Source organism: Hemiscyllium ocellatum, chromosome 45, assembly GCF_020745735.1.
Source record: "Hemiscyllium ocellatum isolate sHemOce1 chromosome 45, sHemOce1.pat.X.cur, whole genome shotgun sequence".
NCBI classification, from domain to species: domain Eukaryota; kingdom Metazoa; phylum Chordata; class Chondrichthyes; order Orectolobiformes; family Hemiscylliidae; genus Hemiscyllium; species Hemiscyllium ocellatum.
Window position 1 is genome coordinate 32298633 of NC_083445.1, and position 144179 is coordinate 32442811.

Consider the following 144179-nt stretch of genomic DNA (forward strand, 5'->3'; position numbering starts at 1 on the left):
ATAGAACATAGAAGGATACAGCGCAGTACAGGCCCTTCGGCCCTCGATGTTGCGCCGACCGAATCCTACCTAGCCTATACTAGCCCAATAACTTCCAAATGCCTATCCAATGCCCGCTTAAATGACCATAAAGAAGGAGAGTTCACCACTGATACAGGCAGGGCATTCCATGAACTCACAACCCGCTGTGTGAAGAATCTACCCCTAACATCTGTCCTATACCTACCACCCCTTAATTTAAAGCTATGTCCCCTAGTAACACCTGACTCCATTAGCGGTAAAAGGTTCTTAGTATCTACCCTATCTAAACCCCTAATCATCTTATACACTTCTATCAGATCTCCCCTAAACCTTCTCTTCTCCAATGAGAACAGCCCCAAGTGCCTCAGCCTTTCCTCATAAGATTTTCCTACCATTCCAGGCAACATCCTGGTAAACCTCCTCTGCACTCGTTCTAAAGCTTCCACATCCTTCCTATAGTATGGTGACCAAAACTGCACACAATACTCCAGATGAGGCCGCACCAGAGTCCTATACAACTGCAACATGACCCCAGGACTCCGGAACTCAATTCCTCTGCCAATAAAGCCCAGTACACCATATGCCTTCCTCACAGCACTATTTACCTGGGTGGCAACTTTCAGAGATCTGTGTACATGGACACCAAGATCCCTCTGCTCATCCACACTACCAAGTAGCCTACCATTAGCCCAGTAATCCATCATCTTGTTATTCCTACCAAAGTGAACGACTTCGCACTTAGCTACATTGAATTCCATTTGCCACATTTCCGCCCAGCTCTGCAACTTATCTATATCCCGCTGTAACTTACCACTTCCTTCCTCACTATCCACAACTCCACCGACTTTTGTGTCATCCGCAAACTTGCTTACCCAGCTTTCAAGTCCTTCCTCTAGATCATTTATAAAGATAACAAAAAGCAATGGTCCCAAAACAGATCCTTGTGGTACACCGCTAGTAACTGCGCTCCAAGATGAACATAATCCATCAACTACTACCCTCTGTCTCCTTCCAGCCAGCCAATTCCTAATCCAAACCTCTAATGTATCCTCAATGCCATACCTCCGAAGTTTTAGCATTAGCCTACCATGGGGAACCTTATCGAACGCCTTACTAAAATCCATATACACAACATCTACTGCTTTACCCTCATCCACTTCCTTGGTCACCTTCTCAAAGAACTCAATAAGGTTTGTGAGGCACGACCTGCCCTTCACAAAACCATGCTGGCTATCCCTGATCACGTTATTCCTACCCAGATGTTCATAAATCTTATCCCTTACCATTCTCTCTAAGACTTTGCCTACCACTGAAGTCAGACTCACTGGCCTATAGTTGCTAGGGCTATCCCTACTCCCTTTCTTGAACAATGGGACCACATTCGCTATCCTCCAGTCCTCTGGTACTATTCCTGTTGACAACGACGACATAAAAATCCAGGCCAATGGCTCTGCTATCTCCTCCCTAGCTTCCCATAGGATCCTGGGGTAAATGCCATCAGGCCCAGGAGACTTATCTATATTCATCCTTTCCAATATTCCCAAAACCTCTTCCCTGCATATTTCCAGGGCATCCATTCTAATTATTTGTGATTCCATATTCACATCAGCAACAGTGTCCTGTTCCTGAGTGAATACTGATGAAAAGTACTGATTTAATGTCTCTCCAATCTCCTCCGCCTCCACACACAACTTCCCACTACTATCCTTGACTGGACCGATACCTACCCTAGTCATCCTTTTATTCTTGACATACCTATAGAAAGCCTTTGGGTTTTCCCTAATCCTACCAGCTAAAGACTTTTCATGTCCCCTTCTCGCTTCTCTTAGCTCCCTCTTTAGCTCCTTCCTGGCTACCTTATAACTCTCAATCGCCCCTACTGAACCTTCACGCCTCATCTTTACATATGCCGCCTTCTTCCCTTTCACAAGGGACTCCAATTCCTTACTAAACCACGGCTGCCTCACAAGGCCCTTTACACCATGCCTGACTGGTACATACCTATCGAGGACACGCAGTAGCTGCTCCTTGAACACTCCCCACATCTCATTAGTGTTCTTCTCTTGAAGCCTGTTTTTCCAATCCACACATCCTAAGTCATGCCTCACTGCATCATAATTTCCCTGCCCCCAGCTATAGCTCTTGCCCTGCGGCACACGATTATCCCTCTCCATCACTAAAGTAAAAGTCACCGAGTTGTGGTCACTGTCCCCGAAGTGCTCACCTACCTCCAAGTCTAACACCTGGCCTGGTTCATTACCTAGAACCAAATCCAATATAGCCTCCCCTCTTGTTGGCCTGTCGACATATTGTGTCAGGAAACCCTCCTGCACACATTGTACAAACACCGACCCATCTAATGAACTCGAGCTATAGCTCTCCCAGTCAATATCTGGGAAGTTAAAGTCCCCCATAACAACCACCCTGCTACCTTCACTCTTTTCCTGAATCACCCTCGCAATATTATCCTCTACTTCTCTAGGACTATTAGGAGGCCTGTAGAAAACACCTAACAGGGTGACCTCACCTTTCCTATTTCTAACCTCAGCCCAAACTACCTCAGATGGCAAGTCCTCTTCCATCGTCCATTCCACTGCTGTGATACTGTCTTTGACAAGTAATGCCACGCCTCCCCCTTTTTTACCCCCATGTCTGATCCTACTAAAACATTTGAACCCTGGAATGTGCAACAGCCATTCTTGTATGTGTCTATCAAATCCCCTCTTAGCCTTCTTCTTACCACTGAGAACAGACCCAAATCTCTCAGCCTTTCCTCATAAGACTTTCCCTCCAGACCAGGCAACATCCTGGTAAATCTCCTCTGTACCTTTCCCGATGCTTCCACATCCTTCCCGAAATATGGGGACCAGAACTGTACACAATATTCCAAGTGTGGTTGCATGAGTGTTTTGTATAGTTGCAGCATGGTATTGCGACTCCGGAGCTCAATCCCTCTACCAATGAAACCTAACACACCGAATGCCTCCTTAACAGCACTATCTGCCTGGGCGGCAACTTTCAGGGATCTATTCACATGGACTCCAAGATGCCTCTGCACATCCACACAACCGAGAATCTTTCCATTGACCCAGTACTCTGCCTTTCAGTTATTCTTCCCAAAGTGCATCACTTCACATTTAGTTGCATTGAACTCCATTTGCCACCTCTCAGCCCAATTCTGTAATTTATCCAAATCCCCCTGCAACCTGTAACATTCTTCCAAACTGTCCACTCCTCCACCAACTTTAGTGTCATCTGCCAATTTACTAATCCACCCACCTACACCTGCATCTAAGTCATTTATAAAAATGACAAACAGCCATGGTCCCAAAACTGATCCTTGTGGAACTCCACTAGTAACCGGACTCCAGGCTGAATATTTTCCATCAACCACCACTCGCTGCCTTCTTTTAGAAAGCCAGTTTCTAATCCAAACTGCTAAATCACCCTCAATTCCATGCCTCTGCATTTTCTCCAACAGCCTTCCATGTGGAATCTTATCAATGGCTTTACTGAAGTCCATGTATACCACGTCAACTGCCCTACCCTCATCTACATGCTTGGTCACCTTCTCAAAAAACTCAATGAGGTTTGTGAGACATGACCTGCCCTTGATGAAACCATGTTGACTGTCTGAAATCAAATTGTTGCTTCTAGATGATTATAAATATTATCTCTTATATTCGGGCATGAAGTGAGAGGTCCTTTGAAATTAATTAAAGAAAAATTGACAGGACCAAAGTCAGATATCTCACACTTAGAGTACATATCTGAGGTGAGGGAGAGACTAAATCGAGTAAGTGAGTTAGCTAAACAGCAGCAAAACAAGGCACAGTGTAGAATGAAGCAGGTGGCAGATGACTCGGACATTTTCCTGAGGGGATAATGTGTTAGTCCAGTTATCACTAAACCTTTAAAGCAAGGTTTAGTGGTCTCTATCAAATTGAGAAAATGTTGAGTCAGGTGACCTGTCTAGTAAAGATGCCTGATAGAAAGAAAAGTTTTGGGTATGTCATGTGAACATGGTGAAGCCGTATTATACTGGAGAGAAAGAACAGGAGAAACAGGTGTTAGCTACTTCCCCGCAGAGTGAGGAATCTAATCCCGATGATGTGGATTTTGATGTCCCTCAAAATAGATTAAAAAATGAAGAAGTCCTTGCCGAGTGGGATAGGTTAGTGAGCTATCTGTCTCAGGAGCATAGTTGTTACTGCAGTATGAGGACATATGTAAGAATCAGTTGGGGAGGACTAATGCTATTGTACATGAAGTAGACGTAGGGAATATTGCTCTGATAAAACAACATCCCTATTAGTTTAATCCTTTCAAAGCCAGACAGGTCCAGGTGGAGTGGAGGCAATGCTTGACAAGGACATCATCGAACCAGGCCAGAGCGAGTGGGGTTCGCTAATCGTTGTAGCTCCCTAACCGGACAGGACTCAATAACTCTGTTAGGGTGAAAGGAAAGGCTGGGAGATAAACGGAATGCTGGATGACTAAAGAAATTGAGGGTTTGGTTAAGAAAAAGAAGGAAGCACATGTCAGGTATAGATTGAGTGAATCCTTAGAAGAATATAAAGGCAGCAGGATTATACTGAAGAGGGAAATCAGGAGGGCAAAAATGGAACATGAGACAGTTTTGGCAAACAGAATTAAGGAGAATCCAAAGGGTTTTTACAAATATATAAGGACAAAATGGGTAACTAGGGAGAGAATAGGGCCCCTCAAAGATCAGCAAGGCAGCCTTTGTGTGGAGCCACAGAAAATGGGGAAGATACTAAACGAGTATTTTGCATCAGTATTTACTGTGGAAAAGGATATGTAAGATACAGATTGTAGGGAAATAGATGGTGACATCTTGCAAAATGTTCATATTACAGAGGAGGAAGTGCTGGATGTTTTGAAATGGTTCAAGGTGGATAAATCCCCAGGACCTGATTAGGTGTACCCGAGAACTCTGTGGGAAGCTAGAGAAGTGATTGCTGGGCCTCTTGCTGCGATATTTGTATTATCGATAGTCACAGGTGAGGTGCCGGAAGATTGGAAGATTTAAAAAGAAGATTCAGCAGCTGGCAGGTTTTGAGAACTTGAATTTTTGGATAATCTTTGTCAGGTGTTTATCGTCCAAGTATTATATAAGGGAGAATAAAAGATAGGTTAGAGGAAGGAGTTGTGAATAGTTGCTAGTTAATTATTCTCTGTTATACTTTAAGAAATAAAGTTGTTAATATATACTTTAAATAGTTCTTGTCCTCTCAAATTTTCACAGAATACTGCATGGGATAAAACATCTCTGTGCTGCTGGTTTAAACGAAGCAGGAGGGTTTACCCCGTGACGTAACAGGATGGTGAGTAACAGGCTTGGAGAGGCACTTTGAAGTTGTCGTGTTCCCAGGTTTCTGCTGCCCTTGCCCAGTTGGACACAATTTCATGAAAAGGTAGGTACAGGAAAATTAAGCTATAAAGAAAGTCCAATTACATTCTTAGCATCTGATTACAGAAGTGGTATTTTACTTTTAAGCACATTAAGCAAATTCAATTGCATCAGTGATGGTAGAGGAAACTGTTGCAAGTTAATCCAGACACAATCTATGAATGTGGTTTTCACGAAAAAAGTAGGAACTAAAACTGAGAAAAACGTTGTTTTTTTCTAGTTGTTGCTAAAGGCATGAAGATCCTCTGAGTGAGAACATGGAGCTAGACAACATTTACACCAACATGAATTATGATCATCTGAAACAAGACAGGAAACAGCAAAACCTAAAATCAGGTAAACATCCATAATCTAGTCATTATTGTACAGGTTACTCAATCTTTGTTAATTAACTGGAAGCAACTCACCTTCAGATCAATGAACAACAATGTAAATATTTCTCATTGTTTGAGACAAAGAGTTATCAGGAAATTCCACTTCTTCAGAATTAAGGGATTTTAGAGCTGATCAGTGAGATAACATAATATGGTCAGACACTCTTCCGTGACCATCCCTTTTAACTGTTTGTGTTGTGAACAAACAATGAAATAAATCAAATGGTCAGAAAAGCAGTGTGACCATCCCTTTCGGGCAGCACGGTGGCACAGTGGTTAGCACTGCTGCCTCACAGTGCCAGGGACCTGGGTTCAATTCCTGCCTCAGGTGACTGACTGTGTGGAGTTTGCACGTTCTCCCCGTGTCTGTGTGGGTTTCCTTCGGGAGCTCCAGTTTCCTCCCACAGTCCAAAGATGTGCGGGTCAGGTGAATTGGCCATGCTAAATTGCCCGTAGTGATAGGTAAGGGGTAAATGTAGGGGTAGGGATATGGGTGGGTTGCGCTTTGGCGGGTCAGTGTGGACTTGTTGGGCCGAAGGGCCTGTTTCCATACTGTAAGTAATCTAATCTAACTGATGGTTTTATTGACTCAGACTGAAATCCATGAGGAAGATTTTGAAGTAAAGATGTGGGGAGGGGATAGTGAACCATCGAAGAATTGACGAGGAGGGAGGTGTCTGATTGAGAAATGAGGTCTTTGTTTTAACAATGCAGATGACACAATAACTGATGATCTGTGTCTGTTTTGTATGACCCATACATTTTGTCATATTAATTCTTGTGCAGTTTTCGATCTTTAAGCTGATGTTAATGAATGTCTGTGACCTCAGCAAGTGCATGACCTTTAGGTCCAATGTTAAAACATTCCAGCATTGACAGTTTAATGTAAAGGGTGGGGGGGGAATGACACAAAGGGGTGTCTACGATGATGTGGAAAACAGGGTGGATGAACTGTCGGAATTGATTTTTTGGGGGGACAGATATCTCATGATCTCTGTGAAGGTTTCCCCAGTATGAGTTTGTTTCAGAGGGATCTCTGTTCCCCGAGTACTTCTTGGGAACACATCGTGAGAATAAAGAGCCAAATAGTTCAATCTCTTTTACTATAAAGTGTAACATCGACAGCACTTCAATATACTAACTGGTCACATTGTCAGTTCTGATTTCACATGGAGGCAGACAGCATGGAAACTGCAGACCCCTCAGTCCAAGCAGTCCATGTCAAACATAATCCCAAACTAAACTAGTCCCACTTGGCCGCTATTGGCCCATATCCCTCCAAACATTCCTTGTTCATGCACTTATCCAAATGTCTTTTAAACATTATAACTGTACCCATATCCATCACTTTCTCTGGAAGTTAATGTCATAAACAAACCACTCTCTGTGTGAGGAATTTGCCCCTTACGTTTTTTTAAAATCTTTTTCCTTGCATTTTAAAAAATAATCCCCTTTAATCTCAAAGTGCTATAACCTCAGGCCTTAGGAAAAGACACCTGCCATTCTATACTCATCATGATTTTATGAACTTCTATAAGGTCACCCCTTAACCTCCTCCGCTCCAGTGAAAATAGTTCCATCCTTTTGAATCTATTTTTATTTCTCAAACCATCCATCCCTGGTAACATCCTGGGAAATCTTTTCTGAATCCTCTCCAGTTTAAGAACAACTTTTCCATAACTGAGCAACCAGAAATGGACTCAGTGCTCCAGAGATGGCCTCACCAATGTTGTGAACAATGAAATAAACCAATTGGTCAGAAAAATAGTGTGACCATCTCTTTAACTGAGTTATTGACTCACTCAGAAATCCTTGAGGAAGATCTTGAAGTGAAGACGTTGAGGAGGAGATAGTAAAACATTGAAGAATTGACGAGGAGGGAAGTGTCTGATTGAGAAATGGTCTTTATTCCCTGTACATCTTAGATTAACCTGCACATGACCTCCCAACTCCTGTACTCAAAAGTCTAAGCAATGAGTGCGTGAGCTAAATGTGATGCAAACTTCAGATATCAGAATCACCGTAATCCAAGACCACCTGACGATATCTCCCTGATATCTTTGCCATGTCCCACATGAGAAACACACCCTTTCTTTGTTTCCATCTGGTAAACAAAAGGGTGCTGAGTGTCAGAGATGGTTACTGCAGAATGTGTTCCAGTATTTCACACTGAGACAGTATCGCACATCAGGTACAAACACCATCAGTGTTAACACACGCCCTGAACCGGACACAGTGTGGGTCAATCTTTCTTTAAATCACATGATGGTGCAGCCCACTGTCACATCAGCTGCACTCTCCTTTCCTCCAACTACACTGACCATTTGGATCAGCCAATAAGATGCAAGCAGAATGTGTTGTATATGGTCATTACACTTTGGTTTCTTGTCATACCAGAGCAGTTCCAGGATTTCTTTCTGATTGGATTGGCGGCAGTCAGGAGGCATTGTCTTTCTCTGGGAATAATTGCACCTTATTCCACAGTTCATCACCATTCTGATTGCGGTACAATAAGTCACACTGCAATTTTAATTTCTAAATATTTGCGATGCATAATCAACGCTGCAAATTATTTCCAGCCCCTGGGTTACTTTTAGAGTGTGGGACAGCCAAATGCAGGGAGATAAAACCCAGCAAGATCAGCTCAAGAAGCACCTCCATCAGCTCTAAGGACAATAAGGGATTCCAACACATTAAATCATATTGAAGGGAAAGAACTTCAGATCAATTACTCTCGACTTTCTGAGACACTCCCCGTGGTGCAGGAGGACCGTTCTGTTTGGAAATGAGGCTCTTACTGAGACCCACTCCTTCAATATTCACAAATATCCTGGGCACCTTCGAAATAATCAATGGTCATAAGGCTCAGAGTGTGAATGGATTGATGAATGAATGTGGTTTGGAAGATCTCCTGAATCTGCAATCCTCCATCACCCCAAGTGTTCAACAGCACAGCTAAAGTCAGTCTGTTTGTATTCTCTCTCTCAGGCCGCAGTATTTATCAGGAAAATAGAGAAGATGACCAGATTGTCTCAGTGAAAAGTTGAGCAGACCTGATGAGCCGAATGGCCTCTACCTGCTCCAATATCCTATGGTCTCACTGTAAAAATGAAATTAAAAATCCCACAACACCAGGTTAGAGTCCAACAGGTTTATTTGGAAGCACTAGCTTTCAGAGTGACGCTCCTTCATCAGGTAGTTGTGGAGGGGAAGATCATGCTCACAGAATTTACAGCCAAAGGAGTTCGGTGTCATGGAGATGTGATACTGTAAACAATCCCAGATTAAAACTCTCACCTTTTATCATGGGATATGCTGGTTTCTGTTCGAGATGTAAATCCCAGAACTTCCCCAAATTACATTCTCAAGTGCGCTGAGTTTTTCAACCAATAGGTGTAAAATCTGTCTGTGTCCCAATGCTTTGTCAGACTGACAAACCCTCCGTATAGTTTTACAGAGTTTTACATGGATTCATGCAGTTTTTGAGCAAAATAAAACGTAATTCTGAAAAAACAAATTCACCCCATAAACTGATATGTGTGCGCTTCACTCCTATTGTTTCAAACGTTGGGCTAACTTGAGAATGTAATTTGGGGGAAGTTCTGGGATTTACATATCCCATGAGAAAAGGTGAAAGTTCTCATTTGAGAATGCTCACTGTATCATATCTTCATGACACTTATAACTGTAAATTAACTATAAATTCTGAGAGCATGATCTTGACTGGACAGTTCAAGAATTCAACACGAGGGTCAATGGGAAAGGAAACCAAAGGAGCCAGGTGCTGGGAAACCAGATGAACACTGTCCCTGGAGCTGAGGAGAAAAACCCTGCATTTAACGGACATCCCCAGGGCACCCTGTGAATGATTTGCTGGGGTTGAAGTACCAACAGAAACTGACCAAGGACAGCAATGTTGTGAGCACTTCTGCATTTCTTGCTGTCCAGAGCCTTGTCTGACATTGATAGTCACAGACAGCATTGAAACGGTCACATGGGAAGGAAACTGGGAACTGATCACATCAATCCAAATTGACAATAGTCAGATATGAAAGGAACCTCCACACAGGAGACCGGGACAGGAAAGAAAATGGGACATGGGAACTGAAGGTGCAGTACCCCATTGCACTGATGACTAGAACCAGCAGATCTGCTGTTGCCATGGCTACCATGTGGACATACATACAGTCGGAAATACCACAGTGTCTTCCAGAGAGAATTCGAATTGTCACCACGTTGGCTGCAAGAATGAGAATGAGATAAACCACATTTTAGCAACAGATTGATGTCTATTTAAGGGCAGCTGTTAAGCAGTATTTCTCCAGTTACATGAGCAACTGCAACTGATATTGGGCTATCGCATGGAGAATGATCAATATAAGGTACCGTTCCTCTCAGTCTAATACAGGCACTCTCAGAGTGATCCAGAAATCCATGGAAACACTTGTGTACTCCCTTCAAAGGTTATTACAATAGCACATTGCTGTCTGATTGAAGGGAGTTGGGGAATTTATGAATATAAATGCCATGAGTTGATTCCATTGATGAGCAGCTTCATCATACTGATCCTGAGGACATTGTTATAACTGTCAGTTAGATGAGAGGAGGAAGGATATTGGGAACATGAATGACTAACAAACAGCTGACAGTGCCTCACTGGGGATACTGAGAGCTGTGAGAATCGGGGAGCAAGCAGTTTTCATTGTTAGGATTGCTAGCTGTCCCATTTTGGAGGAGAATTCTGTCGGAATTCCGTAGAATTCTGAAGGCACTAACTGGTGTATGTTGGAGCTATGGGAAGGGGACCTAATTTCTAATCCAAACAATCCTCCCAGGAATTAATTAGTTTAGTTCAAATTCCTGTTAGTTCTGCTCTTTTCGCAAATCTACTCCAGGTAGCTTCTGTGTTTTTTAAATGGTTTGTTTTCTGACTAAGAAGTCACTTTTCAAGAGAATTATAACTTTTTTAATGTCCTTTATAAATAAAGCATGTACAATCAGCAAGTTTTGTAGATTTTGAATCCAAACGACTGGATAAAGCAGACTTGTTTCTATGAATGTTCCTGCCTCTTGCCCTGACTGTGCGGAATAATCCAAATCCTGCAGATCATGTCCTGCCCACATGCGTCATCCAGATCTAGTGTCACCATTGCAGATACACAACCGAAGGGCAAAGCTCTCCTTACAGTTCCCGCTCCACATTCACAACAGAGATGGCCATCTTCTGTTGCACTTATTCCAACTTGTGCTTATGATTAAGGACAGTGGGGCTTTATCTTTTGGTAATGCTGCTACATGGTCCCCACTCTAGAGGAGACTGAATCCTGGGCAGTTCCAGTAGTCTCTATACTTGCACAGAGGTGTCTGTTGTAATTGACACTTACAGTTAACATAGAAATAACATTTCAGCCACAGTACTGACGGCTTTGCTACCTTCCCCCATCCTCCTCTCTGACCTATCACCTCCATCCCCACCCCCATTCACCTATTGTAGTCTATGCTATTTTCTCCCCACCCCATCCCCTCTCATTTATCTCTCCACCCTTAAGGCTTCCTGCCCCTATTCCTGATGAAGGGCCTTTGCCCAATTTTCCTGCTCCTCCGATGCTGCCTGACCTGCTGTGCTTTTCCAGTACCACTCTAATTTAGACTCTGGTTTCCAGCATCTGCAGTCCTTGTTTTTACCCAGTTTTGTGCATGATATTGGCGACAGCAATTTCCCATTGTTCTGGATGTAAGTTTGTTCGCTTTCAGACGTTTCCTCACCATACTCGATCACATCATCAGTGAGCCTCTGGTGAAGCACTGGTGTTATACCCCGCTTTCTCTTTATGTGTTTAGGTTTTCTTGGGTTGGTGATGCCTCTGTTTGAATACGCTGTAGAGGTGATTTTCCTTTGCTCTTCATAGTTCCCTGTCCTGCAGTGTGTGGTGGCTCATTGAAATAGTGTTCTAATGCAGCTTTGTTTGTGGGTGTTGGGATCATTGCTTCTGTAGTTCAGTAGTTGGTCTGTATAAGTTGTTAAAAGGAATGGGTGCCCAATGAACACAGTCTGTCGATTTCTCAGCAATAAACCCAAACAAGCAGACAAAGTGTACTCAGAAATCCTCGCCACTCTCCCCAAAATCAAAGACATCTCAGAAATGACTGCCAGACTACTCAGACCTTTTGGCATCATAGTGGCCCACAAACCCACCAACACACTAAAACAGCAACTCATGAACTTAAAAGACCCAACACAGGGTATTCACTGTATTAAAGTATTCACTCACAGGACATGGACTTGGCTGACCAGATCAGTATTAATTGGTCAGACCAATATTTATTGACCAGACCAGTATGTATTGGTCAGACCAGTATTTATTGCTCATCCCAGAGAGCAGTTGAGAGTCAACCACATCTAGAGTCACATACAGACGAGACCAGGGAAGGACAATGACATTAATTAACTAGATGGGTTTTTGTTTACTTGTTAACTGGCATTAGAATCTTAATCCCAGATTTTTATCATCTGCCAAGACTTGGATTTGAACATGGATCCCCTGAACATTACCCCGCTCCCTGGATTAATAATCCTGTGATAATAACCTAACAAGGCCATTGCCATCTGAGGTAATGGTGCTTCCCTGGAATTATTGCTTCTTCCTATTTCAACAAAACCTGAATGTGTTTCTCCATCACCAGTTGGCCTCCCACACTGTCGGTCCCTGTTCCTCCAACAATAATTGTACTTTGCATTTACATTGGATAAATCTGTCCTCAAATCTGAGTTGTACATCCACAAATGAACAATATGCATTGGTGCTACACCATCAGCGGTGTGTCACTTTACAGATAATAGTCTTGAGGTTTCTGCGCTGGCACGAGTCCTTCCTTCACAGTAGCCATTACCAGATGCAACAAGTAACCTCGAGGTAGGCTGGAAGTGAACCTATGGTAGCAGCGAAGATCAGCCCATCACCATCAGTGATCTTAATTATTTCATAGGAATAGCATCCTCCGCTTGCTCCACATGACTTCTTTTGATATCAGTTACATACCATACATTCGCCAATTGTAATCATTTTGCAAAGATACTCTTCCAACAGCACATTCACCATGTACCAACGGTACCTACTGGCATGGACAAGGATATTACTCAGGGCATTGGCACACGCACTATTTTTTTTTCACTGGTAGGTCTTGGGCATTGCCCCCTGATACCCATTGATTTTAGTTTTGCTAGGGCTCCTTGATGCCACACTTGGTTTAATTCAGACTTAATATCAAGGGCTGTCTCTCTCCCCACCCCTCCCCTCTGGAATTCAGCTCTCTTGTTCATTTTTGAACCCAAGCTATAATAGGGTCAGGAGCTGAGTGACTTTGGGAGAATCCAAACTGGGCATCACTGAGCAAGTTATTGCTGAGCAGATGCTGCTTGGGTAATTTTCTGCATTGTCGGGTAGATGCCAGTGTTGTAACTCTACTGGAACAGCTTGGCTAGGGGAGCGGCAAGTTCTGGAGCACAAGTCATCAGTACTATTGCCAGGATGTTATCAGGGACCCTTGCTGTTGCACTATCCACTGTCTCCAACTGTTTCTTGATATCACGTGGAGTGAATTGAATTGCCTGAAGCCTAGTATCTGTGATGTTAGAGACCATGGATCATCCACTCGCACTTCTGGCTGATGATTGCTATGAGAACTACAGCCTTATCTTTTACACTGATGTGCTGTACTCTTCTATCATTGAGGATGGGGATACATGTGGAGCCTCCTCCTCCATGAGTTATCTAAGCATCCACCACTATTCCTGACTGGATATAGCAGGACTGCAGAGCTTCAATCTGATCCGTTGGTCATAGGATCACATTGTTCTGTCTATCACTTGCTGTTTATGCTGTTGGTGTGCTAGTAATCCTGTTGGGTGGCTTCCCCTCATCTTCAGGTATACCTGGTGATACTCCTGGCATACCCTCCTGCACTCTCCATTGAACCCCTGACTTAGTGCAGGCCATGAGGTTACAGATTGTGCTGGAGTACAATTCTGTCAAATAGTGCACAGTCCTGCTGTTGAGCTTTGGTGGGTGGAGTGGCTGAAAGTTTGTGGATGTGGTGCCAATCCAGCAAGCTGTTTTGTCCTGGAGGGGGTCAAACTTCTTGAGTGTTGTTGGGACTGCACCCATTCAGGCAAGTGGGAGTGTTCCATCACACTGCTGCATTGTAGATGGTGGACAGGCTTTGGGGAGTCAGGAGGTAGATTACTCACCACAGTATTTCTGGCCCAGACCTGTTCTTGTAATCATTGCATTGATATGGTAAGTCCAGCTCAGTTTATGGTAAATGGTAAAATCCAGGATGCTGATCGAGGGGGATTCTTTGATGGGAGCATTATTGAGTGGCAGAGGATAATATGTAGGTTGATTTCTGCCTGGAGATGGTCATTGCCTGGTCTTTATGTGGGGTGAATATCACTTATCATTTGTCAGTCCAAGCCTAGATATTGTCCAGAACTTGTTGAATTTAAACAAGGACTGCTTCAATGTCTGGAATCATGAATGGTGCTAAACATTGTGCTATTATCAGTGAACATTCCCACTTCTGACCTCACTTGGGAGGTAGATTGTACATATTCACTACTTCTCTGGGATATTACCCTTCTCTTCATTAAACTGAATGCTGCTTTTTCCCTTCTGGCTGATTCGCTGTTCCCGTTATGTTTCTCTAATTCTGAACAAATGATCAGAATATGATAATGTTTGATTTTCGAGCTATGCTTCTGATCCCGTTTCTGGAACACAGTCGTGGCCAATTTAATTACTGTATATACACGTGTAAACGTTGATCTCATGTAAAAGAGTACCCCTTAGTTTTGGCCAAAAAATCTTGTAGTTTCCATATATCTTGTGTAAAAGTTGACCCCACTATATCACATCATAAACCTCTTACAAAGGAAACTGCATGTTCTAATTAATTCACTTAAAGGAAACAGCATTCATCCATTCATACCAGCAATTGCACTCATCACTCTTTGTTACTATATTATGTCTCTATTAATTAATTAATTTATTCATTCATTCATAACTCTCCTTTACGAGAGCACACTTTGATTCATTCATTCATTCAGACCGCACTGAGTCTGTCAGTACTTAACGCACTTTGTTCACTGTCCATCCAACAGTAATATTGTTAAAAAAATTCATCATTTTAATGGCGCAATTACATCTGAATAAAAGTGAGATATATTAGTTACATATATCTTAAAGTATTTGACAAGTTTATTAATGTTGCTGAGGTTCATAACATAGAGAGTAAATGAGAGAATTTGGCGGGAATTTATGCATCCAGAATTCAATAAAGATTTCACTTCAAGTGCGCCACTATACCAGACCATGACGTTGTTGAACAGGGGGATTTTGCAAGGTTTCACTGAATCTTTGACATGTTAAATTTTCATCCTGGAATGTACAAATAAACTATCCTCCTCGTAATTCATTCTTGGTTCTCTTGTTTTTACCCGGTAATTCCCTTTGCCATAATTCATTGTGTTTTTCTTCTTTATCTGGGATTAGTTGTGTGATCAAATCGACTTCTGCTAATAATACGGTATCTCGATCTGCAGCATGAATTTCAGCCCCTCAAAACTAGTACCGGGTATTAGTCAACCCCACAAATTAAAGATATATGTAGCTAATATATCACACTTTTATTCAGATATAATGGCACCGTTAAAATAATTAACATTTTAAAAATAGTCCAAAACGTTTGACTTTTACACGAGTATATACAGTACACTGTTGAAAAGCCTGTTTCTAGTGATTGAAATCTGATGCTGTAACATTCACACTCAATATGCTTGTTTACAATGAAATTTATACATCATTGCTGGGAAGCTCATACTGATACCAGTCTGACAATCTCTGTGTATTGGCCTGTCAGGCATTCTCATGATTTTTTTTAACCCATGACTGTAGGTGCCTGAATGAGACGCATTGTTTTGCAGCTGATTTCGACTGTAACACACATCATGAATGTCTGAATGATTAATCTCACTATTACAGTTTATGTTCACGCTCTGTATACTAGTTGAGAAATCTGATTAATGATTTCTTTCCAATACAAAGTGAGGTTTCACTCGGTGTTATACCAATGGCATCATTTCCATTGTTTGTTTCTGACTGATTTCACTGGATAGAAGGTTATCCCAGTGTTTCTCAAGCACAACATCCTTAAAATGGACAACACTTCTGTCATTGACTGTGTTATTCATTTTCTGTCTGTGATCATTGAAATGCTGACCACACTTGGGATGACACCAGAATCACGAAGGAACATATTCAGAGAATTGTAGAATCCCTACAGTGAGGAAACAGGCCCTTTGGCTCAACAAATCCACACCGACCCTCCGAAGTGTATCCCACTCAAACCTATTCCCCCACCCTATTATTTTATATTTGCTCCCAACTAATGCACCTAGCCTACATATCCCTGAACACGATGACAATTTAGCATGGCCAATTCATCTAACAAGTACATCTTTGGATTGTGGGAAGAAACCGGAGCACCCAGAGGAAACCCACACAGACATGGCAAAAATGTGCAAACTCCACACAGACAATCAGTTGAGGCTGGAATCGAACCCGGGTACCTGGCATTGTGAGGCAGCAATGCTAACCACTGTCAATTATGGTGCAGTTTATTAAACACACTCTGTGCAGGCGAAGGCAGTACCCAAACAAATGGAGTTTTGTTCTGCGACAGAGTAATTGATTACAAATTGACGCAATCTAACATCTTGAGCTATTGATGTTTAATATAATTTGTGTTGAAAAGAATTATGCTCTTTACCACTTCGGCATTATGACTCATCAGGGTAAAATATGTAGAGAGAGAGACGAATTTTGAAACAGGGAACAGAGCAGAGATTTTTTTTCTTGCCTTCATTAATGTAAGATAAATGTACTTAAATATGTTCTTGCCTTTTTAACATCATCTGACATTATGCTCAGGTAACTTATGTGATAAGTACAACTGCACAATTATTTCACATGCATTACAGGAACAAGAAAATAGACCATAAATTCACATGAAGATGTCAGAACATAATGTTCGACAGTTTTAGGACAGGACTCGACAGAAAGAAATGCAGACTTCATTCAAATTCTGTGTTAATAATTCATATCTTGGTCACATGGAAATCAGAAGTAGATTATAGATCATGGATTCATCACACATCCCTGAATAAGTCAGATGGTACTGGGTTTGCCGAATATCAGGCCATGGTAACAGTACAATACCAAACATATTGTGGTGAGTAGGCTACCACCAGGGCAGTAAAACCAGGATCAGCTTTCACTGCTCAGCACAAAAAAACATCCTTTTGTTTTTATGGGGAGGAGCGGAAAAATATAGATGCTGCAGAAATTCTGAGAGGTTTGTTAAGAAGTCAATGAGTTAACTCAGAAGGATATTAACCTGGTGCCCAGGTTCTGGAGCAGAAACGCTGTCATCATTAAGAAGATCTGTACAAATAATAATCAAGACGGTGGGCGGCACGGTGGCACAGTGGTTAGCACTGCTGTCTCACAGCGCCTGAGTCAATTCCCGCCTCAGGCGACTGACTGTGTGGAGTTTGCACGTTCTCCCCGTGTCTGCGTGGGTTTCCTCCGGGTGCTCCGGTTTCCTCCCACAGTCCAAAGATGTGCGGGTCAGGTGAATTGGCCATGCTAAATTGCCCGCAGTGTTAGGTAAGGGGTAAATGTAGGGGTATGGGTGGGTTGCGCTTCGGCGGGTCGGTGTGGACTTGTTGGGCCGAAGGGCCTGTTTCCATACAGCAGGAGCCAAGGTTAGAGGAGCAATTGTTTTGTTCGTGGAAGGCTGTGTGCACTGGGGACCCTTACAGGATAAACACTCCATCTCTTACTTTGACATCTCAACATATTGGGTTCGAATGTAATAGCACAATTAAGGGACTGGCAGACAACACAAAAATGGGGAGGAGGAATATGATATGCTGCAAGACCAATTAAAAAAACTGACTATTTCACAGAAAATGTTCAAGCGATGTTTAGTTGAAGTGTGGGAAACTGTATTTTTGAATGAAGAACTATTAAATCTAAATCTAAATCTTGAAAAGTGTCAGGATACTCTGTGCTCTTTAAGCTTACTTTCACAAATCGCTGATGGTATCATAACAAGTCAATGAGTTAACTCAGAAGGATATTAACCTGGTGCCCAGGTTCTGGAGCAGAAACGCCGTCATCATTAAGAAGATCTGTACAAATAATAATCAAGACGGTGGGCGGCACGGTGGCACAGTGGTTAGCACTGCTGCCTCACAGCGCCTGAGTCAATTCCCGACTCAGGCGGCTGACTGTGTGGAGTTTGCACGTTCTCCCGTGTCTGCGTGGGTTTCCTCCGGGTGCTCCGGTTTCCTCCCACAGTCCAAAGATGTGCGGGTCAGGTGAATTGGCCATGCTAAATTGCCCGTAGTGTTAGGTAAGGGGTAAATGTAGGGGTATGGGTGGGTTGCGCTTCGGCGGGTCGGTGTGGACTTGTTGGGCCGAAGGGCCTGTTTCCATACTGTAAGTAATCTAATCTAAAAAAAAGACAGAAAGTAAAGTTAAACGATCAGTTATGTTCAACGTATTAAAGGAAAGAATCCATCATGCTTGAGGAGTACAAAAGCCATGCTTTAGTGTTTTGTCTGGAATGGATAACTAACAATTGAGAACAAATATTCTGCATGTGCACACAGAAACCATTTGGCTAGCTGTCACTGAGATAATGATCATTGCCAAGATCGGAAGGTAATCCTGATGTTCCTGCTTAATTCAAATTCCTCACATTCTCTTTCACAACACATCACACAAACTTTACATGGTCAGCTTAAATTGCATTTTTCCAAATGCCCCTATTCCATTTCCCTGACTCCCTTGAGTATAGCATTTACACAAACATGATGGTTTACAGTTTTCAGATTCTGAAGAATTGTTGCATATTTGGGTACCGATGGGGAAACCCATTGGAAAATAAACCTGCTGATACACGAACAGGATCAAACAATGTGGCACTCATTGTTATGGACCCAGATACTGACATTGCCATCACCTCTGAGAGTATCAGAGAGGGAGGACTAGCACCTATTGATACCCAGGGCCCAAATGAGCTGAAAGCAAGGAAAGGGAGGGACATCGCACTAGCACTATCTTGGAGAAGTGCTGTCAAGAAATTCAGGGGAGACAAGCAAGAAGCTGGACGAAGACAGCAAACAGGGAAACACTTTAATGATGTTCTCCTGAGAAAAATGTAAGAAGTGTTTGCATGGAGAAAGGAATGGCACATTAATGAGCCATGTCTCCTCCGGTCTGCATGAGAATTCAAACTGGAACAATGTGACTGATCCTTACCTCTGAAAAGGCTCAGTAAGACATGAAGTTGCATGTAATTTATTACAGTAAGTACTTGGGAGAAATGTATGTTACTCCACAGGATCCCTGTTGGGATTGTGCACTTATCCCAAAGTGTGAATTTATCTGGCAGTTTAGTGAATTACAGTACATTCTCCATGAATCATTTTACGTTATTTCATCAGAGTGAGACAGTCGATCTAATATCTCTACTCCAGCATCAAACGAGAAAGGGTTTGCACTCATGTTCACAAAGTGGGCTCCTCTGATCCTTTCAATGATGACCTTCTCTTACACTTTATAGATCGTGGAGGTGTTCAATCAACAGAGTCTGTCCGAGGAAAATGGTCATCTCTCGTTATCTACATTCTCCTGGGTGTCTCCATCCTGCTATCCGTGGTGATGCTTATCACTGCAGTGATACTCTGTAAGTGTTATGATATTTTAAACTGTGTCATGGTAAGGTTAGGGTTAGTGCTGTATGAATAGAATACTCCAATGTCAATTGACAAATGTAATGTAGCAGTGAAATGAGCCTGGGTGATAATGGCGAAAGGAGACTTCGGATTTAGACTCCACTCAAAGCACTGCACCTCACCCATTGCCTCACCTCGGTCAGTAGCCCACTTGCTGCCTTGTCTCCTCATGGGTGAGTATATCCCCTGCAGGGAAAAACAGTCATTGACAAAGCCCTCACAGAATCCAAACCCAGAGCACATGATCTCAGAGGATCTCAACAATGGGAGCAGCTCAACTGTTCATTTTCTGAAGCAACATGGACTGTACCAATGATGTATCTTCGGTAAAGGAAGAGTAAGACTTTGTCATTCCACCAGGATGTACTCGGGTTTATGTGAAAATGTTGTGTCAAAAAGTTTCTGTTCTAATGTCAATCATATAAATATTATCCTGATAGATTTTGAATTTTGTCCATTCTGTCTGCTGAGGGAAAATGTCTGTTTCACCTGTTTGATGGTGAAAGGGATGACACAGTCGAATGGGGCCCAACAGGGCTGTGTAGCAGGGAGATGTTCAAGGGTATGATGAATTGTTGGCAGGGCATTTCAGGCCAGTGACATTGTTGGCTTTGAATTGTTGGACTGGGGTCAGTGGTGGGGTTGGATACCGTTACATTTGTAAGTGTTTGTGACCTGAGCTGACCAAGTGAATTTTATCTTAACAAGGACATCACTACCATCTGCCCAGTTACAGAATACTGAGTATTTATTGAGAGATCTCGGTGAGATGGACTGAGCCCCTCAATTGCTGCTTCCACTGCTCAGCATCATAAAGCCTTATGACCTGATCTCAAACTGTGAAGTCTTCCTTAACATTGCTTTAATAGCAGGAGATAGTAGTGCACCCACAGCCTAACATTCCCCATGGAAATTGTTGGTATGGCGTTGTCTTCCCAATTTCACCACCATTTCACACACCAAATCCTCTTGATGAAAAATCCTAGAGAACTCAACATTGTCAAGATCAGGACAGGACAGTTCTTAATTTAGGGTGTAGGTTTGCTCGCTGAGCTGTAGGTTTGATGTCCAGACGTTTTATTACCTGGCTAGGTAACATCATCAGTGGCGACCTCCAAGAGAAGCGAAGCTGTTGTCTCCTGCTTTCTATTTATATGTTTGTCCTGGATGGAGTTCCTGGGGTTTGTGGTGATGTCATTTCCGGTTTGTTTTCTGAGGGGTTGAGAGATGGCATCTAGATCTATGTGTTTGTTTATGGCATTGTGGTTGGAGTGCCAGGCCTCGAGGAATTCTCTGGCATGTCTTTGCTTAGCCTGTTGCAGGGTAGATGTGCTGTCCTAGTCGAAATGGTGTTTTTTTTCCTCCATGTGTAGGGCTACGAGGGAGAGATGGTTGTGTCTTTTTGTGCATAGCTGGTGTTCGTGTATCCTTTCTACATGTTTGTCCTACGTAGTGTTTGTGGCAGTCCTTGCATGGAATTTTGTAGACCATGTTGGTTTTGTCCATGGGTTGTACTGGGTCTTTTACATTTGTTAGTTTTTGTTTGAGAGTGTTGGTGGGTTTGTATGCTACTAGGATTCGGAGGGGTCGTAGTAGTCTGGCTGTCATTTCTGAAACTTCTTTGATGTATGGTAAGGTGGTTAAGGTTTCTGGTGTGTCTGGTCTGCTTGTCGTGGTTTGTTCTTGAGGAATCTGCAGACTGTATTTTTTGAGTATCCGTCCTTCTTGAATACATTATATAGGTAGTTCTCCTCTGTTTTCTGAAGTCCGTCTGTGCTGCAGTGTGAGGTGGCTCGTTGGAATAGTGTTCTGATACAGCTTCATTTGTGTGTGTTGGGATGGTTGCTGGTGTAGTTAAGTATTTGGTCAGTGTTTGTCGGTTTTCTGTATACGTAGGTTTGGAGTTCTCCGTTGCCCGTTCTTTCGACTGTGACATCCAGGAATGCGAGTTTGTTGTCGGTTTCTTCATCCTTGGTGAACTTTATGCCTGTGAAGGTGTTGTTGATGATGTTAAATGTCTTGTTTCATTTTGTGATGACAAAGGTGTCATCAACATAGCGGACCCAGATTTTTGGTTTGATGGTTGGTAGGGCTGTTTGTTCTAGTCTTTACATTACTGCTTCTGCTATGAATCTTAATGCCATGTCGTGAGGATCACTCACCAGGCAGAGAGGGAATTGGGCTGACATTTGGAGGAGGTGATGTCTGTATCAGTAATGGGAGCACCACAGTGACATGCTCATTCTATTGCAGTATTTCCTGATTCTGCAGCTTGTCCGACTGAACTCTAGTTGCTTTCACCTGATATTGAGAAGGTAGAAGGAATCACTGATAGCAGCATGTGCCCGTGTGGGGATTACTTTTTCTTCCTCATCAGGTCCTACTCCAGAGATGTTGTAGGACCACAAGATGGAGGAACAGAAGGAGATCATTCAGTTCACCGAGTCTGCTCTATCATTCAATCATCACGAATCTGATAACCCTCAACTCCACTTTCCTGCATTTCCCCCATAACTCTTGATTTCCCTGATTAAAAAGCTGCGTTTCTCAGCCTTGAATGTAGTTAACAACCCATCTTCAACAGCCGTCTGCGAGTCATAACCCTCCAGGAGAAAAATTACTCCCCACCTTGTTCCTAAATGGGTATTCCTTTATTCTAACATAATGTACCTCTGGTCCTAGATTCTGTCACAAGGGGAAATCACCAAACCCTTCCACAGCTATCCTGTCAAGTCCAAACCTACCAACTTAGCAAGCAAGTCAACATCCTCATATTACTGCTATCTTGTCATGTCATTTCGTACAGAGACAACGGCAGGGCATTTGTATTAATTGTCGACTGGCTTCAGTTATGAGAAGTCACTGGAATGCCATTCCAGAGGCTTGGATACACTCAGTCAGTCACTCAGGGTGGTTAGAGTCAGGGGGAGAAGACAAATCCTGGTCCTGAGTCTTTCTGCCCCGAGTGTGGGCTGGACCCCTCTTGGGATGAGAGGGGGGAGAGGGCATTAAGGAGGCTGAAAGTGGGTAGCACAGCTGCTGCTGTTGTAGGTGGGAGGTATATGGGCAGTCCGAAAGGCATGTAGTGTTAGTGGTGTCAGGGGTTGGGTTGGATAACAGCGAGTGAGGGAAGATGTTACAGGAAACAGTGAAAGTGGGAGAACATGAGCCCTGGTGGGAGGTGGGTGCAGCGGAAGGCATTGGAGGGAAGGTGTTGGCATTTATGGTGGCAGAATGGAAAAGGACTATAACCTTCCTCGTCTTGAACTGGATCTTTCTCACTATTTCTGCACTAAACCTGAATGATAGCCTCAGATCAGAATGGGATGTTCTGGGTTCATGGCCTCCATTGCAGATCCGAGGGGGTGGGGGGGGGGGGGGGAGGGAGTCCTCTGTTAGGACCTTCAGGTCCCTACCTACAAAGTGGGGCACCTATTTCCACCTGTCCACCATGGCCAGGGCAAATGCCAGATAATGTGCAGGGCAGTTCTAGACTGACACTACTTATCAAGGTACACAGAGAGTTTTTAACAATGGCCCAGGCCCAAAGGGGTGCTCATCTTCTGGGACATAGCTGCTGGGTGGCTGGGGTGGTGTGTGATAAGGTAACACTAGCATTGGATGTGAGGGACACTCCAAAATAAAAGGTCATTAGTTAATAAAGAACATTTGGGAAGATAGAAGGGAAATCTCAGTGGGCTCGCTGCAGTACACTCACCATAGCAAACAAAATGGAGGTTTCAGCCTATCTCTGATCTCCGAACACTTTAATGAAGTGAAACATTGAGTAGCAAATGTGATATACCATAAGGGGCAGTGAGTGACAGGCAATCATTGATTGCATTCAGGAGATGATCCTATAGCAGTGTGAATCCAACTTCCTGTGGGAGACAATTCCACAGGTTCACAACTCCCTGAGGGAAGAAATTCTTCATCATAGAATCATAGAGTAATACAGCTTAGAAACAGGCCTTTTGGCCCAAACTGGTCCATGCTGACCACTCAGCTAATTCCAGTTGTCTGCCTGGTGCTTGGTTTAGCATATCTCATCTGGGCTGCAGAGGAACTTGGAGTGGGAGGATAAACATCCATTGGTTGTGGTCCACTTTGAAGATTTACGAGGATATTGCTGTCGTGGAAATTAAATTGACTTGACTCAATTATTACAAGAGCAAAGAAAGGGTCTTTATTAAAAATCCTGCCGAATTTTGACTCATTACACTAAGTCAGATGCCTCAATGCAAAGAGTACCGAAACATTACACAGAAGCCTGCCTTATGGCGTTCCTTATCAAACTCTCAAGGGCAGAGACTAGGGAAACTCAAGTTGTTATCCCCTCATCCCCTGGTCCTAGACATAACAGTTATTCAGCTTTCACTGAGTTCGACTTGTCGAGTTGAATGCTTTCAGAATTCAAACAGAGATAAGCTAACTGCAGACTTTCATCAAAGCATCGTTTACAAAGATCAGTACAGCATTGATTTGAAGAAAAGCATTCTCTTGAAATTTCACAATAAATGGATAATTAATTTCACACTAAATGGATAATTTTCCATTACATTGCCTTCCTTTTTGTCATTTTATGGCAACAAGGACAACTACAGCAGCAACAACAAAGAAATACAGAGCCGGAATAGCTACACATCAGAAAATGTTTAGGAAACACCAGGCCTTTCCTTAGACACCCCCTGCCCAAAACACCTGCTCTGGTGTGCCCTGTACACATCCCATGTTCACACGTCACACTCGTCAAAGCCATGCTAGGGTGGGGTCCACGCAATGCACCTGCCCTTACGAATAGTCCTACCAGGGCGCTTGCTAAAGGTGTGAGTTGGGGCAGCCCCATATTCACATGAGGCTTTAATCACTACTTGCACTTAATTGGTTCCGGTGCCGTCCGATGTATCCTCAGGCCCAGCTAAACGCTTGCAATGGCTGACGTGGTTCTTTCTGCGATCTTAACTGCTGTCTGTGTTGTGAGGAGCACTTGAAATGGTCCCAGCCACCTCGTCACCTTCCAGTTTCTCCTCCTGAAGTTTTTCACCATTATCCAGTTTCCAGGGTCTAGATCATGTAGCTTCCCTCCTGCTGGTTGGGGTAGTGCTGCTTTCACTTGATTCTGGATTTCAGATAAAAGTGTAAGAATTTTATACAGTAACATAACATCCTGTCAATTTATTTTTTAAGGTACCATTTTCTCTTTCCATTACCCCACCGCTCACTGGGTTGTAGGCACAGTGTTGTCTCGTGTTTATTCCCAAATAATCACTGATCTGCTGTAGGGCATTATTGACAAATGGTGTTCCATTGTCACTACTGAGCCTTTTGGGGATGCCCCATCTCGGGATGAGTCCAGTTAGCAGAGCCTTGGCTACTGCACTGGCACCCTGTTTAGACGTGGGGAACGCTTCCATCCATTTGGAAAACATCAACTATTATCAGACAATACCTTTTCCTTTCGCTGGGCGTTAGTTCAATAAAATCCATCTGTAAATGTTCAAAAGAAGTTTGGGGTTGGGGGTGTGCTGCCTGACTCATCTGTATTCCCCTGCCCCACATTATTAGTGGCACAGATAACACATCATTCACAATACTTCTGGGAGTAATGAGTAAATCCGTGGGTGTACCAGTGTGCCGAAATACTGTGATACATTCCCCCCCCCACCCCTTTTTGACAAATGGTCCTTACCGTGTGTCAGTTTGGCATAAAATGGAAATAACGATCATGGTAGGGTTTACCATTGGGACCACACCATACTCCTTCCCTCACTCTGCATCCTGCTTTTGTCCACTCACACTTTTCTTCCGGTGTGGCCTGTGACTGTAACTCCCGTACGTCTGCTGCTGGGGTACAAATTTTTGTCATACACATGTCAATCTGCTCACTTGGCAGCTGCTGGGCTGCAGTGCTTGCTGGTGAGTCTGCACTTGCATTGCCTTGGAAAATAAAATCATTATTCTTTTGATGTGAGCTTCACATTTACACACAGCGATTGATTTAGGCAATAGGACCGCTTCCAGGAGGTCAGAAATCAGGCCACGGTGTGTGATGGCCTTTTCGGTGGAGGTCAAGATGCCCCTGTGTTTCCACAGGGTTCCAAAATCATGTACAACCCCAAATGTGTATCTGCTCTCGGTGTAAATATTCACTGTGTTTCCCAAGCCAATTTACAGGCCTCAATCAAGGCAATCAGCTCCGCTGCTTGTGATGACAGATGAGAAGGGAGTGGTCCCGCTTCGACTATCTCGTATGTAGTCACTACAGCATACCCAACACAATTCTGGTCCGTCCTTGCTCTTGAATGCTAACCCATCTACAAAAAACTCCGAATCCTGCAAATCTGGTCAAGGGCTGCAAATTTCATTAGTTATAGCAACACAATCATGTGGGTCTCCGTCTCCTTCTGTGGGGAGAAAGCTATCAGGGTTAAGGATGTTACATCACTTTATTGTAATGTTAGGCATCTCCAATAACACAGTATTATATCTGAGCCAACGTGCTGCTGATATGTGTGTGGCCCTTTGCTCGGAAAGCAGTAAGGATACTGCATGTGGGAGCAGAAGGGTTCATTCACCATAGCCGACTATATCCCTGGACTCTATAACAGCCTTTTCAGCTGCAGCCATGACTCGCAGGCATTTAGGCAATCCTGCCGCTACGGGGTCTAGTTTAGATGAAAAATATGCCACCGGCCTCAATCATCCCCCATGATCCTGCAACAGCACAGATGTCGTGCAGCCACGCTTCTCATCCACCGTTTGTACAAAAGGCTTGTTTGGATTCAGAATCCCCAGCGTAGGTGTAGTTTGGAGCGCCTTTTTTAATTCAACAAAGGCACTCTCAGCCCTGGGGTGCACTGCAACGGACTCTGGTTCTGCAAACCTTTGCCATGGGCTATGTCACTTGGGGGAGCCTCAAGGGTTGCAAAATGTGTGATAAATATTCTACAATAGGAGCACATGCCCAAAAAGGATAGTAATTGTTTCTTCAGGTGAGGCTTTGGAATTTGCTGGATTGCTTGAACTCTGTCTTGACCAATAGCCTTCCCTTGTTCAGATATTAAGTGACCTAAGAACTTCACCTGTTGTTGTACAAATTGTAGCTTTGTGAGACTGGCTTTGTGCCAGTCTCTTGCTAGATGGCAGAGCAACGCAAGGATATCCTTCTCACATTGTTCCTTTGTTGGTGCCGCTATCAAGCGATCATCTAGATACTGTAAAAGCGCTGACCCCGGGGTTAGAGCAAGAGTCTCCAGACTCCTGCGCAGAGCCCCATTATATGCGGTGGGGGACTCACAGTAACCTTGACAAAGCCGCGTGAAGGTATATGATTTTCATTTGAATGAAAAAGTGAACCAGAATTGACTATCTGGGTGTATTGGTACACTAAAGAAAGGATTTGCTAAATCTACATCAGAGAACCATTTGCTGTCCGGTGGAATTTGAGCTAATATAGTAGAGGTGTTGGGAACATTTGAGGCACATGGGGAAACGGCATTATTGATTGCCTGCAGGTCTTGAACAAACTTCCATTCCTCTGGTTCACTGGGAATGTTTGCCTTTTTGACCGGATAAATGGGGGTTCTCACCGGTGAGTTTTCACAGGGGATTTTCACTCCAGCCTTTAGGAGGGATCCAAAGACTGGAATAATTCCTTCTATAGCCTCGGGTTTTAACGGGGATTGTGCTCTGCAAGGATGATACTCAGACTTTGGGGTTAACCTTATGGGTTCACAGCCCCATATGAGCCCACATCATGTTTGCCTTTTGCCCACAACTCAGTAGGGACCGTTTTTAATCTTTGGTCTGAGACTTCTATCTTAGAGGAAATGCCAGGCAATCCCCCTAGCTTTTCAGGGCTAGCGGGGGTTACCTGGACTGTCCTATTTGCCTGTGTTAGCCAATTTAGTTTCTTCTTATATGTTCGTATATCTGCACTGAGCCAGATACTCACATTATCCCTAAGACTCAACCTTTCGTTCTTTGTGGCATTAGCACCCATGGTCCCAAATCCTGCCACCTGTCAACAGACGCCTTCGCCAGTGACGCGTGAGGAGCAGAGCCATCCACATCAAATAGATAGGATCTGCTTGCTGTTACAGATACCTTAGATATGTTCACACTGACTGCACATCTGTGATCTCTTCAAAAAATGTGCACAATAACAACTGACCTGGTTTAACCAGTCTCCTGAACCAATCCTTCACCTGGTTTGTCAGGACAGTCATGGTGTATGTGTGCTGTTCAGTGCAGCATATCTCCAGCAAGAAAATCGGTGTTAATAGGATTAACATGGTTGCTTGTTTCCAAGGTGAGTGAATCGCTCACTGAAATTATCGCTCTCTGGCTTAATCGCCACTCATAGACATACATCGGTGTTGTAGGTCATATTTTACAGCCTGCACTGGTAAATCTGCCCTTTGAATTACCTGCAAGCCAGTTGGAGTACTAAGCAAGTCCAACCCCAGTCTCCCTCTGAGATTCCGTCCCATCAGATTTAAAGGACAAAATTTCGATAACAAGGAGGAGAATTGGAATGTTTCCCCATTACTAGTTTCGCACAATAGGATGCGGAAAATCTCTCCCACACCATGACTCCTGATGCATCCACTGTGTTCAGGAACTTTTCACTCATCTTTATTTTCATTGATTGTCTAAACTGGCTTAATTTAAGGACTGAGTGTGTTGCCCCTGTATCTACCAAAAAGGTAACTGATGTACCTTCCACATATAACATAGAGGTAGGCATCAACTTCTATGCATCATTGTGATATTGGACATACTGTCGACACTTCACAATCTCAGCACTCAACATAGAGGTGTGACATGTCTCAGTGCCCATAAGGTTAGTAGAAGAGATTAGCATAAGCAAGCTTTCATTGTCAAGCATAAAGGAAAGAGGCTTACCTGTACCTTGTGGGCTGCCCACTTCCACCTCAGCCTTACCCTGTTAGTCACCCTGTCGCTCAGCCTCCAGGGCCGATTGGGGCTGTCTGTGTGGGCACTGTCTTGCCCAGTGGTCCATTCTCCACAAACAAAGCACCCACCAGATCTACCTCTGCCCGTGCCTCTTCCACGACCTCTTTTTCTGCAGCACCTTCCTCCAACGGCTGGGTGACCATCTTTTATGCTATTTCATTCTTCATTCCATTGATGAAGCTGTTCCTCAGGTGTGCCTCATACGGCGTGATTTCTGCTGCCATTATGTCTTCAGGTGGTCTCAGTCCACCATGGACATTATGGACTTCAGTGAGGTGTGTACGATACTGGGACACTGTCTCACCTTCCCGTTGTTTACATATTACTATTTTGGTCATGTCCATTCATACTGGGAATGCCTCCCTACAGGTGGTTGCCAGCGCTGCAACAAAAGCATTAAAGTCTCCGTTCTCTTCTGCTTGTGGGTTGACTACTCTGGCATGGACATTTACAGCTGGCCACTTATACTTCTCTTGGCCTTCTTGCTTCGATCTGTTGGGGGTACGAGATGCTACCGGTGATTCAGCAGACCCTGAGGCGGGGCCGCTGACTTGGAACCTTCACCAGGCGGATCTCGTAGGGGGGGGCTGCAGGTCTCGGAGGGCAGTCGTCAAGGTCAGGGTCTGAAACAGACTTAAGACACTGTACAGCTTCATTAGGTTATTTTCCCGCACGTGTCTGCATGTGCACTGGTGTATGTACGCGCATGTGATCTTTTACTTAAAATTTCCTTTCTCTGATATCAGCCTCAGCCTTGCACATATTATAAGCACTCCAATTCACCGATTCTATTCTTCTCTTCCTTTTCTCCTTTCTCTCTCTTCCTACCTCGACCTCAACATTTCCAGCTGTCTTTTACTCAAACTTTCTCCGTCCGGAAAACCACATTCCTTGATCCACAATTCTAACTGCTTTACAGACTCTGGGATTGTATTGTATTTTTGGTTGCCCATTCCAAGTCCTGTGTGTATTCTCCCTCTGTTTGCTCTTGCCAGAGTCCATATTTAGTGTAACTAGAAAAGTGTTCAGCTCTCTCTCTCTCTCACACTCTCATAGTACCATTATCTTTCTTCCTTTTGACATGCTTTTTACCTCCAGAGGTCCCCTCTTGCATTGGGCGCGTCCGCCTAATGCCTTGGTTTTCATAAACCAAGAAACCACATACCCGGTATGTCTTAGATGAATCCAACTCAGCCAGCGGTGGTTCTAAGTCTAAAACCATCCTCAACTTTGCTATCTCCTAAACACTCTTCCCTTGGGGTTTTACTCTAACACCATGCAAGAGTTTACTGAACCCTTTTCCTGTTGCATTTATTCTCTTAGAATGAGTCTCTATGTATGATTACTTAAGCCATGACTCCTACCCCGAGTCTATTCGATTTGAACCCCCGGTGCTGGGGCGATCCACAAATTCCCAGTCCTCTCATGCAAAGGGGCCAAATCAGCGCTTGAGATGAAGTGAACGACCTTCAAGGCACTGGCGCCTGCGCCTCCTGGGAATCTTCAGAATCTCACCCAGTATTGGGATCCCGGACAAGCCCCCAGGTTTGCTGTTGTGGAAATTAAATCGCCTTGACTCAATTATTACAAAATTGTTTATTAAAAATCCTGCTGGATTTTGACTCATTACACTAAGTCAGATGCCTCAATGCAAATAGGCATTACCGAAACATTACACAGAAGCCTGCCTTATAGCGTTCCTTATCACACTCTCAAGGGCAAACTCAAGTTGTTATCCTCTCATTCCCTGGTCCTAGACGTAACAGTTATTCAGCTTTCACTGAGTTCGACTATCGCAAGGTCAAGTTGAATGTTTACAGAATTCAAACAGAGATAAGCTAACTGCAGACTTTCATCAAAGCATCGTTTACAAAGATCAGTACAGCATTGATTTGAAGAAAAGCATTCTCTTGAAATTTCACAGTAAATGGATAATTTTCCATTACATTGCCTTCCTTTATATTACTGGCTAGTTTACCCTCAGAATAATTTTCCCTTTATATTACTGGCTAGCTTATCCTCAGATTTAATCTTCCTTCATATTACTGGCAACTTTACCCTCAGATTTAATCATCCTTTATATTACTGGCTAAGCTACTCTCAGATTTATTCTTCTCTCGCCTTATTTCCTTTTCTGTTGTCCTCTGTTGGTTTGTGTAAGCTTTCCAATCCTCTGGTTTCCAACTACCCTTTGTCACATTATTTGTTTTTCTTTTGCTTTTATGCTTTTCCTGACCTCCCTTGTCAGCCATGGTTGCCTCACCCTCCCTGCACTATGCTTTTTCTTCCCTGGGAATGAATCGCTGCTGTTTCTCCTGAATTGCTCCCAGAAACTCCTGCTATTGTTGTTCCACTGTCTTTCCTGCTAGGCCCTCTCCCCATCAATTTTACCCAGCTCCTCCCTCATGCCTCTGTAGTTGCCTTTATTCAGCTGTCCCTCTCAAACTGCAGAATAAATTCAATCATATTATGATCACTGCCTGCAAATGGGTCCTTCACCTTAAGCTCCCTTACTGAGTCTGCCTCGTTGCACAACACTAAATCCAGTATTGCCTGTTCCCTAGTGGGCTCCATCACAAGCTGTTCCAAAAAGCCATCTTACATTCATTCCACAAATCCATTTCCAAATTCACTACAACAATGATTTTCAAAGTCCACCTGCAAATTGAAATCCCCATGATCACTGTAACTTGGCCTTTCCTGCATATCTTTTTTATCTCCTGGTGTATCTTGTGCCCCCAATCTTGGAGGCCTGTACAGAATTCCAAATATATATTTTTTTTAACTTTGCTGTTCCTCAGCTCTACGCACACAGATTCAACACCATCTGTCCCTACTTTGTTTCATACTATTGATTTAATTTCATTTCTTACTAATAATGTAACCCTATCCCCTCTGCCCACCTGCCCATCTTTTCGATAGGATGGGTATACTTGAATATTCAGCTCCCAATCCTGATCCCTTGCAGCCATATCTCCGTGATGCCCACCACGTCATACCTGCCAATTTCGATTTGTGCCACAAGCTCATTGACCATGTTCCTTACACTGCATGCATTCAGATATAACACCTTCAGTCGTGGATTAACCATCCCTTTTCTCATCGTAATTCGTTTGTTCAGCGTGCTTGAAGTTTGACAGCTAACCCTTTCCAAACACTCAATGTGTGTCTGTGCTGGAGATTTTAATATCTTTTTCTGAGTTCTACACTCTTACCTCCTCCTTTAATTTGCGTTTTCTAATCTCCCCTATAACTGAACTCTCCCGCCGCCCCTATTCAGTTTAAAACCCGAGTTAAGTGATTAGCTGAAACTCTGGTCCCAGTACAGTTCTGATGAAGGCCATCCCCTCAGAGCAGGTCCCTTCTTCCCCAACATCCCATGAATTCAAATCCATTTCTCCAACGCCAATCTCTGAGCCTCACATATACTTACTTAGTCTTATTGACCCTGTGCCAACTAACTCGTGGCTCAGTTAGTCATCCAGAGATTATTACCTTTTGGTTCTGCTTTTTAATTTAGCTCCTCACTTTTCATACTCCCTAAGCAGAACCTCTGCCCTAGTTTTATCCATGTCACTGGTAACTGCGTGGACCAAGACCACTTGATCTTTCTCCTCCTACTCCTGTTCCTCTACAGCCCAGATGAGATATCCCAAACCCGAGTATCAGGCAGGCATGTGGAATTAGCTGAGTGGTCAGCATGGACCAGTTAGGGCCGAAGGACCTGTTTCTATGCTGTATTACTCTGTGACTCTATGAGGAAGAATTTCTTCCCTCAGGGAGTTGGACATGTCCCTTGAGGTGAAAGGGATCGTGGGTATGGAGAGAAGTGGGAATGGCATACTGAGACAATAGACAACAGGTGCAGGAGTAGGCCATTCTGCCCTTCGCACCTGCGCCACTATTCAATATGATCATGGATATGATCATGGCTGATCATCCTTAATCATTATCCTGTTCCTGCCTTAGCTCCATAACCCTTGATTCCACTGTCCTTGAGAGCTCTGTCCAAATCTTTTTTAAACAAATCCAGAGACTGAGCCTCCACTGCCCTCTGGGGCAGAGCATTCCACACAGCCACCACTGTCTGGGTGAAGAAGTTTCTCCTCATCTCTGTCTTAAATGGCCTACCCTTTATTTTTAAGCTGTGTCCTCTGATTCAGGACTCATGCATCAGTGGAAACATGTTTCCTGCCTCCAGAGTGTCCAATCCTTTAATAATCTTATACGTCTCAATCAGATCCCCTCTCAGCCTTCTAAACTCAAGAGTATACAAGCCCAGTCACTACAATCTTTCAACATAAGATAGTCCCGCCATTCCAGGAATTGACCTCGTGAACCTACGCTGCACTCCCTCAATAGCCAGAATGTCTTTCCTCAAATTTGGAGACCAGAACTGCACACAATATTCCAGTCTCACCAGGGCCCTGTACAGCTGCAGAAGAACCTTTTTGCTTCTATACTCAATCCCTCTTGTTATGAAGGCCAGCATGCTATTAGCTTTCTTCATGACCTGCTGTACCTGCATGCTTGCCTTCATTGACTGGTGTACAAGAACACCCAGATCTCTTTATACTGCCCCTTGACCCAACTTGACTTCATTTAGGTAGTAATCTGCCCTCCTGTTCTTGCCACCAAAGTGGATAACCATACATTTATCCATATTAAACTGCATCTGCCATGCATCTGTCCACTCACCTAACCTGTCCAGGTCACCCTGTAATCTCCTAACATCCTCCTCACATTTCACCCTGCCACCCAGCTTTGTATAATCAGCAAATCTGCTAATGTTACTATTAATATAATCTTCTATACAATTAATATATTTTGTAAAAAGCTGCGGTTCCAGCACTGATCTCTGCGGTACTCTACTGGTCACCGCCTGCCATTCCGAAAGGGAGCCGTTTATCACTATTCTTTGTTTCCTGTCAGCCAACCAATTGTCAATCCAAGTCAGTACTTTGCCCCCAATACCATGCGCCCTAATTTTGCTTACTAACCTCCTATTTGGGACTTTAACAAAGGCTTTCTGAAAGTCCAGGTACACTACATCCACTGGATCTCCCTTGTGCATCTTCAGAGTTACATCCTCAAAAAATTAAATATGATCAGCCATGATCATACTGAATGGTAAGGCAGGTGCAAAGGGCTGAATGTTACTTACTTTCTATGTTGCTCTGATTCTATTCCCAAGATCCAAGTATGGCAATGCCTCCTTCTACATTGTACTGGATACATATTGCTGTAGGATCATCTCCTGTCTCTCACTGCCCCTTACACTATTAGAATTCCTACAAGCATGATGTCCCTAAAACCATGTGCATTAATTTTACCCACTAGCCTCTTATGTGGGACATTATCAAAAGGGGGTGGCACGGTGGCTCAGTGGTTAGCACTGCTACCTCACAACGCCAGGGACACGGGTTCAATTCCAGACTCGGGCGACTGTGTGGAGTTTGTACATTCTTCCCATGTCTGTGTGTGTTCCCTCTGGGTGTTCCTGTTTCCTCCCACAATCCAAAGATGTGCAGGTTAGGTTAATTGGCCATGCTAAATTGACCATAGTTTTCAGGGATGTGTAGGTTAGGTGTATTAGTCAGGGGTAAATATAGAGTGAAAGGGTCTGGGTGGGTTACTTTCAGAGGGTGGACCTGTTGGGTTGAAGGTCCTGTTTCCACACTATAAGGAAAGCCTTCATGAAATCTCAAAAAACACGTCCATTAGCACACCCTTATCTATTGATTATATCCTCAAAAAAACTTCAGTAGATGCCTTAAACGTGACTTCTTTTTCATAAACCCATGCTGACTTTGTTTAATCCCATTAATGCTTTGCAATTGTTTTGCCATTATGACTTTTATATTAGACTCAAGCATTCTCCACACCATTGACGCTAATACTACCCCAACTTATTTTTCTATTATGGTTTAGTCACCTTTCCTGTTGTATTTTTGTGATAGAAATGAATAATTGTAATTTACATAAATATTTTAAAAAATATTAAGCTCTGCCGATCCACAGCAACCCTTTTAATAACACTTCACAATCCACTATGGCCAACTTGTGCCTGACACCCTCCTGGCTCCTTTGATTCAGATTCAGAACCTGAATTTGAGAATCAACTTCCTCACTCTCCCCCTTAAGGAACCATTTTATAATTTATTGATATTCTTCCCCAATACATCCAACTCAACAAAATTGTTATAAATCCTTTCTCATTGTACTCACATTGAACTCAGATTTCTCCAGTTTCCTCATTTCCCCTCCCCCCACCTTGTCTCAGTCAAATCCCTCGAACTCAGCACCGCCTTCCTAACCTGCAATCTTCTTCCTGACCTCTCCGCCCCCACCCCACTCTGGCCTATCACCCTCACCTTGACCTCCTTCCACCTATCGCATTTCCATCGTCCTTCCCCCAAGTCCCTCCTCCCTACCTTTTATCTTAGCCTGCTGGACACACTTTCCTCATTCCTGAAGAAGGGCTTATGCCCGAAACATCGAATCTCCTGCTCCTTGGATGCTGCCTGACCTGCTGCGCTTTTCCAGCAACACATTTTCAGCTCATTGCACTATACCCAGTCTACCATAACTTGCTGTTTAATCGGCTCCTTAAATGTACTGACATTTTAAAAAACATGCAAACATTCCAGAAAGTCCTCCTCTACAGTATTAACCTTCGGCTGCTACATTCCTGATGAAGGGCTTATGCCTGAAACATCGACACTCCTGCTCCTCGGATATTCCTGACCTTTCCCATGGGCAGACTTTTCAAATCTGACTCTCCAGCATCTGCAGTCCTCACTTGCCCCCTTGTCCAATTGAAATGTAAATTAAAGTCACATACCTGGTGCCCTTTTTGTATGTGTCTCTGATTTCCTGGTTATTGCCTTCCGTTTTATCTCTGCTATTGTTTGGTTGATTGGTTGGGGGTGGGGGGGGGTGGGGGGGGTGCTATAGAGAGCTCCTATTAACATTTCCTGCCCTCAGTGGTCCTGAGCTCCATCTATGAAATTCCACAACTTGATATTCTCAGCCAATATCCAAGGTCACTATTGCATTGATTTACTTTCTTACTGACAATGCCACCCCAACTCTTTTCTTACTTGTCTGTCATTGGTAAATATTAAATAACCATAGAGATTCAGTCACCGAACAGCCATGACCTTGTATTAACAACTACATTACAACTGCTGCGACACTGCTGCTCCTTTAATAAGGTGATGTTGTCCTTGGTCTTTTCTTCGGAGGAGTCAAAAAGGCAGAGGTTCCAATATGTCTGGAAATATCTACTTGAAAAAGTTTTAAAGTGTTTTTTAAACCATTTGTCCAATGAAAGGAGAGTGGCCAGTTCTCCCATTCAGGGTTTGGTTTGCACTTAGCAGTCTGGCTGCTTTTGTTTGCAGCAGCTGCTGGTCAGGTTTTAGCTGACAACCCTGAGAAGCTGCTGGGGACCCAAGGAAACAGCTCCATGCTAATCCTCTTCTCTCTCTCTGGAAGAACCTGGGTTTGATTTTCCCCATTTTTGCGAAAAGGCTGTTAATGGGGATGTTTCAGGAATTTGGAACAGTATCATTAAGTTGCAATGGAGTTGACTGGGTTTCCAAATAGGTTAAGTTGTTCTAAATTCTGTTCTCTTTTGTTTGTGTTTCACTCAGTAGTATGTGAAGGATTTCCGTTTTGTTTAAATTTGAGTGCTTGGGCCAGCTGGGCCCATTCTGGCATTTCTGCCACAAACCTGTTTAAAATAATTAAAAATGTTAGGGTATGGGTACCTTCTTGAAATGTTTGAAGGGGTACGGCCTGGTCCATTACACTGTGTACAGGTAGATCTATTTACACTATTAATGCATCCAGACTCTTGAGAATGCTTTTTGACTGAGACATAATGACATGAGGTTTGTCTTGTTAACCTTGTTAGTCAACTTGATTTTAGTATATACTATAGCTCCACTTCTGCTTCTTACTATCCTGCCTTTTGTTTATTTCCTCCATCCGATATCTGGTCGGCATGGATGGGTTGGATTGAAGGGTCTGTTTCCATGCTGTGCATCTCTATGACTCTGTCTCCCTGCTTGGCTTCCCATCCCTCTGCTACTCTTGCTTTAAATCGTCACGACAACATTATCAGACAGCACCCCACCCCCAATGCCCTGATATAACCGATCCTGCTTATTCCATCTTCTCCAGAAATGGTCCCAACATCCCAGAAATCTGAATCCCTCCAACCTACGCAACCTTTTCAGTCACATATATTCATCTGAGATATGCTTTCACATTTGCCACCATGGGGCATTATTATTGATCTTGAGTTTACTATCTTTGACATCCTAACTTTTAAATTTACATTGTAACTCCTTTAATCAGCTGGAAGGAATTCAAGACTTTTTGAGTTATGTTGCTGGTATATATGTCCCATAATCACTGGATTTTATATAGGTACAGCAGGAGGCCATTCAGCCCCTTGAGCTTACTCTACCATTCAATAAGATCATGGCTGATCTGTGGTCAAACTCCATTTACCTGCCTTGGGCTTGTATCCCATGATAGACAAAATGCGAACATTTTTATCACAAATTTAAATTGCATAATTTAATTAGTATTGGCCACCATTTGAGGAACAATGATTTAGATGCGAGCATAAGAGGTATAGTTAGTAAATTTGCAAATTGACACCAAAATTGGAGGTGTCGTGGACAGCAAAGAGAGATATCTCAGATTACCTCAGGATCTGGACCAGATGGGCCATTGGGCTGAGACGCGGCAGATGGAGTTTAATTCAGATAAATGCGAGGTGCTGCATTTTGGGAAAGCAAATCTTAGCAGGACTTATACACTTAATGGTAAGGTCCTAGGGACTGTTGCTGAACAAAGAGACGTTGGAGTGCAGGTTCATAGCTCCTTGAAAGTGGAGTCGCAGGTAGATAGGATAGTGAAGAAGGCATTTAGTATGCTTTCCTTTATTGGTCAGAGTATTAAGTACGGGAGTTGGGAGGTCATGTTGTGGCTGTACAGGACATTGGTTAGGTCACTGTTGGAATATTGCGTGCAATTCTGGTCTTCTTCTTATTGGAAAGATGTTGTGGAACTTGAAAGGGTTCAGAAACGATTTACAAGGATGTTGCCAGGGTTGTAGGATTTGAGCTACAGGGAGAGGCTGAACAGGCCAGGGCTGTTTTCCCTGGAGCGTTGGAGGCTGAGGGGTGACCTTATAGAGGTTTATAAAATCATGAGGGGCATGGATAGGATAAATAGACAAAGTCTTTTCCCCAGGTTGGGGGAGTCCAGAACTCAAGGGCATGGGTTTAGGGTGAGAAGGGAAAGATATAAAAGAGTCCTAAGGGGTAACCTTTTCACACAGAGGGTGGTCTTGGGCATCTGGATGGGTATATGAATAGGAAGGGCTTGGAGGGATATGGGCCGAGTGCTGGCAGCAGGGACTAGATTGGGTTAGCATATCTGGTCGGCATGGGCAAGTTGGATCAAAGAGTCTGTTTCCGTGCTGCACATCTCTCTGACTCTAAATGAGGGGGTTTTCTGCACATTCAGGTGGAATATCATTGTCCTTACTTTACTTGCCATCAATCTTTCACATACCTGATCACTTGTCTCTCTCAAGCAAATCTCTTGAAAGAAACTTTTCTGCTTGATAGCAAACTGTGATTTTGAAACTCTCCCACTGCATGGATTAACCAATTTTTGACTTTAAGGATAATAAGTCTCATCAGCAATTTGTTTACCACCACTTTTTACCATGTCACGTTCATGAGAATAGGCTAATAATCAATTAGATTAGATTAAATTACTTACAGTGTGGAAACAGACCCTTCGGCCCAACAAGTCCACACCGACCCACCGAAGCGCAACCCACCCATATCCCTACCCCTACATTTACCCCTTACCCAACACTACGGGCAATTTAGCATGGCCAATTCACCTGACCCGCACATCTTTGGACTGTGGGAGGAAACCGGAGCACCCGGAGGAAACCCACGCAGACACTGGGAGAACGTGCAAACTCCACACAGTCAGTCGCCTGAGTCGGGATTTGTTCCTTGTCAATTGATGAACTCTGTTGGTTATGTCACAAAGCTGTTATTTTTTTTAAGGATGCCCCCATGCCCATGGTTTTCTTCAGAGGGGCTGAAACTCACCTCCCGGCTCCGAGGTGGTTACTTTGGTACAGAGACGAAAAAGCATTTTCAGAGGCCTTTTCATTATATGTAAAAAGATGAGACTTAAGAGCAAAGTGGTCATGTTTTAGAAGAAACCTGCATAAGTCAAGCGGGTATGGCCAGCTCTCTAGGTGAATAGTTCAGTCCAGAACTAGGGGGAGTTCAGCTGTGCTCTATGGAGGAACAGACTGCTAGACTCTCTCTCCTTCTGCCCTTCTAACTTTGACCTGTCAGCTTTTGTTTCATTTTTTGGCTCTGTGTGGAAGTGGTTTGCTAATTGGAACTATTGTGTATATGCGGAACAGCATAATTAAGTCTAGTTTGGATACACTGACATCTGCAAGGGTTGTTTATTCTGTTCTTTGTGTTTCATTGTAATTTTGTTAATACATTTTTATCTGTTTTAAAACCTGGTAGTCAACCTAGTTAACTTACTCCGGGGAATTTTCATTTCATACTTAATGAAACAAGTTGTAAAGTTATGGGATGGGCTTCCTACTTTAGTTCTGAGTAGTCTGGCCTCGTCCTTAACAGTTAGTTGATTCAAAACTGTGAAGCAGGTTATAAGTTATAAAGCAGATATCACAACAGGGCAACTGTTGTGCATGTGTGTGTGTGCAGCTTGTAATCCTAGACCAGAATCATTAGCAGTAGACTCACAACATTGTGTACAGATGGGGTCCTTAAAGGCAAGATAAATTGACAAGTTTACCATGTAATTTTCTCCCTGTGGGATATGAGAGACATATTAAACTTTATACTGATGTGTGAATTATCATCTGTTTCCTTTTCAGTTACACAGCTGTTCACCATCATGAAAATGTTAGAAACTGACTTCAAGATGGGTCTAGCCCAATTGCAACACAACGGTGAGTGGGTGTGACTGATCGTCATGTCTCCACAATGTAGAGAGCCCAATTTGTCAGAGGATCCAGTCATTCTCTTGACACTCACTTTGAGACTGGGCTGAAATCCTTTCGATTCAGGAGGGTTGCAGTTCCATCTGTTGATAGTGTAAAGGAGGATGGTCCTGTTTGTGTGACAGTTACTGGAGTAAGCATTCAGTGTTATGACCAGGGTTTAGTTTGTGTCAGGAACGAAAGTCTAACAGTTAATCAGTACAGTTATAGTGCTATGTAATTAATCATTCCAGTCTGACTCTGGACAATAAAAATTTGTGACAAATGAAGCTGTTATATCCAAACCACACTGTCCTCTTGAAAAACAAAATCAAAACTTGATGGGAAAAATTAACACGTCTGGCAGCATGTGTGGACAGAAAGCAGGGTTAATATTTTCATTTAAAAAGTGAGGTCTGCAGATGCTGGAGATCAGAGCTGAAAATGTGTTGCTGGTTAAAGCGCAGCAGGTCAGGCAGCATCCAAGGAACAGGAAATTCGACGTTTTGAGCTAAAGCCCTTCATCAGGAATGAGGAAAGTGTGTCCAGCAGGCTAAGATAAAAGGTAGGGAGGAGGGACTTGGGGGAGGGGCGATGGAGATGTGATAGGTGGAAGGAGGTCAAGGTGAGGGTGATAGGCCGGAGTGGGGTGGGGCGGAGAGGTCAGGAAGAAAATTGCAGGTTAGGAGGGCGGTGCTGAGTTCGAGGGAATCGACTGAGACAAGGTGGGGGGAGGGGAAATGAGGAAACTGGAGAAATCTGAGTTCATCCCTTGTGGCTGGAGGGTTCCCAGGCAGAAGATGAGACGCCCTTCCTTCAACCGTCGTGTTGTTATGTTCTGACGATTGAGGAGTCCAAGGACCTGCATGTCCTTGGTGGAGTGGGAGGGAGAGTTAAAGTGTTGAGCCACGGGGTGGTTGGGTTGGTTGGTCCGGGCGTCCCACAGGTGTTCCCTGAAGCGTTCCGCAAGTAGGCAGCTCGTCTCCCCAAATATAGAGGAGGCCACATCGGTGCAGTGGATGCAACAGTTGATGTGTGTGGAGGTACAGGTGAATTTGTGGCAGATATGGAAGGATCCCTTGGGGCCTTGGAGAGAAGTAAGGGAGGAGGTGTAGGCGCAAGTTTTGCATTTCCTGCGGCTGCAGGGGAAGGTGCCGGGAGTGGAGGTTGTGTTGGTGGGGGGTGTGGACCTGACGAGGGAGTCACGAAGGGAGTGGTCTTTGCGGAATGCTGATAGGGGAGGGGAGGGAAATATATGCCTGGTGGTGGGGTCCGTTTGGAGGTGGCGGAAATGACGGCGGATGATATGCTGTATACGGAGGTTGGTGGGGTGGTAGGTGAGAACCAGTGGGGTTCGGTCCTGGTGGCGGTTGGAGGAGCGGGAAGTGGAGGAGATGCGGTGGAGGGCATCGTCGATCACGTCTGGGGGGAATCTGTGGTCCTTGAAGAAGGAGGCCATCTGGGCTGTACGGTATTGGAACTGGTCCTCCTGGGACCAGATGCTGCGGAGACAAAGGAATTGGGAATATGGGATGGCGTTTTTACAGGGGGCAGGGTGGGAGGAGGTGTAGTCCAGGTAGCTGTGGGAGTCAGTCGGTTTATAGTAGATGTCTGTGTTGATTTGGTCGCCCGAGATAGAAATGGAAAGGTCTAGGAAGGGGAGGGAGGAGTCTGAGACAGTCCAGGTGAATTTGAGGTCGGGATGGAAGGTGTTGGTAAAGTTGATGAACTGTTCAACCTCCTAGTGGGAGCACGAGGCAGCGCCGATATAGTCATCGATGTAGCGGAGGAAAAGGTGGAGGGTGGTGCCAGTGTAGTTGCAGAAGATGGACTGTTCCACATATCCTACAAAGAGACAGGCATAGCTGGGGCCCATGCGGGTGCCCATGGCAACTCCTTTAGTTTGGAGGAAGTGGGAGGATTGGAAAGAGAAGTTGTTCAGGGTGAGGACCAGTTCAGTCAGTCGAAGGAGGGTGTCAGTGGAAGGGTACTGGTTGGTGCGGCGGGAAAGGAAGAAGCGGAGGGCTTTGAGTCCTTCGTGGTGGGGGCTGGAGGTGTACAGGGACTGGATCTGAGACAGTCCAGGTGTCTCACTGGAATATTTTCATTCCAGTGACCCTTCTTCAGAACAGTGCTTCTGTGTTTTTAGGTCCTGGTTACAGTTTGTTGAGTTGCTTGGAGTGAATTAGAAACCTCCCGGACTCTGCCTCAGCTGGACAGGAGAGCAGGGCCTTTGAAATTTCCATGCTCTGTCTTGTGGTGTGATGTCAGTCCTTAATCCCTACACTGTAGACCCACCATGTCCCATCAGCTCACCTCTGTTCTGTCTCACTACTTCACTGTGTGACATTACTGCCTCTCTCCTGCACCCTCAGCGCTTATAGAATACTGGCAGAGGATCCTAATGTTGTAGCTTCCCTGGGACAGTGGGATTGAATAGAATAAAACAAATTGTACAGCACATGTTTTCAGTACTGCAGTTGTTATATTGTCAGTTCCTGCAGCCTTTGCTGCACTGAGTGCTCTCAGCTGTCTCTCAAAATCACATGGAGTGAATCGGATTAGGTGAAGATGGGCCTGTGTGAGGCTGGGCCTGTTGGGATGTCACCCATTCGGTTTATCAGGATGAAGATTGTTGTGAAATCCTCAGTCCTGCATTTTGAATTCACATTTTATGTATTTGGACTGCTCCAATATTTCAGATGGGCATGTTCATCAGAATGGGCTAATAATGAATTGTTACGTGTCAATTGATTAACTCTGTTGGTTAGTTTATTTAAAACAGTAAAGCAGGTTATAAGTTATAAAGCAGACATCACAACAGAGCAACTACAGTGTCTGTGTGTGTGTGTGTGTGTGTGTGTGTGTGTGTGTGCGCGCGCACAGCTTGGAAACCCAGAGCAGAATCACTAGCAGCAGATTAACAACATTGTGTACACATGGGGTCATAAACAGCAAGATACACAGGTAAGTTTACCATGTAATTTTCTCCCTGTGGGATTTGAGAAACATACACTATTAAACATTATGCTGATATGTGAATTATCATGTTTCCTTTTCAGTTACAGTGCTGTCCAGTGACATGAAAACATTAGAAACTGACTTCAAGATGGATCTAGCCCAAGTGCAAAATAACGGTGAGTGGTCTTGACTGATCACCCCATGTCTCCAATTCAAAGAGTTCACCAATTTCTCAGAGGGTCTGATCATTCTCTCCACACTCACTCTAAGGCTGGGCTGAATCATAGAGTCATAGAGATGTACAACATGGAAACAGACCCTTCGGTTCAACCCATCCATGCTGGCCAGATATTCCAACCCAATCTAGTCCCACCTGCCATCACCCGGGCCATATCCCTCCAAACCCTTCCTATTCATATATCCATCCAAATGCCTCTTAAATGTTGCAATTATCCCAGCCTCCACCACATCCTCGGCAGCTCATTCCATACATGTACCACTCTCTGTGTGAAAACGTTGCCCCTTAGGTCTCTTTTATATCTTTCCCCTCTCACCCTAAGCTTGTGCCCTCTATTTCTGGACTCCCCGACACCAGGGAAAATACATTGTTTATTTATCCTATCCATGCCCCTCATAATTTTGTACACCTCTATAAGGTCACCCCTCAGCCTTCAACGCTCCAGGGAAAACAGCCCCAGCTTGTTCAGCCTCTCCCTGTAGCTCAAATCCTCCAAAGTGGAGTTGCAGGTAGATAGGATAGTGAAGAAGGCGTTTGGTATGCTTTCCTTTATTGGTCAGAATATTGAGTACAGGAGTTGGGAGATCATGTTGCGGCTGCACAGGACATTGGTTAGGTCATTGTTGGAATATTGCATGCAATTCTGGTCTCCTTCCTATCGGAAAGATGTTGTGAAACCTGAAAGGGTTCAGAAAAGATTTACAAGGATGCTGCCAGGGTTAGAGTCATAGAGATGTACAGCATGGAGACAGACCCTTTGGTCCAACCCGTCCATGCCGACCAGATATCCCAACCCAATCTAGTCCCACCGGCCAGCGCCTGGCCCATATCCCTCCAAACCCTCCTTATGCCCTCTATTTCTGGACTCCCGACCCCAGGGAAAATATTTTGTTTATTTATCCTATCCATGCCCCGCATTTTGTAAACCTTTATAAGGTCACCCCTCAGCCTCCGGTACTCCAGAGAAAACAGCCCCAGCCAGTTCAGCCTCTCCCTGTTGCTCAAACCCTCCTACCCTGGCAGTATCCTTGTAAATCTTTTCTGAACCCTTTCAGGTTTCACAACATCTTTCCGATAGGAAGGAGACCAGAATTACATGTAATATTCCAACAGTGACCTAACCAATGTCCTGTACAGCCACAACATGACCTCCCAACTCCCGTACTTAATACTCTGACCAATAAAGGAAAGCATACCAAACGCCTTCTTCACTATCCTATCTACCTGCGACTCCACTTTCAAGGAGCTATGAACCTGCACTCCAACGTCTCTTTGTTCAGCAACAGTCCCTAGGACCTTACCATTAAGTGTATAAGTCCTGCTAAGATTTGCTTTCCCAAAATGCAGCACCTTGCATTTATCTGAATTAAACTCTATCTGCCACTTCTCAGCCCATTGGCCCATCTGGTCCAGATCCTGTTGTAATCTGAAGTAACCTTCTTCGCTGTCCACTACACCTCCAATTTTGGTGTCATCTGTAAACTTACTAACTGTACCTCTTATGCTTGCATCCAAATCATTTATATAAATGATGAAAAGTAGAGGACCCAGCACCGATCCTTGTGGCACTCCACTGGTCACAGGCCTCCAGTCTGAAAAACAACCATCCAGAACCACCCTCTGTCTTCTACCTTTGAGCCAGTTCTGTATCCAAATGGCTAGTTCTCCCTGTATTCCATGAGACCTAACCTTGCTAATCAGTCTCCCATGTGGAACCTTGTCAAACACCTTACTGAAGTCCATATAGGTCACATCTACTGCTCTGGCCTCATCAATCATCTTTGTTACTTCATCAAAAACTGAATCACGTTTGTGAGACATGATTTCCCATGCACAAAGCCATGTTGTCGATCCCGAATCAGTCCTTGCCTTTCCAAATACATGTACATCCTGTCCCTCAGGATTCCCTCCAACAACTTGCCCACCACCGAGGTCAGGCTCACCGGTCTATAGTTCCCTGGCTTGTCTTTACCGCCCTTCTTAAACAGTGGCACCACGTTTGCCAGTCTTCTGGCACCTCACCTGTGACTATCGATGATACAAATATCTCAGCAAGAGGCCCAGCAATCACTGCTCTAGCTTCCCACAGAGTTCTAGGGTACACCTGATCAGGTCCTGGGGATTTATCCACCTTTAACCATTTCAAGACATCCAGCACTTCCTCCTCTGTAATATGGACATTTTGCAAGATGTCACCATATATGTCCCTACAATCTGTATCTTCCATATCATTTTCCACAGTAAATACTGATGCAAAATATTCATTTAGTATCTCCCCCATTTTATGTGTCTCCAAACATAGGCTGCTTGCTGATCTTTGAGGGGGCCTATTCTCTCTCTAGTTACCCATTTTGTCCTTAATATATTTGTAAAAACCATTTAAATTCTCCTTAATCCTATTTGCCAAAGCTATCTCATTTCCCTGTTTTGCCCTTCTGATTTCCCTCTTAAGTATACTCTACTTTCTTTATACTCTTCTAAGGATTCACTCGATCTATCCTGTCTATACCTGACATATGCTTCCTTGTTTTTCTTAACCAAACGCTCAATTCCTTTTGATTCAGGTGTTCTTGTGTGGTTCCGTTGGGAATTCTCAGACATTGATCCCCAGATAAAAGAACAATGGATACATCTATGCCTGGCTAATTTAATGTGGGGATTGATGGCGAATGGAGTTTGGCTGCTCCCATGAGAAACTGCTGCAGCAATGTGCTGGGGTGGAGACATCATTAAACGTCAAAGTTAGTGAATGGAGGGAAAGCATTTGTGATTGACTGTTGGGAAATGTGAGCCAATCGAATGTTTGTGTTTGGAGGATAGTCAGTGTTCTGGTGGAACAGATAATTTATCCTGAATTGCCTTTCTGTAACATTGCTCATGGTAAATTAGATTAAAGCTACAGTGCTTTTACTGTCAACAGGAACATTCTGAGCTGCAGAAAGCAATCACACTGGTAAAGGATGCAGATAGGACAGGGATACTTATGATATGAGTCAGAAAAGAAAAATCTGCATAAAGCGACTGTCTTTCTCTCTGTTCCTATTCCGACTCCTTGTAGTGTGATGTACATGATCAGAACACAGACATATTTATATTTTTCTATTAAGATTTGTGAATGTTATCAGAATTACCATTCTGTTTTGAAAGTAAATCTGCAGGACGATGATGATGTCCTTTTGGAGAAAGATCATTGTGTGCTCTAAACTGTTGTTGTAGCTCTTTCAGTTACAGGATTGTCTGAGAAGAAAAACAGATCACTTGATAAACTCCGAGGTAATGTTTATCAACTGGAGAAATGTCTATTTAAAAGTCAAAACTATTGGGATGGTTGCCCAGGTGGATTGGTAATACTGTCCAGGTCCAGATTCCATCTCCTCCAGTTTTATATGCCTGATGAGGGGAACCATCTTCTGGGAGGCTAAGCTATCAAACCCGTGTATTATTATTTTCAGGATCTCTACAGGGCAACACCTCTCACCTTCTGTATCGTCCCCATGAATGTTTCACACATATTCTCCAGTGCCTCTGCATCGCTTATCTAAAATGGGGTCAGAGCTGTTCATCGATTTTGGACGGGAAACTGCCATGGAGAATTTAAATGAGGTGCTCTGGCCTCATTCTGAGCTTCCATTGGGAGATTTTCTCAGAACTTGTGCCCTGACAGACCCAAACACAGCTTCAGTTATTTATTTAAGGTCAGGTCTGACTAATTAGAGGGTTATCTATGTTTGAAGGATTAAATGATGAGGACAAGATGTTACCAGAGGAAACTAAACTTGGTTCATCAGTGTGCTGCTCAAGGCAGCAGGAACCTGCTAGCACCTCCCCAGGCTGGGTCACTCCCGCACACTGCATCAATGATCTCTGATGTAGATCATTGAGGTCTTCAATTATAAAACCAGGTGAAATGCTGCTTTAGACTTTAGTATCAGGATAAGATTTAGCTGAATGAAAGCTGCAGGATCCTATTCAGCTCTATATTACATTTAATTTCTGATCAACTGGATTTAAAGTGTTCACTCATCAACAGAACAGACCAACCAGACAGATAATTTGGGTCAATTAGTCATGTGAGAATTTCTACTGCAGTCCTCAACATTAACCTCGGTCTTCACAAAAGCTCATGGCCCCACTGGCCTAATGGATCAGGTACTGGTATTCTAAGCCAGGGATTGTGGGATCAGGTTTCATCTGGGGTGGTCTTAGCAATATGCTGAACCACTTGCAGATTTGGCTTATGTTAAGATGAGGCATGAAGGCTCAGCTAGGGTGCTTGACAGATAAAGGTTAGCCAGAAAGGACCTGAAGAGAGTGTTAAGAAGAGCCACGAAGGGACATGAGAAGCCTTTGGCAGGTAGGATCAAGGAAAAGCCTAAAGCTTTCTGTAGGTATGTCAGGATTAAAAGAATGACGAGTGTAAGATTAGGGTCAGTCAAGGACAGAAGTGGAGTCCGAAGAGAAAGGGGAAGCACGAAAAGAATGTTTTTCATCAGTATTCACTCAGGAAGAAGACAATGTTGTCACGTAGAAAACTGAGATTCACAGTTTCACAGATGAGACTCCTAGCCAAAGTGGTCATGTTTTAGAAGAAACCTGTATCAGTCAAGCGGGTATGGCCAGCTCTCTAGGTGAATAGTTCAGTCCAGAACTAGGGGGAGTTCAGCTGTGCTCTGTGTAGGAACATTCTATCTCTCCTTCTGCCCTTCTAACTTTGTCCTGTCAGCTTTTGTTTCATTTTTTTGCTCTGTGTGGAAGTGGTTTGCTAATTGGAACTATTGTGTATATGCGGAACAGCATAATTAAGTCTAGTTTGGATACACTGAGATCTGCAAGTGTTGTTTATTCTGTTCTTTGTGTTTCATTGTAATTTTGTTAATACATTTTTATCTGTTTTAAAACCTGGTAGTCAACCTAGTTAACTTACTCCGGGGAATTTTCATTTTATACTTAACGAAACAAGTTGTAAAGTTATGGGATGGGCTTCCTACTTTAGTTCTGAGTAGTCTGGCCTCGTCCTTAACAGTTAGTTGATTCAAAACTGTGAAGCAGGTTATAAGTTATAAAGCAGATATCACAACAGGGCAACTGTTGTGCATGTGTGTGTGTGCAGCTTGTAATCCTAGACCAGAATCATTAGCAGTAGACTCACAACATTGTGTACAGATGGGGTCCTTAAAGGCAAGATAAATTGACAAGTTTACCATGTAATTTTCTCCCTGTGGGATATGAGAGACATATTAAACTTTATACTGATGTGTGAATTATCATCTGTTTCCTTTTCAGTTACACAGCTGTTCACCATCATGAAAATGTTAGAAACTGACTTCAAGATGGGTCTAGCCCAATTGCAACACAACGGTGAGTGGGTGTGACTGATCGTCATGTCTCCACAATGTAGAGAGCCCAATTTGTCAGAGGATCCAGTCATTCTCTTGACACTCACTTTGAGACTGGGCTGAAATCCTTTCGATTCAGGAGGGTTGCAGTTCCATCTGTTGATAGTGTAAAGGAGGATGGTCCTGTTTGTGTGACAGTTACTGGAGTAAGCATTCAGTGTTATGACCAGGGTTTAGTTTGTGTCAGGAACGAAAGTCTAACAGTTAATCAGTACAGTTATAGTGCTATGTAATTAATCATTCCAGTCTGACTCTGGACAATAAAAATTTGTGACAAATGAAGCTGTTATATCCAAACCACACTGTCCTCTTGAAAAACAAAATCAAAACTTGATGGGAAAAATTAACACGTCTGGCAGCATGTGTGGACAGAAAGCAGGGTTAATATTTTCATTTAAAAAGTGAGGTCTGCAGATGCTGGAGATCAGAGCTGAAAATGTGTTGCTGGTTAAAGCGCAGCAGGTCAGGCAGCATCCAAGGAACAGGAAATTCGACGTTTTGAGCTAAAGCCCTTCATCAGGAATGAGGAAAGTGTGTCCAGCAGGCTAAGATAAAAGGTAGGGAGGAGGGACTTGGGGGAGGGGCGATGGAGATGTGATAGGTGGAAGGAGGTCAAGGTGAGGGTGATAGGCCGGAGTGGGGTGGGGCGGAGAGGTCAGGAAGAGGATTGCAGGTTAGGAGGGCGGTGCTGAGTTCGAGGGAATCGACTGAGACAAGGTGGGGGGAGGGGAAATGAGGAAACTGGAGAAATCTGAGTTCATCCCTTGTGGTTGGAGGGTTCCCAGGCAGAAGATGAGACGCCCTTCCTTCAACCGTCGTGTTGTTATGTTCTGACGATTGAGGAGTCCAAGGACCTGCATGTCCTTGGTGGAGTGGGAGGGAGAGTTAAAGTGTTGAGCCACGGGGTGGTTGGGTTGGTTGGTCCGGGCGTCCCACAGGTGTTCCCTGAAGCGTTCCGCAAGTAGGCAGCTCGTCTCCCCAAATATAGAGGAGGCCACATCGGTGCAGTGGATGCAACAGTTGATGTGTGTGGAGGTACAGGTGAATTTGTGGCAGATATGGAAGGATCCCTTGGGGCCTTGGAGAGAAGTAAGGGAGGAGGTGTAGGCGCAAGTTTTGCATTTCCTGCGGCTGCAGGGGAAGGTGCCGGGAGTGGAGGTTGTGTTGGTGGGGGGTGTGGACCTGACGAGGGAGTCACGAAGGGAGTGGTCTTTGCGGAATGCTGATAGGGGAGGGGAGGGAAATATATGCCTGGTGGTGGGGTCCGTTTGGAGGTGGCGGAAATGACGGCGGATGATATGCTGTATACGGTGGTTGGTGGGGTGGTAGGTGAGAACCAGTGGGGTTCGGTCCTGGTGGCGGTTGGAGGAGCGGGAAGTGGAGGAGATGCGGTGGAGGGCATCGTCGATCACGTCTGGGGGGAATCTGTGGTCCTTGAAGAAGGAGGCCATCTGGGCTGTACGGTATTGGAACTGGTCCTCCTGGGACCAGATGCTGCGGAGACAAAGGAATTGGGAATATGGGATGGCGTTTTTACAGGGGGCAGGGTGGGAGGAGGTGTAGTCCAGGTAGCTGTGGGAGTCAGTCGGTTTATAGTAGATGTCTGTGTTGATTTGGTCGCCCGAGATAGAAATGGAAAGGTCTAGGAAGGGGAGGGAGGAGTCTGAGACAGTCCAGGTGAATTTGAGGTCGGGATGGAAGGTGTTGGTAAAGTTGATGAACTGTTCAACCTCCTAGTGGGAGCACGAGGCAGCGCCGATATAGTCATCGATGTAGCGGAGGAAAAGGTGGGGGGTGGTGCCAGTGTAGTTGCAGAAGATGGACTGTTCCACATATCCTACAAAGAGACAGGCATAGCTGGGGCCCATGCGGGTGCCCATGGCAACTCCTTTAGTTTGGAGGAAGTGGGAGGATTGGAAAGAGAAGTTGTTCAGGGTGAGGACCAGTTCAGTCAGTCGAAGGAGGGTGTCAGTGGAAGGGTACTGGTTGGTGCGGCGGGAAAGGAAGAAGCGGAGGGCTTTGAGTCCTTCGTGGTGGGGGCTGGAGGTGTACAGGGACTGGATCTGAGACAGTCCAGGTGTCTCACTGGAATATTTTCATTCCAGTGACCCTTCTTCAGAACAGTGCTTCTGTGTTTTTAGGTCCTGGTTACAGTTTGTTGAGTTGCTTGGAGTGAATTAGAAACCTCCCGGACTCTGCCTCAGCTGGACAGGAGAGCAGGGCCTTTGAAATTTCCATGCTCTGTCTTGTGGTGTGATGTCAGTCCTTAATCCCTACACTGTAGACCCACCATGTCCCATCAGCTCACCTCTGTTCTGTCTCACTACTTCACTGTGTGACATTATTGCCTCTCTCCTGCACCCTCAGCGCTTATAGAATACTGGCAGAGGATCCTAATGTTGTAGCTTCCCTGGGACAGTGGGATTGAATAGAATAAAACAAATTGTACAGCACATGTTTTCAGTACTGCAGTTGTTATATTGTCAGTTCCTGCAGCCTTTGCTGCACTGAGTGCTCTCAGCTGTCTCTCAAAATCACATGGAGTGAATCGGATTAGGTGAAGATGGGCCTGTGTGAGGCTGGGCCTGTTGGGATGTCACCCATTCGGTTTATCAGGATGAAGATTGTTGTGAAATCCTCAGTCCTGCATTTTGAATTCACATTTTATGTATTTGGACTGCTCCAATATTTCAGATGGGCATGTTCATCAGAATGGGCTAATAATGAATTGTTACGTGTCAATTGATTAACTCTGTTGGTTAGTTTATTTAAAACAGTAAAGCAGGTTATAAGTTATAAAGCAGACATCACAACAGAGCAACTACAGTGTCTGTGTGTGTGTGTGTGTGTGTGTGTGTGTGTGCGCGCGCACAGCTTGGAAACCCAGAGCAGAATCACTAGCAGCAGATTAACAACATTGTGTACACATGGGGTCATAAACAGCAAGATACACAGGTAAGTTTACCATGTAATTTTCTCCCTGTGGGATTTGAGAAACATACACTATTAAACATTATGCTGATATGTGAATTATCATGTTTCCTTTTCAGTTACAGTGCTGTCCAGTGACATGAAAACATTAGAAACTGACTTCAAGATGGATCTAGCCCAAGTGCAAAATAACGGTGAGTGGTCTTGACTGATCACCCCATGTCTCCAATTCAAAGAGTTCACCAATTTCTCAGAGGGTCTGATCATTCTCTCCACACTCACTCTAAGGCTGGGCTGAATCATAGAGTCATAGAGATGTACAACATGGAAACAGACCCTTCGGTTCAACCCATCCATGCTGGCCAGATATTCCAACCCAATCTAGTCCCACCTGCCATCACCCGGGCCATATCCCTCCAAACCCTTCCTATTCATATATCCATCCAAATGCCTCTTAAATGTTGCAATTATCCCAGCCTCCACCACATCCTCGGCAGCTCATTCCATACATGTACCACTCTCTGTGTGAAAACGTTGCCCCTTAGGTCTCTTTTATATCTTTCCCCTCTCACCCTAAGCTTGTGCCCTCTATTTCTGGACTCCCCGACACCAGGGAAAATACATTGTTTATTTATCCTATCCATGCCCCTCATAATTTTGTACACCTCTATAAGGTCACCCCTCAGCCTTCAACGCTCCAGGGAAAACAGCCCCAGCTTGTTCAGCCTCTCCCTGTAGCTCAAATCCTCCAAAGTGGAGTTGCAGGTAGATAGGATAGTGAAGAAGGCGTTTGGTATGCTTTCCTTTATTGGTCAGAATATTGAGTACAGGAGTTGGGAGATCATGTTGCGGCTGCACAGGACATTGGTTAGGTCATTGTTGGAATATTGCATGCAATTCTGGTCTCCTTCCTATCGGAAAGATGTTGTGAAACCTGAAAGGGTTCAGAAAAGATTTACAAGGATGCTGCCAGGGTTAGAGTCATAGAGATGTACAGCATGGAGACAGACCCTTTGGTCCAACCCGTCCATGCCGACCAGATATCCCAACCCAATCTAGTCCCACCGGCCAGCGCCTGGCCCATATCCCTCCAAACCCTCCTTATGCCCTCTATTTCTGGACTCCCGACCCCAGGGAAAATATTTTGTTTATTTATCCTATCCATGCCCCGCATTTTGTAAACCTTTATAAGGTCACCCCTCAGCCTCCGGTACTCCAGAGAAAACAGCCCCAGCCAGTTCAGCCTCTCCCTGTTGCTCAAACCCTCCTACCCTGGCAGTATCCTTGTAAATCTTTTCTGAACCCTTTCAGGTTTCACAACATCTTTCCGATAGGAAGGAGACCAGAATTACATGTAATATTCCAACAGTGACCTAACCAATGTCCTGTACAGCCACAACATGACCTCCCAACTCCCGTACTTAATACTCTGACCAATAAAGGAAAGCATACCAAACGCCTTCTTCACTATCCTATCTACCTGCGACTCCACTTTCAAGGAGCTATGAACCTGCACTCCAACGTCTCTTTGTTCAGCAACAGTCCCTAGGACCTTACCATTAAGTGTATAAGTCCTGCTAAGATTTGCTTTCCCAAAATGCAGCACCTTGCATTTATCTGAATTAAACTCTATCTGCCACTTCTCAGCCCATTGGCCCATCTGGTCCAGATCCTGTTGTAATCTGAAGTAACCTTCTTCGCTGTCCACTACACCTCCAATTTTGGTGTCATCTGTAAACTTACTAACTGTACCTCTTATGCTTGCATCCAAATCATTTATATAAATGATGAAAAGTAGAGGACCCAGCACCGATCCTTGTGGCACTCCACTGGTCACAGGCCTCCAGTCTGAAAAACAACCATCCAGAACCACCCTCTGTCTTCTACCTTTGAGCCAGTTCTGTATCCAAATGGCTAGTTCTCCCTGTATTCCATGAGACCTAACCTTGCTAATCAGTCTCCCATGTGGAACCTTGTCAAACACCTTACTGAAGTCCATATAGGTCACATCTACTGCTCTGGCCTCATCAATCATCTTTGTTACTTCATCAAAAACTGAATCACGTTTGTGAGACATGATTTCCCATGCACAAAGCCATGTTGTCGATCCCGAATCAGTCCTTGCCTTTCCAAATACATGTACATCCTGTCCCTCAGGATTCCCTCCAACAACTTGCCCACCACCGAGGTCAGGCTCACCGGTCTATAGTTCCCTGGCTTGTCTTTACCGCCCTTCTTAAACAGTGGCACCACGTTTGCCAGTCTTCTGGCACCTCACCTGTGACTATCGATGATACAAATATCTCAGCAAGAGGCCCAGCAATCACTGCTCTAGCTTCCCACAGAGTTCTAGGGTACACCTGATCAGGTCCTGGGGATTTATCCACCTTTAACCATTTCAAGACATCCAGCACTTCCTCCTCTGTAATATGGACATTTTGCAAGATGTCACCATATATGTCCCTACAATCTGTATCTTCCATATCATTTTCCACAGTAAATACTGATGCAAAATATTCATTTAGTATCTCCCCCATTTTATGTGTCTCCAAACATAGGCTGCTTGCTGATCTTTGAGGGGGCCTATTCTCTCTCTAGTTACCCATTTTGTCCTTAATATATTTGTAAAAACCATTTAAATTCTCCTTAATCCTATTTGCCAAAGCTATCTCATTTCCCTGTTTTGCCCTTCTGATTTCCCTCTTAAGTATACTCTACTTTCTTTATACTCTTCTAAGGATTCACTCGATCTATCCTGTCTATACCTGACATATGCTTCCTTGTTTTTCTTAACCAAACGCTCAATTCCTTTTGATTCAGGTGTTCTTGTGTGGTTCCGTTGGGAATTCTCAGACATTGATCCCCAGATAAAAGAACAATGGATACATCTATGCCTGGCTAATTTAATGTGGGGATTGATGGCGAATGGAGTTTGGCTGCTCCCATGAGAAACTGCTGCAGCAATGTGCTGGGGTGGAGACATCATTAAACGTCAAAGTTAGTGAATGGAGGGAAAGCATTTGTGATTGACTGTTGGGAAATGTGAGCCAATCGAATGTTTGTGTTTGGAGGATAGTCAGTGTTCTGGTGGAACAGATAATTTATCCTGAATTGCCTTTCTGTAACATTGCTCATGGTAAATTAGATTAAAGCTACAGTGCTTTTACTGTCAACAGGAACATTCTGAGCTGCAGAAAGCAATCACACTGGTAAAGGATGCAGATAGGACAGGGATACTTATGATATGAGTCAGAAAAGAAAAATCTGCATAAAGCGACTGTCTTTCTCTCTGTTCCTATTCCGACTCCTTGTAGTGTGATGTACATGATCAGAACACAGACATATTTATATTTTTCTATTAAGATTTGTGAATGTTATCAGAATTACCATTCTGTTTTGAAAGTAAATCTGCAGGACGATGATGATGTCCTTTTGGAGAAAGATCATTGTGTGCTCTAAACTGTTGTTGTAGCTCTTTCAGTTACAGGATTGTCTGAGAAGAAAAACAGATCACTTGATAAACTCCGAGGTAATGTTTATCAACTGGAGAAATGTCTATTTAAAAGTCAAAACTATTGGGATGGTTGCCCAGGTGGATTGGTAATACTGTCCAGGTCCAGATTCCATCTCCTCCAGTTTTATATGCCTGATGAGGGGAACCATCTTCTGGGAGGCTAAGCTATCAAACCCGTGTATTATTATTTTCAGGATCTCTACAGGGCAACACCTCTCACCTTCTGTATCGTCCCCATGAATGTTTCACACATATTCTCCAGTGCCTCTGCATCGCTTATCTAAAATGGGGTCAGAGCTGTTCATCGATTTTGGACGGGAAACTGCCATGGAGAATTTAAATGAGGTGCTCTGGCCTCATTCTGAGCTTCCATTGGGAGATTTTCTCAGAACTTGTGCCCTGACAGACCCAAACACAGCTTCAGTTATTTATTTAAGGTCAGGTCTGACTAATTAGAGGGTTATCTATGTTTGAAGGATTAAATGATGAGGACAAGATGTTACCAGAGGAAACTAAACTTGGTTCATCAGTGTGCTGCTCAAGGCAGCAGGAACCTGCTAGCACCTCCCCAGGCTGGGTCACTCCCGCACACTGCATCAATGATCTCTGATGTAGATCATTGAGGTCTTCAATTATAAAACCAGGTGAAATGCTGCTTTAGACTTTAGTATCAGGATAAGATTTAGCTGAATGAAAGCTGCAGGATCCTATTCAGCTCTATATTACATTTAATTTCTGATCAACTGGATTTAAAGTGTTCACTCATCAACAGAACAGACCAACCAGACAGATAATTTGGGTCAATTAGTCATGTGAGAATTTCTACTGCAGTCCTCAACATTAACCTCGGTCTTCACAAAAGCTCATGGCCCCACTGGCCTAATGGATCAGGTACTGGTATTCTAAGCCAGGGATTGTGGGATCAGGTTTCATCTGGGGTGGTCTTAGCAATATGCTGAACCACTTGCAGATTTGGCTTATGTTAAGATGAGGCATGAAGGCTCAGCTAGGGTGCTTGACAGATAAAGGTTAGCCAGAAAGGACCTGAAGAGAGTGTTAAGAAGAGCCACGAAGGGACATGAGAAGCCTTTGGCAGGTAGGATCAAGGAAAAGCCTAAAGCTTTCTGTAGGTATGTCAGGATTAAAAGAATGACGAGTGTAAGATTAGGGTCAGTCAAGGACAGAAGTGGAGTCCGAAGAGAAAGGGGAAGCACGAAAAGAATGTTTTTCATCAGTATTCACTCAGGAAGAAGACAATGTTGTCACGTAGAAAACTGAGATTCACAGTTTCACAGATGAGACTCCTAGCCAAAGTGGTCATGTTTTAGAAGAAACCTGTATCAGTCAAGCGGGTATAGCCAGCTCTCTAGGTGAATAGTTCAGTCCAGAACTAGGGGGAGTTCAGCTGTGCTCTGTGTAGGAACATTCTATCTCTCCTTCTGCCCTTCTAACTTTGTCCTGTCAGCTTTTGTTTCATTTTTTTGCTCTGTGTGGAAGTGGTTTGCTAATTGGAACTATTGTGTATATGCGGAACAGCATAATTAAGTCTAGTTTGGATACACTGAGATCTGCAAGTGTTGTTTATTCTGTTCTTTGTGTTTCATTGTAATTTTGTTAATACATTTTTATCTGTTTTAAAACCTGGTAGTCAACCTAGTTAACTTACTCCGGGGAATTTTCATTTTATACTTAACGAAACAAGTTGTAAAGTTATGGGATGGGCTTCCTACTTTAGTTCTGAGTAGTCTGGCCTCGTCCTTAACAGTTAGTTGATTCAAAACTGTGAAGCAGGTTATAAGTTATAAAGCAGATATCACAACAGGGCAACTGTTGTGCATGTGTGTGTGTGCAGCTTGTAATCCTAGACCAGAATCATTAGCAGTAGACTCACAACATTGTGTACAGATGGGGTCCTTAAAGGCAAGATAAATTGACAAGTTTACCATGTAATTTTCTCCCTGTGGGATATGAGAGACATATTAAACTTTACACTGATGTGTGAATTATCATCTGTTTCCTTTTCAGTTACACAGCTGTTCACCATCATGAAAATGTTAGAAACTGACTTCAAGATGGGTCTAGCCCAATTGCAACACAACGGTGAGTGGGTGTGACTGATCGTCATGTCTCCACAATGTAGAGAGCCCAATTTGTCAGAGGATCCAGTCATTCTCTTGACACTCACTTTGAGACTGGGCTGAAATCCTTTCGATTCAGGAGGGTTGCAGTTCCATCTGTTGATAGTGTAAAGGAGGATGGTCCTGTTTGTGTGACAGTTACTGGAGTAAGCATTCAGTGTTATGACCAGGGTTTAGTTTGTGTCAGGAACGAAAGTCTAACAGTTAATCAGTACAGTTATAGTGCTATGTAATTAATCATTCCAGTCTGACTCTGGACAGTAAAAATTTGTGACAAATGAAGCTGTTATATCCAAACCACACTGTCCTCTTGAAAAACAAAATCAAAACTTGATGGAAAAACTCAACACGTCTGGCAGCATGTGTGGACAGAAAGCAGGGTTAATATTTTCATTCCAGTGACCCTTCTTCAGAACAGTGCTTCTGTGAATTCCTGAAGAAGGGCTTATGCCCCAAACGTCGAATCTCCAGTTTCTTGGATGCTGCCTGACCTGCTGCGCTTTTCTAGCAACACATTTTCAGTTGCGTGTTTTTAGGTCCTGGATACAGTTTGTTGAGTTGCTTGGAGTGACTTAGAAATCTCCCGGACTCTGCCTCAGCTGGACAGGAGGGCAGGGCCTTTGAAATTTCCATGCTCTGTCTTGTGGTGTGATGTCAGTCCTTAATCCCTACACTGTAGACCCACCATGTCCCATCAGCTCACCTCTGTTCTGTCTCACTACTTCACTGTGTGACATTACTGCCTCTCTCCTGCACCCTCAGTGCTTATAGAATACAGGCAGAGGATCCTAATGTTGTAGCTTCCCTGGGACAGTTGGATTGAATAGAAGAAAACAAATTGTACAGCACATGTTTTCAGTACTGCAGTTGTTATATTGTCAGTTCCTGCAGCCTTTGCTGCACTGAGTGCTCTCAGCTGTCTCTCAAAATCACATGGAGTGAATCGGATTAGGTGAAGATGGGCCTGTGTGAGGCTGGGCCTGTTGGGATGTCATCCATTCGGTTTATCAGGGTGAAGATTGTTGTGAAATCCTCAGTCCTGCATTTTGAATTCACATTTTTTGTATTTGGACTGCTCTAATATTTCAGATGGGCATGTTCATCAGAATGGGCTAATAATGAATTGTTACGTGTCAATTGATTAAACTCTGTTGGTTAGTTTATTTAAAACAGTAAAGCAGGTTATAAGATTTAAAGCAGACATCACAAAAGAGCAACTACATTGTGTGTATGTGTGTGGGTGTGTGCGCGCGCAGCTTGGAAACCCAGAGCAGAATCACTAGCAGCAGACTAACAACATTGTGTACACATGGGGTCATTAACAGCAAGATACACAGGTAAGTTTACCATGTAATTTTCTCCCTATGGGATTTTAGAAACATACACTATTAAACATTATGCTGATATGTGAATTATCATGTTTCCTTTTCAGTTACACTGCTGTCCAGTGACATGAAAATGTTAGAAACTGACTTTGGGATCTAGCCCAAATGCAAAATTGCGGTGAGTGGTCTTGACTGATCACCCCATGTCTCCAATTCAAAGAGTTCACCAATTTCTCAGAGGCTCTGATCATTCCCTCGACACTCACTCTGAAGCTGGGCTGAATCATAGAGTCATAGAGATGTACAACATGGAAATAACTTCAGTCCAACCTGTCCATGCCAGCCAGATATCCCAACCAGATATCTTTCCAAACCCTTCCCATTCATATATCCATCCAAATGCCTCTTAAATGTTGCAATTGTACCATGGAGTTCAGAAGAACTCGGGGGGGGGAAAGGAATCTATCTGAAACTTACAGAATGCTGAATGGCCTGGACAGGACAGAATAGATGTTGGGAAGATGATTCTAATGGGGGAAGTGACTGGGAACCGAGGGCTCCGTCTTAGAGTAAAGGGAAGACCTTTTAGAATGGAGATAAGGAGAAACCTCCCACCCTCCTATTTATCTCTCAGCCCCTTTCGCCTTCACATTCCTGATGAAGGCCTTCTGCTCAAAACATTGACTCTTCTGCTCGGATGCTGCCTGACCAGCTGTGCTTTTCCATTGCCAGTTTTCAACTCAGAAATCTCTTAACCCCGAGAGTGGTGAATCTATGGAATTCATTGCCACAGAAGGCTGTGGAGTCCAGGTCATTAAGTATATTTAACACTGAGATAGATAGGTTCTTGATTGCCAAGAGGATCAAAGGTTTTGGAAAGAAAGCAGTAGAATGGGATTGAGAAACTTATCAGCCATGATTGAATGGCAGAGCAGAGTTGGATGGGCTGAATGGCCTAATTTCTGCTCCTATGTTGTCTGGTCTTATGGTGATTGGAGGAATTGTAAGATGTCATTGTGAAGTCTCCATGACTCTCTTTAGCAGGACATGGTAAACTGACACAGCATTGTGAACCATGTCAATGAGTTGCAGCACCAATGAGAAATAGGAGAGTCCTGGAAATGAAGGAAGGATCTTTAGGGTGTTGCAAGGGAATGAGGTGGAAATGGCACTACAGCTGTTTCTCTGTACAGTTAAGGGTGGAACAGAGTGAGGAATGTTGCATGTAGCTGGATGACAGGAGAGGTGTATATCAGCCTTGTTAAAGTTTGTACACGGGTGACGGTCGTGAGAAGAGAGAGTTTACAATGCAATGTGTAACTGCAGCGGTAATTCCCACTTTCCCACGGGGTGTTGCATTGCAGTGCAGACAAGGTGATCCATATTAGAGAGATCCAAACATGTGTGCAAGAGCAGAGAAACCTTGGTGTATATGTGCAGAGGTCACTAAAGGTGCCAGGAGAAGTTGAGGGGCCTGTTAATAAAGTATATAACATCATAGGCTTCATCAATGGGTCATATGGTACATGGGCAGGGAGGTGATGTTGAACTTGTATAAAACACTTGTTAAATTCCAACTTGTGTACCATTACAGTTCTGGGTGGATGTGAATGTGTTGTAGGAAGTGCAGACGAGGTTAATAAGACCATTAGAAATAGGGGCAGGAGAAGGCCATTCAGCCTCTCAAGTCTGCTCTGTCATTTAATATAATCACGGCTGATCTGATGTTCCTTATATCAAAGTCGCTGCCCGTTCCTCATAACTCTTGATTCCCCAACTGATCAAAAATCGATCTCAGCCGTAAACTTTCACAAGGACTCTGCCCTCACAGCTCACAATATCAAGAAGTTCTAAAGACTCTCAGCCCCTTGAGAGAAGAAATTCCTCCTCATCTCATACTTAAACTGGCACCCTGTCCATGCCTCCTGGTCTTAGATTCTCCCATGAGAGAAACTATCCTCTCCGCATTTGCCCCATTGTTCCTTTAAAAATTCGATACGTCTCATTGAGGTCACTTCTCATTCTTCTGTACTCCAATGAGTTGAATCTCAACCTGTTCAGCCTTCGCTCATAAGACAATTCTTCCCAATCCCAAATTACAGAAAGCTGTAATACAAAGGAACTTGGGGGGACTTGTGCATGAAACACAGAATCACCCAGGTGCAGCAGATAATCAGGAAGGCGAATGGAATGTTGGCCCTGATTTCAAGGGGGTTGGAGTATGAGAGTAGGGAAGTCTTACGACAACTGGACTAAGTGCTAGTTGGATAGGTAAAAACAATGACTGCAGATGTTGGAAACCAGATTCTGGATTAGCGGTGTGGAAGAGCACAGCAGTTCAGGCAGCATCCGAGGAGCAGTAAAATCGATGTTTATCTGAGCGATCCTTCTCTGATGTGCCTCCAGTGAAATAATATCCTTTCTTAAATAAGGGGACCAAAACTGTTCACAGTATTCCAGATGTGGTCCAACTAGCACCTGGGGCTTTTGCCCAAAACATCGATTTTACTGCTCCTCGGATGCTGCCTGAACTGCTGTGCTCTTCCAGCACCACTAATCCAGAATCTGGTTTCCAACATCTGCAGTCATTGTTTTTACCTATCCAACTAGCACTTAGTCCAGTTGTCGTAAGACTTCCCTACTCTCATACTCCAACCCCCTTGAAATCAGGGCCAACATTCCATTCGCCTTCCTGATTATCTGCTGCACCTGGGTGATTCTGTGTTTCATGCACAAGTCCCCCCAAGTTCCTTTGTATTACAGCTTTCTGTAATTTTATTCAATGTAAATACTCTTTTGTTTTTCCTTCCAAAATGAACAACTTTCCAATTTTCCACATTATACTCCATGTGACATTTTGCCCATTTTTATAAGCTATCAATATCTTTCTGTGAGCCATTTGTATTCCTCTTACAACTTGCTTTTCGACCTATATTTGTGTTATTTGCAAATGTGATTACCTCTGTGTGATTAATATGTATTTTAAACAGTTGCGGTCCCAACACTGATCCCTGTGGAACCCCACTGGTCACAGATCACCAACCTGAAAAATCCCCTTATCCCCACTCAACTGTTTCCTGCTTATTAGCCAATTCTTTATGCCCTGCGAAGGCCATTCTGGGGGGGGGGGAGGAACAGATGGAAGGGCAGACAAGAAGGTAAAGGACGTGGTGTTGCTCTGATATTCAAGGACGACATCAAGACAGTGCTGAAAGATGATATTGGTTCAATGGAGAATAATGTTGAATCTATTTGGGTGGAAATTATAAATTCTCAGAATAAAATGTCACTGACAGTTGGAGCCTATTGGCCACCAAATAATAACATCACATTGGGCCTGGCAAAGAACAAAAAAAATAGCTAATGCCTGTAAAAGTGGTCTGGCAATTATCATGGAGGATTTTAATTTATGTGTAGATTTTGTCAAACCAGCTCAGTCAGGATAGCCTTAAGGAGGGGTTCGTTGGGTTGGATCTGTGATCGTCTTTTTGAACAGTATGTAATGGGACTGACCCCAAGGAGCAAGCTATCCTAGATCTGGTCCTGTGTAATGAGATGAGAATAATTAATAACCTTGTAGTTAGGGATCCTTTTGGAAGGGGTGATCACAGTGTGGTTGAATTTAGAGTATAGGTGGAGAGTGTGAAGGTGTAGTCCAGTATCGGGGTCCTGTGCTTGGCAAGGGAGACTACAATAGAACATGGGAGAACTTGGCTATAAGACACTGGAAATAAAGATTTGATGGTAGGACAGTTGATGAGCAGTAAGGGACTTTCAAGGCAATTTTTCAAAGTGCTCAGCAAAACTATATTCTAGTGAAAAGGAAGAACTGTAGGAAAAGGGATAATCTGCCATGAGTGTCAAAGGAAATAAGGGAGCCTATCAAAATGAAAGAAACGCATATTATGTGGCCAAAAACAGCATGAATCTGGAAGAAACCCTTAAATGTCAATAGAATGCCACAAAAAGAGTTATAAAGAAATGTAAGATAGAATATGAAAAATAAACCTAGCACAGAATATAAAGACAGATAGCAAAAGTTTCTATAAATATATAAAATGAAAAGGAATGGCTAAAGTAAGTGTTGGTCCTTTAGTGGTTGGGAAGGGACATTTAGTTATGGGATATGATGAAATGGTTGAGGCATTGAACAGGGTTTTCGCATCAGTCTTAACAGTGGAGGACACTAATAACATGCCAATAATTGACGAAGAGGCAAAAGCAGGTGAGAATCTCGGAACAAGCATTATTATGAAGAGTTAGTGTTGGGCAAGCTAATGGAACTAAGGATAGACAAGTCTCCTGGGCCCTGATAGAATGCATCCCAGGGTAATAGAAGAGATGGCAGGAGAAATAGCAAGTACACTGGCAGTAATTTTCCAAAATTCACTGTGCACTGGGGCAGTCCAAGCAAATTGGAAATCAGGAGATGCAATGCCACTGTTTAAAAAAGGAGGTAGACAAAGATGAGGAATTATAGACCAGTTGGCTTAAGCTTTGTAGAGAGGAAAACGCTTGGGTTTGTTATCAAGGAAGAAATAGCAGGGCATGTTGACAGAAATTGACTCACTGGGCAGGTGTATGGGTTTATGAAGGTCAGGTCATGCTTAACTAATCTTTTGGAAGTCTATGAAGACATTACGAACAAGGTGGACAATGGGGAGCTAGTGGATGTGGTGTACCTAGACTTCCAAAAGGCCTTCAACAAGGTGCCGCACAACAGGCTGCTGCATAAGATAAAGTTGCTGTGTTGCAGGTAAAGTATTAGAATGGATAGAGGACTGGTTGACTAACAGGAAACAAAGAGTCGAGATAAATGAGTGCTATTCTAGTTGGCAATCACTGATTAGTGGTGCGCCTCAGAGATCATTGTTGAGACTGCAATTATTTACAATTTATATAAATGATTTGTAGATGGGGACCATATGTCAGGTGTCAAAGATTGCAGATGACACTAAGATTACTGGCAGAGCAAAACGGGCAGAGGACTGTGAAACTTTGCAGAGGAACATCGATATATTGAGTGAGTGGGCAAAGGTCTGGCAGATAGAATACAATGTTAATAAATGTGAAGTCTTCTATTTTGGTAGGAGTAACAGTAAAAAGGTCGACTACTTGAATGGTAAAAAGTTGTTGTACACTGCTGTGCAAAGGGACCTGGGTATCTTTGTGCATGAATCGCAGAAGGTTGGTCTGCAGATGTAACCTCTAATTTCAAAGGCAAATGGAATTTTGTCTTTCATTGCCAAAGAGATTGAGTTTAAGAGCAGAGACATTATGTTGCAGTTTTACAAGGTGTTGGTGAGGCCACATCTGGAGTACTGTGTGCAGTTTTGGTCTCCTTACTCGAGAAAGGATGTACTGGCCCTAAAAGGGACACAGAGGAGATTCACTAGGTTGATTACGGAGTTGAGAGGATTGTCTTTTGAGGAGAGACTGAGTAGCTTGGGATTAAATTCGCTGGAATTCAGAGGAATGAGGGGAATCTTATAGAAACATATAAAGTTATGAAAGGAATAGATAAGATAGAGGTAGAGAGGATGTTCCACTGGCAGGTGAAACTTGGACAAGAGGGCATAGCCTCAAGATTAGAGGGAGCATATTTAGGACTGAATTCAGAAGGAACTTCTTCACCCAGAGTTAATCCTTGCCTGTGAAGTAGATGATGCTACTTCAGTAAACATTTTTAAAGCTAAGATGGATTTTTTTTGAACAATAATGGAATTAATGAATACGGTGAGTGTGCGGGTAAGTGGGGTCAGTGCAGGTCAGCCATGATCTTATTGAATGACAGAGCAGGCTTGAAGGGGCCAGGCGGCCTACTCCTGCTCCTGGCTTGTATGTTCTTCAAGAATTATGCAAATTGCTCCAGGGTGAGAAATCTTAGTTAAAAATATGGAAGGGAGAAGTTGGGACAGTTTTCCTTGGAAATGAGAAAGCACAGAGAGTTTTGACAGAAGTTTTCAAAACCATGAGACATCTGGACAGGGTAGACAGGGAGACACTTGCTATGTTTAAAGCCTCAGGAACATGAGGACTTATTTTTGCAAAAGAAGTAAATGTGATATTAGGAATAAAACCTTTTTGATACAGCAAGTTGTGAAGGTGTGGAAGTGTGGTGGAGGGAGGTTCAATCAAGGTATACATGAGAGCATTCAAAGATTATTTGAACTGAAAGAATATGCAGGATTGTGGGGAAAGACTGGGAGAGTGGAACTAAATTATAATCCTTGTTTAAGAGCCCAATGCTGACTTGATGGGCTGACTACCAGTCCTTTGCTCAGTAACAAATCTGTGGTTCTGTGAATTATGAGAAAGATGGACATCGAATTTGAAGATGGCAACATGTTTAAAGACTTTCCTGAGCAAATAAGCATTTTGTGGGGAAGACTCCAGATTTGAAGGAGAGAGGAACAGGACCTGAGAGAAAAACATTTTAAATTAGTGAACATGGGGACCAGGAGGTGAGACTGGATAGTCAGCAGTTTATTGAGATGGAGTTGAGGGAGCACGAAATGGGTTTCGTGGATAAGATGAACTCTGTGAGAAGTAATAAGTAATCAGAGAAAGGCTGGTTAGTTCAAGAATAAGGCAGAGGGAATCTTAGAGGAAATGTAGCTCAGGGGAGAAAGGAGGAAGGAACAGATGGACAAATTGTCTTCAGCCATAAGCTCCTTACGTGTGTTACTGGAGGTGAGGATGGAGAAGGTAGGGGAAGGAAATTGGTAATAGAGAAAGGAGGTCTAGTTTAGCTTTGCATTCCAGGACAAGTGAGCAGTTTTGATGAAGGCAAACAGGACATGATAGAATACTACGTGACTAAACCAGTTGTGCAGCATCACTATGTCAGGGAATGGAAGAGGCGGCTCCTATCAGGAAGATGTCCAGGGTCCAGAGAGAGCCATCGATTTAATGAATACTGAAAACGCATTGTGCTGGAGGTCACAGTGGGTCAGGCAACATCCATGGAGAGAAAGCAAGCTAGCATAATGAGCCTAGATGAGGCTTCATCCAGTTAGGATGCTCGCAGCAGAGGTGATGGTGTGATTGTGCAGATCAGTGGCTGTGGAAATATTGTAGTAAATACAAAACAACAAGAAACCTGAAGCGAGTTTATCCCAAAGGCAAGTTGCAGTTGGAAACGGGGAAGTTAATTTAAATTGAAGCTGGCTGCAGAGAAATGATCAGAGTTTCCCTCCATCAGGGATCAGTTGGGTGATGACCAGTAGGGTTGTGGGCAGAGGTTAAATGAGTGTGCTTGGTGCTGTTTGTTCTCCTGCCTGTGATTACACATCCTTACCTGCTCATCTGCCATGTCAGTGACTACCAGGTGGGATTGCTTGGAAATGCAACTAATGTTAGCTTCATGCCAAGTCAACGAAGGTAGAGGAAAGTAATAACATTTCCTGTTGAAGTACTTCCAGCCAGGGGCATGAGTTTCTTTCACAATAATAATATCATAATACAAATATTTGTGATGCAAAATAAAATGTCCCTCAAACAATTTCTCATTACATTCTGATGGAAACAAATCCAAATAGGACTTAATTTTAGGTACTTGCATTTTTTATACACTTGTGAGCTTTCTGTTAAACATTGTTGGCTGGGCCAGCATTTATTTCTCATCCCGTGCTGGCCTTGAGAAGGTGCTGATGAGCTGCCTTCTTGAATTACTGTAGTCCAACGTGCTGTAGGTAAGAGTATAGGGACCCAATGAAACTTAGCAATTTGGATATCGAATTGGTTGGCTGGTGGGAAGCAGAGGGTGATAGTTGAGGAGTGTTTGTCTGACTACCAGTCTGACTTCAGTGGGCTCCCTCAGGGCTTAGTATTGGGCCTCTTTCTGTTTGTGATTTACACAAATAACTTCAACTTGAATGTATGCGAGTCGTTCAGTAGGATTGCAGATGCTACTGAATTGGTAGGATGGTAAATATTGTGCAGGATAGCCTTCGATGACAGGTTAGACGGAATAATTAGACGGCAGGCCAAATGCTGCTTATCATGGTTGTCTGGGCAATAGCTCTGCCTCTTTCACCAAACAGGATACATCAGCAATGCAAGCCACTTATACCATGCTCTATTGATGGAATAATTGATTTGTTTATTTATATTTCAATTATCACATTGTCCACTCAATCAACTGGGAAACTGTACACTTAAGTGGACATACAGTGGATGAGTGAAACAGCTACTGGCAAACTGACCGTTGGAACTTCTGGATCTGCAACACATTACCAACCTTCCAACTGTCAATGTGTGTGTCAAAGTTAAAATTCAGCTCCATGTTTCCTCTTCTCAGCTTCTTACCTGGTTCAGGGATTAAACAGAACTTCTTCTGAAGAAGCACAATGCCTTTCTGCGGTAACAATACATTGCTCAGGATTTCAATATCTGTTCAAGAGTAATGGATGTCAATGAATCAGTCAAGTGTGGTAATGAGCGAGGAATTAAAAGTTCCTGGTGACACTGGCGTGGTTGTGTTACAATTGGGCTGTGTTTGTATGGGAGGTCATTTGTGGGGGATTGGCTGTTGCTACTGTTTGGGGAGAGGGTGTTGAATAGGGGTGTTCGGGTGGAAGAATTAAAGTGAGGTCAGAATATGAGATTAAAAACTGATGGAAATTTTTGAATTGTGATTGAAAGACTCGCCTTCTTGCTGAACACGAAAAATTTGCTGCTGGAATTTACTTGCAATTGATGTCAGTTTTATTGACCGCTCAGCATGGCAGATGAGGGTGAACTGGTGTCTCATAAAAGTTTGCATAACCTCCCTAGTTAATTTATTCTCTGCCCAGTTCTACAAGCCCGGGATACTGTATGCTTTATTAATTGCCTCTCAACCTGTCCTGCCACCTTTAATGACTTCGGCACATTTACAAATAAACAAATACTTTGTTTATTTATCCTAACCATGCCTCTCATAATTTTGTAAACCTCTATAAGGTCACCCCTCAAACTCCGAAGCTCCGGGAAAAAAGCTCCAGCATGTTCAGCCTCTCCCTGTAGTTCAACTCCTCCAACCCTGGCAGCATCCTTGTAAATCTTTTCTGAACCCTTTCAAGTTTCACAACATCTTTCCGATAGGAAGGAGACCAGAATTACACGCAATATTCCAATAGTGGTCGAACCAATGTCCTGTTCAGCCGCAACATGACCTCCCAACTCCTGTACTCAATACTCTGACCAATAAAGGAAAGCATACAAAACACCTTCTTCACTATCCTATCTATCTGCGACTCCACTTTTAAGGAGCTATGAACCTGTACTCCAAGGTCTCTTTGTTCAGCAACACTCCCTAGGACCTTACCATTAAGTGGATAAGTCCTGCTAATATTTGCTTTCCCAAAATGCAGCAGCTCGCATTTATCTGAATTAAACTCCATCTGCCACTATTCAGCCCATTGGCCCATCTGGTCCAGATCCTGTTGTAATCTAAGGTAACCTTCTTCGCTGTCCACTATACCTCCAATTTTGGTGTCATCTGCAAACTTACTAATTGTACCTCTTATGCTCACATCCAAATCATTTCTGTAAATGACAAAAAGTAGAGGACCCAGCACTGATCCTTGTGGCACTCCACTGGTCACAGGCCTCCAGTCTGAAAAACAACCATCCAGAACCACCCTATGTCTTCTACCTTTAAGCCAGTTCTGTATCCAAATGGCTAGTTCTCCCTGTATTCCATGAGACCTAACCTTGCTAATCAGTCTCCCATGGAGAACCTTGTCGAACGCCTTACTGAAGTCCATATAGATCACATCTACTGCTCTGGCCTCATCAATCTTCTTTGTTACTTCTTCAAAAAATTCAATCAAGCTTGTGAGACATGATTTCCCACGCACAAAGCCATGTTGACTATCCCGAATCAGTCCTTGCCTTTCCAAATATATGTACATCCTGTCCCTCAGGATTCCCTCCAACAACTTGCCCACCACCGAGGTCAGGCTCACGAGTCTATAGTTCCCTGGCTTGTCTTTAGCGCCCTTCTTAAACAGTGGCATCACATTTGCCAACCTCCAGTCTTCGGGCACCTCACCTGTGATTATCGATGATACAAATATCTCAGCAAGAGGTCCAGCAATCACTTCTCTAGCTTCCCACAGAGTTTTCAGGTACACTTGATTAGGTCCTGGGGATTTATCCACCTTTAACCGTTTCAAGACATCCAGCACTTCCTCCTCTGTAACATGGACATTTTGTAAGATGTCACCATCTATGTCCCTACAGACTGTATCTTCCATTTCTTTTTCCACACTAAATACTGATGCAAAATATTCATTTAGTATCTCCCCCATTTTATGTGGCTCCACACAAAGGCTGCCTTGCTGATCTCTAGTCTCTCCCTAGTTACTCATTTTGTCTTTAATATATTTGTCAAAACCCTTTGGATTCTCCTTAATTCTATTTGTCAAAGCTATCTCATGTCCCCGTTTTGCCCTCCTGATTTCCTTCTTCAGTATACTCCTACTTTCTTTATACTCTTCTAAGGATTCACTCGATCTATCCTGTCTATACCTGACATATGCTTCCTTGTTTTTCTTAACCAAACCCTCAATTTCTTTTGATTCAGGTGTTCTTGTGTGGTTCCGTTGGGAATTCTCAGACATTGATTCCCAGATAAAAGAACAATGGATACATCTATGCCTGGCTAATTTAATGTGGGGATTGATGGCGAATGGAGTTTGGCTGCTCCCATGAGAAACTGCTGCAGCAATGTGCTGGGGTGGAGACATCATTAAACGTCAAAGTTAGTGAATGGAGGGAAAGCATTTGTGATTGACTGTTGGGAAATGTGAGCCAATCGAATGTTTGTGTTTGGAGGATAGTCAGTGTTCTGGTGGAACAGATAATTTATCCTGAATTGCCTTTCTGTAACATTGCTCATGGTAAATTAGATTAAAGCTACAGTGCTTTTACTGTCAACAGGAACATTCTGAGCTGCAGAAAGCAATCACACTGGTAAAGGATGCAGATAGGACAGGGATACTTATGATCTAAGTCAGAAAAGAAAAATCTGCATAAAGCGACTGTCTTTCTCTCTGTTCCTATTCCGACTCCTTGTAGTGTGATGTACATGATCAGAACACAGACATATTTATATTTTTCTATTAAGATTTGTGAATGTTATCAGAATTACCATTCTGTTTTGAAAGTAAATCTGCAGGACGGTGATGATGTCCTTTTGGAGAAAGATCATTGTGTGCTCTAAACTGTTGTTGTAGCTCTTTCAGTTACAGAATTGTCTGAGAAGAAAAACAGATCACTTGATAAACTCCGAGGTAACGTTTATCAACTGGAAAAATGTCTGTTTAAAAGTCAAAACTATTGGGATGGTTGCCCAGGTGGATTGGTAATACTGTCCAGGTCCAGATTCCATCTCCTCCAGTTTTATATGTCTGATGAGGGGAACCATCTTCTGGGTGGCTAAGCTATCAAACCCGTGTATTATTATTTTCAGGATCTCTACAGGGCCACAGCTCAGAAAGACCCTCTCACCTTCTGTATCGTCCCCATGAATGTTTCACACATATTCTCCAGTGCCTCTGCATCGTTTATATAAAATGGGGTCAGAGCTGTTCATCGATTTTGGACGGGAAACTGCCATGGAGAATTTAAATGAGGTGCCCTGGCCTCATTCTGAGCTTCCATTGGTAGATTTTCTCAGAACATGTGCCCTGACAGACCCAAACACAGCTTCAGTTATTTATTTAAGGTCAGGTCTGACTAATTAGAGGGTTATCTATGTTTGAAGGATTAAATGATGAGGACAAGATGTTACCAGAGGAAACTAAACTTGGTTCATCAGTGTGCTGCTCAAGGCAGCAGGAACCTGCTAGCACCTCCCCAGGCTGGGTCACTCCCGCACACTGCATCAATGATCTCTGATGTAGATCATTGAGGTCTTCAATTATAAAACCAGGTGAAATGCTGCTTTAGACTTTAGTATCAGGATAAGATTTAGCTGAATGAAAGCTGCAGGATCCTATTCAGCTCTATATTACATTTAATTTCTGATCAACTGGATTTAAAGTGTTCACTCATCAACAGAACAGACCAACCAGACAGATAATTTGGGTCAATTAGTCATGTGAGAATTTCTACTGCAGTCCTCAACATTAACCTCGGTCTTCACAAAAGCTCATGGCCCCACTGGCCTAATGGAGAGTAAGATTAGGGTCAGTCAAGGACAGAAGTGGAGTCCGAAGAGATAGGCAAGTACTGAAAGAATGTTTTTCATCAGTATTCACTCAGGAAGAAGACAATGTTGTCAAGTAGAAGTCTGAGATACATGCTATTCGATTAGATGGGATTGAAGTTCACAGGGAGAAAGTGTTAGTAATTTTGGAAAGAGTGAAAATAGATAAGTCCCTGTGGCCGGATGAGATTGATCCTAGCATTCTCTGGGAAGCTAGGGACGAGATTGCACATCCTTTGGCTTAGATCTTTATGTCGTCATTGTCTACAGGAATCGTGCCAGAAGACTGGAGGATAGCAAATGTTGTCTCCTTGTTCAAGAAGGGGAGTAGAGACAACCCTGGTAATTATAGATGAGTGATCCTTATTTTGGTTGTGGTGAAGTGTTGGAAATGATCATAAGAGAAAGGGTTTATAATCACCTAGAAATGAATAAGCTGATTATGAATAGTCAACATGATTTTGTGAAGGGTAGGTTGCACCTCACAAACCTTATTGAGTTCTTTGAGAAGGTGACAAAACAGGTGGATGAGGGTAAAGCTTTTGATGTGGTATATATGGATTTCAGGAAAGCATTTGATAAAGTTCCCCGCAGTATTGCACAAAATACGGAAGCATGGGATTGAGGGTGATTTAGCAGGTTGGATCAAAGATTGGCGAGCTGAAAGAAGACAGAGGGTGGTGATTGATGGGAATATTCATCCTAGACTTCATCCTGAAGTTCAGTTACTAGTGGTATATCGTAAGGATCTGTTTTGGGGCCACTGCTGTTTGTCATTTTTATAAATGACCTGGGTGTGGGCGAAAAAACATGGGTTAGTAAATTTGCGGATGACACTGAAGGCAGTAGAGTTGTGGATAGTGTGGAAGGATGTTGCAGGTTACACAGGAACATATAAAAACTGCAGAGCTGGGCTGAAAGGTGGCAAATCAAGTTTAATGTGAAAAAGTGTGAGGTGATTCACTTTGGAAGGAGTAACAAGAATACAGTGTACTGGGCTAAAGGTAAAGTTTTGGTCGTGTGGATGAACAGAGAGATCTCAGTGTCCATGTGCACAGATCCCTGAAAGTTTCCACCCAGGTTGATAGGGTTGTTAAGAAGGCATACAGTGTGTTATGTTTTATTGGTAGAGGGATTGAGTTTTGGAGCCATGAGGTCATGTTGCAGCTGTACAAAACTCTGATGCAGCCGCACTTGGAGTATTGCATACAGTTCTGGTCGCCGCATTATACAAAGGATGTGGAAGCGTTGGAAAATGTGCAGAGAAGATTTATCAGGATGTTGCTTGGTATGGAGGGAAGGTCTATTGAGGAAAGCCCGATGGATTTGAGGCTGATTTCATTCAAGAGAGGAAGGTTAAGAGGTGACTTAATAGAGACATACAAGATGATCAGTGAATTAGATAGGGTGGACAGTGAGAGCTTTTTTTCCTCAGATGGTGATGGCTAGCATGAGAGGATATAGCATTAAATTAAAGGGTGATAAATAGAGGACAGATGTCAGAGGTAGATTCTTTACTCAGAGGGAAGTAAGGGCATTGAATGTTCTGCCTGAAACAGTAGTACCTTCAAGGGCATTTAAATGGTCATTGGATAAACATATAGATGACAATGAAATAGTGTAGGTTAGATTGGTATCACAGGTCGGCACAACATCGATGGCTGAAGGGCCTGTACTGCTCTGTAATGTTCTATATTCTATGGGCTATGTTCTATGGTTTTTGGTCAAGGGGACAAGATATCTTTCAGTGTCACACACACCATTCAACTTTCAATGAAACACCTTCCCTCGACATTGAATAGTACTGGGAGGAAGGGCTGAAAGTACTAGTACACAGAGCATAACCTGCTGTGGAGAACCAATCAGCAGTACAGTTGGTGAATGAATTTGAAAGTAGCCAGAATTGCGCTGTAACAGGTGAGGAAACTATTGACAGGTGAGGAAAGCAAACAGGTGGCGGATTCTATTCAAATTCATCTTGTCCCAGCATTACAGACTTATCTCTCCACTGTGACATGGGTGAGAGTGAACATTGTTCAGTCCTGAAGAAATCAAACTCTCATTAACACATTGAGAATAACCTCTATTGTGGAGTCTGGCACTGTCACCGAACTGAATGGCCAGGAACAGCCTTGGTAGCAAAAACTGGGCATCCGCAAGGTGCTGTGGGCCACCAACAGGAGCAGAATTATAGACTTCCACAGTCTGACAATACATGGCCCACAAGCAATCCCTCTCATCCATCTTCATGAAACTAAACTGGGTAAAGCAAAACTAGAAACATCAACTGAATGACTGAGCTTGTTATTTAGTTGATTCCTCAAAAACATCCAGAATAAAACACATAATTGACACTTGCCAAAGGGGAGCTCACAATTTTACATGTGTCATCAGTGATTATCAGATCATTGCTTTTCGATCTCTCAAATCTCCCTTATCGTTCCTCTGCAGCCTCCCCTCACCATGCTTCAAGACACCACCCTTACCCAAAGCCCCTTTTTTATCCTGCTAACCATTTTCTCTTTTCTGCAAATCCCTCCCTGACTGCCTGTCCCTCTGGCTGTTTCTCATTAACCTCTACAAGGTTGGTCAATCCTGGTGATTCCTGGGACTGGCAAGTTGCCTCTGGGATTGGGACCTGCAGGTCTTTAGTTACAAATCATTGGGTTGGCTGGACTCATTTCCCAGCTTCAGTGTGTGCTACAAAGTGACTGGGTCTGGTTCAGCTGAGATTTAAACATCATACCCTTAGACAGTGAGTCTCAGTGTTGAACGTTCCTTTGGGCAAGGCACTGTATGGTGTGTAACCAGTAATATTACAATATTGGTAAAATCTCAGTGAGCAAGGAATTGATGAGGTACTGCAGTGTCCCTGTTAGCTCAAACATTTATTTCCATGTCCTTGCAGAACTATCTGGGGGGTGTCCTGAAGACTGGAGGCGATTTCAACAAAACTGTTATTACTTCTCATCAGAAAGCAAGACTTGGAAAGAGGCCCAGAGAGCCTGTAGATCACTGGATGCCAATCTTGTTGTCATTAACAAGCCGGAGGAACAGGTAAGAGATTCAAACAATTTCAAACCCACCAACCTATGGTCATTTCTCAGTGACCTCAGGAACAACATTGATTAGAAATTCACGGAGACATAATTTAAGCAGCAAGATTCGACAAGATCAGCCCGAAGCCTGCCTTGCTATTCAATATGATCATGGACAGTCATCTGCATTCCTTTCTGATCTCACTCACTACCCAGTATGCCTCGATTCCCTGAGAGATCATAAATCTGTCAATCTCAGTCTGCAATCCACACCCTCTGGTGTGGACTACAATCCTCTGACTGAAGAAATTTCTCATCTCAGTCCTAAATGATTGATCCCTAACCTACAGACTGTACCCTAATGTTCTCTACTGCTCAGCCATGGGAAAATAACATTAGTATTGACACTGTCATTTTCACTACACAGCTCCCATGTGAATGGTTCCTATATCGTGGAGCTTTGGTAATTTTAGGTGCAGTTGCACCTGCAGTGTTTATTTTTATCCAGACAGCTAGCAAATACCTCAAACTTGCTGGTAAAAATCAAGAGATGCGAGGGCTTCAGTAATACATCCTGGATCTTAACACTAGTTTAGCTCACAGTCACATCCTCCTGTTGCTCACCATTGACCAACTCTTGAAGTCCTACTTAACCTAAGCAAGGTGTCCAGGGAACAAAGTGTCTTGGTAACTTTTCACCTTCAATATCTTCAGCTCAGTCTCCAGCTTGAATAAAGCGGCAATGACCCATCAATGAAATGGCTGTCTTGTCTGGGATCATGATGCTGTCCAGAAAATCCCACATACTGCAGTTACAGTTTTTAACATTACTCCCATACCCATATGATCACATTTATTTGTTTGTAACATTAGTGAGATAATACTTTAGTAAAGAAAAAGCAAGTTACTTAGCTTAGAGATTGAAGAAAACTCTCACCAGATTTTTGAAGTGAACCAACCCACTGCATTAAATTCCCAAAATAGTGGTCTGTGAAGCACACAGTTCGCCAATCAAAACCAAAGGATGTTATGTTCTTGTTCTTGTGCTGACACCTGTTCAACTCGAACTGCTGTTATAAACAAACATCCCATTCTTTCCCCTCGATCCTTAAATACTATATTCCAGTTAAAGTGCTTTTCTAATTACTTATCAACTTATGATGTAATCCCAGAACTGTCACAAGTCTTGAGGTTTAAACCAAAATTCTTTTCCTGTGGTTTTAAGTTAAAACATTATACCTCATCCCCGAGGGAATTCCCATTTCTCAGGCTGCTACTATGTCTGTATGAGGCAATAACACAACCAACAAGAATTAACTTGCCGTCATCCTCATCTGCTTGCCACAGATGCATGCATTCATGTCAATATCAATCAGAGCGAGTCTTTGTGGAGACAAATTTTGATTTTAGCGTTATGATAATGCCAAGGACGTGTACACATTAAGATAATGTGTATCATTTGTGTGGCATGATCACCATGCTGAATGGAATAGATTGTAAATAAATCTGGAAACATATAATTGGGCATCCATGAGGCACTGTGTACCATCTGGAACAGCAGCAGAATCACACCCCAGCACAATCTGCAAAGTCATGGCCCAGCAGAGCCCCCACATAACATTACCATCAAGCCAGACCAACCCTGGCTCAATGGAAGGCATACTTAAGTAGCCATAGGCATACCGAAATAAATGTGATGTCAATCTGGTGAAGCTACTAAACAAGACTACATGCATGCCAAACAGCAAGTGACAGACAGAGCTAAGTAAGCTCACAACCAACAGATCAGAATTAAGCTCTGTAGTCCTGCCACATCCAGTCATCAATAGTAGTGGACAATTAAAGGAGGCTCCATGATTACCCCTATCGTTTTAATGGAAGAGCCCAACACATCAGTACAAAGGATAAAGCTGAAGCATTTGGAGCAATCTTCAGCCAGCTGTGCAGAGTGGATGATCCACCTTGGCCTCCTCCAATGGTCCCCAGCATCACAGATATATCTTCAGCTAATCTGATTCACTCCCCATGATATCCAGAAACAATTGGAGCCATTGGATATTGCAGAGGCTATGGTTCTTGACAGCATTTTGGCAAAAGTCCCAAAGATCTCGGGTCGAGAGACCACTCCCCGAGACAAGCTGTCCCAGTCGAACTACAACACTGGCATCTACCCGATAATGTGGAAATTGCCCAGATAAATTCTACAGACAAGGAGGAAAATCCACTTGCCAATTACTGTATCATCAATCTCCTCTTGATCATCAGTAAAGTGAGGGAACATGTCATCAACAGTGCTATCAAGCATAAACTCTTCAGCAATAACCTGCTCACTAATGTCCAGCCTGGGTTCCACAGGTCACTCAGATCCCACCCCAATCACAGCCTTAGCTTAAACATGGACAAAAGAACTGAATTCCAGAGGTGAGTTGAGAGTGACAGTCTCTCACCAAATTTGAACAAGTGTGGCATCAAGGAGCCCGAGCATTACAGGAGCAATTGGGAATCAGGGAGAAAGCTCACAGCTGGATGGAATCATATCTGGCACATAGGAAGATGATTGCGGTTTATAAGGTCAGTCATCTCAGCTCCAGGACATGTCTGCAGGAGTCACTCAGGATAGTGTCTTAGGCCAAAGCACCTTCAGCTGTTTCATCAATGGCCTTCTCGCCATTATAAGATCAGAAATGTGGATGTTTACCGATGATTGCACAAGGTACTGATTCCTCAGATACTAAAGCAGTCATCAATTTAACAAGACCTGGACAATATCCAGGTTTGGGCTGAAAAGTGGCAGTGATATTCATGCTACACAAGTTCAATGCAATGACCATTTCCTACAATAAAGAATCTAAATGTCAGCCCTTGTCATTCAATGACACCATCATCAATTAATCCCCGACTATGAACATCATGCGAGTTACCATTGACAGATGATGAACTGAACTAGCCATATAAATACAGTAGTTACAATAGAAGGTTAGCGTCTAGGAATCAGATATAGTAGGAAAGTCTAGCAGACTGGAAACACATGATATTGTTGCAATCAATAAGAAGTGCTTGAAGGAAGGGCAGGACTGGCAGCTCAACATCTATGGTGGGGGGGGGGGGGGGATTGGCAGCAGGGAGGGATGTACGAGAGGTGGGGACACTGCATTATGGACAAAGAAAGCCATCACTGCAGTAATGAGAAAGGACAGTCTTAGAAAGATCTTCAAATAAGGCTACTGGGCAGAAATCAGAAATAAAACAAGTGACTACCTTGCTGGGATTATACTACAGGCCTCCAAACATTCAAAAAGAGATAGAGGAGCAGATAAAAAGGCAAATCACAGACCCGTGTGGGAGAAACAGGGTTTTAGTAGTATGAAATTTAAACTTTTCCTTATTCAGCAATTTTGGCATTGCTGGCTGGGCCAGCATTTATTGCTCTACCCTAGTTGTCCTTGTCAGACTATGTGCTGTGGTCTGACCAGTTTCATTTCTGTATTGAGACATTATAGCGATTGATGCAACTGATTAGCTTGCTCAGCCATTTCAGAGTGCAGTTAACAAACAACCCAACTGATGTGGATCTCAGGTTACATGAAGGCCAGACCAGGTGAGGAAGGCAGATTTCCTTCCGTGAAGGACATTATTGAATCAAATAGACTTTTCTGAGAATCAGCAATAGTTTCATGGTCAACGGTAGATTAATTCCAGATGTGCTAACATTAGCTGGAAACGCCTTAGAGTAAAAGGATTACACATGGTGGAATTTTTAAAGTCCATCCAAGAAACCGTTTTGTGCCAGAACATAGATGGTTATGCTAGAGAAGGGAAAGTGCCCGAATAATCATAGAGAATGAAGCGAATCAAGTGGTTAAAGTTTCAATGGACAAACATTTTGGGGATTGGGACCATAACTCAATAAGGTTAAAAGGTGTTATGGAAAAGGATAAGGATAATGCAGCAGTTAAGTGTCTAAATTAGTTAGGAAGGCCAACTTCAGTGTCACTCAATAGGATCAGGCAAATATAGACTGGGATCACCTAGTTGCAAGTCAGTCTACATTTGGAAAGTGGGAGCCTTTTAAAAGGAGTGCAGTGAGAATACAGGACAACCGTGTTCCTCTAAGAATGAAAGGCAAGGGCAGCAAGCCCAGAGAAGCCTGGCTTTGAGTATTTGGCAAAGAAAAAGACGGATGCATATGTCAGGTACAGCACATGGTAAACAGCGGAGGCATTTCAAATGTATGGAGACTGTAGGAGGTTGTTAAAAAAAGAGTCAAGATGGCAATTGGGGTGATATGAAGGTGTAGAAATGTACCTTACCTTTAAGAGAGTGAAGGACTTCGCAAGCACACAGAGTGCTGGAGAATTTACAATGTCACATTTGGTCCAGAAGCGAGCACTGGCTGAGTTACTACGAGACACAAACAAATTTGAATTCAGCCAATCAGTTTCAATTATACCCCAAAGTACTAACTTCCAATCAAGTTTAAATCGAGTATATTGACAATTTTAAAAACCAATGACACAATGCGATGCTTTGGGGTATCAGACTGGGAACAAATGAACAGTTGAGGGGAGAACTGCCAAGCCACCAGCATGTACAGTCTGCCCGAAACACAGCTCTCTTAAAGGTACCGTTATCTATCAATGACCTGTGGAACAGAAATCCATAAGAAAAAGAAAACCTACAGAGGAAGTTACAAAGGGAAGATTCGACAGCTGGCTGGTTTTGAAATTTGAATTTTTGGTAAATCTTACTAAGGGTTTTATTGGACTAGTATTATATAAGGGAAAGAAAAAAGATAGGTTAGAGGAGGGAATTGTAAATAGTTGTGAGTTAATTATTCTCTATTATACTTTAAGAAATAATGTTGTTAATTTTTATTTTAAATAGGTCTTGGCCTCTCGAATTTTCATAGGTTACTGCATGGGATAAATCTTTTCTGTGTTGCTGGTTAAAATTAAGCAGGAGGGCTTACCCTGTGTTGTAACAGTGGAGCCACAAAATATCTTTCGCAGGTAGAACTAAAGAAAACCCCAATGCATCTTCTAAGTATATTAAGACCAAGAGGATTCCCAAGGAAATCTATTAAAATCATAGAATCTCCAAAGCACGGAAAGAGGCGTTTTGGCAAAAAGAGTCTGCACTGATTTCGCTAAACAAAACCCCACCCAATCCCAGACGCAGCCCCCACCTCATCCCAGACACAGTCCGCCCACCCAATCCCAGACCCAGCACCCCCACCCAATCCTAGACCCAGCCCACCACCATATCCCAGACCTAGCTCCTGACCCAATCCCAGACTCAGACCCCCACCTTATCCCAGACCCAGCCCCCCTCACCCTATCCTAGACCCAGCCACCACACCCTATCTCAGACACAGCCCTCCACCCTATCCAAGACTCAGCCACTACAAAATCCCTGACCCAGCTCCGCCACCCAATCCCAGACCCAGCCCACCACCATATCCCAGACCTAGCTCCTGACCCAATCCCAGACTCAGACCCCCACCTTATCCCAGACCCAGCCCCCCTCACCCTATCCTAGACCCAGCCACCACACCCTATCTCAGACACAGCCCTCCACCCTATCCAAGACTCAGCTGCCACAAAATCCCTGACTCAGCTCCCCCACCCAATCCCAGATGCATTGCCCCCAACCCTATCCCAAACTCAGACCCCAACCCAAACACAGACCCATTTCCCCACCCTATCTCAGACCCAGACCCCCACCCAATCCCAGATGCAACAGCCCACCCTATCCCAGACTCAGACTCCCATAGCTAATCCATTTAGCTTATACAGTGCTTGACACTGTGGACAATTTAGCAGGCATAATCTACACAAACCACACATCTTTGGAGTGTGGCAGGTAACCAGTCCACCCAGTGAAAACCTTTGCAGATGAGGGTAGAACGTACAAAGTCCACACAGAACGTCACCCATGGCTGGATTTAAACCTGTGTCCATAGTAATGTGAGGCAGAAATGATAACCACTGAGCCACTATGACTTAAGGGGTAATCTATGCATGGAGACAGAGGATATGGGGGAGGTCTTTTTGCCGAACATTTCTCATCTGTATTCACAGCAGAGAAAGACACTGTAGCTGGAGATTTGATATGGAATGGTGAGGTCCAAGAACGTGTTCAGATTAATAAGGAGGAGATATTAGATGTTTTAGCTGGTATAAAACTGTATAAATACCTTCGGCTTGATTATAATCCATCCAATGCTGCTATGGGAGGCTAAGGAGGAGATTGCTAGGGCCCTGGCAGTGACTTGTGGAGTGCCTCAGGGGTCGGTGCTGGGTCTATGCTGTTTGTTATCTATATCAATGATTTGAATGAGAATGTATAAGGCATGATTAGTAAGTTTGTGGATGACACTAAAATAGGCAGTGGACAGTGAGGATGTTTATCAGAAATTGCAGCAGGACTTGATCAACTGGAGAAGTGGGTGAGAAATGGCAAATGAAGTTTAATATAGATAAGTGTAAGGTCAAACCAAGGTAGAAGTTTCATGGTGAATGGTAGGGCCTTAAGGAGTGTAGTGGAACAGAGGAACCTTGGAGTTCCAGTGCACGGTTCTCTGAAAGTGGAGTCACAGGTAGGCAGGATAATGAACAAGGCTTTTGGCACACTGGCCTTCATCAGTCAAGGCAGTAATTATAGCAGTTGGGAAGTTAGAATGTAGAATATAGAATATTACATCGCAGACCAGGCTGTTTGGCCCAAATTGTTGAGCCAACATGTGGAACCAATCTGTAGCCCATCAAACCTTCACTACTCTATTTTCATCCATATGTTTATCCAATGACCATTTAAATGCCCTTAAAGTTGGCAAGTCTACTACTGCTGCAGGCAGGGAGTCCCATGCTGATACTACTCTGATTAAAGAAACTATCTCTGACATCGGTCCTTTTATCTATCACCCCTCAATTTAAAGGTATGTCACCTCATGCTTGCCATCATTATCTGAGGAAAAAGGCTCTCACTATCCACCATATCTAACCCTCTGATTATCTTATATGTCTCAATTAAGTCACCTTTCAATCTTCTTCTATCTAATGAAAACAGCCTAAATTCCCTCAGCTTTCCCTCATAAGACCTTCCTTCCATACCAGGCAATATCCCAGTAAAATCTCCTCTGAACCCTTTCCAAAACTTCCACATTATTCCTATAATGCGGTGACCAGAAATGTGCACAATACCCCTACTGCGGCTTCACCAGAGTTTTGTACGGTGGTGATCTTTGTGGTAGACCACTAGTAACTGAACTCCAGGATGACCATTTCCCACCACCCTCTGTCTTCTTTCTGCTAGCCAACTTCTGATCCAAACTGTGAAATCACCCTCAATCCCATGCCTCCATATTTTCTGCAATAGCCTACCATTAGGAACCTTATCAAACGTCTTTCTGAGATCCATATACACTAAATCCACTGTTTTACCTTCATCCATTTGTTTGGTCACCTTCTCAAAGAACTCGATATGGTTTGTGAGGCACAATCTACTCTTCACAAAACCGTGTTGACTATCCCTAATCAACTTATTCCTTTCGCCATGATTGTACACCTTATCTGTTATAACCCTTTCCAACACTTTACCCTCAACTGAAGTAAGGCTCATTGGTCTATTTTGAAACACTCACAAGAATGCCTTTTTCGAGACTTCATGTCGCATGTCAACATTTTGGACTCTCTGGCATCACCACAGGCCAAGGGTACTGGTGTTATGTGAGGCTTGGATTAGGTGGTCTTCCATCAGCCTGGTATCAGACTGATCATGGTATTGGTGGACCGGCGCGCAGATTTTCTATTTTACTTTTTTGGTGGGGGTTGGCTGATCCTAGTCTCCAGCCAGAGCCAGTTAATGGTAGTTTGCTCACTGATCACTGAAGAGTGGTAATACTTCGAATGTCAGTAATAATGAGAGTCTGGATGTCTTTTGGGTAAATGTTTTGAATCTTTCAATGCCGAAGATTTTCATGAAGCTGTTATTCAGGTCCAGCCGCTTGCCTCGTGCGCCTATCACAAAGCCAAAATATTAGGTTCAGAGCCTCCCATCAATTCCATTATCTTGGAGTGAAGGTGTTTATATTTCTCACTTTTCTCATGCCATGCCATTTCTAACGCTTTGCTGACATTTTCGTACTTTGCTGACATTGAATACCGCGATTGTTTGATCATTCTTAAATATGTGATCGGGTTTCCACAGTGACCAGTCTTTTGCAAATAACCTGGGTTCAACGTATGATGTCCAGCTGTACTTACTGACATGCTTCTGCAGTTGGTCTGTGATCTTATTAAAGCATTTTATCTGAGTGTTTTTGACAAATAGACAGCATCCTGAGATGTGTGAGATAGTCTCGATTGCCATCTCACACCTTCGGCAAGTTTTGTTTCTATTTGGTCTTCCCGTTGATAGGGTGGCTCTTGTCAGAGATAGATTTCTCTGCAAGAGCAGGCTGTTTTATAAACTGTGAGGATTTCTGTTGGGTTGTTGATTTCAGCTAACAGTCAGCGATCCTCTCATCTCTGAAATACTGAATGCCTGCCCCTTGACATTCCAGCTTTTGCCACTTTTCAAATTCCCACTCTCTCCACCCTGCATACCTGTTGGGCGGTTTTTGTCGCCCAGCGTTCATCTCTTGGAATGCTGGCATAATGGCCTGGATGTGAGTCAGCGGATCCATTTCCCCTTCGCTGCCGTTTTGGCTGCTAGGTAGGAAATTTTCAATTTCTTTCAGGACTTTGAGCTTGCGCTGTCCCACAACAGTGCCTTTGTTGCACTCTCCTCTATACTGAAAGGAGGCCTGAATTATCAAATCTCTGGATATCTCAAGTGCCTCGCGTTTGTGGACAATTGCGGATGAAATTTGCACCTCCAGTTTTGGGATGCCTCAACTGCTGTTCCTGTTGCTGGCATACAGCACTCCATCAGCGCTATGAGGTGGAAGGTGGAGGAATTCTTTTGTGGCGTTACGGATGATCTGGTCCAGTTTTATAAGTGTGCACTGAGATGCTTGGGATAGGATCAAATGGTAATACAATCTGGGGATGACATGAGTTTTTAGGATCTCCAGCCATCGCCTTGGTTGGAGAGATGCTGCCTGTATTCCTTTAACCCAGGTCGTAAGCCTCTCCTCCCATTCTCCTTCTTACACACTCGGCCACAGATCGATACGGGCACCCAGGAATTTCTCTGTATCCCCTGGGGGTATATAAGCTATAGATTTGTTGCATAGCTTCCAGTTATCAAAGTGGTTGTATAGGAAAGTCTTCCTCTTAAACATAAAGTGGAAGCCCTTTGTCTTCACAATGTTAATGTTGAGACCCATCTGGTCACAATATGACTGGAGCAGCTTCAGATTCCTCGTCATACATGTGTGAGAGTCACTCAGAAGGACTATGTCATCCGTGAAGGCCAAAGCTGAACAGTTGACTCTTCTGTCGCCGAGGGGCATGGCAACCCCTGAGTTGGCCCACTCCAGACAGTAAACCAGAGGATCCAGAGCGATGTTAAATAACATTGGTGAGAGTAGGTCACCCTGTTTTATGCCCCTCTCAATGTTTATTGGGGTAGGACAGTTACTGTTCCCTTCCACCATGGTTGTGTTGCCAGTGTAGAGATCCTTGATCAGACCTACAAAGACTTTGGGAAGTTGTGCCCTTTGTAAAGATTTTTGTAGTAGCTTGTGCTCAACCGAGTTGAATACTTTCGCCAAATCAACAAAGACAACTGCGAAGTCCTTGTGGTTATACTTTGCTCCCTTAATGATGTTCTTGAGGATGACAGTGTTTTCATTGCATCTGGGAATGGCTGCTAAAATCCCCTTTTGCCTAGTGTTAAATTTGACTGTTTCACTGAAGAATTTTGCCATTATTTTCATGAACAATCATTGCAGCATCGGACCAACAGTTATCAGCCGCCAATTGTCAATGTTTTTAGGCGGTCCTTAACCTTGCACTTAGGAATCAAGACTGTTCAACTCTTTCAGTGATTCAGGTATTGTGCTGGATTTGAGCCACAGGGAGAAGAGTACTGGTAGACGAGTTTCCTCCTCCTTGTGGATTGATTGTATATCACTCAGTTTCAGGCCATTTGGTCCAGTGGCACTGTGCTTGTCTAACCCTTTGATGGCTGCCTCAACCTCTTCTACCTCTATGGGTTTCATCAAGGATTTGTTATCTACGTTCCCGGTAAATGGGGTGTACTTTCTGATATTTGATTTATAGTTTGGTACTGACAGTTTCTCACGGAAACATTTTTCCAGTTCCTCTTTAGAGTCCCTATGATCTCATGAGCTAGCTGGCACCGGTTGATTTTGTAGAGCTGCTATGTCGCTCTAAACAGCACTCTACATGCTGCCCATCTTTTCTTTGCCCTGGTACTGTTACCGGTCTTTGTGTCTTTTTCAGCCCGGCCTTTTTGAGGCTTATTCCATTTATTTCTGTCTCTCTCTACTATTCATTAGTAGATCAGCAATACTTTCCATCAGTCCAACCGCTGGGGCAAGAGTGTCCGGGTCATTCCTCACACTCAAGAGCTCCTCAGCTTGTGTTAGCTGGTCATCTCTGTCTCATGCTTAGGGATTGAGGCTGGTGTTCTGCAGCTGGGTCTTTGGCACAGGTTTGCATCATTGGAATTATTCTGGACACTCTCTGCTCCTATTCGTGCGAGTCATTAGTTATGCTCGACTTGTTTGGGGTTTGGACCTCCGTCAAGGTGTTTGCAAGGTTCTGCATTTGTCTGAGATTTGATTGGGTGTTTCTGTTTTAAGGATGTTGGTGATCGATTTATTAAGCAATTTGCATCCTGCAAATCTCACATCTAATTCTCTCAGGAGTGCTACCTCCTCCTGTGACCATACATGATCATGTCTGCCTGGTTTGCTCTTGACCTTGAGTGCAGTGTTGAGCATTTGGATTACCAGGGTTACCTCCACTCCCCTTCTTGAACAAGGGAACAACATTTGCTATCCAGTCTTCTAGCACTATAGCTGTAGACAATGATGACATAAAGATCAAAGCCAAAGGCTTGCAATCACATGCCTGGTTTCCTAAAGAATCCTATATATAATCAAATAAATCCCATCCAGCCCAGGGGACTTATCTATTTTTACACTTTCCAGAATTACTAATACCTCCTTGTGAACCCCAATCCCATTAGTCTCGTAGCCTGTATCTCAGTATTCTCCTCGACAACATTGTCTTCTTCCAGTGTGAAGACTGATGAAAAATATTCATTTAGCACTTCCCCTATCTCCTTTAACTCCATGGACAACTTCCCCCTATCCTCCTTATTCTGGTTGTTATTATTTTGTTCCTGATATACCAAGAGAAAGTTTAGGGTTTCCCTTGATCCTCTCTCTCTCTTTAGGTCTTTCCTGGCTAACTTGTAACTCTCAAGTGACTGAACTGAGCCTTCATGTCTCATCCTAACATAAGCCTTCATCGCCCTCCTCTTGACAAGAGATTCAACTTCTTCGCTCGACCACTTCCTCTCTGCCTGCAAGATACATACTTATCAAGGACACGCATTAGCTGTTCTTTGAATAAGTTCCACATTTCAATTGTGCCTATCCCCTGCAGTTTTCTTTCCCATCCTTCGCATCCTAAATCTTGCCTAATTACAACATAATTGCCTTTCCCCCATCTATAATGCTTGCTCTGTGGCATATAAATATCCTTTTCCATCACTAAAGTGAACATAACCAAATTGTGGTCACTATTACCAATGTGCTCTCCTACCTCTAAATCTAACACCTGGCCGGGTTCATTACCCAGTACCAAATCCAATATAGCCTCGCCTCTTGTTGGCCTGTCTACAATCTGTCGAGAGTGTGTTGCTGGAAAAGCACAGCAGGTCAGGCAGCATCTGAGGAGCAGGAGAATTGAAGTTTCGGGCTGGTGCCCTTCATCAGGAAGGCTTGATTGCTGATGATTCCTGATGAAGGGCACCCTCCCAAAATGTCAATTCTCCTGCTCCTCAGATGCTGCCTGACCTGCTGTGCTTTTCCAGCAACACATTCCCGACTCTGATCTCCATCATCTGCAGACCTAATGTTCCCCTCTCTACATACTGTGTCAGCAAACCCTCCTGCACACATTGGACAAAATCAGACCCATCTAAATTACTCGAGCTATAGCATTTCCAGTCAATATTTGGAAAGTTAAAGACCCCATAACAACTACCCTGTTACTCTCGCTCCTATCCAGAATCATCTTTGCTATCCTTTCCCCTCCATCTCTGGAACTATTCAGGGGCTGTTAGGAAACTCCCAACTGGGTGACCTCTCTTTTGCTGTTTCTAACATCAGCCCATATTACTTCAGTGGACGAGTCCTCAACATCCTTTCTGCCAACGTAATACTGTCCTTGACTAACAATGCCACCACCCACCCCCCCTTTCTCTATTCATACTGAAATATTTCACTCCCATAAATGTCAAGTTGCAGTTTTACAGGAAGCTGATGAGGCCACACTTGGAGTATTGTGTTCAGTTTTGGTCACCTTGCTATGGGAAGGATGGAAACTAGAAACAGTGCAGAAGAAATTTACAAGGGTGTTGTCAGGACTCAATGATCAGAGTTATAGAAAGAGGTTGGACAAGCTAAGACCTTTTCCTTTAAAACTGAGACTGAGGGGGATCTTACAGAAGTGTATAAGATCATGAGAGGCATGGGTAGAGTGAATACACTCAGTCCTTTCACCAGGGTTGTGGAATCGAGAACAAGAGGGCATCAGTTTAAGTTTATAGGGGAAAAAATAAAAGGGAACCTGACGGGCAGCGTTTTTACACAGAGGGTGGTATGCATCTGGCATGAGCTGCCAGCGGACATTGTTGAGGTGGGTGCAGTATAGAATGTGGCCCTTTGGCCCACCAAGTCCTCACCGACCTTCCGAAGAGTAACCCACCCAGATTCATTCCCCTACTCTATATTTCCCCGATTAATGTACCTAACCTACACATCTCTGACCAGTATCAGAAATTTAGAGTCATAGAGATGTACAGGAGGGAAACAGACTCTTCAGTTCAATTTGTCCTTGCCGACTAGATATCCTAACCCAATCAAGTTTCCTAGCACTTGGCCCTCCAAACCCTTCCTTTTCATATACCCATCCAGATGCCTTTTAAGTGTTGTAATTGTATCAGCCTCCATCACTTCCTCTGGCAGCTCATTCCATACATGCGTCACTTCATTGGCCACAGGTGAAGTGCCAGATGACAGGAAAGGAACTAATGTAATTCCTTTGTTCAAAAAGTTCCTCAGGGGTAGCCCAGGTAATTATAGACTAGTTAGTCGCTTGAGAATGGTAGGGAAATTATTGGAAACAATTCTGAACAACAGGATTAATTGGAAAAGAAGGGGTTGATCAGGGATAGTTGGTGTGGATTTGTTGGAGAGAGATCTTGTCTGACTGGTTTAGTTGAGGTTTTTGACAAGGTGGCTAATTATGTTGCTGAAAATCGTGCAGATGATGTCATGGACTTCAGTGAGGCCTTTTCCAATGTACCATATGGAAGGGTGGTCCAAGAAGGAAGAGCTCAAGAGGTACAAGGCAAATTGGCAAACTTGAGTCAAAATTGGCTTGCATTGTAGTGGCAAAGAGTCATGATGGAGGGATAATTTTGTGATTACAAACCTGTGACCAGTGGTGTACCACAGACATTGATGCTGAGATCATTGCTATTTGTCATGTTCATGAATGACTTAGATGCAATAATAGAAGGTATAATTAGTGAGTTTGCTGATGACATGAAAATTGTGGATAGTGAGGAGGATGTTCTCAGGCTACAGTCTGATATTGATCAACTGGTAAATTGGGGAGAGCAATGGCAAATGGAATTTGATCTTGTCAGGTGTGACCTCTTGCATTTTGGGAAGTCTAATCAAGGAAAGTTATGAATGGTAAGTCCCCAGGGAGTACTAAGAGACAAAGAGACCTTGGTGTACAAGTCCAGAGATCCCTGAAGGTGTCAGCACAGGTAGACAGGTAGTGAAGATGACATACGGGATGCTTGCCTTCATTATCTGGGGTATAGAATGTAGGAGCAAGGAAGTCTCCTTACAACTTCATAAGACATTGTTTCAGCCACAGATGGAATACTGTGTGCAGTTCTGGTCATCACACTATTGGAATGACGTCACTGCACTGGACTCAGTGCAGAAGAGATTTACCAGGATGTTGCCTGGGGGTGCAAAATCTCAGTTATGAGGCTAGTAACAAAATTGTGAGGAGCATGGACTGGGGAATCTTTGCCCTCTGCAGACTTGACTAAGATCAGAGGGTATAAGTTTAAGGTGAGAACTAAGTCATTTAGAGGGATTTTGAGAATTGATTTTTTTTATCCAGAGGGTGGTAGAAATTTGGAACATGCTGCCCGAGGGAGTGATGAAGGCAGGTATGCTTGCAACATCTAAGAAATATCTAGATGAGCACTTCAAAGGACCAGAGCATAGTAGGCTATGGACCAAGTGCAGGTAAAATGGAACAAGTGTAGTGTTAAGCTTCTTGGTCAGCAAAGAAATGGTAGGCCAAATATCCTTTTATGACCCTATGAATCCTTCAGCAAGCACCTCCCAACTCTCCAAAGACTGTCTACAAAGTTCAAGTCAGGAGTGTGATGGAATGTTCCCCACTTGTCTGGATGAATGCAGTTCCAACAGTGCTCAAGAAGCTTGACACCATCCAAGATAAAGTAGCCTTTGTTGTTGCTGATTGACATCACGTCATCACTTTCAGCAGTCAACTGTCAACATTGACAAGGTTTTCTGCAGAAACTCATCACACTCTATCTTCCAAACCTGTGAAATTTTCAGGCTAACACTGGCAAATTTCTCTCCAAGAACCACACCATCCTGAACTGGAGCTATATTGATGGTCCTTCACTCATGCTTGGTTAAAATCCTTCAACTACTCCTCTTCGACTGCTGCCATTCTCAAAGGTGGCTCACGACCAGCAATTAGAGATGATCAACAATTACTACCCACATCGCTTGATTGAATAGAAAATAGAATAAGAAGAAAGAAGTATTTAATCGTTCATAGAAACAGACTTGTACTCATCACTGCTGTTTCATAGAGCGAGGCTAGTTTAAACTAAATGTGTTGAGTTTTCAGATAGAAGATTGTCAAGTAGAGAGTTACATTACTTACATTACTTACAACCTGCTTTATTCCATTTAAAGCAAAAACTCTTTTATTTACTTGGCAGGCGTTTATAAAAACGTGGTTTCAAAGGAAAAATCGCTGGATTGGACTCACTGATTCTATCTCTGAAGGTGATTGGCGCTGGGTGGACGGAATGGATTATACTTCTTCTGTAAAGTGAGCTCACAGTCTGATTGTATATATTTGACATTATTTGGGACATTAGACACAAAACAGAAAGCTGAATGTGTTTTGAAGTTTAGATTCAGCTATTTCGTTAAGCTGGAAAATTAGAGATAAATGAAGTGAAGCCAGGCAGGACAGAAGCCATCTAAGGGGCACTATGAGATCCCTTTAAGTTGCAAAATGACATCTCTGGTGTATGCCCACTCACTTGTCGAGAGTGCTGACTGCTGTGTTGATAAGAGAGTTTGTGTACACGCACATCGGTGTACACCAATTTTGTTTCGAGTAGACAGATCATGATGTAGCTCATCCAGAGCTCCAGCCTCCATCCTCTGAAACTCCCACATCTGAGCACACCCTCAGTGGCATGCAGCACCTCCCTGCAGTATTCATTAAGAAGATCAACAACTAATTACAGGTCAGTTGTTGGAATATTTATTCAGCACATTGCTACAAGTCTATGCATTTTCCAGTGAATTTCAGGGCTTTTAAAATGTTTTACTAGAGTATAAAGTGATCTGGCTGATTTTATTTTGGTGAGTGAAGGATTGTTCATAAACTAGTGCTGCCTTTGCAGTGTCTATTCCTCACACGATCGGGACAGTGAGGAGAGGCCAGGCAGAGCATGACAAGCTGCTAGAAGAGGAAGGGAAGAGTAAAAGTAGCTATTTTCAACAGGCACCATAATGGCAGAGCCTATTAGGGTACACACTTGATAGAGAACAGCTTTTTCCCGAGCTTTGCTAGAGTTGCATTATGTCCTGGTATTTAGAGCCATGACAACATCTGTCTGAGATCCTACAGTCACACAAAGCTATTGGAACAATGGTATATGTGTTGCAAGGATTCCGGACCCTGTTTGACTCCACAGATTTGTTAACGAAGGTGATTATCTAATCTTTGCTGACAGGAATGAGGCTCAATCTCTGCACAAAGCCCTGTGCCAAGTTAGTACCAGATTCTTCAATGCACCTTGAAATTTGGATGCAGGCTTTCTGGCAGGATTCTCCATTCCCTAAGCACTTTAGAATGTATAACCATCACTCTTCCTCTATAGTCTGGACACTGAGGTCCTCTTCTGGGTGTTCTACAGCCATAGCAAAGGCTAAACTCACCTTTTCGTGAGCTGGGAACTGAGATTTCCATTCTCTCAGACCCAACAGCAATGTTTCACCATTTGCAGATCCTAATTCTCTTGTACCTTTTAAGTTGCTCATTGTGTCTATCTTTGAGCTGATGGCTGTATTTGTAAGATTGAGTGACAGTGTATCTTCACTGTCTTCCTGCTCTTCTACCACAGTTAGAGCAGGAAGCAGTATTTAGGTGTTTGAAATGAAACTGAGCAAATCTTTGTTTTGGGCAAAGGAAATTTGAAAGTAAGAAATGGATATTTAAACCATTGTCTTACTTGAAAGAGACTGTGGATGACTGACAGAAAGTTAGATACTGTTACAATCTTTGTAGACACTGATAATGACTTGAAAACTTCGAATATCAGTGATTAGCTGCACCGGTAATACTTTGAGACGTTACATTTTAAAATAATCTTTGACTGCACTAAACAAAATGCTGTTGATTAAGCATTAATTTTTCTAGCAGATAATTTCTTCTTTATTGGAAGAGCTTGACTCGTACAATTGTAGTTCTGCGGCACAAGTTTTCAGTACTGTTGCCAGAAAGTTAGGGCCCATAGTCTTTGCATATCTATAATCTCTGACCATTCCTTGATATCATGTGGAGTGAATCAAATTGGCTGAAGACCAGCAGCTGTGATGTTGGTGGCCACTGGAGGTGGATGAGATGGATTACTCACTCTGTATTTCTCGCCACCTCCTTCAGCAAGTTGTTTGATGTCCACCACCATTCATGACTATATGTGGTGGGACTACAGAGCTTCAAGCTGGCCTAAACAAAGAATGCTGGAGAAATTCAGCAGGTCTGGTAGCATTGTGGAGAGAGACACCAAGTGTATTTCTTTCTCCAGAGATTCTGTCAGACTTGTTGAATTTCTCCAATATTTTCTGGTTTTATTTCTTGGAAGTGCCCAGTAATAACCTCCTTCATGATGAATTCTGACTGACACCGTGTCCATGCGAGATGTCAAACTACATGGCCTATTGATCCCTGTTTTCTGTATCCCTTCATTCTTAACTGAAGCGATCATATTTGCTACTTCTCCATCATTCTGTATGTTTGTTTCAGATTTCCAGATTTGTAGTATTTTTCTTTCATTAGATTTGATTTATTGGTTGTTGCGATCACTTACTACTGTCTATCATGTCTTTCATTCTCTGGTCTGCACGTTCTGTATCCTGCATTGTAGCTTCACAAATTTGTCAAATTTCTGATAGGCCAGGTGCTACTTACAGTATGCCTCCCGCATTGTACACTCTGAAAATGTGTTGCTGGTTAAAGCACAGCAGGTTAGGCAGCATCCAAGGAATAGGAAATCCGACGTTTCGGGCATAAGCCCTTCATCAGGAATGCTGGGGTGCGTTGGAGGCGGGAGAAGGGGTCGTCAGAGGGTGGGCGGGAGTCTTGGTTGTGAAAGTAGGCATGGAGGCGAAGGCGGCGGAAGAATTGTTCAATATCTCGCCGCGTGTTGAACTCATTGATCCGAGGGCGTAGGGGAATGAAGGTGAGGCCCCTGCTGACGACTGATCTTTCATCCTTGGAGAGGGGGAGGTCTGGAGGGATGGTGAAGATCCGGCATGGCTAGGAGCTAGGACCTGGTGTGGGACTGGAGCTGGGGGTGGGGGCGGCGTTAGGGGCGGGGACAGAGATCAACCATTCCTGATGAAGGGCTTATGCCCGAAACGTCGGATTTCCTATTTCTTGCATGCTGCCTAACCTGCTGTGCTTTAACCAGCAACACTCATTCCTGATGAAGGGCTTATGCCCGAAACGTCGGATTTCCTATTCCTTGGATGCTGCCTAACCTGCTGTGCTTTAACCAGCAACACATTTTCAGCTGTGATCTCCAGCATCTGCAGACCTCATTTTTTACCCGCATTGTACAATCTGCCAGCCATAAGGTTCAGCTGCTGTTGATGGTCCATAGCAACTCTCTGATGCCCAGTTTTAAGTATTGAATCCTTTTGCTCTTAACTAACTGTCATGGATAGATGCATCCGTAGCTTGGGGAGGTGAAAGTTAAGTTGATTTTGCCTCTTGATGGAACACACATCACTTGCAACAGGCTCATTCTAGCCACTATGTAAATGGCAAGCTCAGTCAGCAGAGGTCTTAGTGATTCACTCTCAGCTCTGGGCATAGATCCTCACCTACTCCCCCACCACACACACACACACACACACACACACACACAATGTTTGACTGGACAAACTGGTGAGGACTTTCCAAGATTATTTCGCAATCAGAAATCAGTGTGCTGTCATGAAAGTGTCTGACCTAAATGTGGAACAGGCAAATACCATATTCTGTTGATGATGGTATTAGGATGTTGGGGTTCTGTGAGTAAGATGAGCACATGCTATTGCTTGACTAGTCCGAGAGACAACTTTGGGTCTGCACCCCCACACCACACCCTCAGCCCAAATGTTAGGGAGGAGGAATTTTCAAGGTTGGTAAGGCTAGGTAAACTATTGTCTTTTCTGGTGCCAGGTCAATGCCAGTGAATCCATTCAGTTACCCTACTGTGGTTTAGTACAAACGAAAGGCATACTCAGCCATTTTTAGAAGTTTAACTGTTGGACTCGCATGGGGATTTTGCATTAACTTGCAGTATGAATTCTTATCATGAATTGTATTCTCATCTTTTTTTTAGATTTTGGGCAACAGGTGAACCAAATAATAAGTCTAATGAAGACTGTGCAGAAATACACAGAGATGGAGAATGGAATGATCTACCATGTGATTCCTCTCAACCTTGGATCTGTGAAAAGCCAGCACAGTTTAATTGTCCTTAATGTTCCACCAGTGCACAGGGAGGGAAGCAAATCACTTTTGAAATGTTCAGTCTGTACATTAAACAAGCAATTCTAAGCTGGGATTGACAGAAGGGAGTAGCAAGGGGTCTCCCTCACTCTTCTGACCATAATGTTCCAAAGTCCCACTGAAAGCCATCAGGCTATTCCCGTTTATCTCAATAAGTAATGTAAAAATTCACATAGTATAGGAATATATATCATGTTGAATCAGATCAATAATTACGGTGTACTGTGGATGCCGGAGATGTGAAATAAGAACAGAGAAAATCAGATGGACTGGCAGCATCAGTGAAGAGTCAAAGAATTAATATTTCAGTTCTGAAGTAGTCATTCTGGACTCAAAACATTAAATCTGTGTGGCTCTCCATAAATGCTGCTGAGTTTATCCAGCACTTTCTATTTTTATTCCAGTTTTCTGGAATGTTAAGAGAATGTTTGTGCATTGAAATGTCCTGTTCCTTTCACTCACCATCCCAATCCCATTGCAGCAAAAGAACTAAAGGGATCTTAAACATGTTGTGCTGTTTAAAATTCAGGTTTGTTCAATATATTGTATCAATTTCATGACACTGATCTTTTGCTATAAATTCTGTGTCTTACGATCCTGCTCCACAGCTACCTGATGAAGGAGCAGCGCTCTGAAAGCTCGCGCTTCCAAATAAACCTGCTGAACTATAACCTGCTGTTGTGTCATTTTTAACTTTGTGCACCCAAGTCTAACACCAGCACCTCCACATCATTTAAAATTCATTACACCTCTCCTCATCCTTCAAGGAATGGAATGGGTTTTGAACCATTCTTGCTCATTTAGCTGTGTGCGTGTGGACAGAAAAGCCCACTTCACTCCAACTTCAGAGAGATGAGCTGCAGCAAGGGATCATTCTCCTCCCCTTTGCCCTCCACCTCTGCCTCCCAATTCTTCCTCCTTACCCAAATGCCTGACAGCCCTCCCAATCCCGTTCTGTGTCCCTGCCATCTGCATGTACTCCAGCACCTCCCCTTTCCTGGGAGACCCCAGTTAGCAGGGATACCGAATTAGATCAATGGGTTTGTAACTCAGGGCTGAGGCTTGTCAAAGACCAAATATTGGAAAATTAGCAACTGAAAACAGAATGATCTGAGCATGTTTGTGACAAGACATTGTAATTCCAGCACATTTTATGATCTGCAGTGAATACAAATGCTTCAAAGCTGCTGAAAATGGATGAAATTATTGAACTTTGTATGACTTGAATCAATTGCATTCCCTTTCCTTGCAGCATATTCCCAACAAAACAGTGGACCAATACTAAACCAGCACAGTACACAATGCAGTAAGGGTACATGATTCAGGATGAAATATTGAAAATGAACCCCGCCCTTCCTGAGTAATTTATATTCAAAGCAAGCAATGAGCTGTGATGCAGATTCGTCAACTAGTTTCCAATATGACCTCATTGTAACTCACCAGCATTTTCTCAAAGGTCAAGTCTAGACTTGTCAAAAAGTAACAGAAATGCAGAAAATAGCAGCAGGAATTAGACACATAGTCCCCTTTCATACCTGCTCTGCCATTTAATGTGATTATGGCTCAGTGTGTAACTCAGTACCCTGTTTCCATTTTCCTCCATATTCTTTGATTCCTTTCACCCTGAAAACTCTATGTAACTCCTCCTTGAAAATATTCAATGTTTGACTGGAACTGCTTTTTGTGATAGAGAATTTCACAGGATCACCACTCTCTGGGTGAAAAGATTTTGTCTCATCTCAGTCCCGAATGTCCAGCCCTATGTTGTTAAACACTGACCTCTGGTAATGGACCCTCCCAGTCATTGGGAACATCCTTCCTACATATGCCCTGTCTAGCTTTGTTAGAATTTTAATAGTTTTTTGTGAGATCATCCTTTATTTTTTCTAAATTGAAGTTAATATAGTTATAACCGATCCAGTCTCTCATCTTATTTTAGTCTGGCCATCCCAGAAGTCTGGTAAATCTTTGTGACGTTCCCATCTGTAATGGAAAATTAAGAAATTTTACATTTACTGTGAAATTTGAAAGAGAATGCCTTTCTAAAATTTAATGCTGTGCTGAGCTTTGTAAACAATACTTTGATGAGGTTTGCAGTCAGCTTGTCTCGATGAATTTTGTAAACATTCAACTCGACTTTGTGACAGTTAAACTCAGCGAAAGCTGAAGAACTGTTATATCCAAGACCAGGGGATGAGAGAATAACAACTTGAATTTTCCCAGCCTTTGCCCTTGAGAGCATGATAAGAAACAGTATAAGGCGAGTATCTGAACAGTGCTCAGGTACCCCGAGCATTGAGGCATCTGGCTAAATATATTGGGTCAAATTCTTCAGAATTTAATTAAAGCTCCTTTCTTTGCTCTTGCTAACAATTGCGTCAAGTTGATTTAATTTCCATGACAGTAAACTTGGGAGCTCGGCCTGGGACCCCGCGACTGGGTGGGATTCTGAAGATTCCCAGCAGGTGTAGGTGCCAGCGCCTTGAAGGTCTTTCACTTTATCTTGAGCACTGAATTGGTCCTTTTGCGTGAGAGGACTGGGAATCTGTAGATCGCCCCAGCGCTGGTGTTCAAATCAAATAGGCTTGGGGTAAGAGTCGTGGCTTAAATAATCTTACCTAGAGACTCATTCTAAAAGAATAAATACAACAGGAAAAGGGTTCAGTGAACTCTCGTGTGGTATTAGAGCAAAACACAAGGGAAAGGGATTGTTGTCTCTAGAGTGTTTAGGAGACAGCAAGTTTAAGGGTGGTTTTAGACTTGGAACTGCCATTGGCTGAGTTGGACTCGCTAAAGACATATTGGATACGTGGTTTCTTGGTTTACGAAAACCAAAGCATTGAGGTGGACACGCACAATGTGAGAGGGGACTTCCGGATGTAAGAAAGCATGTCAAAGGGAAATGATAATGGTACCGTGCGAGAGAGAGAGAGCTCTAAACACTTTTCCAGTTATACTAAAAATAGGCTCCGGCAAGAGCAAAAGGAGAGTCCTCACAGGACTTGGAATGACCACCCAAAAACCCAATACATGCTTAATAATTACGGCCCAGAGTCTGTAAAGCAGTTAGAATTGTGGATCAAGGAATGTGGTTTTCTGGAGGGAGGAAGTTTTAGTAAAAGACAGCTGGAAATATTGAGGTTGAGGGTGGAGGATAGAGAGAAGGAGAAAATGAAGGGAAAAATAGAACCTGTGAATTGGAGTGCTTATAACATGTGGAAGGCTGAGGCTGATATCAGAGAAAGGAAATCTCAACTAAGGAAAAGATCAAATACACATACAAATACCAGTGCACATGCAGATGCGTGCAGAAAACAACCTAACGAAGAGCTGTACGGTGTCTTAAGTCTGTTTCAGATCCTGACCTTAGTGACTGCCCTCCGAGACCTGCAGCCCCCCTACGGGATCTGCCTGGCGAAGGTTCCAAGTCAGCGTCTGCTAGATTACTGATAGCAAATCGGACCCGCAACCAACTGAAGCAAGAAGCCCAAAATGGCAACTGCCACTCCAAGACGGAAAGGCATCCAGGGCCTGCTCGTGATCTCCCCATGATGGATGATGAGTCAGACGGTGAGGATACTGACATACGATCACCTAACCAGGTAGTTCTGCAAGCCTCAAAGGTTGAAGTTGCAGGTCCAGAAGGGTATCCAGTGTTGATCCACCAGCCATGGACCATGAAGGATCTGGAAAGTGCCTATGGGCAGTTGCCTGACCCACGCAAGGTTGGAGGTAATAAGTTCGCTGAAGAAGTGACAAAGCTCTGTACTGAGTTCCGTCCCATGTCACATGAGATGAGACATCTCCTGGGACGAAAACTAGGTACCGATGTCACCAAAGTCAGCTGCAAAAGTCCACACAACAGTAGCCAACCCACAGAGCAGAACGGAGACTTTAGTGCTTTTGTTGCAGCGCTGGCAACCGCCTGTAGGGAGGCATTCCCAGTACGAATGGACAATATCAAAATAGCAATGTGTAAACAATGGGAAGGAGAGACACAGTGTCCCAGTACCTTACGCGCCTCACTGAAGTCCATAACACCCATAGTGGACTGAGACCACCCGACGGCATAACTGCGGCAGAAATCACGGCATATGAAGCACACCTGAGGAACAGCTTCATCAATGGAATGAAGGACGAAATAGCGAAAAAGGTAAAGGACACATTACCTGGGACACGGGAAAGCTGAATTTGATAGAACAGCATGCGATACATGCTGAAAAATTGCTTATCCATGAGAAGGGTAAGTGGAAACTAAAGATGGAACAGCAAGCACGTAAAGCTGATGCAGATGGTTGCCCAGCTGTAGGAGGGAGGTGCAGCTGAAAAAGAGAGGGGTAGAGGCACGGGCAGAGGTAGATCTGGCTGGTGCTTTGTTTGTGGAGAATGGACCACTGGGCAAGACAGTGCCCACACAGACAGCCCCAATCGGCCCTGGAGGCTGAGCGACAGGGTGACTGACAGGGTAAGGCTGAGTTGGAAGTGGGCAGCCCACAAGGTACAGGTAAGCCTCTTTCCTTTATGCTTGACAATGAAAGCTTGCTTATGCTAATCTCTTCTACTAACCTTATGGGCACTGAGACATGTCACACCTCTATGTTGAGTGCTGAGATTGTGAAGTGTGGACAGTATGTCCAATATCACAATGATGCATAGAAGTTGATGCCTACCTCTATGTTATATGTGGAAGGTACATCAGTTATCTTTGTGGTAGATACAGGGGCAACACACTCAGTCCTTAAATTAAGCCAGTTTAGACAATCAACGAAAATAAAGATGAGTGAAAAGTTCCTGAACACAGTGGATGCATCAGGAGTCATGGTGCAGGAGAGATTTTCTGTACCCCTATTGTTGAAACTAGTAATGGGGAAACATTCCAATTCTCCTCCTTGTTATCGGAATTTTGTCCTTTAAATCTGATGGGTTGGGATCTCATAGGGAGACTGGGGTTGGACTTGCTTAGTACTCCAACTGGCTTGCAGGTAATTCAAAGGGCAGATTTACCAGTGCAGGCTGTAAAATATGATCTACAACACCGATGTATGTCTATGAGTGGCGATTAAGCCAGAGAGCGATAATTTCAGTGAGCGATTCACTCACCCTGGAAACAAGCAACCATGTTAATCCTATTAACACCGATTTTCTTGCTGGAGATATGCTGCACTGAACAGCACACATACACCATGACTGTCCTGACAAACCAGGTGAAGGATTGGTTGAAGAGGTCAGTTGTTACTGTGCAAATTTTATTGGAGTGATCACAGATAGGTAAGTTCACACTGACTGCACAAGTTATCTGAAACAACAGGTAGACCCCATCTTTTTGATGTGGAAGGCACCGCTCCTCACGTGTCACTGGCGAAGGCGTCTGGTAACAGGTGGCAGATTTGGGACCATGGGTGCTAAAAGCACAAAGAATGAAAGATTGGGTGGTAAGAGATGATGTGGGTGTCTGGTTCAGTGCAGATATGCGGACATATAAGAAGAAACTAAATTGGCTAACTCAGGAACATAGGACAGTCCAGGTAACCCCCGCTAGCCCTGAAAAGCTAGGGGGATTGCCTGGCATTTCCTCTAAGATAGAAGTCTCAGACCAAAGATTAAAAACGGTCCCTACTGAGTTGTGGGCAAAAGGCAAACATGATGTGGGCTCATATGGGGCTGTGAACCCATAAGGTTAACCCCAAAGTCTGAGTATCATCCTTGCAGAGCACAATCCCCGTTAAAACCCGAGGCCATAGAAGGAATTATTCCAGTCTTTGGATCCCTCCTAAAGGCTGGAGTGAAAATCCCCTGTGAAAACTCACCAGTGAGAAACCCCATTTATCCGGTCAAAAAGGCAAACATTCCCAGTGAACCAGAGGAATGGAAGTTTGTTCAAGACCTGCAGGCAATCAATAATGCCGTTTCCCCATGTGCCTCAAATGTTCCCAACACCTCTACTATATTAGCTCAAATTCCACCGGACAGCAAATGGTTCTCTGATGTAGATTTAGCAAATGCCTTCTTTAGTGTACCAGATAGTCAATTCTGGTTTGCTTTTTCATTCAGAGGGAAATTATATACTTTCACCCCCCACTATTATATAACGAGGCTCTACGCAGGAGTCTGGAGACTCTTGTTAACCCCAGGATCAGCGATTCTGCAGTATCATTACTGCTTCCTGATCAAAAGACAGCACACATGTCGGCTGCACGTTGGCTGATATACAATACTGTGTTATTGGAGATGCCTAACATTACAATAAAATGATGTAACGTCCTAAACCCTGCTAGCCTTGTCCCCACAGAAGGAAATGGAGACCTACACGATTGTGTTGCTGTAACGAATGAAATTTGTAGCCCCAGACCAGATTTGCAGGATTCACCACTTCAGAATCCGGATATGTAGTTTTTTGTGGATGGGTTAGCATTCAGGAGCAAGGAGACGGACCAGACTTGTGTTGGGTATGCTGTAGTGACTACATACGAGATAGTCGAAGCGGGACCACTCCCTTCTCATCTGTCATCACAAGCAGCGGAGCTGATTGCCTTGATTGAGGCCTGTAAATTGGCTTGGGAAAGACAGTGAATATTTACACTGAGAGCAGATACACATTTGGGGTTGTACATGATTTTGGAACCCTGTGGAAACAATGTAGCTGTACCTTGTGATCACTGAATGCTGTGCTTTCCTCTTTTATTTAGAAGTTATCAACTTGCATATGCTCCCTTTCTAGTAAATGAGTTTTAACATCTCACTGTTTGAAATTTGCAAATAATACACAGCATAGTTTATCTTGCTAATTTTCTGAATTTCCATGTTTTTGAGGAGTGACCTTATGGAGGTTTATAAAATCTTGAGGGGCATGGATAGCGTAAATAGGCAAGGTCTTTTAACTGGGGTGAGGGAGTCCAGAACCCAAGGACATCAGTTTTGGGTGAGAGAGGAAAAATTTAAGAGGGACCTCAGGGGCAACTTTTACATGCAAAGGGTGGTGCATGTATAGAAAGACCTCCCACAGAAGGTGGTGGAGTCTCACAGAATTATAACATTTAAAAGGCATCAGGCTGGATATATGAATAGGAAGTGTTTAGACGGATATGGAGAAAATGGGAGAACTTCTTCAGGGTGGGCATTCTTGGAAGAGGCTTCACAGTACGTTTACAGTGACTACAAGAAAGTGTGGAAGAGATTTTGTGGAAGAGGTTTCACAGTAAGGCTACAGTGACTAAGAGAAAGTGTGGATGAGGTTTCATAGTAAGTTTACAGTAAGCTATGGGGAGAGGCTGAACAGGCTGGGGCTGTTTTCCCTGGAGCATCGGAGGCTGACGGATGACCTTATGGAATTTAAAAATTATCAGGGACATGGATAGGATAAATAGACAAAGTCTTTTCCCTGGAGTCAGGGAGTCTAGAACTAGAGGGCACAGTTTTAGGGTAAGAGAGGAAAAATATAAAAGAGACCTAAGGGGCAACTTTTTCACACAGAGGCTGGTTCGTGTATGGAATGAGCTGCCAGAGGAAGTGGTGGAGGCTGGTGCAATTGCAACATTTAAGAGACATTTGGATGGATATATGAATAGGAAGTGTCTGGAGGGATGTGGGCCGGGTGCTGGCAGGTGGGGCTAGATTGGGTTGGGATATCTGGTCGGCATGGACGAGTTGGACTGAAGGGTCTGTTTCCATGCTATATATCTCTATGACTCTACGAGTAGGAGAAAGTGTGGAAGAGGTTTCGCAGTAAGGTTACGGCGACTAGGAGAAAGTGTAGAAGGGGTTATGCCCAACACCTTGATTCTCCTGCTGCGTGGAAGCTGCCTGACCTGCTGTGCTTTTCCAGTGCCACACTTTTCGACTTAAGAGGGATATTGGCCAAGTGTTGACAAATGGGACTAGATTAGTTTAGGATATCTGGTTGTCATGGATGAGATGGAGCAAAGAGTCTGTTGCCATGCTGTATATCTCTATGACTCTTTGTTGTACAGAATTCTGACATTTACATTCTCTGCAATCACTGTTTGTGACTCTTCCTGACAAAATAACAAACATTCACACAAATTTAAATACCACTGCTCCCACCTCACCTGTCCTATCGGTGACTATACCTCATTTCTTCCTACAGTCTTTATTCTCTTCCAGTGTGTCTTCTAAGCCTCCTTCATGATACCCACTGAGCCCTGAACCCAGCAACGTTCCTCCCCTGGCCTCCTCCATAAATAGAGTTGCCAATATGGTGAGCTCCAGTCTCTGTGTCCCAGAAGACAGCCCTTAATCAAACATTCAGGTGCATGGGGATAGAGCACACTCTCTGGGTTGCTTAATCGATAACAGTGGCATCTTCCGATGCCCAATAATCAGCATAGAGGTCACGATAACTTTGACTTGGGCATATTAGACCTGTCAAAGCACCCCATTTGAGTTCTTGACAAGGGTGTCCCCCTGTAATTTCTGTATCTTACCCAGGTCTGGCATACCCATCCTTACACGGTTTCTAACCGGGTTTTGCTGGGAACCCAATGGGACCAGAAGTACAGGGTGTAAGGCCATCTGCATTGCAGCAAAGTCTACCCACTCATTGCCTTTGGAGACTGTATCGGTTACACCAGTGATTACGGCTGAACTGGCTGGCAATTGCAAAGCCTGCAAAGCTTATGCACAAAAACAGCATTACTAATAGATTGTTCCGCGGAAGTTAAAAATCCTCCATTTTCCCAAAAGGCTCCGTAATCATGGGCCATGCTAAAAGCATAATGAGAGTCAGTATATATATTTTCTGATTTTCCCTTTAAAGAAACTCAGCTTTTTGTGCTAGGGAAGGCAAGACATTCAATAAAACTGCGGTATTGGTTTCACATCTGGACATGCTGTTGCTGACAACAAGCAAATCATCTACATACCATATTACTGTCCATTCCCGCGGTAGTTCCAAGGTCATGATAAGGATGCTTTGCTCTCCAATGGCCATATCTCTCACAGTTAAAACAAGGGCCTGCCAATCGCCCCTGGGGGATTTTCGCTCTGTTGTTCCCAGTGCCTAAGGTGTCGTACTGGGGCATGCCTAACCCCTTTTCCAGAGTCCCCCTGGGAAAGGGTTACTCAGCAGTGGTCGCTAGGTGGGCATCTGAGGAAGGGTCCGCCCCAAGCGAGTATCCTGGTCCCAATCAACCTTGTCGGGGTTGTCAGACGGGGTATATAGGGATCACGAGGTCGCTGAACATATTTGGTTTTTACCTGTAATTTGGATCATGATTTGGGCTCATTCAGGCCATCTCAGTAGAAGACCACTGCTCACTTCATTTGCGACTGGGAATTCTTGGACCTGTTCATTTTGGTTGCCTGGATCAGGTCAGTGACACCAGAAAGAAAACATTGACAAAGCATAGCATTAAACAAAGTTGAGTCATCTTCTTGATTAAAGGCTTGATCAGCTGCAAATGTTCCCTACCAGGCAACAAACCGCTTCCAATAATCACCTCCTGACTCCCCAGGTTTGGGTTTGCATTCCAGAACTTTACTAATGTTTCCAGGTTGTTGAAAGGCTCATTCTAATGACTAGATTAAGTTGTCTACCTGAGCATCATTTTTAGGGAATCGCTTCTTCAAATCCTCATAACTGAGAATTGGCCCCGCACCACCCTAGCCCATCTGTTCTTGCCACGTGGTAACTTCTTCAGGGGAGGAGAAAGTGAGGACTGCAGATGCTGGAGTACCAGAGTTGAAAAATGTGGTGCTGGAAAAACACAGCAGGCCAGGCAGCATCCGAGGAGCAGGAAAATTGACATTTCAGGTATTTCCTGAAGAAAGGCTTATGCCCGAAACGTCAATTTTCCTGCTCCTCAGATGCTGTCTGGCCTACTGTGTTTTTCCAGCACCACATTTTTCAACTTCTTCAGGGACAAGATCATACAGTAAAGAGCAAACAAGTCCTGAGGAGTGGCATTACACATCTGTATTGTCCTTTGGACGTGTTGACCAAATTGGACTGGTTTCACCTTGCAGTCAGGGGTTTGGTTCATTATCATTTCTTGATGTTTCTGGGAAAAACCTCCAATTGTTGATTCCTCACAAATATTAGTGCTTTGGGATTTGGTAACTGTCGTATTGGGCACTGCAATTGGGGACCAACCTGGAATCCACTAAACTCAGCACAAAGGTCGGACTGGTCATCCTCAGAATCCTCATGAGAGGATTTCTTTCCAACATGTTTTCTGGGGTTTATTTTTGCTCGTTCAGCCACATTGAATTCCTTGGGAGCTGGTACAGCGGCGGGGAGGGTGCAGTAGGAATAGACAGGCAAACGGGGGAGCGGGCAATCTAAGATAAAAGGTAGGGAGGAGGGACTTGGAAGGGCATTGGGAATGCAATAGGTGGAAGGAGATTAAGGTGAGGGTGATAGGCTGGAGAGGGAGTAGTGGCGGAGAGGTCGGGAAGAAGATTGCAGGTCAAGAAGGCGGTGCTGAGTCTGAGGGTTTGGACTGAGATAAGGTGGGGGGAGGGAAATGCGGAAGCTGGAGAAATCTGTATTCATCCCTTGTGGTTGGAGAGTTCCAGGTGGAAGATGAGGCGCTCTTCCTCCAGGCGTCGTGTTGCCATGGTCTGGCGATGGAGGAGGCCAAAGACCTGCATGTCCTTGGCGGAGTGGGAGGGGGAGTTAAAGTGTTCAGCCACAGGGCAGTTGGATTGGTTGGTGCTGGTGTCCCAGAGGTATTCTCTGAAATGTTCCGCAAGTAGGCGGCCTGTCTCCCCAATGTAGAAGAGGCCACATCGTGTGCAGCGGATGCAGTAAATGATGTGTGTGGAGGTGCAGGTGAATTTGTGGCGGATATGGAAGGATCCCTTGGGGCCTTGGAGGGAAGTGAGGGGGGAGGTGTGGGCGCATGTTTTGCATTTCCTGCGGTTGCAGGGGAAGGTGCCAGAGTGGAGGTTGGGTTGGTGGGGAGTGTGGACCTGACGAGGGAGTTACGGAGGGAGTGGTCTTTCCAGAACACTGATAGGGGAGGGGAGGGAAGTATATCCTTGGTGGTGGGGTCTGTTTGGAGGTGGCGGAAATGACGAAGGATGATACGATGTATCTGGAGGTTGATGGGTGGTAGGTGAGGACCAGTGGGGTTCTGTCCTGATAGCGATTGGAGGGGTGTGGTTCAAGGGCAGAGGAGCGGGACGTGGATATGTGGAACAGTCCACCTTCCGCAGCTACACTGGCACCACCCCTCACCTTTTCCTCCGCTACATCGATGAGTGGATCGGCGCTACCTCGTGCTCCCACGAGGAGGTTGAACAGTTCATCCACTTTACTAACACCTTCCACCCCGACCTCAAATTTACCTCAACCTAGACTCCTTCCTCTCTCCCCTTCCTAGACCTCTCCATTTCTATCTCGAGCGACCAACTCAGCATAGACGTTTACTATAAACCGACCAACTCCCACAGCTACCTAGATTACATCTCCTCCCACCCTGCCCCCTGCAAAAACGCCATCCCATATTCCCAATTCCTTCGCCACTGCCGCATCTGCTCCCAGGGGGACCAATTGCAATACCGAACAACCCAGATGGCCTCCTTCTTCAAAGACCTCAATTTCCCCTCAGACGTGTATGAGGATGCTCTCTACCACATCTTCTCCACTTCCCGCTCCTCCGCCCTTGAACCACACCCCTCCAATCGCCACCAGGACAGAACTCCACTGGTCCTCACCTACCACCCCACCAACCTTCAGATACATCATATCATCCTTCGTCATTTCTGCCACCTCCAAAGAGACCCCACCACCAAGGATATATTTCCCTCCCCTCCCCTATCAGCATTCCAGAAATACCACTCCCTCCGCGACTCCCTCGTCAGGTCCACACCCCCCACCAACCCAACCTCCACTCCTGGCACCTTCCCCTGCAACCGCAGGAAATGCAAAACTTGTGCCCACACCTCCCCCTTCACTTCCCTCCAAGGCCCTAAGGGATCCTTCCATATTCGTCACAAATTCACCTGCACCTCCACACACATCATTTGCTGCATCTGCTGCACCCGATGTGGCCTCTTCTACATTGGGGAGACAGGCCGCCTACTTGCGGAACGTTTCAGAGAATACCTCTGGGAGACCCGCACCAACCAACCCAACCGTCCTGTGGCTGAACACGAACTCCCCCTCCCACTCCGCCAAGGACATGCAGGTCTTTGGCCTCCTCCATTGCCAGACCATGGCAACACGACGCCTGGAGGAAGAGCGCCTCATCTTCCGCCAAGGTACCCTCCAACCACAAGGGATGAATACAGATTTCTCCAGCTTCTTCATTTCCCCTCCCTCCACCTTATCTCAGTCCCAACCCTCAGACTCAGCACCGCCTTCTTGACCTGCAATCTTCTTCCGACCTCTCCGCCCCCCACCCCTCTCCGGCCTATCACCCTCACCTTAACCTCCTTCCACCTATCGCATTCCCAACGCCCCTCCCCAAAGACCCTCCTCCCTACCTTTTATCTTAGCCTCCTCATTTCTGATGAAGGGCTTATGCCCGAAACGTTGATTCTCCTGCTCCTTGGATGCTGCCTGACCTGCTGCGCCTTTCCAGCAATACTTTTTTCAGCTCTGATCTCCAGCATCTGCAGTCCTCACTTTCTCCGAGCAGGCAATCTAGGAGAACATCCTCATTTCTCATCGCTGTTGGTATAATCCCTCTCATCAACAAAAGTCGGTATGCCAGACCTGAGCTTGGGATCCCAAGTAGAACTTAAATCCTTTTACAGAGCTGTTGCTTTAACCCTTTTTAAAAATCTTCCTTAGCCTTAGTGTCCTTCCACTGTTTCTCCTGTTTCCTTTTTTACTTTTTTGACGAAAATCTCGAGGCGCAGACCTTGGGCATTAACCAGTTTATTACAAGATATCCTCCATCCTAACAGTGGCTCGATGGGATTCCGAATTACAGCAGAAAGTTGCAAGAGTAAAAAGAAAATAAGGCAGGGCTAAAACACAGGCTGACCATTAATTACAATGTATCAGGATGGTTCAAGGAGGTACCGAATCAGGGGTCAGCTCTCAGGGTCAGCCCTAAAAGATGCTACACATTCTGCAAGTAAACAGGACTGGAAGTTATCACCTAACTGCTGTTTATAAAGATCCGTGAGAAACACAGGACGGCTGTCCTTAATTAGAGTAACACACACTGGCAATATATCGTAGAGAGAGAGAAGATAATTGACAAAAGAGGAGGTGCCTTTGAGCAACTAAGCTACACACAAAAGCAATGCATCACAATGAGAGAGGATCTAAGCTATGTGGGGGACAGCCTCTCATAGCTACATGCCAAGTACTATTCTTCTGCTGGGTGAGGGGCCCTCCAGCAAAATGATTTTTTAACCGGGAGAGAAGCCACAGCCCAGGAAATGGCTTCCACGGTCTCCCATCTACCCATTCGCACTCAGCTTTTAATGTCTCCCAGCTTTTGAGAGTTCCATCTGCTGGACATACCTCTATCCCTCTATCACATGCATTATTTCTCCAACTAGTCAGGAAGGTATCTGGCCATTTATTATCGGCTTTATCTTTCCACTCGTGAATTAATATTTTCCACTTTTTTCTCACAATTTATCTTTCAAATTAGGTTTACTGCCTGTTCACAAGAGGCCATATCTCAGGTCCCTAGTTTCCTGACCTACACAGAGGGTACAGAATCAAGACTTAAATGTCACATACATAATATAATAATTAGCATTTAAATAATAAATTTAGTCATTAGCCACATTTATAGCACTTCAATTTTCAATTTTCTAAATTTTAAAATAAGTTAATTCATTCTTGTTCTGTTCTAAAATTTTCAATTGACCCACTGCATCTGCTATTTTGTCTGCTGATCTGTTTGTTCATGTCCAATGTTGCAATTCCCCAAGAGTGACTTTTTTTCCACTTATGCTTTCAGTGTTTTAAATTTTCCTTTTTGTCCTATCATAAATACATTCAATTTGAATATCCAAGAGAATTCATGCCTTCATACATCCAGAGATAGCTGTATATTCGAGAATTTCTTAAACATAACTCCAACAATTACACAACACCAGGTTATAGTCCAACAGGTTTAATTGGAAGCACACTAGCTTTTGGAGCGACACCCCTTCATCAGGTGATTGTGGAGGGCTCGATCGTAACACAGAATTTATAGCGAACATTTAAGCAGTGTGATGTAACTGAAATTATACATCGAAAAATTGGTTGTCTGTTAAGCCTTTCATCTGTTAGAATACAGTGATAGTTTCACTTCTTTCATGTGGAAATCACAAAACCTTTTTTTAAAAGTTGCATTCTCGGGTTAGCTGTTAACAATGGTGATAGCTAGACAATATGTTGAAGGTGTTAGCCCCCTGTATTCTCTGTCTATGATCTGATGTTTAGATTGATTCTAATCTAAAAAGTGAGATAACAGAGTTTTACATAAATTCATGCAGTTTTTGAGCTCAGAGTTCTACATGAATGTATGCAGTTTTTGAGCAAAGTGCAATGTAACTCTGCAAGTACAAATTCACCCCACAAAATATATGTGTGCATGTGGGTCCTTATCTGTGTGCGTGTGTGTGTGTCTGTCTGTCTATCTGGGGTGGGGTTGTGAGTGTGAGAAAGTGTGTGTGTGTGTGTGTGTGTGTGTGTGTGTGTGTGTGTGTGTGTGTGTGTGTGTGTGTGTATAGTGAGTGCAGAGTGTCTTAAGTCTGTGAGGGGGTACATGTGTGAGTGTGGGAATTTATGTGTCAATAAGGGTGTGTGTGGGTGTCTGTATGCGCGTCTGTGTGTACCTGTGTATGTGAGAGAGTCTGTGTATAGTGCAATGGTGATCACCTGTAATGTGACATGAACCCAGGTTGAGGCCCTCCCTATGGGTACCGAACTTAGCTATCAGCCTCTGCTCAGCTGCAACTGACAGGGTACCCTTTGTTGTTCAGTACTTCCCAGAGGCTGAAAAATTACACCATATTCTTCGTGACCTGCAACACATTATCAATGAGGATGAGCACCTCACCAAGACCTTCCCCACACCTCCACTACTTGCCTTTAAACAACCGCCAAACCTCAAACAGATCATTGTTCATAGCAAACTGCCTGGCTCTCAGGACAACTCCATTCAAGCCTGTCATGGTGGACGCTGCAAGACGTGTCAGATTGTGGACATAGATACCACTATTATGCATGGGAACACCTCCCACCTTGTACATGGCAGGTACTCATGTGACTCAGCCAACGTTGTCTATCTTATACGTTGTAGGCAAGGATGCCCGGAGGCAAGGTACATTGGGGAAACCGAGCAAAGGCTATGACAATGGATGAATGGGCACCGCACAACAATCAACAGATAGGTGGGTTCCCTCCCAGTTGGGGAATACTTCAGTGGTCCTGGACATTCAGCCTCGGAATTTCGGGTGACCATCCCCCAAGGTGGACTTCGGGACAGGCAGCAGAGGAAAGTGGCCGAGCAGAGGCTGATAGCTAAGGTCGGTACCTATAGGGAGGGCCTCAACCGGGACCTTGGGTTCATGTCACATTACAGGTGATCACCATTGCACTACATACATACACACACACTCACACTCTCAACCCCCACCCCAGACAGGCAGACATATAGACAGACAAAGACCCACATGCACACATATATTGTGTGGGGTGAATTTGTACTTGCAGAGTTACATTGCACTTTGCTCAAAAACTGCATACATTCATGTAGAACTCTGAGCTCAAAAACTGCATGAATTTATGTAAAACTCTGATTCTAATCTAAAAAGTGAGATAACAATCTAAACATCAGATCATAGACAGAGAATACAGGGGGCCAACACCTTCAACATATTGTCTAGCTATCACCATTGTTAACAGCTAACCTGAGAATGCAACTTTGAAAAAAAGGTTTTGTGATTTCCACATGAAAGAAGTGAAACTATCTAACAGATGAAAGGCTTAACAGACAATTAATTTTTCATTGTATAATTTCAGTGACATCACACTGCAAATTTCTGCGAAAACTTCTGTGTTACGATCGAGCCCTCCACTATCACCTGATGGAGTGTCGCTCCGGAAGCTAGTGTGCTTCCAATTAAACCTGTTGGACTATAACCTGGTGTTGTGTGATTTTTAACTTTGTACACCCCAGTCCAACACCGGCATCTCCAAATCCAACAATTACAGTATTCCTACTCTTGAGCAAACTTATAATTTCACACACAATCAAAATAGTTACAGCACAGAAGGTTATTCAACCTGTTATTTCAGTGTCAGTTTTTTACATAAGGAACACAGCAAGTCTCACTCTCCTTATGTTTTTTCTCGCTCTGTATCCTACACTTTCCCTTTTATTGACTTTACTTCTAATGCCAATTGCATGTACAATGCTCAATTTGTTTTAAGGAATGGTCCAGATGAACATTAATCATAACAGCCATGCTTCAAATTAAGCATGAGGCAATGACACAGGTCACTGGCAAAGTATAAAAAGATTGAAAAACCAATTAAACTTGCCAATTATATCTGATTTTGTAATTCAGTATTAATTCAAATGGTGTAAAATAATAGAACCATATTCTCGAATTGAGAGATGGAAACTGAACAAGTGGCTGAGACATTTCAGTTAATTAATAAGAACAAACAGACTTTAACATCACAAAATGATTCAAATTCTTAGGGTTGTATACAGAAAATTGTCTCAGGATTGTCCTATTATGTGCACACTAACCAATATTTAGTCTGCATTAAAGTAACTTAAATTCCACTCAGATATTAAATTACAAGTATTCCTTCAAATATGTTACAGAATTCCAAATTAGTCTGAAACACTTGTGCAATACTTCCTGTGGATCACTAACATAAATCTAGTTAGTTAATTAAACCACCTAACATATCTCAGATGTAAATGGGCTATGCCAACTGCGCAAAGCATGGATCCAACAAATCAGCAATCCATTTTATACCATATAAAATTTCCATTTCCACGGCCTTCCAAGAGAAACTAAAAGCAATTTAAAGCATTCTTAACTGCTGGAGGTCTGATTTACACTACTGGCACTCCAAGTTAACTTTTATTAATTCCGCAGATTTTAAAAAGGCACCAAACCTAGAAATATGAATTAATATGGCCAAGCCACATGGGAAATTAATATTTTCATGTCTGCGAGCACAGACATATTAATTTATATCCTTCAAGATAATTGATTTATCATGCCTATTTTTACATTCACAAAAATATGACAAACTTAAAACTGAATAAAATGTCATTTACTGCATAAATTTTATCTCAAATTAACAAAGTGACTGAACAGATTATGATTCGAATTATCATGTCAATCTGTCCAGTAATTCTATTGTACAGACATACCAAAAAAAATGTAAATGACTGCTTCTTTGGCTACCATAATCGTCTTCATTAAATACTCTTGAGTAGATGTTATATTTGCACATGAACCTACCTGAAAGGGTCAAGAAGTCATCACCCTCCATATCTATGTATACTGCCTGAAACACCTTACATCTTAATTCCATAGCAGTAGACTATTTTTTCTTTCCAGAGGAGGGGGAGTTTTTTTTAAAAGAATAACCTAAAGAGATTTCTATTATCACTGATAATAGATCTACAATAGCACCTACGAGGACAAGTATCCCAGCATCTCCTTCAATACTCAAATATTGTTCAACGTCACCCCAAGTCTTCATCAGTTTCCACAGATTTTAGAACATTTTACCAAAATTTAGTCCAAACAGGATTGCATTTCCAAAATTCCAATTTTTACAAACTATATTTACAATGAGAAAATCGTATCATCCAGAATTAAGGATTAGCTTACCTGTTAAAACAGTTTTTGGAAATTCATTCTGGCCAGAAAATGTGATGAATTCCAATTCCAAGAGATAAATTTTACCAAACTTTATAACCCAAATTTCTAAGTCAACATTTCCTGGCAGATTCTGCCTTACACTAGGAGTGATAATTCCTCAAAAGGACATTACATTAACCATGCATGATCCACACTGATGCAGGCACAGACTATACTTTCAAATCACCATGGATTTCTAAAACGTTGACTTAATTCAAAATATTCCCGGATCTAGAGTTCCAGGGACAAAATAAATATTACCTAAGACAGCGTGTAACCACCAATGAACAAAATGTACATTCGCAACAGACCATAGTTAATACATATCTGAGAACAGATATTCTCATGGAAATGCATGACAAAACGTGGAGGTTGTTTAGGGAGCACTTGCTGCGAGTTCTGGATAGGTTTGTCCCAAAGAAGCAATGAAGGGATGGTAGGGTGAAGGAACCTTGAATGACAAGAGATGTGGAATATCTAGTCAAGAGGAAGAAGGAAGCTGACTTAAGGTTGAGTCAGGGTTCCAGAAAGTTAAAAAGGAGCCAGCAAGGAACTGACTTAGGAGAGCTAGAAGGGGGCATGAAAAAGCCTTGGCGGGTAGGGTTAAGGAAAGTCCCAAGCTGTTCTACACATATGTGAGGAACAAGAGGATGGCCAGAGTGAGGTTAGGGCCAATCAGGGATAGTGGAAGAAACATATCCTTGGAGTCAGAGGATGTAAGGAGGTCCTTAATAAATGCTTTGCTTCAGTATTCACTACTGAGAGAGACCTTGTCATTTGTGAGGACCACATGAAACAGGGCGTTATGCTCAAACAGATTGACATTAAGGAGGAGGATGTGCTGGAATTTTCTGAAAGACATAAGAATAGGTAAGTCCTCTAGACCAGATGTGATATACCCAAGGTTTTACAGGAAGCGAGAGAAGAGATTGCTGCACCTTTGGCATTCTCACTATCCATGGGAGTAACACCAAATGATTGGAGGGTGGCAAATGTTATTCCCTTTTGAGGAAATGGTTTAGGAATAACCCTTGGAATTAGAGCAGTCAGTCTTATGTCTGTGGGGAGCAAATTATTGGAGAAGATTCTGAGACACAGGATTTATGATTACATCAAAAACCATACTTTGATTGGAGACAGTCAGCATGGCTTTGTCAGGTCATGTCTCACAACCCTTATTGAATTATTTGAGATGTGACAAAACACACTGATTCAGATTTTGTCTCGGACTGAGATTATTGAAGTGTGTGAGCTTAGTTTCTCACATGTTGATCATACTAACCTGTTACCTATTTCTGTTTAACCTTGACTGAAGGGCTTTTGCCCGAAACGTCAATTTCGCTGCTCCTTGGATGCTGCCCGAACTGCTGTGCTCTTCCAGCACCACTAATCCAGAATCTGGATCTATTGTTGTCTATCAGTCCAATGGGTATAATGACCTAGTGCTAACTTACTGTATTATGACCAAAATAAACCAAAGCTGAACTGGGAAATAGATGATTTTAGGGATATTGAAATATTACCTAAACAGTTCGCCACTGCTTTTTCCAATCAATGTAAATCAATAATGGAGCTAGGTTTCTGGGAATAGACATTTAAATGTTCTAAATATTAAAGATGAACATTCAAAACTATCCATAAGAAGGGCAGTAACAATATCGGGGTCAAGAGTGTGTTGCTGGAAAAGCACAGCCACCCCACTTTCAACTCTGATCTCCGGCATCTGCAGTCCTCACTTACTCCTTGTAACAATCTGGGTACACAATTTACCAATGGTAGTAAGTGGTAAATAATGGTTAATGTGTATTTATTGGGCTAGGGGAAAGTTTATGAAGTTTCTGCAGTGAACAGTCTTGGGATCTTTGCATTTTCTAATACACAAATGACTTGTTCTCAACGCAGAAGAGTTAAGTTCAGAGTTTGTGGATGATGCAAAATTTGAGACATTTAAAAGCAGAAACTTCAAAAGGATGTAGAACAATTGCTGGTGTGGGTTGAATATGTGGCAGAATAATTTCAATAAAAAGAATGTGAAGGGGTACAAAATAAAGGGAACTATTCTCATGGGTGTGCAAAAGTAAAGCAATCTGGGTGCATGTGCATAAAGTCACAGAGAACTACAACACAAAAAACACCCTTTGGCTTATCACATCCATGCCAGTTAATGCATTATTAAAGATGGCAGGACAGGTAGAGCATTATAAAGCATACAATATTCTAGGCTTCATTAATGGGGGCATAGCATACAAGAGCAGGGAGGTTGTGCTGAACCTGAAATGCATTTTGGTTATTGTGTACTATGTTATTTGCTGCATTACACAAATACAGATGTATTGGAGGGGATGTGGGTGCACATACCAAGAGTAGTTCCTGAATGTAAAAAATGAGCTATGAGGATAGATGAGAGAAAATAGAACTGTTTTCATTTCAGAGGAAAAGATTCAAAGGAAGTTTTCAGAATCGTAAGGGGACAGAGCGAATGGAGAAAAACTTCCTGTTTGTGATTGCATTGAGAACCAGAGGGCACAGATTTAAAGTGATTTGTAAGAGAAACAAATGCAAGATGAGAAAATAAATTTTATGCAGTAAGTAGTTACAGAATGCACAGCCTGGAAGAGGTGGAAGTTTCTTTTGAGACACACACAAGCATTTGATCATTATTTAACTGTGCAGTATTATAAGGAAAATTAAAATGCTCAGTGAGTCGCTGCAAACATCGAGCTGTATAATATGGAAACAGGCTGTTCAGTACATGATGTGCCGAACATGAAGCCAAGTTAATTATCCCTTTTACTTGCCCTTGGTCCATATACCTCCATTCCTTGTATATTCATTACTTATCTCAAAGTCCCTTCAACGTCTTTATCGTATCTGCCTGGAACACCATGCCAGGCAGGGCGTTCCAGACTCTTACAACTTAGCGTAAAAAAAACTTACCCCTCACATCTCCTTTGAACTTTCCCCCTGTGATGAAGTTACTCCTTTGACAAGGTTATGTTGTCCTTGTTTTTTTTTCCAGACCGGTCGCAAAAGGCACAGACTCTGAAAAGTCTAAGTTGAAGGGTCATAGGGCCAGTTTGGTTATAGGTAACAGATATGGCCTCGGGCAACAGGCTTTCATTTTACAGGGTTTTTGTTTCAAAAACTTGAAAAGGGAGTGGCCTGTTCTCCCAGCTCAGCTTTACTCTGGTTTGGTTTGGATTTTAGCAGTAGTGCTGTAAAAGCTGCTGGAACCAAAGAAGCCGGTCCATGCCGGTCTCTCTCTGACTTCTCTCTTGTAAGACCCTGTGTTCGATTTTTCCTTTTGTGCCAAAGGTCTTTATGAGGATTGTTGTGAATATGGGGAACAGCATCATTAAGTTGGGATAATCTGTTAGGTTTTCGCATAGATTGTTATTCTGTATTCTATTTTCTTCGCTTTTCATTCAGTGATCTTGTAAATAATTTCTGGTTTGCTTAAAACTGAATGGTTTCACCAGCAGCCTCTCACCTGGACTATCCACATTACACCTGTTTCAAACAACCAGCAAAGTTAGGGTGTGGACTCCCTTCTTAATGTTTTGATGGGTCTGGACTGGTCCAAAATATGCCTTTCACCTTCAGTATTGGATATTTCAACACTGGGAAAAAAATACTCTGACCGTCAACTGTATGCATCTCACAATTTTTTATAGATTTCTGTTGTGTCTCCCCTTAGCCTCCGCTGCTCAAAAAAAACATGAATTTTTCTAGCCTCATTTCATACCTTCGGGTCCAGGCAGCATCCTGGTAAATCTATTCTGTACCATCTCCAAAGCCTCCATTAGGAAATCTGAGGACTGGGAAGGTTTTAAAGAACAACAGTGGATAACTAAAAAGGTAATACGCAAAGAAAAACTAAGGTGTGAAGGTAAACTGGCCAAAAATATAAAGGAGGATAGTAAAGGCTTTTTTAGGTATGTGAAAAGAAAAACAATGGTTTAGACTAAAGTTGGGCCCTTGAAGACAGAAACGGGTGAATTTATTACGGGGAACAAAGAAATGGCAGAAGAGTTGAATTGGTACTTCAGATCTGTCTTCACTGCGGAAGACATGAGCCATCTCCCAGATGTAATAGTGGCTGAAGGACCTGAACTGAAGGGAATTTATATTCGGCAGGAAATGGTGTTGGAGAGACTGTTAGGTCTGAAGGCTGATAAGTCCCCGGGACCTGATGGTCTACATCCCAGGGGTACTGACAGAGGTGGCTCTAGAAATCGTTGATGAATTAGTGATCATTTTCCAATGTTCTATCGATTCAGGATCAGTTCCTGCAGATTGGAGGGTGGCTAATGTTGTCCCATTTTTTAAGAAAAGAGAGAGAGAGAAAACAGAGAATTATAGATCAGTTACTCTGACCTCAGTCATGGGAAAAATGCTGGAGGCATTTATAAAGGACAAAGTTTGTGCGAAGATTTGTAGCTCGGGTGCTCGTTGTTGTGGTTGTGTTCGCCAAGCTGGGAATTTGTGTTGCAGACGTTTCGTCCCCTGTCTAGGTGACATCCTCAGTGTTTGGGAGCCTCCTGTGAAGCGCTTCTGTGATCTTTTCTCCGGCATTTATAGTGGTTTTAATCTGCCGCTTCCAGTTGTCAATTCCAGCTGTCCGCTGCAGTGGCCGGTAGATTGGGTCCAGGTCGATGTGCTTGTTGATTGAATCATTGGATGAGTGCCATGCCTCTAGGAATTCCCTGACTGTTCTCTGTTTGGCTTGTCCTATAATAGTAGTGTTGTCCCAGTTAAACCAATGTAGTATACAAAATCCTGTACAAAACACTACATAGGACAAACAGGAAGACAGCTAACGATCTGCATCCATGAACACCAACTAGCCACGAAATTACACGACCAGTTATCCTTAGTAGCCACACACGCAGATGACAAGCAACATGATTTCCCACGCTCAAAGCCATGTTAGCTTTCCTGAATCAGTCCTTGCCTTTCCAAATACATGTACATCCTGTCCCTCCGGATTCCCTCCAACAACTTGCCCACCACTGAGGTCAGGCTCACCAGTCTATAAATCCCTGGCTTGTTTTTACTGCCCTTCTTAAACAGTGGCACCATGTTTGTCAACCTCCAGTCTTCCGGCACCTCACCTTATACCCTAGAACTCTATGGAAAACTAGGGAAGTGATTGCTGGGCTGCTTGCTGAGATATTTGGATCATCGATAGTCACAGGTGAAGTGCTGAAAGATAGGCTAAGGGCCCGACATTATTTGAGGAAGGTGGTAAGGAGAAGTCAAGGAGCTATAGGCCGGTGAGCCTGACATTGGTGGTGGGCTAGCTGTTGAGGATAGGATTTCCACGTATTTGGAAAGTCAAGGACTGAGTAGGGATAGTCAACATGACTTTTTGCATGGGAAATCAAATCTCACGAACTTGATTTGAGTTTTTTGAAGAAGTAACAAAGATGATTGGTGAGACCAGAGTGATGGACATGATGTACGCAGACTTAAGACATTTGACAAGGTTCCGCATGGTAACTGGTTAACAAAGTTACATCACGTGGAATACACGGAGAACAAGCCATTTGGATACAGAACTGGCTTGAAAGTAGGAGACAGTGGGAGGTGGTGGAGAGTTGTTTTGCAGACTGGAGGCCAGTGACCAGTGGTGGGTCACAAGTACCAGTGCTGGGTCCACTGTTTTTTTGAGATTTATGTAAATGATTTTGATGTGAACATTGGAGGTATGATTAGTAAGTTTGCAGATGACACCAAATTTGGAGGTGTTGTGGACAGTGAAGAAGGTTACCTCAGTACAACAGGATATTAGTCAGATGGGCTGAGGATTGCAGATGGAGTTTAATTTAGGTAAATGTGAGGTGCTGCATTGTGCAAAGGCACATCAGGGCAGGAATATACTTAATGGTCGGGTCCTTGGGAGTGTTGCTGAACAAAGAGATCTTGGAGTGCAGGTTCACAATTCCTTGAAAATGGAGTTGTGGGTAGACAGTATTGTGAAGAAGGCATTTGGTATGCGTTCCTTTATAGATCATTGAATATAAGAGTTGGGAGGTCATGTTGCATCCGTACAGTACGCTGTTCAGGCCACTTTTGGAATACTGCATTCAATTCTGATCTCCATGCTATAGGAACGATTGCAAGGTTTGTAGCTCAGGTTGCGTTTTAGGGTGTAGGTTTGATATCCAGACGTTTCATTACCTGGCTAGGTAACATCATCAGTGGTGACCTCCAAGTGAAGCAAAGCTGTTGGCTCCTGTTTTCTATTTATATCTTTCTCCTGGATGGGGTTCCTGGGGTTTGTGGTGATGTCATTTCCTGTTCATTTTCTGAGGGGTCGATAGATGGCATCTAGATCTATGTGTTTGTTTATGGCGTTGTGGTTGGACTGCCCATCCTCTGAGAATTCTCTGGCATGCTTTTGCTTAGCCTGTCCCAGGATAGATATGTTGTCCCAGTCGAAATGGTGTTTTCTTTTCATCCGTGTGTAGGGCTACGAGGAAGAGAGGGTCGTGTCCTTTTGTGGCTTGCTGGTGTTCATGTATCCTGGTGGCTAACTTTCTTCCTGTTTGTCCTATGTAGAGTTTGTGGCAGTCCTTGCATGGAATTTTTAGATGACGTTGGTTTTGTCCATGAGTTGTACTGGGTCTTTTAAGTTTGTTAGTTTTTGTTTGAGAGTGTTGGTAGGTTTGTGTGCTACTAGGATTCCGAGTTGTGAGAAACAAAGCCCACTCACTTCAATAATTTCAATCCGAGACAAGATCTGAATCAGTAGTGCCCTTTATTTCACACTTGCAAGTGGGTGTGATGTCTACAAGGCAAGGACAAAATACACTGAATTCAACAAATACTTGATATTTATATAATTTGGTTCGTTCATATTTTTTTCTTTTACATCCTCCACTTCCCGAAGACCGGTACCCACTACTCCTGTTTATCTCTTGTCTTATCCGGCCTTGTCTGTGGCAAAATGCTTATTCCTGTTCTCAAGGCCATTTGACCTCATCCTGCTGTGGGCACATCCTTGCCTTACCATTATTTACTCCCTTCATCTGTGCTGCCCCTCTCAGCATCTTATCATGAAGACTCTTTTAATTGGGGTTTGTTCCTGTGTTTCTGTAAAAGTGGGAAACAGATGTTTGTACCTACTGTTTATACAGGCCTGTCTTCACAGCATCTTATCACTAAGCCTCTTTTTTTTTAACCATTGTCTTACAGTTCCATTTCTTTCTTGCATATATTTTTAGCTAATACAAAAAAACAATTATGCATTTCCTCCACATAGTTCCCATTCTTGTTGACTCAGCTACTGGCTGAAACAATTACACACTGATGTGAGTTCATTCACCTTGTATCAGAAATTATAATTGAGAATTGCAGAAGTAACATTAATTTACCATATCCCACACGAGGGGTCTTAGTAGTCTGGCTGTCATTTCTGAAACTTCTTTGATGTATGTTAAGGTGGTGAGGGTTTCTGGCTGTGTTTGGTCTGCTTGTCTTGGTCTGTTCTTGAGGAATCTGCGCACTGCATTTTTTGAGTATCCGTCCTTCTTGAATAGGAACGATGTCGTGCAACTTGAAAAGGTTCAGAAAACATTTATAAGGATGTTGCTGGGCTGAAGGGTTTGAGCTACAGGGAGAGTCTGAATAGGCTAGGACTATTTTCCCTGGAGTGTTGAAGGCTGAGAGATGACTTTATAGGAGTTTGAGGGCATAGATATGGTGAATAGTAAAGTTTGTTTCCCCAGAGTTGGGGGTGGGTGGTTGGGGGGGGTCCAAAACTCGACAGCTTGGGTTTGAGGTGAGAGGGAAAAAATTTAAAAGGGACCTAATGGGCAATTGTTTTACGCAGAGGGGTGGTGCATGTATGGAATGTGCTGCCAGAGGAAGTGGTGGAGGCTAGTACAATTGCAACATTTAAAAGGCATTTGGATGGCTAAATGAATAGTAAGGGTTTAGAGGGATATGGGCCAACGAAGTGTGCAGGGACTAAGTACAAACACAGTGGTCGACAGAATTGTGGAACACCCGAACATGTAGAAGTTGTGACTTCCTGCATGCACCATGGAAGTCCCAACCTATCAATCAATGTTGCCAGGAATGTGGCAGGAAAGGCAATTGGCATAGGCAGTGCACTAGACAAAGGCCAATGCAGCTACAAAGGGCTGTGCACGGACCCAAGCAGACTGTGTGTAAGGAGCATCTTCAAACTACAATAAAGACCACCTGGGTTCCAACCAGAGGTGTGCATCTGAAGTGATTGATAGACCAGAATCTGAGGATGTACACGTAGAGACAGCAAGTGGTGACAGGCGTTTCACTCCGTCACCTTGTGGAAAACATCAGCGTCACCACAACGGCCAAGCTGTTTGTAAATATCTAAATGATGGGCCCTCAGAAAACTGATAATTGTTTGCTTATGGCTAAGGTTGCCATAGGGACAAATGTCAAGATCATACTCCTGTGAATTCAAACAAAAGATTTACAAGGATGTTGCCAGAGTTGGAGGATTTGAGCTACATGGAGAGGTTGAATAGGCTGGGAATGTTTTCCCTGGAGCATCAGAGGCTGAAGGGTAACCTTATAGAGATTTGTAAAATTATGAGGGGCATGGATAGGATAAATAGACAAAGTCTTTTCCCTGGGATGGGGGAGTCCAGAATGAGAGGGCATAGGTTTAGGGTGAGAGGAGAAAGATACAAAAGAGACCACGCAGAGGGTGGCATGTATATAGAATGAGCTGCCAGAGGAAGTGGCGGAAGCTAGTACAATTGCAGCATTTAAAAGGCATTTGGATGGGTATATGAATAGGAAGGGTTTGGAGGGATATGGACCGGGTGCTAGCAGGTGGGACTTGATTGGGTTGGGATATCTGGTCAGCATGGATGGGTTGGACCAAAGGGTCTGTTTCTGTGCTGTCCATCTCTGACTCTATGAACTGTGTTCCTACAGACATGGGAGGCATAACAAAACCTACACAAGTAAATGAAAACTTATAACACACTGCGGTTAAGCAGTTCCCTGTGCTGGATCATTAGTACTGGATTGTCAGTTTAATCTATCCTCCTGACATTCTACAGCAGAGACACTGCTAGACCAGCGATTGCAGATCACCCAGCATGATGTGACCTTATACTAGACACAATCAGTAGACAATAAATTAGGGCTTATTACTTCAATACATGATTTAACATTGAAATATAGAGTCAGAAAGTCAATTATCTGCATAATTCAGCCTGTTGTGCCAGTCCAAAACTAACGATTTGAGTTCCATTTTCCAACACTTGGCCCAAAGTCATGAATACCTTGGCACTGTAATTACACATTGAAGAAGTATTTCAATGTTACAAGTGTTCCTGCCTCTACCACCCTTACAGGCAGTGAGTTCTAGATTCCCATGACCCTCTGGGCCAAAAGACTTTTCCTCACATCTCCTCTAAACCTTTCACCTCATCCCTTAGTCATTTTTCCCTCCATCAAGGGGATATCTTTCTTCCTATTTCCCCTGTCCATGCCCCTCATAATTTTACAGAAACATAGAAAACACAAAAACTTAGAAAGTATATGCAGGAATAGGCCATTTGGCCCTTCAAGTCTGCATCACTATTCAATATGATCATGGCTGATCATGCAATTTCACTCTCCCTCACTTGCTTTCACACCCAGCTTCCTCTTGAATATATCTAACGGACAAATCCCAATAGCTTCCTGTGGGAGAGAATTCCACAGGCTCACATATCTTGGCGTAAAGAAATTGTTGCTCATCTCAGTCCTGAACGGTTTACCCCTTAATCTTTGACTAGGGTTAGTATTAGATATTTCATGAAGTTTATACAGCTCCTCTGCACCATCTCCAGTGCTATTCACATCCCTCTGTAATGTGGATTCCAGAACTATACACAATACTCTCGCTGTGGCCTAACAAATGTTTTAACAGTTAATAGGTTACACAGTCCAGAATGGTTGGATAAGCATGGCAGTTTCAAGGGAGCTGTAACCTTGTATTTTGTAGGAGAATGCAAGTCTGTCCACTCACCCATTGTGTAACTGCAGCATCTGCTTAAAAGACACATTTGAGTCGGACAGAAGGGAGTTAGAAGGCACATTCAAGGAACACACAGGCTGGTGGAGCTTGACAGCATGCTTCACGATCAAGCAGATAATAAAACATACAGACAGGTGGCAGAGGCAATTTAATATGCAGATGTGTGAGGTGAGAAGGGAGAAAGAGAGAAATCAGCAAGTATAAATCTGCTAAATGTACAGTTGTTGTGGGGAGGTTATTGAGTGACAGCACAGGAACAGTCTGCGGGCACTGAAGGTCTGGATCATCATTCTCCGACTGCATATGTTTTCACTTTGTTAACCAACATTTTATATAATACTTCATTAAACACTTAAAATATTCCTCTGAGGATGGAAAATAAAGATGACAAGAGTCAGGAAGCTCAGATGTTGAGAAATTTTGTAAGTTCAGTTAAAAAGGAAAAAGAAACGTAAGTGAAGTTTAGGAAATCAACAAGATACTTGAGGAGTGTAAAGGAAGCACAAAGAAATTAGGAGGGCTAGAACAAGTCATGAAGGTAGATTCCCCAAAGCATTTTACACTTATAGGTGGCAGGGTGGCTCAGTGGTTAGCACTACTGTCTCACAACATAAGGGACCTGGGTTTGATTCTAGCCTTTGATGATCGTCTGTATGGAGTTTGCAGATACTCCCTGTGCCTGTGTGGGTTTCTGCCAGGTGTTCCAGTTTCCTCCCACAATCCAACGATGTTCAGTGTTGGTGGATCGGCCATGCAAAATTGCCCATAGTGTCCAGGGATGTGCAGGCTAGGTGGATTAGCCATGGGAAATGCAAAATTATGGGTATAAGGAAGGGGGTTGGGTCTGGGTGGGATGTTGTCCCCATGGGCAAAATAGCCTATTTCTGCACTGTAGGGATTCTATATTAGGAGCCAGAGGGTAACTAGAGGAAAGGGTAAGTCCACTCTAGGACAAAGGGTAGAATTTGTGTGTGCAGCAGGAGGAAGTGGATGAGGTCTTTAATGAGTACTTTACACTGGTATTCACCAAGGCCAAAAACATGTATGATACATTTAGAGAGGAGTTTATTGATGCACTAAGGCATGTCAATATTAAGGAGGAGGTGGTGCTGGGTATCTTGAAAAGCTTTAAAGTAGATAAATTCCCAAGGCGTAATGGGATCTATCCCAGAATATTCAAGGTAGCAAAGGAGGAGATTGCCAGGGCTTTGACAGAGATTTTTGTATCCTCTTTAATCACAAACAATGTCCCAGAAGACTGGAGATTAGCCAATATTGTCCCTTTGCTCACGAAGGCCATAGGGATAATCCAGCAAATCCATGGGTCAGGATTTACTCGCATTTGGAAATGAATGGACATATTAGGGGTATTTGGCATGGCTTTATGTAAGGGATGTCTTGTCTCACAAACTTGATTGAGGGTTTTGAAGAAGTGACAAAGATAATTGAAGATAAAACAGTAGATGTTTGTCTATATTGACTTTACCAAAGCATGGTAGACTGGTTCAGAAGATCAAATCGCATATAATTCTTGGTGAGTTGGCAAATAGCATGCAAAATTGGTTTGTTCATCAGAGACAGAGAAGTTGTGGAGGGGTGTTTTTACGACTGGAGCTCTGTGACCAGTGGGTGTTCCACAAACATCAGTACTAGGACTTCTGTTATTTGTAATGTTTATATATATTTGAATGAAAATGTAGGTGGTCTGGTTAATAAGTTTGCAGATGACACAAAAATGGATGCCGTTGTGGATAGTGTGGAAGGATAGCCAAGGATACTTAGTTAAAATAGTTTGGATGAAAGAGATTTTGTCAGGTGTGTTTGAGGCCAGATAGGATTTGATACTTGGCATCGAACCATGCCAGGTGTCAGATCTCTTGGTAGGAGAGCAGTTCGGTGATAGTAATCATAATTTATTACTCATGGAGAGAGATAGGAGCAGGCTGTATACGAAATTATTTAATTGGAGAGGGGGAATTACAATGCTATTAGGCAGGAACTGGGGTGCCTAAATTTGCAAAGATATTATCAGGGAAATGCACAATAGAAATGTGGAGATTGTTGAGAGAGCACTTGCTGATGGTGCTGGATAGGTTTGTCCCACTGAGGCAAGCAAGGGATGGTAGAGTGAAGGAACCTTAGGTGACAAGGGATGTGGAACATCTAGTCAAGAGGAAGAAGGAAGGTTACTGAAGGTTGAGGAGGCAAGGATCAGACAGGGCTTTAGAAGGTTACAAGGTAGCCAGGAAGGAACTGAAGAATGGACTTAGGAGAGGTAGAAGGGGGCACGAGAAAGCTTTAGCAGGTAGGATTAAGGAATGCCCTAAGATGTACTACCCTTACGTGAGGGGCAAAAGGATGGTCCGAGAGAGAGAGGGTAGGGCTGATCAGGGATAGTGGAGAGAACTTGCACGTGTGTGTGTGTGTGTGTGTGTGTGTCAGTCACCTGTGGAGTGACATGAACCCAAGGTCCTGGTTGAGGCCAACCCCATGGGTACCGAATTTGGCTATCATCCTCTGCTCGGCCACTTTTCATTGTCCTCTTTCTATTGTAGTCTTCCTTGTTTAAGCACAGAGCCCTGGTATTGGAATTTATCTACGCACTCTCCACCTGTATTCTAAATTCGACCATACTGTGATCACTCCTTCGAAGAGGATCTCTAATTCCACAACAAAAAGTGGCCAGGCTGAGGTACCCATAGGGATGGCCTCAACCGAGACCTTGGGTTCCTGTCACACTACAGGTGACTCCATTGCACTACACACTCACACACACATACAGACACTCCTACACATGCTCTTACACACACACCCCTACAGACTCATACACTCATGCAGACCCTTTCTCATAGACTCCCACACATACCGTCTTATACTCCATTACACACACACACACACACACACACACACACACACACACACACACACACACACACACACTCACACTCATAACTCTTCCCACCCCCCCCCCTCCCCTCCCCCTCTTCCACATGGCACAGGCAATCTCACACAGGGCAGCTCACAACTTGAATGCATTATCTGGGCCGACGTGAAACCAATTGTTAAAGTTCACTTGAGAATGTAACTTTTAAAAAAAGTTCTGCGATTTACATATGAAAGAACTGAAACCAATATGGTTACTTTAACAGATAAGAGACTTAACAAACAATCCAGGTCTTTTTCAACATATAATTTCCGTTACATCACACTGAAATTTTTGCTATAAATTCTGTGTCTTACAATTTTATGCTCTACAACCACCTGATGAAGGAGCAGTGCTCCGAAAGCTAGTGCTTCCAATTAAACATGTTTTTTTAAAATTTCAAAAATATACTTTATTCATAAAATTATTTGGAGCTCTATGCAATTGGTCATGCCATTGTTGTGCACACATTACATTGCTTTAATACAGACATCAAAATTTATTTTTCATATATGCAAGTCTGTACACTTATTATCCAGCTCTTCTGCTGAGGCGTCAGTGGAGCCAATTAAACATGTTGGACTATAACCTGGTGTGGTGTGATTTTTAACTATGTTGGAAAGAGTTAGCAATCAAACTTTAAGTACACTGGCCAAACGAATGACAATGAGAAGAGGGATGGTTAATACAGGACTGAAGGTGTTCTATCTGAATACACATTGTCTAATAAGGTAAAGGAGCCTGTGACACAGATCACAGTTGGCAGGGTATGACGTAGTGGGCATCATGGAGATGTGGCTGCAAGGATATCAGGACTGGGAATATTAGGTTGCTAGTAGATTGCAAGAAAAGGAATTTGTGGAATGTCTATGAGATGGCTTTTTGGAGCAGCTTGTGGAGCCCACTGGGGAATAGGCAATACTGGATTTAGTGTTGTGCAATGAGGCAGACTTTATAAGGGAGCTGAAGGTGAAGGACTCCTTCGGAGGCAGTGATCATAATATAACTGAATGTACTCTGCATTTTGAGAAAGACAAGACAGAATCAGAGGTAACATTATTACAGCTGAATAAAGGCAACTACAGAGGCATGAGGGAGGTGCTGGGTAGAATTGACCAGGAGAAGAGCCCAGCAGGAAAGACAGTGGAACACCAATAGCAGAAGCTTCTGGGAGCAATTCAGGAGACACAACAGAGATTCATCCTGAAGGAAAAGTAGCATAGTACAGGGAGGCAACCATGGCTGATGAGAGAGGTCAGGGATACCATTAAAGCAAAAGAGAAAGCATATAATGTGGTGAAGGACAGTGGGAAACCAGAGGATTAGGAAGCTTACAAAGACCAACAGAGGGCAACAAAGAAAGAAATGACAAAGGAGAAGATTAGATCTGCAGGTAAGCTAGCCATTAATACAAAGGAAGACTGGAAGAGATTCTTTCGATATATAAAGGGCAAAAGACAGGCAAATGTGGACATTGGACTGCTGGAAAATGATGCTGGAGAGATAGTGGTGGAGAACAAGGAAATGGCTGAGAAACAGAATTATTACTTTGCCGGTCTTCACATTGGGATATTACTTGTGACTTCCAAAAAGTCAAGTGAGTTTGTTGGAGGGCGGGGGGTGGGGGGGGCGGGTGAGTATAGTGGCTATCAACAAGGAGAAGTTGTGTGAATGGCCTGAAGGTGGAAAAATAACCTGAACCAGATGGACTACATCCCAGAGTTTGAAGGGAGATAGCTGAAGAGGTGGTGGAGGCATTAGTGGTGAGCTTTCAGGAATCGCTAGAGTCAGGGAGGGTCCCAATAGACTGGACAATTGCTAACGTGACACCCCTATTTAAAAAGGGAGTAAGGCAAATTTCAGATCGATTAGCCTAACCTCCGTCAAGTGTAAGATCCTGGAATTCATTATGAAGTATTAGATTTCTGAATACTTGGAAGTGTGTGGTAAAATAAGGCAAAGTCAGCGTGGTTTCATCAAGAGGAGGTCATGCCTGAAAAATGTGATAGAATTCTTTGAGGGAATAACAAGAAGTTTTGACCAAGGAGAGCCAATGAATGCTATCTATCTGAAGGCCTTCAAGAAGACCTTTGACAAGTTGCTGCACAGGAGGCTGTTGAGTAAGATAAGGGCCCATGATGTTAGAGGCAAGGTGCTAGCATGGATCAAAGCTGAGATCACAACTTTTCACATTATACATTTAACGATCTAGATGAAGGAACTGAGGGCATTCTGGCTAAGTTTGCAAATGATACGAAGATAGGTAGTGGGACAGGTAGCTTTGAGTAGGTGGGTGGGGAGGCTGCAGAAGGATTTGGACATGTTTGGAGAATGGGCAAAGAAGTGGCAGATAGAGTACAATGTGGGAAAGTGTGAGGTCATGCACTTTGGTAGGAAGAACAGAGGCATGGACTATTTTCTAAATGGGGAGAAAATTCAGAAGTCTGAAGCGCAAAGAGACTTGAGAGTTCTAGTCCATGATTCTCTCAAGGTAAACTTGCAGGTTGAGTCTGTTGTCAGGAAGGCAAATGCAAAGTTGGCATTTATTTTGAGATGACTTGAATATAAAAGTAGGGATGTACTTCCGGGCCTCTCTAAAGCCCTGGTCAGACCATATTTGGGAGTATTGTGTACAGTTTTGGGTCCCATATCTCAGGAAGGATGTATTGGCACTGGAGTGTGTTCAGAGGAGATTCATAAGAATGGGCCTAAGAATGAAAAGCTTAACATATGAGGAACATTTGAGGACTCTGGGTCTATATTCGATGGAGTTCAGAAGAACTGGAGGGGAGTGGGGGGGTGGTGGGGAGATCTAATTGAAACTTACATAATACTGAATGGCCTGGACAGAATAGATGTTGGAAAGATGGTTCTAATGGGAGAAGAGACTGGGAACTGAGGGCTTAGTCTTAGAGTAAAGGGAAGACCTTTTAGAACGGAGATAAGGAGAAACCTCCCATCCTCCTATTTATCTCTCAGCCCCTTTCGCCTTCACATTCCTGATGAAGGCCTTCTGCCAAAAACATTGACTCTTCTGCTCCTCAGATGCTGCCTGACCAGCTGTGCTTTTCCATTGCCACAGTTTTCAACTCAGAAATCTCTTAACCCCGAGAGTGGTGAATCTATGGAATTCATTGCCACAGAAGGCTGTGGAGTCCAGGTCATTAAGTATATTTAACACTGAGATAGATAGGTTCTTGATTGCCAAGAGGATCAAAGGCTTTGGAAAGAAAGCAGTAGAATGGGATTGAGAAACTTATCAGCCATGATTGAATGGCAGAGCAGAGTTGGATGGGCTGAATGGCCTAATTTCTGCTCCCATATTGTATGGTCTTATGGTGATTGGAGGAATTGTAAGATGTCATTGTGAAGTCTCCATGACTCTCTTTAGCAGGACATGGTAAACTGACACAGCATTGTGAACCATGTTAATGAGTTGCAGCACCAATGAGAAATAGGAGAGTCCTGGAAATGAAGGAAGGATCTTTAGGGTGTTGCAAGGGAATGAGGTGGAAATGGCACTACAGCTGTTTCTCTGTACAGTTAAGGGTGGAACAGAGTGAGGAATGTTGCATGTAGCTGGATGACAGGAGAGGTGTATATCAGCCTTGTTAAAGTTTGTACACGGGTGACAGTCGTGAGAAGAGAGAGTTTACAATGCAATGTGTAACTGCAGCGGTAATTCCCACTTTCCCACGGGGTGTTGCATTGCAGTGCAGACAAGGTGATCCATATTAGAGAGATCCAAACGTGTGCAAGAGCAGAGAAACCTTGGTGCATATGTGCAGAGGTCACTAAAGGTGCCAGGAGAAGTTGAGGGGCCTGTTAATAAAGTATACAGCATCATAGGCTTCATCAATGGGTCATATGGGACATGGGCAGGGAGGTGATGTTGAATTTGTATAAAACACTTGTTAGATTCCAACTTGTGTACCATTACAGTTCTGGGTGGATGTGAATGTGTTGTAGAAAGTGCAGATGAGGTTAATAAGACCATTAGAAATAGGAGCAGGAGTAGGCCATTCAGCCTCTCAAGTCTGCTCTGTCATTTAATATAATCACGGCTGATCTAATATTCCCTATATCAAAGTTGCTGCCCGTTCCTCATAACTCTTGATTCCCCAACTGATCAAAAATCGATCTCAGCCGTAAACTTTCACAAGGACTCTGTCCTCGCAGCTCACAATATCAAGAAGTTCCAAAGACACTCAACCCCTTGAGAGAAGAAATTCCTCCTCATCTCATACTTAAACTGGCACCCTATCCATGCCTCCTGGTCTTAGATTCTCCCATGAGGGGAACTATCCTCTCTGCATTTGCCCCGTTGTCCCTTTAAAAATCCGATACGTCTCATTGAGGTCACTTCTCATTCTTCTGTACTCCAATGAGTTGAATCTCAACCTGTTCAGCCTTTGATCATAAGACAATTCTTCCCAATCAGGGTTTATCTGAGTGATCCTTCTCTGATGTGCCACCAATGAAATAATATCCTTTCTTAAATAAGGGGACCAAAACTGTTCACAGTATTCCAGATGTGGTCCAACTAGCACCTAGGGCTTTTGCCCGAAACATCGATTTTACTGCTCCTCGGATGCTGCCTGAACTGCTGTGCTCTTCCAGCACCACTAATCCAGAATCTGGTTTCCAACATCTGCAGTCATTGTTTTTACCTATCCAACTAGTACCTAGTCCAGTTGTTGTAAAACTTCCCTACTCTCATACTCCAACCCCCTTGAAATCAGGGCCAACATTCCATTCACCTTCCTGATTATCTGCTGCACCTGGGTGTTTCTGTGTTTCATGCACAAGTCCCCCCAAGTTCCTTTGTATTACAGCTTTCTATAATTTTATTCAATGTAAATACTCTTTTGTTTTTCCTTCCAAAATGAACAACTTTCCAATTTTCCACATTATACTCCATGTGACATTTTTCCCATTTTTATATCAATATCTTTCTGTGAACCATTTATATTCCTCTTACAACTTGCTTTTCGACCTATATTTGTGTTATTTGCAAATGTGACTACCTCTGTGATTAATATGTATTGTAAACAGTTGCGGTCCTAACACTGATCCCTGTGGAACCCCACTGGTCACAGATCACCAACCCTTAAAGGTCAATAGAATGCCACAAAAAGAGCTATAAAGTAAAATAAGATAGAATATGAAAAATAAAACTAGCACAGAATATAAAGACAGATAGCAAAAGTTTCTATAAATATATAAAATGAAAAGGAATGGCTAAAGTAAGTGTTGGTCTTTTAGTGGTTGGGAAGGGATATTTAGTTATGGGATATGATGACATGGTTGAGGCATTGAACAGGGTTTTTGCATCAGTCTTAACAGTGGAGGACACTAATAACATGCCAATAATTGACGAAGAGGCAAAAGCAGGTGAGAATCTCGGAACAGGCATTATTATGAAGAGTTAGTGTTGGGCAAGCTAATGGAACTAAGGATAGACAAGTCTCCTGGGCCCTGATGGAATGCATCCCAGGGTAATAAGAGATGGCAGGAGATATAGCAAGTACACTGGCAGTAATTTTCCAAAATTCGCTGTACACTGGGGCAGTCCAAGCAAATTGGAAATCAGGAGATGCAATGCCACTGTTTAAAAAGGAGGTAGGCAAAGATGAGGAATTATAGACCAGTTGGCTTAAGCTTTGTAGAGGGGAAAATGCTTGGGTTTGTTATCAAGGAAGAAATAGCAGGGCATGTTGACAGAAATTGACCCATTGAGCAGGTGTATGAGTTCATGAAGGTCAGGTCATGCTTAACTAATCTTTTGGAAGTCTATGTAGACATTGCGGGCAAGGTGGACAATGGGGAGCTAGCGGATGTGGTGTACCTAGACTTCCAAAAGGCCTTCAAGGTGCCACACAACAGGCTGCTGCATAAGATAAAGATACTGTGTTGCAGGTAAAGTATTAGTATGGATAGAGGATTGTTTCCTGTTAGTCAACCAAAGAGTCAAGATAAATGAGTGCTATTCTGGTTGGCAATCACTGATTAGTGGTGAGCCTCAGAGATCATTGTTGAGACTGCAATTATTTACAATTTATATAAATGATTTGTAGATGGGGACCACATGTCAGGTGTCAAAGATTGCAGATGACGCTAAGATGAACGGCAGAGCAAAATGTGCAGAGGACTGTGAAACTTTGCAGAGGAACATAGATACATTGAGTGGGCAAAGGTCTGGCAGATGTAATACAATGTTAATAAATGTGAAGTCTTCTATTTTGGTAGGAGTAACAGTAAAAAGGTCGACTACTTGAATGGTAAAAAGTTGCTCTACACTGCTGTGCAAAGGGACCTGGGTATCTTTGTGCATGAATCACAGAAAGTTGGTCTGCAGATACAACAGGTAATTAGAAGGCAAATGGAATTTTGTCTTTCATTGTCAAAGGAATTGAATTTAAGAGCAGAGACATTATGTTGCAGCTGTACAAGGTGTTAGTGAGGCCACATCTGGAGTACTGTGTGCAGTTTTGGTCTCCTTACTCGAGAAAGGATGCACTGGCCCTAAAGGCGACACAGAGGGGATTCACTAGGTTGATTATGGAGTTGAGAGGATTGTCTTTTGAGGAGAGACTGAGTAGCCTGGGATTAAATTCGCTGGAATTCAGAGGAATGAGGGGGATCTGATAGAAACATATAAAGTTATGAAAGGAATAGATAAGGTAGAGGTAGAGAGGATGTTCTACTGGCAGGTGAAACTTGGACAAGAGGGCATAGCCTCAAGATTAGAGGGAGCATATTTAGGACTGAATTCAGAAGGAACTTCTTCACCCAGAGTTAATCCTTGCCAGTGAAGTAGATGATGCTACTTCAGTAAACATTTTTAAAGCTAAGATGGATTTTTTTTGAACAATAATGGAATTAATGAATACGGTGAGTGTGCGGGTAAGTGGGGTCAGTGCAGGTCAGCCATGATCTTATTGAATGACAGAGCAGGCTTGAAGGGGCCAGGCGGCCTACTCCTGCTCCTGGCTTGTATGTTCTTCAAGATTTATGCAAATTGCTCCAGGGTGAGAAATCTTAGTTAAAAATATGGAAGGGAGAAGTTGGGACAGTTTTCCTTGGAAATGAGAAAGCACAGAGAGTTTTGACAGAAGTTTTCAAAACCATGAGACATCTGGACCGGGTAGACAGGGAGAAACTTGCTATGTTTAAAGCCTCAGGAACATGAGGACTTATTTTTGCAAAAGAAGTAAATGTGATATTAGGAATAAAACCTTTTTGATACAGCAAGTTGTGAAGGTGTGGAAGTGTGGTGGAGGGAGGTTCAATCAAGGTATACATGAGAGCATTCAAAGATTATTTGAACTGAAAGAATATGCAGGATTGTGGGGAAAGACTGGGAGAGTGGAACTAAATTATAATCCTTGTTTAAGAGCCCAATGCTGACTTGATGGGCTGACTACCAGTCCTTTGCTCAGTAACAAATCTGTGATTCTGTGAATTATGGGAAAGATGGACATCGAATTTGAAGATGGCAACATGTTTAAAGACTTTCCTGAGCAAATAAGCTTGAGGATGAGGCAGTGTTTTGTGGGGAAAGGTGGGGGGAGGACTCTCGATTTGAAGGAGAGAGGAACAGGACCTGAGAGAGAAAAACATTTTAAATTAGTGAACATGGGGACCAGGAGGTGAGACTGGATAGTCAGCAGTTTACTGAGATGGAGTTGAGGGAGCAGAAAATGGGTCTCGTGGGTATGATGAACTCTGTGAGAATGTGATGTCAAATAAATAATCAGAAAGGCTGGTTAGTTCAAGAGTAAGGCAGTCGGAATCTTAGAGGAAATGTTGCTCAGTGGAGAAAGGAGGAAGGAAGAGATGGACAAATTGTCTTCACCCATAAGCTCCTTACATATGTTACTGGAGGTGAGGATGGAGAAGGTAGGGGAAGGAAATTGGTAATAGAGAAAGGAGGCCTAGTTTAACTTTGCATTCCAGGACAAGTGAGCAGTTTTGATGAAGGTGAACAGGACATGATAGAATACTATGTGACTAAACCAGTTGTGCAGCATAACTCTTAAAACCTATGTCAGGGAATGGAAGAGGCGGCTCCTATCAGGGAGATGTCCCGGGTCCAGAGAGAGCCATCGATTTAATGAATACTGAAAACGCATTGTGCTGGAGGTCACAGTGGGTCAGGCAACATCCATGGAGAGAAAGCAAGCTAGCATTATGAGCCTAGATGAGGCTTCATCCAGTTAGGATGCTCGCAGCAGAGGTGATGGTGTGATTGTGCAGATCAGTGGCTGTGGAAATATTGTAGTAAATATGAAACAACAGGAAACCTGAAGCGAGTTTATCCCAAAGGCAAGTTGCAGTTGGAAACGGGGAAGTTAATTTAAATTGAAGCTGGCTGCAGAGAAATGATCAGAGTTTCCCTCCATCAGGGATCAGTTGGGTGATGACCAGTAGGGTTGTGGGCAGAGGTTAAATGAGTGTGTTTGGTGCTGTTTGTTCTCCTGCCTGTGATTACACATCCTTACCTGCTCATCTACCATGTCAGTGACTACCAGGTGGGATTGCTTGGAAATGCAACTTTAGTTAGCTTCATCCAAGTTAGTTTCTTCCATAATTACATCGGCACCACTCCCCACCTCTTCCTCCGCTACATTGATGACTGCATCGGCGCCACCTCGTGCTCCCGCGAGAAGGTTGGGCAATTCATCAACTTCACCAATACATTCCACCCTGACCTTAAATTTACCTGGACCATTCTGACACCTCCCTCCCCTTCCTGGACCTCTCCATCTCCATTAATGACAACTGACTTGACACTGACATTTTTTACAAACCCACCAACTCCCACGGCTATATGGATTGCACCTCTTCCCACCCTACCTCTTGCAAAAATGCCATCCCGTATTCCCAATTCCTCCGCCTCCGCTGTATCTGCTCCCAGGAGGACCAGTTCCACCACAGAACACACCAGATGGTCTCCTCCTTTAGAGACTGCAATTTCCCTTCCCACATGGTTAAAGATGCCCTCCAACTCATCTCGTCCACATCCCGCATCTCTGCCCTCAGACCCCACCCCTCCAACCGTAACAAGGACAGAACGCCCCTGGTGCTCACCTTCCACCCTACCAACCTGCGCATAAACCAAATCATCCGCCGACATTTCCGCCATCTCCAAAAAGACCCCACCATCAGGGATATATTTCCCTCCCCACCCCTTTCCGCCTTCCGCAAAGACCATTCCCTCCGTGACTACCTGGTCAGGTCCACGTCCCCCCCCTACAACCCACCCTCCCATCCTGGCACTTTCCTCTGCCACCGCAGGAACTGTAAAACCTGTGCCCACACCACCTCCGTCGCCTCTATCCAAGGCCCTAAAGGAGACTTCCACATCCATCAAAGTTTTACCTGCACATCCACTAATAACATTTATTGTATCCGTTGCTCCCAATGCGGTCTCCTCTACACTGGGGAGACTGGGCGCCTCCTAGCAGAACGCTTTAGGTAACATCTCTGGGACACCTGCACCAATCAACCACACCGCCCCGTGGCCCAACATTTCAACTCCCCCTCCCACTCTGCCGAGGACATGGAGGTCCTGGGCCTCCTTCACCGCCGCTCCCTCACTACCAGAAGCCTGGAGGAAGAACGCCTCATCTTCCGCCTCGGAACACTTCAACCCCAGGGCATCAATGTGGACTTCAACAGTTTCCTCATTTCCCCTTCCCCCACCTCACCCTAGTTCCAAACTTCCAGCTCAGCACTGTCCCATGACTTGTCCGGACTTGTGCTAGCTGCCTATCTCCTTTTCCACCTATCTACTCCACCCTCTCCTCCTGGACCTATCACCTTCATCCCCTCCCCCACTCACCCATTGTACTCTATGATACTTTCCCCCCACCCCCACCCTCCTCTAGCTTATCTCTCCACGCTTCAGGTTCACTGCCTTTATTCCCGATGAAGGGCTTTTGCCCGAAACGTCGATTTCGCTGCTCATTGGATGCTGCCTGAATTGCTGTGCTCTTCCAGCACCACTAATCCAGAATCTGGTTAGCTTCATGCCAAGTCAACGAAGGTAGAGGAAAGTAATAACATTTCCTGTTGAAGTACTTCTAGCCAGGGGCATGGGTTTCTTTCACAATAATAATATCATAATACAAATATATGTGATGCAAAATAAAATGTCCCTCAAGCAATTTCTCATTACGTTCTGCTGGAAACAAATCCAAATAGGACTTAATTTTAAGGTACTTGCATTTTTTTATTCACTTGTGAGCTTTCTGTTAAACATTGTTGGCTGGGCCAGCATTTATTTCTCATTCCGTGCTGGCCTTGAGAAGGTGCTGATGAGCTGCCTTCTTGAATTACTGTAGTCCAACGTGCTGTAGGTAAGAGTATAGGGACCCAAGGAAACTTAGCAATTTGGATATCGAATTGGTTGGCTGGTGGGAAGCAGAGGGTGATAGTTGAGGAGTGTTTGTCTGACTACCAGTCTGACTTCAGTGGGCTCCCTCAGGGCTTAGTATTGGGCCTCTTTCTGTTTGTGATTTACACAAATAACTTCGACTTGAATGTATGCGAGTCGTTCAGTAGGTTTGCAGATGCTACTGAATTGGTAGGATGGTTCATATTGTGCAGGATTGCCTTAATGACAGGAGGATAAATACGTGCTGGTTAGATGGAATAAATAGAGGCAAATGGAATTCAATCCAGCTGTATGTGTAGTGATGCAATTGAAAGGACAAACAACAGAAGGAAATATATGATGAAAAATAGGGCCCTGGGAATCACTGAGGATCATAAGGACCCTACTGTACATGGGAGTGGTTCCTTAATATAGTGGGAAACGTTGATGAGTTGGTTCAGAAGGCATTTGGGATTTTGCCTTTATTAGCCAAAGCATAGTTTAAGAGCAGGGAGGTGATTCTGGAACTATATTAAATGTTGGTTAGGTCACAGTTCTTTAACCACATTCTAGGAGAGATGTAATTGCATTGGAGAGGTTGCAAAGGAGATGAACCAGGATGTTGCTTGTGATGGAGAGCTTCGGTTATGAAGAGATTTTGACAGACTGGGATTCATTTCCTTCGAGTAGAGCTGATTGAGAGGGGACACGCTAGAGATGTACCAAATTATGACGGGCACTGACAGGGTAAACAGAAAGAAATGTTTCGCTTTGGTAGGGTGATCAATGACCAGGGGGTAGATTTATGGTGAGGAGCAAGAGGTTTAGAAGAAATGCGAGGACAATCCCTTCCACTCCGAAGATGCTGTGATTTAGGAATTCCCTGCCCATAAGCCTCACTGCTTGTTGAAGTCACTTGGGAACTCTTGGTACAGATTGTAAAACGAGGCAAGCTTCTGTTTGGAGAAGTAGCTGAAGAGTTTAATTAAATTAATCGCTTTCTATATGTTTGAATAATTTTGAAATGCAACTGTTCAAAATGTCACTGAGGTAGACAAAAGACAATAGGTGCAGGAGTAGGCCATTCTGCCCTTCGAGCCTGCACCACCATTCAATATAATCATGGCTGATCATCCTTAATCAGTATCCTATTCCTGCTTTATCTCCATAACCCTTGATTCCACTATCCTTGAGAGCTCTAGCCAACTCTTTCTTAAATGAATCCAGAGACTGGGCCTCCACTACCCTCTGGGGCAGAGCATTCCACACAGCCAGCACTCTCTGGGTGAAGAAGTTTCTCTTCATCTTTGTCCTAAATGGTCTACCCTGTATTTTTAAGCTATGTCCTCTGGTTCTTTGATATGAACAGTTTCATTGTTTTTCTTTAATAAGGGGTTAGTGAAGCCTAACAAGAGGATAGATTGTCACTTGACTAGTGAGCATGTTAGAGTAATAGAGCTAGACAGCACGGGAACAGACCCTTCAGTCCAACTTGTCCATGCCGATCATGTTTTCCAAACTAAACCTGTCCCACTTGCAGACATTTGGCCCATTTCCCTCCAAGCTTTTCCTATTCGTGTACCTGTCCAAATATTGTTGGTTAAAGCACATCAGGTCAGGCAGCATCCAAGGAACAGGAAATTCGACGTTTCGGGGATAAGCCCTTCATCAGGAAACTTGTTTAAATGTTGTAATTGTGTCTCCATCCAACACTTCCTCTGGCAGTTCATTCAACACACAAACCACTCTCTGCGTGAAAAAGTTGTTCTTCAGGTCTCTTTTAAATCTTTCCCCTCTCACCTTAAAATGTTGCCCCTAGTTTTGAATTCCCCAACCAAAGAGAAAAGAAAGGGACAGGGAATGCTTGGCCTTTGTCTCTGTCTGTTTCCTCCCCAGCTGTGTTACAGCAGGCCAAATGCTGCTTATCTTGGTTGTCTGGGCAATAGCTCTGCCTCTTTCACCAAACAGGATGGTTGTGTTACAATTGGGCTGTGTTTGTATGGGAGGTCATTTGTGGGGAATTGGCTGTTGCTACTGTTTGGGGAGAGGGTGTTGAATAGGGGTGTTCGGGTGGAAGAATTAAAGTGAGGTCAGAATATGAGATTAAAAACTGATGGAAATTTTTGAATTGTGATTGAAAGACTCGCCTTCTTGCTGAACACGAAAAATTTGCTGCTGGAATTTACTTGCAATTGATGTCAGTTTTATTGACCGCTCAGCATGGCAGATGAGGGTGAACTGGTGTCTCATAAAAGTTTGCATAACCTCCCTAGTTAATTTATTCTCTGCCCAGTTCTACAAGCCCGGGATACTGTATGCTTTATTAATTGCCTCTCAACCTGTCCTGCCACCTTTAATGACTTAAGCGCGTTTACACCTCAATCCCTGTCCTTCTGTACTTTCTTTTGATCTACTTTTTATTTTTCATTGTCTCTTCTTGTTCTTTCTTCATTTCTCTCCATTGAACTTCATCTTTAAGACTGTCGGAAATATAAGAAAGAGTAGGCCATTCAGCCCCTCAAGCCTGCACCACAATTCAAGAGTATCCTGGTTGATCTGATTTTCCTTACAAAGTCTTTTCTACCCTTACGGCATTTGGATGGGTATATGAATAGGAAGGATTTGGAGGGATATGGGCCGGGTGCTGGCAGGTGGGACTAGATTGGGTTGGGATATCTGGTCGGCATGGACGGGTTGGACCGAAGGGTCTGTTTCCATGCTGTACATCTCTGTGACTCTGACTGTATGACTCTATACCATAATCCTCCATTCCTTTACTGGTCAAGAATCTATCTCAACATTAAATATTCACAAGAACTGTGCCCTCCACAGTTCTCTATGCAAGGAGTTCCAAAGACACTCTACTCTCTCAGAGAAGAAATTCCTCCTCATCGCAGTCTTAAATTGGATTCCTTTCTTCTGAGATAAAATGTGATCACCTCTCCTTCTTCTAAATTCCAATGAGTAGAATCCCAACCTGTCTAACCTTTGCTCATAAAGCAGTCATCCCAGTGAACCTACTATCAGCTACCTCCGATGGAATACCTTCCCTTCACATTCAGACTGAGACTGCTCACAGTACTCCAGATGTACAAGTACATAAAGGCCAACTATGTATGTAACCACAGAAGATGAGAGAGATACAAAAGAAATATTTTGCATCAGCTTTTAATATGGAGAAAGAAATGGGGGCTGGGAAATAAGTATTGATGTCTTGAAAAGAGCCCACGTTACAGAAGAGGTGGTGCTGGAGGTATTAAAAACATGAAGATGGATATATTTCCATTACATGATCAAAGTGTATCCCAGAACGTTGTGGGAAGTTAGGAAAGAAATTAGAGGGCCACAAATGAGATGCCGGAAGATTGGAGGGTGGCTAACATTGTGCCTTTATTTAAGAAAGGTTGTAAGAAGCCTAGGAACTGAGATCACTGACATCAGTGGTGTGTAAATTGTTGGAGGGGATTCTGTGAGACATGGTTTACAAAATAAAAACTGAAATGTCTGTGGATGCTGTAAATCAAAGGCAAAATCAGAAAATTCTGGCAAAGTTCAGCAGGTATGGCAGCATCAGTGGAAATAAATCAGAGTTAATGTTTCGGATCCAGTGAGCCTTCTTCATATAGGATTTATATGCATTTGGAAAGATAAGGGCTGATTAAGGATAATCAGTATGGTGTTGTGTATGGGAAAGCAGGTCTCTCAAACTTGATTGAACTTTTCAAGGATGTAACAAAAACGATTGAAGGCAGAGCAGTAGAGTTTGTCGACGTGGACTTCAGTAAAGTTTTTGACAAGGTGCTGAATGGTAGACAAATTAATAAAGTTAAATCACATGGCATTCAGGGAGAGCTTGCCAATTGGCTAAAAAATTGGGTTGATGGTAAGAGACAGAGGGTGGTGTGGAAGGACGAGAGACTTGTGTTCTGCAGGGATCGGTGCTGGGTCCATTCCTGTTTGCCATTTGTATAAATGATTTGGACAAGAATTTAAGAGGCATGGTTAATAAGTTGTGGATGACACCAAAATTGATGGAATAGACAGTGGCGAATGTTATCTAAAATTACAAAGTGATCCTGATCAATTAGGCCAGTAGGCTGAGGAGTGACAGACGGAGGTTAATTTGGATAAATAGAATGTATTGCATTTTGGCAAAACAAACCAGGACAAGACTTATACTGTTAATGTTAGGGTCTTGGGTGATGTTGTCTAACAGAGAGACCTTGGAGTTCAGGTAGATAGTTCTTTGAAAGTTTTATCACAGGTATACAGGGTGTATAAGAAGGCATTTAGCACGCTTGCCTTTATTGCTCAGACAGTTGAGTAAGGGAGTTGGGGCATTATGTTGAGGTTGTCCAAGGCATTGATTAGGCCACATTTGGAGCACTCTGTCCAATTATGGTCACCCTACTATGAGAAGAATATTAATAAACTGGAAAGGATTCTGAGAAAGTTTACCAGGATGTTTCTGGGACTGGAGAATTTGAGTTGTCAGGAGAGGCTGGATGGCCTGGGGCTTTTATCCCTTGGAGTGTAAGAGGTTGAGGACTGACCTTATGCCCCTCATGATTGTATAAACTTCAATAAATAAGATAAATAGCAAAGGTCTTTTCCCTCGGATGGGGGAGTTTAAAACTTGGGGATATATTTTTTAAGGTGAGAGGGAAAGATTTACACTGGACATATAATGGGTAACTTTATCACAGAGGATGGTTTGTATATGGAATGAACTGCCAGAGGAAGTGGGATGGCAGGAGAGTTACCATGTGACATTTAGACAGGTCCATGAATTGGGCGGTTTAAGGGGATTTGGGCCAATGCAGGGAAGTGGAACTAGTTTAGTTTGGGAAGTGGTCTTAATGTACCCCCCCAGCACATTGTACAGTTGGAATAAGACTTCCCAACTCCTATACTCCAACCCCCCCCAAATAAGGGCTAACAATCCATTAGCCTTCCTAATTAATTATTTTCTAGCTTTCTACTTTTGCTGTCGGAGAAATTTGCCCAATAGGTTAGAGATCACAAAACACAGCTCGAAGTGACGGACAGTTTATTGCAAGCGATATCACTCGAATAGAAAACAGACTAGCTGACACAGAACTGACAGCCTGCACAGAGAACTTGATTTCTCCTCCTAGAGCTGAGGATGAGACCAGTTTTACAGTAATGCTGCACAATGGGAAAATACAATGTTTCTGAAAATGGAGTAATTTAGTTGCAAGGGTGCTAATTGGAAAACAGTTTATCGGGTGAATGTCCTGTTCCTTCACGCAATGCAACATCCTGACAGTATCATAGTTCCATTCATCTTCCCAGGTAGGTGTTAAAGTCTTTTCTGGAGTGGTGAGGTGCTTCCATTGTCTGTGGTGTCTATCTGTCTATCCCACTCTTTGTGTGACTTTGCTGCTGCTGGGTTGTGAAACTGCCCTGAGGGCTTTGAGCCACTGTCATGTCCATGGGAGTTTGAAAGCATATTTCATTGTCTGCGTATCTTCTGTCCGAGTTCATGAGCTGCTCAGGAATTCTGGATGTCCTGGTACAATTGGCCAATTTGCTTTTGTGAGGCTATCATGAGTTTAGATTAGATTACTTACAGTGTGGAAACAGGCCCTTCGGCCCAACAAGTCCACACCGACCCGCCGAAGCGCAACCCACCCAAACCCCTAACCTCACACTACGGGCAATTTAGCATGGCCAATTCACCTGACCCGCACATTTTTGGACTGTGGGAGGAAACCGGAGCACCCGGAGGAAACCCACGCAGACACGGGGAGAACGTGCAAACTCCACACAGTCAATCGCCTGAGGCGGGAATTGAACCTGTGTCTCTGGCGTTGTGAGGCAGCAGTGCTAACCACTGTGCCACTTTGCCTTCCATATCCGTCACAAATTCACCTGCACCTCCACACACATCATTTACTGCATCCGCTGCACCCAATGTAGCCAAAGGGTTAGCAAACCTTTTCACACATTTGCAGTTTGCCTTTTCACTCATGCTGCCTGTACACCGACCTTATGTTATTTTTAAGTACTAAATTATTTTCATTACAGTTCACAATGCTTTCAAGTTTCATATTGTCTGAAAAGTTTGAAATCAACATCAAGCTGCAGGTCATGAACAGATAGCAGGAAGAGCAAGTGCACGGACCCTTAAGGATGGGTCTCCACTGTAATCCTTCCTCCAGTCCAAAAAAAATCAACTAACCATTTTTGTCTGTTCCCTGTACTTCACTATTCTTGTATCCACAACATTCATGGGTGGGTGTGTATGTTTGAGATATGGTTGGGTGAAGGGGGGAGGTTTGTGTGGGCTTGTGTTGGGTAGAGGTATCTATTTGGGTGGTGATGGACATTGTGTGGAGATGTTTGAGAAGGTGATACTGAAACAAAGATCAAGGAAGTTTAGTCAAAAGAATATGAAAACAAATTTAAGATAAATCTCAAGCCCCTAGAGAACAAAGATTCCTTGCTTTAAGTTATTCTAAATTGATTTCAGTTGTAGAATTGCATTTATTGGGTGATCTACCAACCCGGAACAATGTTCACTATGGTGACCTTAATGGTTGTTACATTTTATAGTGGCTGCCATCATTCAATCATTCCTTCAGTAAATTTCATCCAAAGATCAAGATTATTGTTCCAGGCCAATTTCAATACTTTTTTTTCCTATTTTCCTTGAAGGGATAAGGGTGTAGGAGAAAGTGAGGACTACAGATGCTGGAGAACAGAGCATAAAAATGTGTTGCTGGAAAAGCGCAGCAGATCAGGCAGCATCAAAGGAGCAGGAGAATCGATGTTTCGGGCATAAGCCCTTCTTCAGGAATGAGGAGGGTGTGCCTGGCAGGCAAAGATAAAAGGTAGGGAGGAGGGACTTGGGGGAGGGGTGTTGGGAATATGATAGGTGGAAGGAGGTTAAGCTGAGGGTGATAGGCCGGTGGGAGTGGAGAGGTTGGGAAGAAGATTGCAGGTCAAGAAGGCGGTGCTGAGTCTGAGGGTTGGGACTGAGAAAAGGTGGGGGGAGGGGAAATGAGAATGCTGTAGAAATCTACATTCATCCCATGTGGTTGGAGGGTTCCTAGGCAGAAGATGAGGCGCTGTTCCTCTAGGCGTCGTGTTGCTATGGTCTGGCGAAGGAGGAGGCCAAGGACCTGCATGTCCTTGGCGGAGTGGGAGGGGAGTTAAAGTGTGGAGCCACAGGGCAGTTGGGTTGGTTGGTGTGAGTGTCCCAGAGGTGTTCTCTGAAATGTTCCGCAAGTAGGCAGCCTGTCTCCCCAATGTGTAGGAGGCTACATTGGGTGCAGCGGATGCAGTAAATGATGTGTGTGGAGGTGCAGGTGAATTTGTGACGGATATGGAAGGATCCCTTGGGGCCTTGGAGGGAAGTGAGGGGGGAGGTGTGGGCGCAAGTTTTGCATTTCTTGCGATTGCAGGGGAAGAAGCCTCACCATCAAACCGGCAGACAAGGGAGGCGCAGTGGTAGTTTCGTGCACCGATCTTTATATTGCTGAGACTAAACGCCAGCTTGCAGACACTTCCTCCTACTGCCCCCTTGACCATAACCCTACCTCCCAACACCAAACCATCATCTCCCAGACCATCCATAACTTCATCACCTCAGGGGATCTCCCATCCACCGCCTCCAACCTCATAGTCCCATAACCCCACACCACCCGTTTCTACTTCCTGCCCAAAATCCACAAATCTGACTGCCCTGGCTGACCCATTGTCTCAGCCTGATGCTGCCTGAACAGCTGTGCTTTTCCAGCAACACTAATCCAGAATCTGGTTTCCAGCATCTGCAGTTATTGTTTTTACCTCAGCCTGCTCCTGCCCCACCGACTCATTTCTGCATACCTTGACACGGTCCTGTCCCGCTTAGTCCAAGAACTCCCCACCTACGTTCAGGACATCACCCATGCCCTCCACCTCCTCCATGATTTTCGCTTCCCCGGCCCCCAACGCCTTATCTTCACCATGGACACCCATTCCCACACATCTCCATCCCCCATCACGAAGGCCTCAAAGCCCTCCGCTTCTTCCTTTCCCGCCGAACCAACCAGTACCCTTCCACTGACACCCTCCTTCAACTGACTGAACTGGTCTTCACTCTGAACAACTTCTCTTTCCAATCCTCCCACTTCCTCCAAACCAAAGGAGTTGCTATGGGCACCCGCATGGGCCCCAGCTATGCCTGCCTCTTCGATGGATATGTGGAACAGTCAATCTTCCGCAGCTACACTGGCACCACCCTCCACCTTTTCCTCCGCTACATCGATGACTGTATCGGCGCTACCTCGTGCTCCCATGAGGAGTTGAACAGTTCATCCACTTTACTAACACCTTCCACCCCAACCTCAAATTTACCTGGACCGTCTCAGACTCCTCCCTCCCCTTCTCAGACCTCTCCATTTCTATCTCGGGTGGCCGACTCAACATGGACGTTTACTATAAACTGACTCCCACAGCTACCTAGATTACACCTCCTCCCACCCTGCCCCCTATATAAATGCCATCCCATATTCCCAATTCCTTCGCCTTCGCCGCATCTGCTCCCAGGAGGACCAATTCCAACACCGTACAGCCCAGATGGCCTCCTTCTTCAAAGAGCGTGGTTGACGATGCTCTCCACCGCATCTCCTCCACTTCCCGCTCCTCCGCCCTTGAACCCTGCCCCTCCAATAGCCACCAGGACAGGGTCCCCCACTGGTCCTCACCTACCACCCCACCAATCTGCAGATACATCATATCATCCTTCGTCATTTCCGCCACCTCCAAACAGACCCCACCACCAAGGATATATTTCCCTCCCCACCCCATCAGCGTTCCGGAAAGACTACTCCCTCCATGACTCCCTCGTCAGATCCACACTGCCCACCAACGCAACCTCCACTCCCGGCAACTTCCCCTGCAACCGCAAGAAATGCAAAACTTGCGCCCACACCTCCCCCCTCACCTCCCTCCAAGGCCCCAAGGGATCCTTCCATATCCATCAGAACTTCATATGTACCTCCACACACATCATTTATAGCATCCGCTGCACCCGATGTAGCCTCCTATACTTTGGAGAGACAGGCTGCCTACTTGCAGAACATTTCAGAGAACACCTCTGGGATACCCGCACCAACCAACCCAACAGCCCTGTGGCTCAACACTTCAACTCCCCCTCCCAATCCACCAAGGACATTCAGGTCCTTGGCCTCCTCCATCGCCAGACCATAGCAACACGACGGCTGGAGGAAGAGCGCTTCATCTTCTGCCTAGGAACCCTCCAACCACATGGGATGAATGCAGATTTCTCCAGCGTTCTCATTACCCCTCCCCCCACCTTTTTCTCAGACCCAACCCTCAGACTCAGCACCGCCTTCTTGACCTGCAATCTTCTTCCCGACCTCTCCGCTCCCACTCCCTCTCCAGCCTATCACCCTCAGCTTAACCTCCTTCTACCTATCGTATTCTCAACGCCCCTCCCCCAAGTCCCTCCTCCCTACCTTTTTATCTTAGCCTGCTTGGCACACCCTCTTTATTCCTGACGAAGGGTGTATGCCCGAAACGTTGATTCTTCTGCTCCTGGGATAAGGGTGTGGCTAGGAATACTCATGTACTGATTGTAGCGAGGTCTGCCAGGTGGATCTCGTAGAATACGAGTTCCCTGATTGGGGCTGCTAATCTGATCCAAACAAGAAGCCCTGGCTGACTGATATAAATAGGAGTGTCAGGGGTTCTGTTCACTCTGAGAGCTGGGTCAGCATCAAGGGCTGATCAATACAGGATGACTTGTTGACTGGATATCAGCCTCTCTGATGTTATTTCAACTAGCATTGATTACTCAGCCCTAACTGTCCTAGAAACAAATGACTAATGAAGCCATTTCTGAGGACAGTTAATAATCAACTGTGCCTACAGCGCAGAGACAGGCCTTTCAGCCTAAAATCAATGATCTGGGATTATCAGGGCTCACTGCTGTGAGACTCAGAGGCCTACAGCACAAAGATTGGCCCTTCAGCTCAAACCAGTCCATGCCGACCAAAACGAACCTCCACACTAACCCCATTTCCCTGCACTTGGCCCATATCCTTCTTAAGCTTTCCTATCCATGTATTTGTCCAAATGCCTTTTAAATGTTATTAATGTACCCACCTCACCGACTTCCACTAGCAGCTCATTCCATATGCATACCATCATCTGTGTAAAAATGTTGCCCCTCAGGCTCCCTTTTATTCTTTCCCCTCTAACCTTAAACTGATGCCCTCTAGTCC

The 144179-nt window shown here is 43.7% G+C and overlaps 1 protein-coding gene across 4 annotated transcripts; it reads left to right on the forward strand.

Annotated features, from left to right (window-relative positions):
* Window positions 1-5404: 5404 nt before the first annotated feature.
* LOC132835981 (C-type lectin domain family 10 member A-like) lies at window positions 5405-93446 on the forward strand. Of its 4 annotated transcripts, none has more exons than XM_060855153.1 (11): window positions 5405-5459; window positions 5676-5791; window positions 19522-19644; window positions 39639-39713; window positions 42806-42880; window positions 48226-48300; window positions 51389-51463; window positions 56809-56883; window positions 73354-73502; window positions 88697-88763; window positions 92606-93446. In XM_060855153.1, exons 2-11 carry the CDS (start codon window positions 5713-5715, stop codon window positions 92821-92823), a joined length of 1011 nt encoding a protein of 336 aa, XP_060711136.1. In that variant the 5' UTR covers window positions 5405-5459; window positions 5676-5712; the 3' UTR covers window positions 92824-93446. The 4 variants fall into 4 exon arrangements, with proteins under 4 accessions (XP_060711136.1, XP_060711138.1, XP_060711137.1 ...); XM_060855155.1 differs by having other exon boundaries at window positions 73420-73502; XM_060855154.1 differs by having other exon boundaries at window positions 5412-5459; window positions 88697-88809; window positions 92606-92829.
* Window positions 93447-144179: the final 50733 nt, after the last annotated feature.

Excerpts from the sequence above, each read along its gene's own strand:
- LOC132835981 (XM_060855153.1), top strand. The coding sequence starts at position 5,713 with ATGGAGCTAGACAACATTTACACCAACATGAATTATGATCATCTGAAA. Across the intron at positions 39,714-42,805 it reads AGCCCAATTGCAACACAACG|TTACAGTGCTGTCCAGTGAC; the intron begins GTGAGTGGGTGT and ends TTTCCTTTTCAG. Across the intron at positions 42,881-48,225 it reads AGCCCAAGTGCAAAATAACG|TTACACAGCTGTTCACCATC; the intron begins GTGAGTGGTCTT and ends TTTCCTTTTCAG.